Here is a 140,665-nt window from a genome sequence, read left to right as displayed (position 1 = left end):
CCCCCCTGTGCAAAACACCTGTGAGAAGTGGCGGCTGGGGAGGGCGAAGCTGTGTGTCTGGTGGCGGTGGTGCCCACGTGTGCACGTGTGGGAAGGAAAAGCACTTGTAGCCCTCCTTGTTTTACCCTTGAGTTTGCTTTGGTTTCTCCTTGGGCTGTGTTCCAGGGGCAGTTGGGGGGAGGGAGAGGGATGGGTGGGAGCTGGCAGGGATGAGATTCCTAGCATTTGCGGCCCCTGGGCTCACCTGGGTGGGCAGGATTCCTGACTCAGGCCTCAGGGGCAGGGAGGGAGATGCTGGCCTGAGCCGCCAGAGGGAAGGGGGTTTCTTCCCCTTCCAAACCTTCCAAACTGGGAACTCCCAATTTCAGATGGGCTCAAAGAGGGCGTAGGTTTGGAGTAGGGTGTCTTTCTGTGCCCTTGTTACTTTATTTTATGGTGATTTGGCTCAAAGATGTTTACAGGAAACACACACACACACACATACACACACACAACAATAGTACAGATTTCCCATGGGTATCTCAGTCCTGCTGCCGTGGCTTCAGCCTTCAAAGCTGTCAATCCAGGAGTGATTTTCCCAATCACCCAATACCACCCATGGCCAGGACATGCTCAGGGCCACGGCCCCTCCTGGTTTGGCACCTGCTGAGACCCAGGAGCCCCCATGGCAGAGCACCTCCTGCCCAGGGTCTCCCAGGAGAGCTGCTGCAGCGAATGGGAGGAAGTTGGCTGGATGTGCCCCAAGGAGTGGAGTGGAGACCAATCTAAGTATTCCTTGCTGCTCGGGACCCTCCCCCGAGGGCGGTTTGGCTAATCCCTCAGTGCTACCTGCTCCCTGGTCCCTCCCATGCAGCAAGGCGGGCCCAGGGGCCCTGGCAGGGAGCACTGTCCCTTGAGCCCGCCTGCTGGTTCTGGGACCCTGCCAGGGAAGGCCACGGGGTGGTCACCTGCAGAGTTTCTTGTTGTCATTGCACAATGGTCGCATCATCCGTGGGTGTGAAAGGGACACTGTCAAGTACTTTTTTAAACTAGTTTTTAGGGTTTTTTAAAACTCTCTGTTGTTTGTATTATTCTCTTAAAAGCTTGAAAATAAAATTTCTTTCCCTACCACTAGTGTCCTTTCCCCTATGTGAGTTTTTCCTTTCTCTGTCCTGTTTTCCCTCTATGGTATAATTTGCTTTCCCTCTCTCTTGTGTCTGCTCCACCCCTAGAGTCTTCTCCCTCACAAGAAATGGTTTCTCCTTTGAGGGTACAGATGGGGCAGGGCCTGTGTGTGTGTGTGTGTGTGTGTGTGTGTGTGTGTGTGTGAACCTACAGTGAATCCCTGGGACTCCTGGCCTCTTCTTGTCTTCCTAGCAGGTGAATTCCTTCAAGTCAAAAAGAGGACCAACTCCCCAACTTTTCCCAGGTTTTGGCCCAGGACTCCTGGAAGCAGAGACCACTAGTGCTGGGAGGAAATTTGGAGAGTTTTCTCCCCATCTGGTCATTTCAGAGAAGCTAAGAGAACCACAGGTGAGGGGCATGTTAGGACCTCATTCCCCTGACAGTTTTCCTTTGAACATCAGAAAACAGCCCCCAGAGCAGGGCCCCGAGAGAGGGCTCAGACATATCACTAGGCAGCAGGCAAGGCTTTCCCTCCCTCCAACCTGACCTGGCCCTCCTTCCTGGGGCCGGCGGTTGGTCAGGCAATGTCATCAGTGGGATGTGCACAGGCTTAGGAAGCTCCTCCCCTGATGAAGCTCACAATCCAGAGGGTCAGAAAAGACCTATGATTAATGAGAGACCAAAGGACACATACAAAGAAAACATACAAGTGAAAACCAACAAAACCATACAAGTAATTCACGTAGAATGAAGGTATCTCTTTTTCCTTGTAGTCTAGGAATGGGCCATTCAGTTTAATTAAATATTTATGCGGGAATTCCCTGGCTGTCCAGTGGTTAGGACTCGGCACTTTCACTGCTGAGGGCCCGGGTTCAACCCATGGTTGGGGAACAAAGATCCCACGAGCCACATGGCATGGCCAAAATATATACATGTATTTATGAAAAATATAGATGTGTCCAGACATGCATTATCTATTTTCAAAAAAGTATCAGAATGCAACAAAATATGCACATCATCAAAACTATAGTGGCCATTATGTCGTCTGTCTTTGGTGATTCGCAGGGAGCTTCAGAACATTGTGGTCATGCAGGGTCATCATTCAGAATATACTGTATGAAGAAGAGGTGGTTAATGAAAAGTTCTAATAGGATTCTGGAGTTTGTTGGATCTTCATGATGTAAGCACCAAGAGATCAAGGACCACATCTGTCTTGTTTACCACTATATATCCAGGACCTACAGACCTACAGTAGTGCCTGGCATACAGTAGGTGCTCAATAAATATTTTTGAGTGAATAAGACACTCCTGGAAGAGAACGTAAGGACCTTCCAGCATGCAGGAGACATGCCTCCACTTCTATCAACTTACACTCCATTTCTCAAGGTCAATCATAGAATAGAAAAGGTCAACCTTTGACCTCTCTACCCAACAGGATGGTAAATTCCCTGTGCCCTGGGGAATGGTGCTTTTGGGTACAAAAATGAGCGAGCTGGGTTTTTATATTTTATATGCATCTCTAGGGTTCGAGGTAGAAGTGCACCCTGACAACCTGAAACCACTGTCCTTTTCCAAATGTGCAAATCATCCTTCCTACTGCAAGAAAAGGCCTAGATTTCCTGTAGATTTATCCAATGCAGAGCGGTGAGAAGTAGTCCAGAGAATTCACCTGCACATCATTCCCAAGTATGGCCCCATGCATGGGACAAGATACCAGCTAACACCTAAAGCTCTTGCTATGTACCAGGCACCCAATTAAATATTTATATGCATCGACATACTTAGTATTCCAACAACTGATGAAGTAGATACCATTATTATCTTCATTTTACAGATGTGGGCACCGAGGCAAAGAGGTTAAGTCACTAGCTCATAATCACCAGCCAGGATTCCATCCCAGGCAACCTGGCAGGACAGGTGTCCACTCCTGCAGGACAACTGGCACCAAATTAAGGGAAATCTGGGACAGGACAATGCAGGGGGCTCATTATGGTAGAGATCTGCTGAAAAATTTTGGAGGTTGGAGAAATTGAGACTTAATAATTATAAACTATTTCTGTCCCCTACCAAAAAAGTTGAGGGTACCTAACAATTTTTGATATTGTTCAGTTAATACACTGGTTGAATGGAAGCCGCTATAGTAGAAAGCTGGCTTTATCTGGACAGTGGGGAATTCTCAAAGGACAAATGACACAATTCAACAATATATATATATTTTTTTAATAGATGGGTTTTTAAAAAAATTTTTATTTATGTATTTATTTTATTTTGGGCTGTGTTGGGTCTTCGTAGCTGAACGCGGGCTTTCTCTAGTTGCAGCGAGTGGGAGCTACTCTTCGTTGCGGTGTGTGGGCTTCTCATTGTGGCGGCTTCTCTTTGTTGCAGAGCACGGGCTCCAGGCACGTGGGCTTCAGTAGCTGTGGCATGCGGGCTCAGTAGTTGTGGCTCTCGGGCTCTAGAGCACAGGCTCAGTAGTTGTGGTGCACGGGCTTAGCTGCTCCACGCATGTGGGATCTTCCCGGACCAGGGCTTGAACCCGCATCCCCTGCAATGGCAGGCGGATTCTTAACCACTGCGCCACCAGGGAAGCTCTCAACCGTATTTTTATGGGCAAAGGGTCAGTTTCCACAAGGAATCACAGAAGCCTTTTCTAGAAAAAAAAAAAGTAAAAATTATCCTATATGGGGACTAGACTTTTGCCCCTGGTTCCAAGTGAGTGGTGTAGAATAGTGGGTTGGGGGGGGAGGTCTAAAAATAGCCCATAAAATTTAGGAGGACCCCACAGTTATTACCCCACAAGAGGCCTTGTCCCTGTATACCAGGAGAATCAAATCTGTAACCATCTTAGAGCACAGAACCACGAAAATCATAGAATTTTTAATTATCTATGAGATAATATACTGCTGCTTTTTGTTTGTTTTGCCCCATGAGATTCAAAGATAACAGAGAGTAGAGGCATGGTTTGGATACAACAACAACCAATTTCTAAGAGAAATGATGTGCTTTGTAAGCAGAATGCATTATATTGTGGAGGTGAGAGAGCTGGGGGCAAGATGAGAAACACATTTTGCATTATTCCTTATCACCTTTTCTCAAATTATCCTGTTAAGTAACAAGCAAACAAGGACGATTTTCACCTGTAAGGGTCTGAGTTTATAGCAGTGACGCAGTGATCCTAAAACCTCCCCCAACCCCTACATCTCCACCCATGCTTGTTGGCAGAAGGGCATGTGGGAACTGGGAAGTGCTTTGGGTGCCATAGATGATTAAGTAACGCTCCAAGATGACTCTAAGTGGTGAGGATCTGGGACTGGCTTCACGCCAAATCTGAGTCCAGGGTCTGGGCTGCATTGGGTTGGTGCCTAAGCACCCTTGTCCCACCACAGGGTCCTTCTTCATGCTGCCTCTCCCCCTCCAGCATCCTATCTCCTCCTCACCCAGCCTCTTGTGGGAATAAGAGTCCACTGGGCGAAGGCTTTCTTCCTGCCCAAGCCCCAGTCTGATGAGAACTACAGCCCTCAGTGCCCTCCTGACCCCTGACCACTGGCCACTGAGGCGAGTCCCTCATCTTTAAATGAGTGACCCATAACCATGTACCAAACACCTCCCCAGCACACTCAGTTTTGACCCAAGGGCTCAGTAGATGTTTAGGAAAGAGAAGGAGTTGTGGTTGAGGAGGGTTTAGGGAAGAAAAGAGAAGCAGGCTCACGCTGCACCCGTGCCTTCTTAGTTTTTGAGAGAGAAAAGTCCTGAAAACAGAGCATCCTCAGTGCCCGTGGTGCTGGTTGAAGTCTGGTGCTTTGCTGTCCGCCTAAGGCCCTGCCAGCAAGGAAAGGCGCGGTACCTGGGCCAGGTGGCAGCATGGCACGGAGCACCTCCAGGGCATCCATGATCCTGAGGGGCCTCTCAGATGGGGAGGGGACAATCTGCTTCTGCATCTGTTACATAAGAACGTGGATGCTCAAGCTCTCCATCTGGTAATACTGTCCTTTTCCCCAGTCACTTTGGGGAAATAATAAAAATAGCCAAACATATAGTACTCTCTATATGCTGAGACTCATCTCAAGCTTTTTATGTATATTAACTCGTTTAATGCCCCAAAACAACCCCACAAAGTTGGGAACTACTATTATTTTCATTTTTCTAGTGAGAACACTGAGGCACGGAGAGGTTCAACACGCTGCCCAAGGTCATGTAGCTGCTGCCCAAGGTCATGTAGCCGCATGTAGGCAGCACTAGAATTTCTATCTCCGCAGTCTGGTGCCGTACGTTGGGCTGTTAACCACTATATTATACTGCCTCTCAGAAAAGTGAAAATGCATTTAAAAGGTTTATCCTGATTCAAGAGACGTTGGAGAAAAGCGAATGGGCCCTACACCAGTTGGATGTAACCCAGACACCACCTGTGTCACCTGCCCCTCAAAGTTAGCTGAAGTCTGCTGAAACCTCTCCATCCCTCATGCTATGGCAAGGTTGATGCCCTCATCAGGGTTCTTAATAATTCAGACACTAAAATTTTTTTCATTCACTTCCTACTTGAATTTCCAGAATCTCCTGAACACAGGGTTTCTGTTCTCTATCTTACAGCCATCTCTTTATTTTGACTATAGGTTAAGCCCAAATGTTGGACGAAATTCCTCCACCTAAGTCTCCCTCTAACCCAAAGTATTACCACTTGCAGTTGTGTATAATATAATTTTACCAGAAATTTTGAAGCAATTTGAAGATTGTTCATATAAAAACCTGCAATGAGAAACTGCTATGTGGAAGGTTCTTGCCAGGTAGGTGTCTCAAATATAAACCAGATATAACCATCTTCAAGGATCTCACTCTCTGGTTACTAGACTCTAGTAAGAGGCTCAGCATTTCTTATCAAAAGCTGTTCTCATGAAAGAGCCTGACAAGATTCCTCTTACTAACTGTAAATAAGTAAGTTAACACTATTCCCTCTCCTGTGGAATTTGCATTTTTAAGAGGAAACCATTCCTAAGCAAGAGGAGATCATTCATAAGCAAGAGGAGTAACCCTGTAAGGGGTGGAATTTTAATCATCATCAAGCAGGTGCAGGGTTGTCTTGAGTTCTTATAGTCAAAAAGATCACAACTGTGTATGTGCATTTGACACACAGACACATACACAGAAATAGAGTGAATGACAAATGCATTCCCTAAAAAGTGACACTGAGTCCAGGCCTCTTGACTGAGCAGCTCCTTGGATTTCCTCAGGAGAACGAAGACACCCAGGTAACAGGTGGTGAGAGGCAGGAAAATGTTCATCTCTCTCAGGCCCTCTGGGCTCTGTCATGTCACTTGGTTTGAGCAGCCTCTTTGTCTAGAGGTTGGATGTGGGATATCACCTTTTCTGCCCCAGCCAGTGGCCATTCCAAGGGGTGCCTTGTTGAGAAGGGGACCCTCCACACCCTCCAACACAGGCCACTGTATCTCTTCAAAGAAGGGATGTAGAAATTCTGGAGTTGCCACCACCCTGAGCATGCTAAGCCCACACCTGCCTAGTGAATCATGGTGACACTATTGTAAGCCCTAGTCCCTCCTGCAAAAGGCTCAGGGCTGAAGCATTATCTCATGCCATCCACAACTCCTCAAATCATTTTGGTGCACACTTGTTGCTTTTGTCTATCTAGTACACAGAGACACTCTTTCCCATGGGGAGCCCATACCATGTGGTTTTGGTAGGGTTGAATCCCTAAAACCACTCCAGCTAGGGGTGGTACTGTGACCCAGGCCTGGATGGCCAAAGTCTCTTATTTCTCTGTCCACAGGGATTGGTTCAGAAATGGACATGTGATCAAAACCCATCCAAGTCCTCCGTGGGATTTTCCTATCAGAGCTAGTGGGAAACGCTGTTTCCTTCCACCATGGTTCCTAGCTGGGAGTCAGTGAAAATGAAAGACCTCACTTTCTGCCATGTAGAAAGCATCTATCTATCGGAATAAGGTCAAGTAGAGACATGCAAAGCAAAAAAGAAGGAGAGAGATGGTGCTGATTCTCTCCCAGATCCATGATTGAGCCAGTTTCTCGGCTAGATATCCCAGGACATTTGCCAATAAATTCTATTTTTGCTTGCATTAGTCTAAGCTGGATATATGTTTCTTGCAACCAAAAATATCCATCATGAATACAAAGATTTCCATACACCCCATGACAGAACTTTGGGTGAAATCCATGGTGCATTGGTTTGGGGCCCAAAGCACTGGGATGGGTTGCCCCCTTTTCCTGTTGGTTTGGGGCCCAAGTTGGCCCAGTGGAAGCATTTGCACCTATTATTCTCCCCCAACTGTTTTCATGAATATGTTCAAGGTTATCAATGATTAAACAGGAAGGTAATACACACAGCCTACATGAGAAGAGTGTTCTTTTAAACAATATCTTTTCAATGTTTTTCTTAAGATTGCACCAGGGGTGGCAGTGACAGGACCTACAATGACAAGTAGACAGACCTTAATCAGAACTCTGATTTAACGTCATAGGAATGGGCAGGATCCAGTTATGAGGTCCCAGGACAGAAGCCAGGATACCAAGATTCAGAGCAGAAGGTAAGAGGCAAAGCTGAGGACCAGACCTTGACCCACCAGCCACAGCCAAAGGGTTTCCTGTTCTCCCTAGCACTGACCATGTAAATGGCATGGCCCCATACACACGTGCCACCTTACTGCTACTGCTATTGTTCTTACTGGATTAAGTAAAGCACCCTGGGTTCCTGACTTTATGTATGGGGACCTATGGAAGCAGCCACAACTCCTCTGGGGGCAAGTCACTTGCTTTTCTGGTCTCTGGATAATCAGTTTTCCTCTCAGGATCTTTGTAATATCAGAAATAATGCATATAAAGTAGGCAGTGAATGAATTACTTCTATTATCATTTTATTGCTTAACAGAGTAATAGGAAAGTTATACCATTACCATAGCATATAAAAAGCAAGGTTAAGTGAAAGCAAAACAGGGTACCTGGCACCAGTACTCTGTCTTGTCTGGTTTTCATTCAGCTGCAAGTAACAGATACCCAACTAGGAGGAGCTGAAACAACTGAGGCTTTATTTTTCTTCTGCAATGAGACGTCCAGAGTAAGTGGCTGTTGGCATCAATGCAGCTGCTCAATAATGCCACCGGTGACCCAGGCTCTTTCTGTCTTTCTGCTCAGGCATCCTTAGCCTGTTGGCTTGTCACCCGTGGCTGTGACCTCAGAGTCTCAAGTGGCCTATGATAGCTCAAAGCAGGAAAGAAAGAAGGGGTGACCCTGTCACATCCTTCCTTTATATCGGGAAAAACAAAAGCTTCCCCAGAACAACATTTCTATTCCTAGATGCTTCCACGTGTATTTTTATTTTTTTCTTTTTTTTTGCCAGAAATGTGTCACAGAGCCACCCGTAGCTGCTGGAGGGGCTGGGAAAGTGATTATTTATCTTCTCAGTGCCTGCTGTGGAATGCATCAAGGGAAAAGGAGATGAGAAGTGATGCCGGTTAGGCCAGCGAGGGGCCCCTGCCCCACCCTGTGGGTAGGCAGATAAATTACTGTGCTATTTTGGAGGGCCATTTCGTAGTATTCTATTAAGTGTAAAGTGCACATATCTTTCAACCCAGGAGTTCTATTTCTTTGGAACTCTCCTAGAGAGACAGTGGCAGATGTTGCCTTCTTAAAGAGCTTGGGAAATGAGGATCAGAGTGGTATCACTGTAATAATGAAGCAAATTGGAAAAAAAACCCTAAATGTCTGTCAACATGGGAGTGATGGCATGTGAGATACAGAAACCATGGGATACCACTGGCATCAGAGAGGATGTCATAGACCTGGAAGGACCGACAGGGACGGATCTCAAAGTCATGTTGTTAACTAAAACACATCATCTGTAGGGCAATATGCACAATGATCGTATATGTGTAGAAGAACCAAAAAAGAACCCCACCCACATTTCAATTTTAAAATGCCATACTCCAAAAGAATATAGATGGATACCACCAAACTAATCAGAGCTCTTTCTCTCTGGGAGAGGGTGAAGTTGGGGAATGTGAAGAGGAAATTTCTCTCTGTTTATGTTGTTTGCATTTTAATAAGAAGAATAAATTGATGCTATATTTGTGTAGTTTAAAAAATACGGTACATATATAGAGTGGAACATTTAAGTGACTTTTGAAAACAATGATTAAAATCTTTTTAGAAAATAGGTACCTTGTAGTTGGAGGAAGCCCTACCTCATCTTTCCTGAGAACTTTGCTTTGGAGGAGGGGCTGCCCTTCAGGGGTGTGGAGTAGAGGATTCCTGGGGCTTCCAAGGTTCTGTGTTTCTATGATGAGGAAAGTTTGAGAGCCAAGAAATTTGCAATTGAGAGTTTACTTGCTGTTCTAGGGAGGGCAATGGCAGGGAGGAGGATCTCAAGTTGAATTCTAGGAGTGGCCTCCCCCAAGTTCACTTTGGCCATGGGCCTTCAGACCAGAGGTTTTCTAGGGAAAACTCATGATCTCCCAGAGATCATGAGTTTTTGCTGCCAGCACACACTCGAGAGAAGCCTGGCTGAGAGGCACCGAGGGCCTCCTGCTGGTCCAGCTCTGCAGGTACCGGAAGAGGCTGCAGGCAAAGCTGGCCAGCACAGAGCCAGCATCATCCAGGTTGCAGGCAGCTGGTTCTTTCCCCTTCTCTCTCCCACTTCTCTCTCCCCTCTCTCTTCCAAGTCCTCCCTAGGAGAGGGTTTTCAAGCAGCAGCCAGATGATGCCTTCCAACAGCAGACGATGGTGGACGGGATGTATGATGCCAGCGCGCCCCTCCCCATGCCCATTCGGGCTCCAGCCATCAGGAGCCACTGGGCTCTGATAATAGGAGCCAGTCTGTCCTCTGCCCAGGGATGTGTCATCTGGGATAGTCACTGTAGGCTCCTGCTTGTCCAGCCAAATGCCTGAAGCCTCCCGAGCGCCAGTCCTGGCCTTGGAGCCTGCCAGATGTGACTGGGTAAAGTTAGTCAAGGAGATTGACAGTGTGGAGAATCTGAAAACAAACAAGGTGAGGGCTGCTTTCTGGGCTCTGAGACAGATGGAGACCCTGGGGAATCAGGCAGAGTAAACAAACAAACATCAAATAAAGCTTTCTTCAGTGGCAATGACACCAACAAAAGAGAAAGTAAAACAAGCGAGGTACTTTCTTTTTGGTGTGTATTTGAATATTTTCATAATAAAATTAACTAAATAGCCCTCATCACATCACCCTTCTGTGCCCTTGTTTATGCAGTCTCTCTGGCCTGGAAGTTTCCTCCTGTCAGGTTCCACGCATAAATCTTACAGATCCTACAGGGCCCAGTCCAAATGCTACTTTCTCTCAGAAGCCTTCCCTGACGCCTCCTCCTCCACCACTAGTGGGAAGCAATCATGCCTTCTTCTGGGTTCTTATGTCCTTTTCTTGCACCATGTTGACAGCAGCTATTCCATTTTCACCTTTAAAATAGTTATATGCATGCTAATTCCACCAACCAGCCTGAGAATGCTTTAAAAGCGGGGATTCTGATTTGTTAACCTTTCTATCCTCAGTACCTAATGCATGATCTAGGATGATGGGAACTAATAAATGAATAACTAGATCAATCATTCATTCATTTCATAAACATTATGGTGCATCTGAATATAACAGGCACTGTACTAGGCAGTGATGTTAACAAAACAAATAACACAGTGAACACATTGTCTTCATGGAGTTTACAGTCTGGGAGGTACAGGCAGATAATTACAGTGAGGAGTCATTGGTGCCATCATGAAAAGTACATCCAAGGCAGAGGGAAGGATATGAAGGAGAGCGTGTTCAATTCTACCTGAGGGAAGTTAGGAAAGTCTTCACGAAAGAGGTGATGCTAACTTGGTACATCAGTTCAGGTCCATGCAAAGGGAAGACTAGACATGCAGGAGATTTGTTGGTGGAGGGAGCAGAGGAGGCGGAAGAGCCCTCGGACCACAGTATGGCCTGACACCTGTGGGAAAGGAGGAAAGGGTAGGAAGAGGCTCAGACTGCAGGGCAGATACAGGAAGTGTTTTGCCAGACCAATGGGGAGTCCTTGAGCCAAAGCTGCCATTGCAGGAATCTCAGATCTTGTTGGATGGGGCTGCCTTAGTGACCCACTGTGCCCAGTTGCTGGCTGGGAGCAGCCCACAAGAACCATGGCCTCAGCAGGAACGTGGTGGCGCATCCAGCAGGACAGCAGCTGGGGGCATCATCTATTATGCTCCCTGCAGCAGGAGATATGAGGGCACATCCTCTTGGTCTTTATGCTTAAGTAAGTATCAGCAGGCATGTAGGTGAGGGAATGTGGGAGAAGACAAAAGGGAAGATGTTCCAGGATGAGGAACGTGCATAAGCAAAGACACCAAAGCATGAAACAACGGGGCTCATTGGTGGCCTGTAATGGTTGGGCATGAATGGAGTGTAGGCTGGGATGTGGGCAGGCATGATGCAGCAAGAGATGAGGCAGGCTGGTTGCAGTGGTCCCATCCTGGGGGGTATTACAAGTGAGCAGTGGGGAGCTGTGGAAGATTGGGGGCGTATTAGAGCAGATTTGGGCTTGGAAAGAGGCTCTGGTGGTCACATAGAGGAGGGTTCAGAGGGAGGCGGGCCAGACAGGAGGCCCTAGCAAGCACTGGGGAGCAACACACTGAGGGTGGACTAAAGCAGCAGAGGTAGAAAAGGAGGGGAAGAGAGAGATGAATGAATGGAAGGATGGATGAGCGCAGAAATGAGTGAGTGAATGCAGGTGGTCAGATGCAAACCAGCTGTGCTCTCTCAAGGACAGCTCATTGTATCCAAAGCCCCGAATTCTGCTCTGTGTGCAGATAGAAATAAAGCAGCTACTGTAACTCTTTCCTGCTGAAGAATTTCCATTAGGTGGAAATATGCCCTGATTCATTATCAAGGGACAAGTCTCTCTCCAAGGTCCTGCTCTGCAGAAACACACTATCGCTTGCCCCCGGCCCAGGCTCGTCTCAGGCAGGCATGAATGCGACTCTGTGCCCAGTTGGAGCCCGGATCCCTGGGAGGCCAGGCTGTCCTTTTTCACTCCATTCATTTTCAAGGCCAGATGGTGTTCGCCTCATTGACTTTCACTGCTGATGGCATCCTGTTTGCTGGTTTTTCACAGGTTGCTTCCTTTCCTTTACTTCAATTCATTCTCCCACTTGCCCCACTTTTGCGTCCTGTGTCATGTTCATCACGATGGCAGGGAGACACCTGGAGCTCTCAGCAGGTGGACGTTTCCAGGGAGCCGGCCAAACCCAGTTCCTACAGCCCAGCACCCACCCCCACCCGACTCCGGCTCTGTGAAAACATCGCGGTGGGAGCCCCGAGAACAGTAAACTCAGTTTTATTGAAAAACACATCTTGTTAAGCAAGAAGGCAAGGCCATCAATGACAGCCATGACCAAAAGGATGATTTCTGGTCCAATCTACTTCCTTCTTTCCAAGCTCTCTGTTACCACCTTGCATAAGGACTAAGTCTATAAAGCATCTTCAAGGTGGTCCCCATGCAGGTGCTCTGCAGGGAAACCAGCAAGGACAGTCAGCTTATGCACCTGATCACTCCACGCCTCCTGGCCTCAGGGTCTACCCCCAAGTCAAAAGGCTCCATCCTTCCTTTCCAGTCAGACAACATCTTCTTTCACCTTTAAAATTCAGTTTCGCTTTCTGCTAGAAGCAATGTTTCCAGCAACCTCTGTTCCTCACGTCTGCAGCCTTGTCTAGTTGTGGCTAATCGTTGACTTGCTTTGGTCTGAGCTCCCTTGAACATTAGGTGTTTCTGTTCTATCTTCTTCACCTTCTCAGATCCTCAAGAGTGAGAATGAAGCCCTGTTCCTCCTTTGGGGCCTCCAAGCGTCTGGGCAATGGCTTGTTGTCAGCGTGCAGTTGAGCAAGGTCAGTGTGTGTGACTTGCAAGGCCCGGCTTCCAGTTCTGCTCTAGCCGTGCGGTGAGCCCTCAGGCCAGCACTCCCCGTCCACTCGGTGGAAAGACCGGCTTCTGCTCACCCGTAAGCCTTATCAGGGCCTGGGGACAATGCGTGTAACCTGTAAAGTGCTCTGAGGTCCTAGGAAGAAATAGGACAGAGAGACTCACAGCCATTATCAGAAAGTGATCGACACTGGAAAAAACATCCAGTTTTACGTTTGTCTTATATTTTCATCACTCTCGTATACCCTGGTCCTTCTTATTTGGCTCCGCCACTTGCCTTCGGCCCTCCTCCCCGCAAGGATTGATGACATTATGTAACTACCTCACGTTTGGATTTAATTGACTCTAAGTGTATTGTCCACAATCTTTTACTGACAAACACATGGTTCCCTGGGCCTCGACTCTGCACTTTGGCGGTGGTGGGAATGGTGTGTGTGTGTGTGTGTGTGTGTGTAACTGAGAAACAACTCAGCAAGTGCCAACTGGCAGACTCTCTGGATCAATAATATTAACGATTTCAGAGACTTCCAAAGAGCTATTGCCAACTCTTTGGGCTTTTTTCAATACTATTATCACTATTACAAGGACACCCCAAGGCCCTTTTACTTAAAGACACGGCACAATGCCTCAAATGAGAGTAACGTTGGGTACTGTCTTCAAGGGCTGCAACCTCAGTGTTTCCTAGAGGGGTGGGTGCTTGGAGCTAAGCTTGACCTTAATTTTGCAGTTAAGGTTTCAGTGGGAGGGATGGCATGGTCTCCTGAGAGCTCATTTTTCGCTAGTTATCCACGTGACCACTTACTCTGCGTTACCCTGAGAATTTCCACCTGCCTAAACATGTCTTAAAAGAATATATGTTTATAAAAATCTAGGGTTTCACCGGCAAAACAAGGTAGTGTTTAAGCACCTATGCCCAGGCACAGATATTTCAGTTCCACTCTTTGCTCTGTCATTTACTGGGTGTTTGTCCTTCACAAGGCCCTCCTCTCCTGGGGTCTTCATCCCCTGTTACATGGGGTGCTGGGGCTGGAGGGTTGTCTAATGATGATTGATAGCTGAGAGTCTGTGGTGGGCATTCAGTGTAGGGGGAGGGGATCCAGAGAGAGGGCATATGGCTCAGGCGAGAAGACAAAGGTCTGAGAAATCTATGGAAATCATTCATTCATTTACCCATCCATTCATTCATTCACATTCATTCATTCAACATACATTTCCTGAGGGCCTGCTCTGGGTCAGGCATTATTCTAGGTTCCAGACCGATGCTGTCCAACAGAAATTTAACGTAAGCCATACATGGGATTTTAAACTTTCCAGTAGCCACATTAAAATGAGGAAATAAGTGAAATTAATTTTTCTGATACGTTTTAGTCAGCCCAACATATCCAAGGTATTACCATTACAACATGAGATCAATATATAAAGCACTAATGAGATATTGTATGTTTTTGTTTTTATCCTGAGACTTTGAAGCCCTGTGTGTGTTACCCTTATGGTACATCTCAAGCACTGGCTACGGAGGCTGTGACATCTGGAGACTTGGGCTTGGGAACAGCAGTGACAGCTAACGATTATTGGGTTCTCATTAGGAGAGAGGCATCGTGCTAAGCATTTCCATACATTAAATAAGTCCGTCCTGTGGCACAGCTGATAGGTATTGCTTCACACTTACTTCACAGAGATGAGGAAATGGAGGCCCAGAAACTATACGTTGATCCAAACCGTATGGCTGCTGAGTGGTGAGCCAAGGAACACGGTCTGTCCGACTCGGCGTACTTAGGCCTGTATTTACAATCCCATTTACTGTGTCCCTTTGGGGCAGTTGGCCCGTGTGGATCTGTCAACACCACGCGGTTACTTCTTAGTTCTCAGCGCTGTGGTGAGGGGCGCAATGAAGCTGTTGTGATCTGTATGAACTGCTTGCTCTGCCTCACCCAGGACACCAAGAAAGGTCACATCCTTTAGATTCCTCCAGTTTAGATAAAAGCCACCCATTAAGCTAATCAGTAGGAATTCAGTGTCACCCTTTTGGGATCCTCCCTGTCCCTGGGACTTACAGAGTCCTCAAAGGGGCTCCGCAGCCACCTGCCACTGTCCCGTGCGCCACGCAGGGCCACGTACAGTGCTGGGCCTCTCCCAGCTGGAGCTGTTGGTTCGCGATGAAGTTGACCTGAGGTAACACCACAGGACTCCGCCCTCCACAGTGCATTCCTCAAGCCACAACCCAGGGGCAGCAAGTGAACCTAAAATCTCAGACTTTGGAGCCCACGTTGAAAAATCAGGATATTTCACAGAAAAATATAGAGCTCCTCTCAAAAAACCCCACAAAACCCAAGTATGATGACCCTCAGTCCCTGTACTCACATGGCTACTTCTGGGTGGGTTCCTTTAGAGGAGGCATTTGCTACCATTGCCAACGGTCCTCACCACTCCCTACTGTCCCTGGCACAAAAGAAGATTAAAATTTTCGTTTATCATCACACGTTTGCCATCGTTTTTAACTGTGGAGACAGTGATCTCTCTGTGCTCATGTCTCTACGAGACAGACTGCACGCAGACAGGCTGTGTGTTGTCTAAGGGCAGCAGCTTAACTCTTCCTCACCTGGCACCTTGCAACACCTGCCCAGCTGTCAGGGTCCCTCCTTCAGCCCTACGCACAGCCGTTCTCCTCTCTGGAAGCACTGCACTGGGGCAGAGTCAGGCATCCGGCCCTGTAGAACCTGCAAGCTCTAAGCTTCTTTCCAGTTCTGAAAAGCCTTTGAAACACTAAGCATTCATCTTGTTTTCCCAACAATAGGGTTTGAGCATGTGAACATGCTTCTGGGGAGGCTGAATTTAAAACCTCAGCTGTCCATTTGTCTTTTGCTAGGAGTTGGGGAAATATCAACCATGGCTCACTGGGTTGTCTTTCTCAGGAGAGCATGTAGTAAAGTGACTAACAGCCCAGATTTGGGAGCCAGACTACCTAAATCTAAATCTGGCTTTCACCACTCACTACTTACGTGAACTTGGAAATGTGACTTGGTCTCCCTAGGCCTCACCTTCCCAAATGGGAACATGTACTGAAGTATGTAGGGTGCTTGTCTCGGCACCTGGCACAGCTAGTGCCATGGAAGTGATTGCTGTCATTCTGACAAAACACGAACAAAGTAAGTTCTCAGCAGGTCACCCACTGTACCATTAAATCTGACCGGCGCATAGTAGGCAGAGGAAAACTGTTACTGTCTCCTCTCTTAGTACCATGGCCACAGAGCGCCAACTCTGGGAGAGACTTACTTCTTTTAGAGTTTCTGATTTCACAGCAGGGACTAAGTGCACTTCATCTTTTTTCTACGCCAGGAAATAATCATGATGATACGCCCCAAGGAAACAGGCCCAATAAAGCAGCCCTGTTTACTCTGTTCACTGCTCAACAAAGAGCGGGATGTGTACGACGGGGCACAGCAGACACCCCGACCCTTTTCACAGGTAGGGAGGCCCAGGCCTGTTCCCAAGTGTGGACACACATGAAGATGGGCGGCCTGGCTCCAGCCTAATCACTCCCTCGGAGTTCAGGCTACAGCAGGAGGTGTGGGTACTGGGCAAAGTGTTGTTCCCCCTCGCACCCCCCCCCCTCCGCCATACAAACTACAGAGAGAGAAAGGAGGGATTCTGTAGAAGAAAACACAAATGCCAACCCAAAGGGCAGGATAAGCACAGCAGGGGCCCAGGGTCAGCTGGACACAGGGCAGGCCGCTGTGAGTGACCCAGGCGAGCAGGCGGTAGAAGGAATTTCAGGTGGCCTGGAGACACTGAGAAAATAGGGGTAGGACTCAGGAGACTTGGGTTCCAGGTCCTGCTGTGCCGCCAACTAGGCGAGTGACCTTAGTCGAGTCCCCTCTGCTGGTCCTCAGCCTCCTCAGCCAAGGAGGGGACGGACCAGGTATTCTTACTGTCCCTTCTGGCTGTGACACTGTCTGAGCACTTTCTGGCCACACTTGTTATGTGTTCTGTCTGTCCCAGTCCTGCCGGCGGTATACTGTGACCCCCCAAAGCAAGAACCATGTCTATGATAAGATCCAGGCTCCCATGTCAGGTACTGCTTAGAACCTCAGACCTCACTGGGCTCAAAAAACCTTTTTTTAAAAAATAGTGGTAACTTCCACGCTGGGCACCCCACATTTATGTATTCATTTATCCATTTTTCCATTAATTCAACAACATTTATTAAACACTGGTCATGGTGTGGGTACTGGGGAGAATGAACGAGCCAGCCCAGGACGTAAAATCCAGCAACTCGCCCATAGGGCATGAGCCTGGACCTCTGAGTGCTGGTGTGTCAAAGCATCCTGATGTGCCCCTGCTTAAGGATACCTGCCATGGTGTCACCCTCATTTCACGAGTCAGGTGCAAGGGGTACCAGAGGGCCAGGCCAGCCTCTGGCATCATCTGAAGTGCCATGCTGTCAAGGTCCCTTCCATGTTACACCTTCCCCCTCTTGTTAAGGGCCAGTGAATGGTCTGCAACCAAAGCATTTCCAGAGACTTTCCCCAAACTGAATGTATCCTGGGCTTTGGTGTCAGGAGCCTCTATTCTTTTCCCAGAAGCCTGGACGGCCTCCCACTGATGGAGCCTGATAATAAATGAGTTCATTACCCTGGCTGCTGGGGCCCATGACAGCCCATCTGCTGGCATGATTAATTAAAACTTTGACTGGCAATGGAGGTGCCATCTCGGGGCCGGAAAGCAATTAATTGCAGCCTCTTCCAGCCCATCATTTCTGATGGATCCTAGAGAGAACGACGCCAGAGACAGAGAGCAGGGTCTTCGTGGGCTGGTCCCTTTGCCTTCCTCTCCTCTGTGTTCCCTGCAGAGTCTCCTTCCCCGTGAAGCCCACTCTAATTAAGCAGAGGAAGAATGATGAACGAGATCCTCAAATACCCCGAGTGGGGTTACCCCCTAAGTCAGATTTCCTTCCAGAAGGGTTCTACTCCTCCCAGGAGCAGGGAGTGTTGGGGTTTGAGAGGGCTTCCCCCTCTCTTTTCTTGACCCCTGTGGTCAGGCACAGTGAACTCCTCCCACTTCCGTCTCCACGTGGAGATGGTTTCATCGCTCTCTCTCTCTCTTTGTCCTGCCAGCTGTGTATGAAGCGAGGCTGCTAGGAAAGGCCTCAGGTCCAAGCAGAGCTCTTCCTCCTCTGGACAGCTTGTCATGTGAAACTCACATACTATCAGGAAAGAAGAATGAAGAATGAAGATACAGATGTCCTGGAATCAGGTATGACCTTGAATTAACCCATGTGTATACTTGGCTGCTTCTAGTAGGTGTTTGTGATTCTGGTACTGATGTCGAGATGGCTGGGAGACGAGTTGGGGGTGGGTGTCAGGCTGAGTACCTAACAAGTACGGCTAAGAGAGAGGACGGGCAGGAAATTGGGGTCACCTTGTGGGACACTGACTCAGTTGGTTTAAGAGTTCAATTTCTGCTTTCCCCACACATTCACCGTGGGACTGTAAGGAAAAGTCCCCACCTCTCTGTATCTGTTTCTTTTACATGTCCATTTGGAGAATCTTTCTTGACTCATTGTATGGAAATGTGATGACAATCAGGAAAATTTCCTGTGATAAAAGATTTGAACTTCAACAGGGGAGCTTCTATCACCTTGTCTTAAAGCCCCAGTGCCTGCTCCCTGAGCATGTGGGCATGCTGTCTCGGATGTCTGTTTACTGACGTGTCTAGAACAGTGCCTGGCACGTGGTAAGTACTCCATAAATGCTCGTGGAAAATATGCGTGAAACTAGACTAAGAAGTGTCCTTCAAGCCTTCATGTAGTCCAGTGTTTTTGAACTTTTTAAAGTCATGGAGCCCTCTGATGAAACAGTATCTTACCGGGACTCCCAATAAGGAAAACAGAGAAGGAGCCGCTCTGGTTCAAGTGTGTACGAACAGAGCCGGGAAGCCCTCACCTGCCCACACTCTGAATTTACAAATAAGGAAATTGGAGTAAACAGAGACTACAGACGTGTGGAGCCAGCCCCAGCCCGGGGGCCCCCCTCCCAGCCCAGTGCGCTCCCCGCCACTCCGAGGCTACCAGACTACCTGGGGATGGGCCTGAGCTACCCCGCCAGGCCACCCCCCAAGTCTTCTCAACCAGACCAGCCCTACCTTTGTCTGCCATACATGTTAAGCTTCTGTACAGGCTTTCATTTGAGGAAAGGGTTCTAATGTTTAAAAAACAAATGAGCAAATAAAAACCATTGTTGGGGGAATGGAAGAAGGGAGTATTAACTGAGGCAGAGGCTGTTTCTGGGGGAGATTCAGCTTCCTTTTGTCGTATGACCCTAAAGAAGTCAGAATAGAAGAGGCAGGGACGAGACGTGAACATTCTTCCCTGTGCTTCTTCAGGGGATTATTGTTTCATTCTGTGCAGTAGGGAGGATTCCCTTGCTCACTGACTAGGATTTGATTTGGTAGGAGAAAGGGAGAAAAGAGAAAGGGGAGAGTGAGGAGGGAAAGAGACAAAGAAGAATCCCTACTTTGTCCCTGGTAGACCTGAGATGCATGCAGACCAAATGCCTCCAAGCCACACGGGAAGGAGTGACCAGACAGCCTTTCTGCCAGTGTCCCTAGCCCATGTCTACAGCGAAATACTGCCAAGAGGAAGAGGGAGACACCAGGAGATGGTGCCCAAACTTGGCCACATGTAGAATCAGCGAGGGATCTTTAAACACTAGCGATGCCTGGTGCCTGCATTGTGATTCAATCGGCAGGGCCTGGGGCCCGGGTGGCAGGAGTTTTTAAAGCTCCTCTGGTGCTTCTAAGGTAGAGCAAAGTTCGGAAGCACTGCACCAGGAGCAGGGGTGGGTAGCCCTGCCTGAAGCCTCCCAATGAGCAGCGTCTGTGATTCTTACCTCACTTCTCACAAAGTGTGGGTCCCCGGGGACAGGAGCCTGGAGCCGGACAGGACAGAGGTGCAGGGGCGCGAAGAGAGGCTGGCATACCTGCAGCCTATAGTTATTCTTCTCCACAGGGTTTCCTGCTCCATGGGGCACAGGCAAAGTGACACAGACAAGAGCTTTGCAAGAGGCTGCAGAAAACGGGAGGTGCCAAGTTGGAAGCACTTTTCTGAAAAGGGAGAAAAGGTCAGAGAGGGACAAGGCTGAGGCAGGAGGGAGAAGGACAGGTGTGTCACGGTGGGGCAGTGAGCAGCTGGCGGCTTGCTCTGAGAGGAGGAGAGGGAAGAGGCTGGGGGACGAGATAACTCAGCCTGACAAGTGGGCCGAAATGGGCAGACAGACACATGCCCTTGACAGTGGGCTCCGATTTTCCAGGAATCTCAGGACCCCAGCGGGAGGGGAGACAGATTCCCGCCACTAAATGGCTGTCAGTGGGGTCGGGCTCTGGGCCATCCCTCCTCTCCACTCCCTCGGGGGACGCCCTGGTTTCGATCCTCATTCTCTTTCAGAGGCTGTTTCCACCAACCTCCCAATGGCTGTCCCTGCATCCTCTCCGTCCTCTCTGCCAGCATAACCTTGAAGTGCCCATCTGATTGTATTTTTCCTTTGAAAAATAACGGTTCTTCTCACGATAACTGCCCTGACCTATCTTTGCAGTCTGACTGCTCGCCACTTTCCATAATACGCCTCACCCTCCAGCCAAGCCAAACTACTTACACTTTTCCGGGCCTGGCCTGAACTCTGCTGTGTCCTCTATCTGAGCATCCTGCCCCTCTCCCATCAGATTCCTGTTCCATTCATGGTCCGTCTTAAATGCCACCAACTCCAGAAAGTGTCCCCAGTTACCAAGACTGAAATCAATCTCTCCTTCAGTGTCTGAAGCCCTTTTTTGGTCCCTTTTATAGCCTTTCTCACCTTGTGGATTCTGGCTATCTGTGAACTTCTGGAGGACCAGCAATGTGTTCTCCCATTCTAATCTTCTGGAGTGCCCAGCAGTGTTTTGCGTACAGCTGGCACTCAATGTATGCTTATTAAATTGAATTTTGTAAACAGGGAACCCAGGGCACATGTCAGGGAATGGGTGGGCAGTGGGACCTGCTTGTGGGGTAGCTGGAAAGAGGCACCCCTTCCCACCAGCCTTGCAGTTGGATAAGAGCCCCCCCGTGTCCCACATACGCCCATAAGGGCAAGCGTGTGGTAGGGCCACATGCCTGGGCCAAATAAGACACTGACCACGTGGTCTCTGTCCGCATAACAAAGAAGAATTCATGAATAAAAGGTTACAAAGACACATACTTATCAATAACAACAGCTAACACCTAGGGAACACTTTGCAGTTTGTTTCACATTTATATTATCAATAAATACAGACACCCAGACTCTCTCTTCACAGTTCACTCTGACCCTTTACCCTCACACAAGATGGACAAATGTTCATCACCTCATCGAGTGAAGACACCACACACACACACACACACACTCTTTTTTACATTTATAGAAAGAAGGGGACTAAAATTATGGCACCCCTTCTATATTTCTGGTGCTGTTCTAGGTACCTGAAGATATAAATTCACACTCCCCAAAGGCCTGCTCACGCGTGTGTGTGTGTGTGTGTGTCCAACTCAACCCACCTCCTCTCTGTACCACACCTCTCCTCTTCTAACTCTACACGTTTATTCTCTGCAGACATCATAATCTCAGTGGCCACTATTGGTTGAATTGTGTCCCCATGAAAGCTATGTTGAAGTCCTCACCGCCAGAACGTGACCTCCTTTGGAAATAGGGTTGTTGCTGATGTAATTACTTCAGATGAGGTCCTGCTGGGTAAGGTGGGCTCCTAACCCATTACGACTGGTTCCTTATGAGACGCTGCCCTCGGAAGTGAATACGGTGGCCCAGCAAGGGAACGTGTGCATGTCTGGGTGCACGCTGGGTAAAGGATTATGCCCTCCATGTGTAACATGTGAGTATACGTGTGTAGGTACGTGCTAGAGGGTTTGAATCTGTGTGCACACATATATTATGCATGTAAAGTCAAGGGATGATTTTTGCCTCCCTACCATCACACACACACACACACACACACACACACACACACTATAGCCTTCAGCCCTGAACCTTCCTGAGTCCTCTCGGCTATCGTGCACTCCCCTGCGTCCCTTTGCCGGTGGGTGCATGGCAGTTTATGAGTGGTGATTAAACCTCTATTAGGTTTCATCTCTACTGATCATCGCAGCCCATAAAAGGCATCTAACCCTGGCGCTGTTGGAGGATCAGGGCTCAGGGAGTTGGAAAAATGGGAGGGAAAGCTTTCCTTTTTTTTTTTTTAACATCTTTATTGGAGTATAATTGCTTTACAATGTTGTGTTAGTTTCTGCTGTATAACAAAGTGAGTCAGCTATGCGTATACACATATCCCCATACCCCCTCCCTCTTGCGTCTCCCTCCCACCCTCCCTGTCCCACCCCTCTAGGTGGTCACAAAGCACCGAGCTGATCTCCCTGTGCGATGCAGCTGCTTCCCACTAGCTATCTATTTTACATTTGGTAGTGTATATATGTCAATGCTACTCTCTCACTTCATCCCAGCTTACCCTTCCCCCTCCCCGTGTCCTCAAGTCCATTCTCTACGTCTGCGTCTTTATTGCTGTCCTGCCCCTAGCTTCATAAGAACCATTTTTTTTAGATTCCATATATATGTGTTAGCAAACGGTATTTGTTTTTCTCTTTCTGACTTACTTCACTCTGTATGGCAGATTCTAGGTCCATCCACCTCACTACAAATAACTCAATTTTGTTTCTCTTTATGGCTGAGTAATATTCCATTGTATATACGTGCCACATCTTCTTTATCCATTCATCTGTCAATGGACACTTAGGTTGCTTCCATTCATCTATCGATGGACACTTAGGTTGCTTCCATGTCCTGGCTATTGTAAATAGTGCTGCAATGAACATTGGGGTGTATGTATCTTTTTGAATTACAGTTTTCTCAGGCTATATGCCCAGTAGTGGGATTGCTGGATCATATGGTAACTCTATTTTCAGTTTTTTAAGGAACCTCCATACTGTTCTCCATAGTGGCTGTATCAATTTACATTCCCACCAACAGTGCAAGAGGGTTCCCTTTTCTCCACACCCTCTCCAGCATTTACTGTTTGTAGATTTTTTGGAGGGAAGGCTTTAAACAAAGGAGGCAGGTGAAGTGACGCCTTGCGATGTGACCTGCCTGCTGAGGATGCACGTGCACACACGTCCCCGCCCAGCCAGGACTCAAAATGCCCTCGAGTCCTTTCTCTTAGAGAGCTTCCCATTCTTCATTTTCTGCTCCACCATCCCTCAGAGGCAGGTGTCCGTTTTGCAGGAGAAAACAGAGGGCCTGTTGGAGGGACGCAATCTGGGACACAGAGCAAGTTAAGGGCGGAGATGGAGTTGTCCCTCGGAGCGTTGTTCCTGTCAGCTAATCCATGGAGGGTTACGGGTGTCCGTTCGAAGCAGGCAGAGCAGGGCATTTTAAAGCCAGACAGATGCTGGTGGGGAGGAGGAAGAAATACAGAAGTGGAGGGGCCGATAGTAATGGGAAGTATTACTGTGCACTTACTACGTGCCAAGCATTTTGTGTGGGTCGTCCTCATTCATCCTGACAACCCAGGAAGCTAGGCATGGTGGACGTTAAGACTTGTCTGACAGCTGCATCAACAGGCTGAGACTGGTTAAGTGGGCCATGGTCACACAGCCAGGCAATGATTGAGGCAGGATCGGAAATGTAGGCAGTCTGATCCTAGGTTGGGCTCTTATTCATGATATTTGGTGGAAATTAAAAAGCAGCCTTCTGCGGAGAGAGGAGGAATGAAAAAGGAGCTGTGGGATCACCAAGCAGCACAGACTCTGCAGACGACGGAAGCCCTGGATTCACGTCTGCACTCCTTCCTCCCTGGCCCTCGATCTCCCGCAGCTGCCAAGCTTGGGCCAGTGGTCATGGTGCGAGAGGGGCTGCACCTCCTCAGAGCACCGCCCGAGGCTCCGGTGTAGAGAGTAAACAGGCGCGGGAGGGACACGGCATGCCCCCACGGTAGGCCCTGGGCAGACGGCAGGAACCGTCCCGGTTCCACCCGGAGACGTCTGCAGAGTCTCGGGCTGTGACACAAGATGCAGATGGTGAGCAGGAGGCCTGGGGGACTGGAGTTTACCAACACTTACTGGTTTACTCTGTTGGAAGTGTTACTTCAATTAACTGATTTGAAATCTCAGACAAACCCACCAATTACCATATGTAGAGCAAAAGGGAAGTTTAGACGGGAAGGCAACTAGTCTGAGTTTACAGCCAGTACGTGAAGGAACTGGTGACAGGAGGCCAGTTGGCGAACCCAACGTCCATTTTCTGCCCCCTTCTCCCTGACCTGTCTCCAGTTAGGACGCCTGAAACAATACAGATGCTCTTACTTCCCAGGTGCCCTTGCAGCGAGAATTGGACATGTGACACAGTTTCACCCAAAGAAGTCGGCTGCCTTAGCACCACCCCCGTCTTTCCTTATAAAGAGGCAGCCACAGCTGGTGCTGCCCTGTCTACCTTTTTTGCTGCTTTGAATGGGAACAAGATGAGGAAAAGGCCAAAAGAACTGGTCTTCCCCACGACATTCCTGGGCCACGGAATCACCGGCAGCTGCCTATGCTGCACTTCTTGCACGTGGAGAGAATAAAGGCTTGTTTTGTTTCAGCCAGTGTTAGCTGGTGTTCCCGTTGTTCACAGCCTAAAGTTCTCCTGACTATTCTGACTGCGAAGTTCACATCCCTGCCGTGACACCAGTGAGGGCAGCAAGAGGTAGGCACTTTATTTCATCACTCCCACATATTTTGTAGCATTTTAACATTAAAAAGATTAGGATGCAAACTAAAATGGCCACTGGTTTTTCTCCATTTCTTAACATAATTAATGGCATTTAGATGTGAAGAACTACTACACTTGCAAAGGTCCCATGAAACGGACTGCTGGGCCCATCTGGTTTCCTGGGTTCTCCAGGGTTCACATCGCCCTTCCCACTGCCTCTCGTTTGCTCGTATCACATGGAGGGAAGGATGGGAGGCTGAGTCTTTATCTCCAGGGACAAGTCCATAGATCCGTTTAAATAATCACAAGCCCTAGCAAGCCTCCTGCTGCTTAGAGAACAAGGTTCCTTTGAAATGAATACTTCAGCTGTTTATGCCAAAATACATTTATGCTGCCATTGAGTAAAACTTTTTCTCAAATTGTCTTTGGAGCCTATAATTCATCCTTTTGGATTTCTGCAGTGGTCTACAAATTTTAAGTACACTTGATGTTTGGAAACAGCGAAAAGTCACCTCTGGTCAAACCTTGTGAATAATGATCAAAACAATGCAGCTGGTTTGCTTTAAATGAATGACTGAAACAAGCATGCTGCTTCCCAAGATTACTTTGAAGAATACCAAGAACTCCAGCCCCCTTTTCCTTTTTTGAGTCCCATATCTCTACCATTGCCTTTGAAGACCAGCAAGTGTGGCATTTGGAATGGCCTGCCTTCTCCCACTGCCCACGCCCCGCAGCCCTCAGGCAGAGGCAGGTAGAGCTTGCATCTAAGTGCCTCAGTTCCATCCACTTGTGAAACACTCAAGCCACAGATACGTTAGTTTTGGATGATATTTCTCCTTTAGTAAAAAAAAAAGTTAGGAGGGGACTGGTATTTCCGTATTACTTTGCATAGGGCTCGTGCCTCAGCTTCATGTCTGGTCCAAGATAGACTCTAATCTTCTCAGAGGTGAGTACATTCTATTCTGTTCACCTCATCTGGCAAACATTGGGATGCAGGCCACAGGAACTCGGTGTTGACAAACAGGGTTCTTGGGTGCCGCTAAAGCTGCAGAAATGACACGTCAGACTTAGGATAGCTTCTGCTGGATTCTGCCAACCCCTATCATACATTCCCAGGTGGGACTAGGGTATTATACCACCTGGCATCAGAAATGCCTTATAACTTCCTTTAACCCCCATCCTCTGCCAACTTCTGTCAATGCAAACTAGTAAGAAATGGACATATTTTTCAACCTTTTATTCTTGCTACGGTAGAGACAGAGAAAAGCCACGCACACATTACTTAAGATTGGATTTGCCAGAGGTTCACCATACCCTTCCTTCTGCCTCTCTGGGCAGGACTGTTTCTAATCCAAGTGGGTGGACCACCAGAATAGGGAGAGGAATCTCTTTCTTGTTTTCAAAGTCGCTGGAGACCCCTCAGCAGGGCACAGTCTTAACACTATGGACAGACACAGCATCCCGTGAAATACACAATAAAGCCATGTGGCCACGTGGCATACATCTGCATCTTCGATGGTGTGTTGGATCTGGTCTCAATTTCCCTCATTTGATCAAATTCAAGCCCAACAGCCTGGAATGCAATTTTTAAATTAGGAGCAATGACAAGGGTATCACAGACACTGCCTTTTGTGCTGTCCTGGTCAAGCTGTTATCTGCTAGCTGTTACTTTCAAGAATAGAGTTCATTTTCGTTCTTAACTTCTGGAAGGGGAATTGTTACACAGATGTTTGGTTTTGGCCATGAAATCACAGCTTGGAGGCATGGGGGCCTATATTGTGACCTAAGGAGTAGAGTTCACTGTTACTCACATTTGACTGATTTCAGGTTTCAGCAGTAAGGTACCCACGTAATTCAGAGATGACTGGACTCTGCGTGGGCAGCCTATTTCACCCTTGCCCTCCTTGATGCAGGTCAGAGTTCATCACAGTTATATGCATCCTCTAAAATAACCAACTCTAAACACACTAGTGAGAAATAGAGATTTCACTGAATATTTAGTGGGGATGCGAAGACTCACACCCCACAGGATAAAACTAAGAATAACATGCCCCACAGATGCCTGTGCTTCTCTACTCCCAAAGTTCCCCTCCCTGCCAGCTGCCGGACCACTCTTTTCTCCTCACCCTCCTCCATCTCTAAAACTCTGCCCTCATTTACAACACAACATTTATCCAAAGGGAGGCTGGTAATTACCCAGAACACCCTACCACCACTTTTGTTGTTCCTCAAGCTTCCCTGTGATGATGTCATCTTCCTCCTACACCCCTCTCCCCATCCTGCCATCACGCTATGTGCTCACTGATCCTAACAATCACTCCGTGAGGGGCTTAGAGAAATTCAGAGACTCACCCAAGCTAAGACATGATAGTCGAGGACTCCTCCCCGGTCTGTCAGACCCCGCGTCAGGGTCCTCACCCACCCCACATGCTGCAGTGCAAAGGCCATGGGCCTGGGGAATGTAAACGTGAGGCTGGGAAAGGGGCATGCGTCTGGGGCTGTCTTCTCTACACCCCGGGCAGCACCTGCTCCCCTTATTCAAGCAGCTCCTACAAAGCCAGCTGTGAACTCCCTTTGAGTGAGAAGTTCCTGCCTTCTCCCAGGCCATCCTGCCTGCTGCAGGGAGGAAGACTTACCAATGTGATTGGTGACTCGACCTTATTTATTAGGGGTCATTAAAACCTCTGATAGATTATAAGTACATTAAACTTCATATGCATTTCTTCTCTCCTCCAGGCTGCCAGTCTGGCCCTACTCTTTCTGAGAAGGCCCAACAGGATGCTCTTGCTCTGCCCCAGGCTTGGCAGCCAGTTGGTGGCAAGATCTGGATGCAGGAGGCAGGCTACAAACCTATGCCATGAACTACAACCCAGCTGCCCCTGATTTCCATCTCGCTGTTTGCTCCCTGTGTATTTAGCTCCAGCAGGGCACTAACAGGAGAGGGGTGGTTCGCAGGACAGGGTATGTCCATTCCTTGGACCCTGGTTTTGATACTAATTTAATATGATCAAAACCCAGGGGGACCATATAATCCATAATCCATATTAGGAGGACACTTCTGAGAGTGAAAGCGGACACTGTTAATTATGCCAGGACAACAACTCCTAAGTAAACTGGGATGCGTGGTCACCTTATTGAAACTATTAAAAACCTACCCTGGGTCCTAACACCCTACCTTGATCACACAGAGACTGGAACACTCAAGGTCCTGCAAGAAATAAGATGGAAATAAAGACAGAAGGCAGACCTATTAAAAAGTTCTGCCCATGCCTTCTACTTTGAGTTTTCATAATACCATCATGTTTTATTCATGTAAAGCATTTTACAGTTTACAAAGTACTTTCACGAGCAAGCTCTTCCTTAATAAGCCTGGAAGGCAGGTAATATGTGCAGCATCTTGAAAAGGCGACAGAGTGAGCTGCAGAGGGAGAACACGAATCCAGGATCCGGGCAAGCCTAGCGTCCTTTCCTCACCCACACCGCGTCCCCTCACGGCCTCTACTCTGACTGAGTTATCAGCTTGTGTTCTGAACCTAGAATACCTGGGAGAAGAATACACTGAGGCCAGTGGGAGATAGTGGACTGCATTATAGTGTTGTCTGAATCAAAATGAGCTGCAAACCCAGTCATTAGCACTGTGCATATTCAAAATAGAAGTATATATGTGTTCATTTACTTTCAAACACCAAGCTGGACCAGGTAAAACACTGCCTATCCCCAACATGGCTTTCCAAGGAACTTTTCAAGATTCTAAATTTTATACATATATTAATTGGCAAAGGACCAAACTCCAACATTTGAGACAGTGGCTTTTAATGGGGGGCAGCACATTTGGGTGGTGACTGGGGGGGGGCAGTCCCCTCCTTTATCTCTACCACCTCTACAAGTCAGTGAATGTTATGACACAGAGGTCCAAAGGCGCCAGGCCCGATAGCAACTTCCAATTCCCACACAAGCCTACCATACCATCTGTGGGATGAGTGGCCTTCCGGGGACTAGCCTGTGGCTGACTGATGATGACATCTTGCATGCTGCTCTCTGGGGCCACGGCAGGCACAACACCTAGAAGTTCTACGGATCTGCACATCTCATTTCAGGGAAGTGGGACCTTGGTGTGTTCATCTAAAACATGATGTCCCTACTCAAAACAGTATGTTCTGAACAAGTCCACACAGCACGGATACTCTGCCTACATGAAACAGATTCAGAAATTACATGGCTAATTTAGTCCTTTCTCTCCCTAGCCTGTTAAACTTGCTTCTTCTTTTGGGTATTAAGATAATATAGGTAAAAGTGGAGTTAGGGGAAGCACAAATAATCCCACTGTGTTATAACAGAAATCAGAAAGTATCACAAAGGACTAACCTGATGCAAACTTTTCCTGGTTTGACAGAAGGACTGATGTTTCCAAGAAAGAATTCCCCAAACTGTCGAAGACAAGGGATGCCTATGAGGCCACACTCATTGAACTGATTCATACTGCCAGGAGGATCTGAGGTGAATAATGAAGAATTTAGAGAACAAAGTTTGCCCTCTTGATTCTGACAAATGTCTCCGTTTTGTCCAAGTCACAAAGCTCCCCTGGGCCTCAACTATCCAACTGGACAGTAAGATATGATATCCTTCATTGGGGTTGCTTTAAATGGGCAAACTGTATGTCAAGATTGATTGAAGTATACATAGTATAATGGGACGTCCTAAAGGCCCAGAGTAAACAACTCCCCTCTCTCTTCATGGAGTTCCATTTTCAATCAAAGCACAGAGGGTTTTTAATTCTCAGCACAATACTGAAGAATTCTTTTGCAATTAGTAATGAGCAGCAGTCCACAGGAGGAATGAATCATTGATGCCTTTAATATTAATGTTTGCAAAATAAAGTGAATCAATGACTATTTATGGGGCTGCTGAGGATATGGGAGACTGGGTACCATGAAGTTTGTGACACCAAGGAAGAAGAAGTTAGAATTTGGGGCAGAAATGAGGATAGGAAAAAAAATAAGGGTTTCTTATTTTCTTATTATAGGAAAGGAAACATCATCCAGAGAGATAGGAAAGGAGACTTGGGTAGAGCTGGGAAAGATGGGGAAATTAAGGAAGAAGTGTTTTAACACAACCAAACTTTCTGAGACCTGCAAGTAGAGTGTAATGAAATGATAGAATCCTAACAACTGGTGATGAATCTCTCAGTTATTGTGTTTTTGTTTGCTTGTTTTTGTTTTAGGGTTCACTGATATGTCAGAGGCTGGGCCAAAATAGCATCTTTTCTCCATGAGCACATCATCATAACTCTGCTTAAAATGGGTACACAGGGAAATGGTGCTCCCCCTCCCACCCTGTTGTACAGCCAAAGTAATGTGATGACTAAAATTCTTAAAAAAAAAAAAAAAAAAGTTGGCCATGATTTTCCAAAGCCAGCTTTCTGTTGGTAAGAAACTAATGCCACCATTTGATCAGAATAAGCTGTGATGCTGTTAGAGGATCAGACAGTGGACTAGACTTCATGGGGAGTATTGAGAAATTCACCAGTGACCATGCCATCATTCTAGATGAGATAACTTCATGGGGAGTATTGAGAAACTCACCAGTGACCATGCCATCATTCTAGATGAGATAACTTCATGGGGAGTATTGAGAAACTCACCAGTGACCATGCCATCATTCTAGATGAGATAATTTCATGGGGAGTATTGAGAAACTCACCAATGACCATGCCATCATTCTAGATGAGATAATTTCATGGGGAGTATTGAGAAACTCACCAGTGACCATGCCATCATTCTAGATGAGATAATTTCATGAGGCCTGCAATCCTCAACAATATACCAGGTCGGGATGAAATCCATTTTCCAGTAACTTCAAAGCACGTGCATAATACATTGAGATCAATAAGACCACAAAAGAAATAATACACCGATCAGAAAATAATGACTCTTTATTAACCTGTATGGGGTCTAAATTATCCCTTATATATGTTTGTATTCATTCCACAGGGAATTAGGTGATTCACTTCTGTATAATCTGCAGGGACCACCTCCAGAGCTTCCGGTTCTACTTGAATGACCTCCTCCAGGTTGTTCTGTATAGAACTCTCAGCACCACAGTGATAGCAACTCCTGCAGATTCCCCACACATCCATGAACTATATCAAGTCCAGCTGTAAACAGGAACAACAAATTTAGAAAGGAAGCAGGCCAACTCCAGAACACTGCTTCTCTGGGGAGAGAACCATAGTGACAATGGTTCTCTTCACTGGTGGCATGCACGGACTTGCACACTTACTCATTGCTAACTATTTTAGGAGTTAAATTCGAAGTATCTCTTCATTTCAATCCTAAGAACTTCTCCACAAAACGGCTGGAAGTTTTTACTGGACTGCTGTCATGTGAGGCTTAAAGGCAGGAAGTTTCCACACATGAAAGATGGATACAAAAGCCAATACCCTACACAGCCTCCCAGGCATCCAGACATGGTGTGATAAGGTCCAGAAATCCCCAAATACCTATCAGCCTATTTTGTTTACATAAAGTTAAGTGAGAACATTTAAGAATTAGGCTTTTTAAAAGCTGTTTTTATTTGTCAACCCACACAAATCGCACACTGTATTGCTTATTTTGGTTGAGAGCAATTTCAGTAAATTATAACATTTTGCTGCTAAAGGAATAGCCTTCCCAGCTCTTTTTTAGTCCTTCAATGAGAGGATTAAACTGAATGAACAATAAACTTAAAAAACCATAGAGCACAGGAACATCCATTATGAAATTACTTACCTGATTACAAGTATAATGGCAATAAATAATAGTGTAGAGAGCTGCTGGTGTGTTAGAAATTAAAACACAAATATGTGAGCTGGAAAACAAAATGGTGGAAATAACTGCCGAGGAGCAGAATAAAGAAAAAAGAATGAAAAAGAATTGAAGACAATCTCAGAGACCTCTGGGACATCACTAAACGCACCAACATTCGAATTATAGGGGTCCCAGAAGAAGAAAAGAAAAAGAAAGGGTCTGAGAAAATATTTGAAGAGATTATAGCTGAAAACTTCCCTAATGGGAAAGGAAACAGTCACCCAAGTTCAGGAAGAACAGAGAGTCCCATATAGGATAAACCCTAGAAAAAACACACCAAGACACATATTAATCAAACTAACAAAAATTAAATTCAAAGAAAAAATATTAAAAGCAGCAAGGGAAAAACAAAAAATAACATACAAAGGAATTCCCATAAGGTTACCAGCTGATTTTTCAGCAGAAACTCTGCAGGCCAGAAGGGAGTGGTAGGATATACTTAAAGTGATGAAAGAGAAAAACCTACAACCCAGATTACTCTACCCAGCAAGGATCTCCTTCAGATTCGATGGAGAAATCAAAAGCTTTTCAGACAAGCAAAAGCTAAGAGAATTCAGCACCACCAAACCAGCTTTACAACAAATGCTAAAGAAACTTATCTAGGCAGGAAACACAAGAAAAGAAAAAGACCCACAAAAACAAACCCAAAACAATTAAGAAAATGGTAATAGGAACATACATATTGATAATAACCTTGAATGTAAATGGATTAAATGCCCTAACCAAAAGACACAGACTGGCTGAATGGATACAAAAAAAAGACCCACATATATGCTGTCTACAGGAGGCCCACCTCAGACCTAGGGACACATGCAGACTGAAGGTGAAGGGATGGAAAAAGATATTCCATGCAAATGGAAATCAAAAGAAAGCTGGAGTAGAAATACTCATATCCGATAAAATAGACTTTAAAATAAAGACTCGGGCTTCCCTGGTGGTGCAGTGGTTGAGAATCTGCCTGCCAATGCAGGGGACACAGGTTCGAGCCCTGGTCTGGGGGGATCCCACGTGCCGCGGAGCAGCTGGGCTCGTGAGCCACAGCTGCTGAGAATGCACGTCTGGAGCCTGTGCTCTGCAACAAGAGAGGCCGCGATGGTGAGGGGCCCGTGCACCGCGATGAAGAGTGGCCCCCGCTTGCCGCAACTAGAGAAAGCCCTCGCACAGAAACGAAGATGCAACACAGCCAAAAAATAAAATAAATAAATTAATTAATTAATTAATTAAAAAAAAAAAAGACTGTTACAAGAGATAAGGAAGGACACTACATAATGATCAAAGGATCAATCCAAGAAGAAGATATAACAATTATAAATGTTTATGCACCCAACATAGGAGCACCTCAGTATATAGGCAAATGCTAACAACCATGAAAGGAGAAATCGACAGTAACACAATCATAGTAGGGGACTTTAACACGCCACTTACATCAATGGACAGATTATCCAAACAGAAAATAAATAAGGAAACACAAGCTTTAAATGACACAACAGACCAGACAGATTTAACTGATATTTATAGAACATTCCACCTGAAAGTGACAGAATACACTTTCTTCTTGAGTGCACACGGAACATTCTCCAGGATAGATCACATCTTGGGTCACAAATCAAGCCTTGGAAAATTTAAGAAAAATGAAATTGTATCAGGCTTCTTCTCTGAACACAACGCTATGAGACTGGAAATCAATTACAGGAAAAAAACTGTAAAAAACACAAATACATGGAGGCTAAACAGTGCACTACTAAATAACCAAGAGATCACTGAAGAAATCAAAGAAGAAATTAAAAAATACATAGAAACAAATGACAATGAAAACACGACGACCCAAAACCTATGGGGCACAGCAAAAGCAGTTCTAAGAGGGAAGTTTATAACAATTCAATCTCACCTCAAGAAATAAGAAAAATCTCAAATAAACAATCTAACCCTACACTTAAAACAACTAGAGAAAGAAGAGCAAAGAAAACCCTAAGTCAGTAGAAGGAAAGAAATCATAAAAATCAGAGCAGAAATAAATGAAACAGAAATGAAGAAAACAATAGCAAAGATCAATAAAACTAAAAGCTGGTTCTTTGAGAAGATAAACAAAATTGATAAACCCTTAGGCAGATTCATCAAGAAAAAAAGGGAGAGGACATAAATCAATAAAATTAGAAATGAAAAAGGAGAAATCACAACTGACACTGCAGAAATACAAAGGATTATAAGAGACTACTACAAACAGCTATATGCCAATAAAATGGACAACCATGAAGAAATGGACAAATCCTTGGAAAGGTACAATTTTCCAAGACTGAACCAGGACGAATTAGAAAATATAAACAGACCTATCCCAAGTAATGAAATTGAAACCATAATTAAAAATCTTCCAACAAACAAAAGTCCAGGACCAGATGGCTTCACAGGCAAATTCTATGAAATATTTAGAGAAGAGCTAACATCGATCCTTCTCAAACTCTTCAAAAAAATTGCAGAGGGAGAAACACTCCCAAATTCATTCCACGAAGCCACCATCACCCTGATACCAACACCAGATAAAGATATCACAAAAAAAGAAAATTATAGACCAATATCACTGATGAACATAGATGCAAAAATCCTGAACAAAATACTAGCAAACAGAATTCAACAACATATTAAAAGGATCATACACCATGACCAAGTGGGATTTATCCCAGGGATGCAAGGATTCTTCAATATACGCAAATCAATGTGATACACCATATTAACAAATTAAGGAATAAAAACCATATGATGATCTCAATAGATGCAGAAAAAGCTTTTGACAAATTCAACACCCATTTATGATAAAAACTCGCCAGAAAATAGGCATAGAGGGAAACTACCTCAACATAATAAAGGCCATATATGACAAACCCACAGCAAGCATCATACTCAATGGTGAAAAACTGAAAGCGTTTCCACTAAGAACAGGTACAAGACAGGGATGTCCACTCTCGCCACTCTTACTCAATATAGTTTTGAAAGTCCTAGCCATGGCAATCAGAGAAGAAAAAGAAAAAAAAGGAATACAAATTGGAAAAGAAGAAGTAATGCTGTCACTGTTTGCAGATGACATGATACTATACATAGAAAATCCTAAAGATGCCACCAGAAAACTACTAGAACTAATCAATGAATTTGGTAAGGTTGCAGGATACAAAATTAATGCACAGAAATCTCTGGCATTCCTATACACCAACAACGAAAAATCAGAAAGAGAAATTAAGGAAACAATCCCATTTACCATCACAACAAAAAGAATAAAATACCTAGGAATAAACCTGCCTAAAACACTTGTATTCAGAAAACTATAAAACACTGATGAAAGAAATCAAAGATGACATAAACAGACGGAGAAATATGCCATGTTCTTGGATTGGAAGAATCAATATTGTGAAAATGACTATACTACCCAAAGCACTCTACAGATTCAATGCAATCTCTATCAAACTACTAATGGCATTCTTCACAGAATTAGAACAAAAAATTTTACAATTCGTATGGAAACACAAAAGACCCCGAATAGCCAAAGCAATCTTGAGAAAGAAAAACGGAGTTGGAGGAATCAGGCTCCCCGACTTCAAACTATACCACAAACTTACAGTAATCAAGAGAGTATGGTACTGGCACAAAAACAGAAATATAGATCAATGGTACAGGGTAGAAAGCCCAGAGATAAACCCATGCACATATGGTCACCTAATTTACAACAAAGGAGGCAAGAACATACAACGGAGAAAAGACAGCCTCTTCAATAAGTGGTGCTGGGAAAACTGGACAGCTACATGTAAAAAAATGAAATTAGAACACTCCCTAACACCATACACAAAAATAAACTCTAAATGGATTAAAGACCTTAATGTAAGACCAGACACTATAAAACTCTTAAAGGGAAACATAGGAAAAACACTCTTTGACATAAACCACAGCAAGATCCTTTTTGACCCACCTCCTACAGTAACGGAAATAAAAACAAAAACAAACAAATGGGACTTAATCAAACTTAAAAGCTTTTGCACAGCAAAGGAAACCATAAACAAGACAAAAAGACAACCCTCAGAATAGGAGAAAATATTTGCAAGTGAAACAACAGACAAAGGATTAATCTACGAAGTATACAAACAGCTCATGGAGCTCAATAACAAAAAAACAAACAATCCAATTAAAAAAATGGGTGGAAGACCTAAATAGACATTTCACCAAGGAAGACATACAGATGGCCAAGAGGCGCATGAAAAGATGTTCAACATCATTAATTATTAAAGAAATGCAAATCAAAACTACAGTGAGGTATCACCTCACGCCCATCAGAATGGCTATTATCAAAAAATCTAGAAACAATAAATGCTGGAAAGGGTGTGGTGAAAAGGGAACCCTCCTGCACTGTTGGTGGGAATGTAAATTGATCAAGCGTTAGAACACCTGCTATATATTAAAAGTACTTACCAAATCATCCACGTCACCACCTTCCTCACATACAGCTGCTGTGTCTTCATCTGGATTTTCTTTGGGGGCCAGAAACTGTGAATAGAAGTCAGGCACAATACCAAAAGGATGCTTTTGCCTCCTTTAATGGAGGAACGCATGCAAATGGCCCAAAAGAAACATCATCTTGACGTACGCTCCTTCATTTGGCTCTGGATGAGAGGACCAATTTTGAGGTTGAATAGTCCACTAACTAGTCACAGAGAAAGTTCTTGACAAGAGGGAGGAAACGACACGGCTCGCCAAGGCAGTGAGCATGTGGAGGGCCCTACATCAGGCACTGAGGACAGCAGACATTCCCATTTCTGCTTCCACAGGGGGTATGTGGGCTCATGAGGGTTCAGAAAAGAACCAAACACCCCAAACCAGTATGTCTCTGCCTCTTTTGAAGAGACCATTAAGAATCAAGTGTCTGGACTTAAAGATTATAACCATCTATTCCTCAATTCCACTGAGGACAAAAAAGGTAAAAGGAAGGACTTCTTTTAGAGATGTGAAACACAAAAATGGGTGAGCCTGGGAGACTGTTCAATTCTTTGTCTGGCAATCTTTAAATTTCTGTTAGAAATTGTTTGAAAACAGGAAGGTGGATGAGAAAACTTCTAGTGTACACTTCTGCTTAGCATCAGTGTTCTAGACTTGGAACTTCTAAAAGGCAGATACGTAGAAAAGCAAGGGCCCTGAATTGAAGTTTGCAAGAATCTAGGAATGCAACTCAGATTTTAAAAGGGTAGTGAGTGCCCTTGAAGACTATCTGAACATGCCTGCCCTCCCTCCTGTCCCTCCAAGAGATAGCAGTGGGGCCTCTTATCCTTTAAGGTGTGTGGTAACTGCATCTAAGAGCTAGTTTCTATGAACCACTTATCCATTCTCACACCAGAGTTGATCTTCTTGTAGCATAAGTACATAACATGGTGGCAGAGACAAGGCTGCAGGAGTGAGTGTTTTTAAAAGGGGAGGTGGGAGGTGAGGCACGCCTCTGCTGGCAAGCATCCCTCAGGGTCAGTGTGCATGGAGCCTGCAGGCGGTGAGCGAGCCTTTCGGCCCACTTGCTCCTGTAGTAGCTCCACCCAAGAGGGAAAGGTGTACTCATACGCACTTTCCTCACTTTCTCGACATGAAAGCATGGCAAGAACTGCTTTCCCTATACAGCCCTGTGATTTCTATGGTACAATGACATAATGGATGCCTCGGAAACCTAAGATCTATAAATAGGCCTTGTTAGCACCTTGGACATGGCCATGACAGGTTTTTTCTTTTTTTTTAAATTAATTTATTTATTTTTGGCTGTGTTGGGCCTTCGTTGCGGTGCGCGGGCTTCTCATTGCGCTGGCTTCTTTTGTTGCGGAGCACAGGCTCTAGGTGCGTGGGCTTCAGCAGTTGTGGCTCGCGGGCTCTAGAGCGCAGGCTCAGTAGTTGTGGCTCACGGGCTTAGTTGCTCCGTGGCATGTGGGATCTTCCTGGCCCAGGGCTCGAACCCATGTCCCCTGCGTTGGCAGGCGGATTCTTAACCACTGCACCACCAGGGAAGTCCCTGACAGTTTGTTTTTGACTCAACATCCCTCCTGGACTTTTTCCTCCTCAGTCAAAACCATCTCATCATTCACTAACTTCACTTTTGATAGAGAGATTAAGGAATTTATCTTCTTCTAAGGACATTTATAAATCTTTCCACAGCCCTCTGCTGACCCTGAACTGGGCTGTGTTCAGCGCTGGGCACCTACGGTTTAGGGGACAGAAAATGCTAGCAGTGGGCGCACAGCCTGGAACAGAACTGTAACGCAGCACCCGTATCATTAATTCTATTTGTTCTGGTTGATTTTTAATAAAGATGTCTGAGGGCCACATAGAGATACATGAATAAGAAATTCATACTGTATTTGCATATGGTTTACATCTAAAGCTTAAACCCTGCTCTTAGATTCCCAAATTAATCTTTACTTATTATTCTAGCTATTATCAATATTAAAAATGAAATTTTAATTTTGTTCCTCTCCTCTCCTACTCACGATCATTAACCTCCACATGGTTTTCCCTGCAGCAAGAATACCAGCGCAAAGGACAAAGACTGATCCAGCTGGTGAGAAGTGAATAAAAGGTAGAGCTGTGTCTTACCATACGCCTCTGGGGGGCTACAGACGACTGGCACCTTCAAACACAAGCTCCATGGTCTCAGTGTTTCTGTAGTCCACTATATCTTTTATCATCCCTTAGAAACCTGATACATGGTAGGTATTTATTGATGAATCTAGAAAATTCCTAATGTTTTTTGGCACACAGCCTCTAAAAGCTCTAATTCCGGGCTTCCCTGGTGGCGCAGTGGTTGAGAATCTGCCTGCCAATGCAGGGGACACGGGTTCGAGCCCTGGTCTGGGAAGATCCCACATGCCGCGGAGCAACTGGGCCCGTGAGCCACAACTACTGAGCCTGCGCGTCTGGAGCCTGTGCTCCGCAACAAGAGAGGCCGCGACAGTGAGAGGCCCGCGCACTGCGATGAAGAGTGGCCCCCGCTCGCCACAACTAAAGAAAGCCCTCGCACAGAAACGAAGACCCAACACAGCCAAAAATAAATAAATAAAAAAAAAAAAAAAAAAAAAAAAAGCTCTAATTCCCATTCCCTCCTCACCTGCAAAAGCCCCTTTCACACTGCAATTACAGGATAAATGAAGATAGGACTGTCTGCACGGTATGAGCATGGTATATACAATTAAACACAAATGGCATATCTCTGAGATGAGGCCAAGCTCCTAGGAAGACAGGCACGGCAGCAAACAAACTTCCATTTCCATCAAGTGCTAAACATCTGCAACTGATTTCCTGACAGATCTGCTTCGCATTTCTGCTCAAGCAAATTACAGCTAAAAGCTGGGCTGCCATCCATTATCCTCCCCAAAGCCCCAGGTGAGGCTGATCTCTTACACATATCACTCCTTACCATCAGAGTTTTTAACTACAAGTAATTTCCAGGCTGTGCAGTGACAGGGAAGCTAGAGATAAGGACTGGCCTGTTTTCTCAATAAAAGCAACAGGTTCTCTGAATGCAGCCGAAAGGGGCACAAGTCAACTCTTGACTTTTCTTATGTTCTTTCTCTCTGCAGTATGCTGAAAAAGCAGAGAATAAACAGAAAGAACAGTTGTGTGACACAGTCCTCCATCCTCAAACCACCATCATTTACTTGGGGTTACCAAGAAAGAACCTCCTTACTTGGAGATCTTTATGAAATGGATAAACTACTACTTCTCAGATACACCGAAATACAATCCTGGCCACAAGCAGAGAAACTGCATCAATAACCTCTATATAGAAGCTTCCAGTCCTATTCCTCCATAAGACTAAAAACTAAAAATCAGCTTGTCCTCAGACCCTTACCAATCCCCAAATCGAAAACACATGGCCTCCACCGGGCTTATTCCAACACCATCAGGTGATTCCAAAGAATCACCCATAATCCAGATACACAAAAGCATCAGGAAGAATGAAAATCTGCTTGCATGTATTTTGTCTAAAACAACACACACTTAGGTTTCATTAATGCTACTTTCATGCTATAAAGGCAATATAGTGCAGCAGAGAAATCCTGCAAACTAGTGTGGAGGAAAGAACCATAACCTAAGCACTGCCTGTTCCTCAGTAACCCTGGGCAAGCCACCTGGCCTCTCTATAACTAGTCTTCCTCAAAAATAAGATGGGAGTACTACTACTGACCCTATCTATTTCATGGGGTTGTATTGTTTCTCAGGTAAAATAAAGTATACAAAAATGCTTTGTGGTACTGTAGATTTTATGTTCCAATTCCTAGGAATACACCCAATACATGTCTACCAAATTAGGTAGGTATAAGGTATTAGGTATAAGAATACCCACAGCATTTTTATTCACAATTCCCAAAGTTTGGAAACAATCAAATGTCCATCATTAGGAGAATGGATGAATAAATTGTGGTACAGCCATAAAAGTGAATACTACCTAGCTATAATAAAGAATGAACAATTTTAACATCATGGATGAATCATAAAAGGCATCATTCCAATTATGTGAAGGTTAAGACAGGCAAAATGACTCTCAAGTGACAGATGTCATCAGGGAGCCTTCTGAGGTGTTGGAAATGCTCTTTATTTTGATCTGGGTGGTGGGTACTCAGATATATGAGCATGTAAGGATTTATCAGTGTACACATTTAAGATTTGTGCATTTACTGTATGTTCCACCTCAAAAAAAATTTTAAATTGTATCTTAAAAGTATCAAGCTCTAAACAAATATAAGGTAACACTGTGATATTTTAATTATCGCTTTTCTCATACTAACATACAGAACAATTACACTAGAGATTTAAGGCAGAAAAGGAAAGTGGAAAAGAGCAAAGAAAAAGGTCATGGGGTCCAACAGCGGCCAGCAGTTAGAGAAAATTGTTCCCAAGAAATGATTCTTAAATTTTATCTTATAATCCTTCACAAGGTTTTGGAGATCTCTTTTGAAAGAGGGAGCATGAGCCTCTTTTCTTTATGTACATGCGGCTGGTGGCATTCTAAGGCGGAGGCATGGAGATGACTATAGTAGGAGTCCAGGGTCTGGGCTCTAGGCAATTCAGCTAGCCATGAACTTGTTGTGAGACACTGAGAAAGTCAACTTCACATCTCTAGATTGCATCTAGAAAATGACCAGATCACTAAGCTTTGAGCATCTGTGATGCTATGATGGAAAAAATAAATGTCAACAACAAAAAAGAAGGCTAGATTAGGCAGCTATAAGGAAAACAAGTGCTAAAATGATGCTTTCTCCCCCATAGATTTTGTATCAAATGATTGTTTAGACATAGCTCAGCATCCTGGAATCCCGTGAGAAACAATATTCCAAAGCCATGGGAAGAAATCCTCTTTCCCCTCTGTGCTCTTAATATGGAGTAAAAAGAATGGAGGACTGGGGGTCAGTCCAATAACTGGATTCCTGGCCAGTGACTTACTATGAGATCTCAGACACATCATTTTACGTCTCAGCCCTAAGTTTCTTCATATATAAAATAAGGAGTTTGGACTAGATCAGTATTTTTCAGGTTCTGTTCCTTGAGGTCCTGAGGGTTCTTCCAAGTCCCGTGGGCATGGGTAACCCCAATTTGCCACTCCCACTGCCCATCAAGTGAGAAGCATCACCTTTCTCTGTTTTATCTATCAGGCTTCCTTGTTAAGCTTTCAGTTTTAAGAAATAAAAACTCAGCTAGGAGATCATTAGGATTTATTCCAGCTGAATAAAATTCTACACAACTTAAGCCAGTATCCTCTGCCTTAGTGAAGGCTCTGACTTGTTTAAATTCTTTTGGCCGAGGGCATCTCAGCAGCAGCATCCTTTGTTGTGGGGGCCTGCACCCACTAGGAGGCAGTAGCACGCCGCCTGCTGTAACCACCCAGAATCTCTGGACAATGGCAATGTATCCTGGGGAACAAAATCACTCTTGGCTGAGAACCACTGTTCTAACCCTAACACAGGTTAGTAGGAAAAAGTTAAAAGAAACTTTTTTTTTAATAAAGAAGATAAACTTCAAATGAAGAATCAGCTTATCTCGACCTTTCACAAGTCCAGGTCTCTCACTGAGTGTCGTGCCCAGATGCTCCTGGAATGTGCCAGGATAAACAGGCACCCCTCCTACCCGCCACAGAGCCATGCCCTGTGAATGAGCTGACGGAGGAAGGGTGCACAACAAGGCCCATCCATGTTGTCGCAAATGGCAGGATTTCCATCTTTTTATGGCTAAGGAGTATTCCATTGTATATGTATACCACATCTTTATCCATTCATCATCGATGGGCACTTAGGTTTTTTCCATATCTTGGTTATTGTAAATAATGCTGTGGTGAACAAAGAAGTGTATACATCTTTTTGAATGATGGACCTTGAGAGTATTACGCTAAGAGAAATAAGTCAGAGAGGGAAAAACAAATAGTGTATGATTTCACTCATATGGAATATAAAACAAAAACAAAACAAAATAAATGAACAAACCGAACTAAACAAAAACAAACACACAGATACAGAGAATAGAGTGGTGGTTACCAGAAGGGAAGGCATGAGGGGAGGGTGAAATGGGTAGAGGGGGTCAACTGTATGGGGATGAATGAAAACTAAAATTTGGTGGTGAGCATGCTGTAGTGTACACAGAAGTCGAAATATAATGTTGTACACAGAAATTTACATAATGTTATAAACCAGTGTTAACTCAATAAATATAAATAAATAAAATAAAGCTGGAGCAAAAAAAAAAATAAAAGACCTTATCAAACATGGCATGTCTAACAATAAAATGGCATGTCTAACAATAAAATGGCATGTCTAACAATAAAAACTAGAAACAGAAAAAGTTAAATGAAAGAATTCACAGGTTATAATGACAATAAACATGAATGAAAAAGAGGGGTAATATTTATGTCTAGGCTTCGAAATGAAATAGAGGTATCAGTTATTGAAAAGAAAAGTGACTGTCTAAGCTTATGTCATGAAAGAACTTTCTATTTCTGCAGCAAGGCTGACGTACCTATATTTCTCAAAGAATCATAAAATCCACATATTTCTAGAATACACTGGAGGGAAACAGCTCTCCTTAAGATGTACAAGTGTAAAGTTATGATTTAATTTTCATTTAAAATGGACATCCTGAATAATTATTTCCTTTCAAATCATCAACATTTAATAGCAATAATGTGACAGTTGCTAACTTTAAATAACTTACGGTAAATATCTTGAAAGAATTTTAATGGACTATGAGGATTGTTCTCCAATCTCTGATTACAGCCAAGTTTCCTTAAATGATTATTTGGTAAGTGGCCAAACTTAACACTTGCTTTGGGACTTCCCTGGTGGCTCAGTGGTTAAGAATACGCTTGCCAAGGCAGGGGACATGGGTTTGAGCCCTGGTCCGGGAAGATCACACATGCTGCGGGGCAACTAAGCCCGTGTGCCACAACTACTGAGCCTGCGCTCTAGAGCCCGTGAGCCACAACTACTAAGCCCGCGTGCCACAACTACTGAAGCCCATGCGCCTAGAGCCTGTGCCCCGCAACAAGAGAAGCCACCGCAGTAAGAAGCCCACGTATCGCAATGAAGAGTAGCCCCCGCTCGCCGCAACTAGAGAAAGCCTGTGTGCAGCAACGAAGACCCAACGCAGCCAAAAAAACAAAAAACAAAAAATAAATAAATAAATGTAAATAAATAAATAAAAACACTTGTTTTGAAGAAAATGTAAATGAATATTTTAGTGTATGGCCAAAAGTGATTACACTTCCATAACTTACCTAAGAGAAAAAGCTGAAGCATGTCTCTCCTATTAAAACCACAAGGAATCAACTTCCTTGAGCCAGAATCTCACTAATTCTCCCCATTATCATCTGTATGTACACTTTCCCTTCCACATTTCTCTCCAAAAATCAACAGGTGCCATTTAAAAATATTTTTAATATAAAGGATTAAGTTTTCATTCTGAAAAAAAAAATGAAGGGTTCATGTGATACTGAAGCAGACACAAAAGCATAACTGCAAGTCAGACACGACAGAGTGTGCGCTGAGGGTGAATCACAACAATGGGCTCCACTCTGCTGTGTTTACCATGTTTTCTTCCTATTCAAACATGGTGATGTTTTCAGAGTTGTCTTAAACCGCAACCAACTGAAATCAGTTCTGCTGATGTTAGAATCATGTAACGACACCAGCCCATATCTAGTCTTAACTGAAACTCTTCTCTGCAGCTTCATTACCAGACATTAAAATTCCTGATGGTTAGGCTCTGTGACCTTAAATTCCAAAGATGATACTGCATTTGCAACAAAGACTAAGCCCCAGACATTTGCAAGCAGCACACTATCCCTTCCTAGATTTCTTTCTCTTCTAATTTTCTGGAATCACTTAGCTGTGACACCTTTGGTTAAGAGGTACTGCTGGGAGGAAAGACTACCTTTTTTAGATCAGTGCTTTCCTCTTCCTCCCAAAACTGTAATGTGTACTCAACTCTCACCTGGATGATAGGTTGTTTTTTTTTTTAATGCAATGACTAAAATTATTTGCCTTGACTTATTTTACCTGTTTAGCAAAAACTGATTGATAAGCTTTCACCTTATGTGATTTTATGTGTCAACCTGGCTACACTGTGGTGACCAGCTGCTGTGTCTAACACTAGTCTAGAGGTTTCTGTGAAGGTATTTTGTAAATGCGACTAAAATTTACAATCAGCTGACTTTAAGTAAAGAAGGTTACCCTTGGTAATGTTGGTAGGCCTCATCCAATCAGTTGAAGGAATTCTGCCTCTGGACTGTAATAGAGAAATTCTGCCTGAATTTCCAACTTGCTGGTCTGCTCTACGAATTTCAGATTTGCCAGCCCCAACAATTGTGTGAGCCAATTCCTTAAAATAAATCAGTCCCCACCACCCCCATACATACATACACACACACACACACACACACACACACACACACAAGCATTCTATTGGTTCTGTCTCTCTGAAGAGTCCTGAATGATGCATCCTAGTTCAAGGGGGAAAGATTATCATGCCATTGTATAAAATAACAAATAGAAATAGAACCAGTTAAGTGGCACTCTGAAGCCCAAGGTACTCAGTCCTGACTGTGGCAGAAGGGGGTACAGACACCATAGAACCCCTTCTGAGACAATAATCAGCATCTTGGAGTATGCTTTTTTTTTAAAATCCTTTTTAACGTGATTGTTTTATTGAGCTTATATAGGTTTAAAAATTCAATTATTTCCCCTTGAAGCATGAGGATGGATAGCTTCACTTTAACTAAGCCCTAACATCAGCCCATCTAGCCAAAAGACATTTAACAAGACGAGTGATGTTTTTTACTCTTATATAGCAGTCCATGTGGCCTTCTAATCCCAACCTGGTAGCGGTGAGGAGGCAGAATTCCTTACATCCTTCCTCTGAAAATGGCTGCTCCTACTTGAGCACCTCAAGTATCTGGAAACCTTCATTAACTGATGCTTACTATGAAGTTTAAAATTAAGCAAAAAAGGCCTCTGCGTAATCGTACTTCATAAATATTCATCTACTATGTATGCCTCACTGGACATAACTCTCGTGGGGACTGTGGTTAACAGTGCAGAGGGCTTGGCCTCTGTTCACCCAGGCTCTTCCTATCCCAGGATCCAGGGCCGTGGGCAGCTTATCTAAGAAGACAACATGGAGGATGCTTTTTAAATTCTGGGATCTTACTTCCTGAAAGCGGGGTCCATATATGTTCTTTAACAAAGTGCTTTTGCCAGGCAAAGTGCTTAATAAAAATTCTTGTATACTCTAACTTCTCTGCCAAACAATATTATGGTTTTTGCCAAGTGCATTTATTGAGCTGAAAATTCAAGGTATTTAAAATTTGGCCTGAATTTAGCCATAGATGAACATCTCCAGCCTTGTTTCTGCCATTTCCTTAGATTACTGCCCACCAGTCCCAGACCAAGCTCTCCCTTAGCTTGGTAGCTAATTTTTGAGTCTCCAGTTTTTCCTTCTACTACCTTGTAACCGGCTGTTTGAGTTTCTAGAGGGCGGGGTGTTGTCTTATCATCGAGCACAGTGCCTAGCAAACAGCACAGGCTTAGCACATAACTGACAGCTGCCAGGTGTGGTACTAGCAGGGCTGGGTCAACCAGTGACTATAAATGACACTGAATGTTACGAACCATATACATTTGAGCTATTCAATTTAATTTCATTAAACTTTCATCACAAATCTGAGGTATAATGAAAGACTACTGAGCTAAATAGCTATACGTTTTTGACTCATAACTGAAATCAGATTCAATGCTCATACATCAAGCAGGAAGACACCAAGTACATTGACCATCTGTGTCAATATGAAGTTCATGGGGTCTGCATACATGGGGTGTTCTACTGTAAAGATCTAGATATGCCTTATGTTAGAATAACGCTATTGTTCTACCTTGTTGCACATCACAATCATCTGAGGGGCTTTAAAAACTCAAAATCATGCCCCAAACCCATCTCAGACCAACAGAACCTCAGGGGAGAGAGAGAGGTGCCTGTCATCAGTATTTTTTCTTTTTAAATAGCTCCCCAGGTGACTAATGGGTGGCCTGGGTGGGAATCACTGGGCTGGATAGATTTCCTAGCCTTAACCAGGGTCTAGGCTAAGCGTGGTATATACTACGGACCAGGAACTCTAGAGGTACTGAGTTCTAGAAACACTAATCTAGTTACCCTTAGAATTTCACTTCTTCAAGAAAGAATGGGCATCGGGACTTCCCTGGTGGCGCAGTGGTTAAGAATCTGCCTACCAATGCAGGGGACACGGGTTTGAGCCCTGGTCTGGGAAGATCCCACATGCCGTGGAGCAACTAAGCCCATGTGCCACAACTACTGAGCCTGCGCTCTAGAGCCCGCGAGCCACAGCTACTGAAGCCCACACACCTAGAGCCCGTGCTCTGCAACGAAGAGTAGCCCCTGCTCGCTGCAACTAGAGAAAGCCTGCACATGGCAACGAAGACCCAACGCAGCCAAAAATAAATAAATAAATAAATAAATAAAATTTAAAAAACAAAAAAGAAAGAATGGGCATCAAGAAAATAATATCCACTGCAATAATTCATCTAAAGACAGGGAGCTACCCCTCAATACCTTTTTGGCTTCCTCAGCAGTAACAGAGCTTCCAGAGGCTTCATCTTTGGTGATCAGAGTAATTCCATCTAGAAAGTAATTCACAGAGTAAAATTCAAGTACAAAGAATCAATCCCAATCCCACCTTCCTTTCCACCACACCTCCTCCCATCTTTGCACTGGAGATTTTTAGAACTATAAAGGTGCTCTTCTCTATAAGAAATATAAAGCTTTATTAAAGGCACTCAATTCACATTGTTCCTCCCATCTTACATTACCCTTTCTCCTATTTTTGCTTATATAAATGAAGGGCACATCGCAAATGCTACCGGCTGTGTGCAGTCTTTCTTGATTGACTCTCCCCTTTAGAATTCTCAGATCAGTTTGTTTATCCCTTTGAAATGGCTCTCATCATATCGTACCCTGTATAACTATTCGTACATATTTTATCCCTCCTAACAGATTATACTTTTCTCTAGGGCAGGGACTATGCTTTATTCATCTTTATATTCCCCTCAATGTAGTACATAGCAGGAGCTCAGTAAATAAATGAAAATTGAATGACTATACTTTGGTCCAAACCCATGAGGTACCAAATATGGGAATCTGCAGACATTTTGACTTCTAGTAGTGTTACTGGCTATTGATGGAATGGCAAGAAGAGCTAAGGTCAGGAGGAAACATGCTCTTACAATGAATGGCCTTGTCTATCATTTAGCACAGTACATCGAGTTTAGCTCAGTGAGAGCAAATCAAGGATAGAAAATTTACCCTTTAGTTTTCTCTTCTTCCTAAGATTTTCTTCTGCCTCAAATGGCTGATGCATGAAACGCTTTCAGAAAAGCACATGCATTTAACATCCATTTGCACCTAGAAATGGCACAGGTCATGTGTATTCTCTCAATAGGTTATAGGCTCTTAGAAAATATGTATCTCGTGTATGTCCTGCAAGTTTCTTTTCAGCAAGCAATATGCTAGAGGTATTCAATAAATACCAAAACCAATCTCTTTCATCTACTGGGTCAGTAGCAGAGACACAAAAGCAATTTGAATAAGCCCCACTCACCACCTATTCTAATAGCTTTTGCTCGCCAGTGTAGAAGTTAAAGGCTGAAAAATTAACTGTCAGAGAAATGGTTGCCTGAGTGATGAAAAGCTGCCCGTTAGAAGCTGGATAGATAGGAATGCAACTCCTTTTATACAGAATTTGCATAGAAAGACAGGTTGAAACTAATTTGGGGGGCTCTACTTCAAGTACAAAGTTTCATACTTTGCAACATCATTGTTTTCATAATATGTACTTTTAATAGGTAATATCTTATATTTTGGTTATGAAAGAAAATCAAGTCAGGTTAAAGAAAATGGGCAAAGGACATGACAGAAATCAAACATCGAGCCTAAAATTGAAAGGTTTGCCCTCTTTCTACGATTAATTTGCATTGGTCACTGTGAGTAAGTGAGGAACTGAATGGCTTTGGTGCATGAAGATGCTGGTCAGCTGATATGGAAAGCCAAAGAACATGGCAATGAAAGGTAGAGGAGGGGAAAATGTGGGGGAGGTCAGTGAAAGTGCTGTGGATCCAGCAGGGCTGACAGGTCTAAGAATCGGAGAAAGGGGGCAATGTCTGCCCGCACAGCTTCTTCACTCATCAAACAGAAAGGTGTAATCTCTGAAAGGGTCACGCTGCACAATGAGTTTAAGATGGGACTTGTATGTTTACTTATTATTTATCACTTTGTATTTATGCTTATTAAGCAAAATTTTTAGTTCACTGAATCCTGAGTGTTTCCCAAATCCACGTGGAAAAATCCACATGGAAAGTTATCAGGTCCTCACATAACACATCACACAATATAATTTATATTTAGAATTTACACTTAGAAAAAAATAGCATAAATATTTGGATAAAAAGACAAATGACACCTTACCCTGGACGACAATTTCCCAGAAATGATTTAATTGTTTAACTTCCACTTTCTCTCGAAGGGCTTTCAGGAAACTGTTAAAGTGCTGCTCTTCTGAAAACTGTGGTAGCATGTGGAGGTAGAGGAGGTGGCAGGTCAGAGCTCATACAGAAACGTAATTCATCCCCAGACCAAAGCAGTACATATACAAGAATCCACCATATTTATTAAAAATATACAAAATGTTCTTTTTTGGTAAATGGGAAACTGGCATTTCAAATTTCACCTTCATTTGCTGGGAGCCAGAAATCTTTCCATCTGTTAAAGGCACAGAAATTTCCATAGCCACACAGTTTCTTTGGTGGCCTGGTACTCTGTTTTTTAAGTTTTAATATAGACAAAGTCAAACAAAGACAGAGTAATTTAGTGGGATGCTTGTGTACCCATCACCCAGCTTCCATAACTGTTAAGTCGGCCAATCTTGTTTCATCTATACCCTCACCTTCTCCCACAACCCTTGGATTGTGTTGAAGCAAATTTCAATCACATTAGCTCATCTATAAATATTTCAGTATGCAATATCTAAAATATAGAGAAATTAAAATATTCACAAAAATTAATAACAGGAGCAAATAACCAGTCACATTTTCCCAACTTACTTTCTTTTTCTTTCTTTTTACATTTTTAGTTTAAAAAGGTCATTAAGATTGATTGATATGTCTCTAAAGTCTCTTTGGATCCTCCTCCATCTCCTTCTCTCTCTCTCTTTTTTGGAATCCAATGACCTGGTACTCTAAAGGACATGTGGTGGCAACAGTGCACAGAAGTGTTATCAGACACTCCATCCAGCCTGCGGGGCAGGGGGAGGGGGCATGGGGTAGGGGGCGCTAAAAAACCATTTTCACTACCTTTTCATCTAAGCAAATCTTTCTCCACCTGACTGAGTCATCCGTAGTCTTATACTGACTCTACTTTGCCAAAATTTTGGTTTTTTATCTGTAGGGCATTTGGATTATCTACTTCTGAATCGTTTATCCCATTCTAATTTGAACAATTTTCTCATTTTCTTATCATTCTTTGTAACTACCTAAACAATTCAAGAAGTAATTTGTTCATTTATTCAGCAAATATGTAATAAGCACCCACATAAGAACTAATGTACACTACAACCGTGCCTACTTTAAAAATATATTTTCTAATTTTAACTTGCTCACTCTCATCTAGAGTTTATGTATAAAAGCCTAGAAATAATTTGGAAGATTTTTAGATACATTTTCTAATATTCCTACTAAAACAAACAGAAAACCCCACAAAAGATGGGACAGGAGTGCTGAGTTATTAATTTTCAGTGTTCTTTTTTTCCTGGCATTCAGATCCCTACTTCTGTCTTCATCAAATCCTTCTCAATAATTACACAACTATATTTTTTCCATCCATTTCCCTAAAATAGTTAGTCAAATAGAATACAATACAATAGAAATTTCATTGGCTCCCTAAATAGAAATCATAAAGCCAGGGCTATAGAGTGTAATAAAAAGCTAACTCCCAGGGATAAAAGATCCCACTCACCCACACATCTTTATTCCTCCTCAGAAATGACACCAATAGCAAAATGAGTTAGTCATTTCTACTTCCTTGGCATACGCTGCTCTTCACAGTAAGGATGATTATTTCCAAAGCCCAGGCTTATTTGTGGGGTGCTGTGTGTCTCTCCCCTGTGATGGTGACCAACTGGTTAGGAAGAGGACACAGGATAGCATTACCTGAATGGCTTCTTCCCGGAAGACTCTGATACAGTCCATGCTCTTCATAAAATACAGTGTTTCGTTAGTATCCAAAAACTGCTCAATGTGATTTATTAACTGGTGACTTGCTAGAACATAAGACAACAAATTTATTTTCCTTGATTTGAGTGATGCTTGTTAGAGAGAATGTATGCTCTTGTGTGCTTGTAAGTATGTGTTATGGATCAAAAGCCTCGTGGTCCATATGCACAAAAGCCATTTTTCTTGTAAGGGGGTGGATGGGAAGGAAAGATGAGATGCAAAACGCTGACTTCAAAAGTCTACATTTAGAAAGTCTGCATAATACTTATTGACATTTGACAAGAAATAAAATTTCTAAAATGCTTAGAATTATAGCTAAATGTTCCTTTTGGAATTTCAAACACTAAGCTGTTGCTGCTTTTTATTTTCCCCCCACAATTCAGGGGTCATTTGGGTATTTCAAAACTGCCTTTCCTGATACAGTCACAGAAAATAGATCTTCTATTCCCTCCCCTAATTCCACTCAGGATAAATGTCAAACAGTGTCACACAATGAAAAATAATGAGCCAGGGACACTCCATCTTCTTCCAATCACAGGTCAAATTAGAAAAGACCAGCTTTCATCTTAATTTCATAAAATCCTTTTAGAATGGAAAATCATTGCTACATATCTTCTGCCCTTAGATGAATCTGAATAGTCTCTAAGTTACTCAGCACTCTACAAAGCCATGAATACTTAACAATAATGGTCAGCAGGCAACATCATAAATGCTACAGGAAGAGGAAATGCGTTAATAATGTTATAGTTTCCAAGGTGGGTTGCAACTTGAGACTACCTCATAAACAAAAAAACAAACATTCTTCATAAAAAAAAAAGCAGAGGAAAATAAAAGCATAAAGTCTTCAGGGAACTTAAGTTGCTGAGCAGATCAAAATGGACACTTACGATCTGTGTGGAAGAACAAACCAAGGAGATGGGCACAGTCATGGCCTAAAGGCTCACTCTCACTTGTCCCCTGAAACTGCTTGCTAGCTGGCTGTTCAGCAGTTTGTGCTGAACGGTCAAGATATTGTAAGACTGCAGGTCTGCCATCGTCGTGGCCTCATCCAAGCATTCTCATAGTTATGAATGTGTGTGCGTGCAGTACTAATGAAAACTACTTTCAAGGCTTGCCTATAAAGGCTCAAGGCCACTAACTGAATCACAGTGACCTGAACATTGCTCAATGCCTTATGAAAGACATGAAATGAGGTGCCATCAACTTATTTCCTAAGGATCCTGCAGCATGTGAAAAGGATTAAAAAACTGGACAAAGTATTTCCTAATATAATAATTTTGCAGCAAGAGAAAATATCCCCAGTAACCATTTCATCTTTTCTACCAACTAGGAGATTATGATCTCTATTACAATAAAGTACTTAACCAACTTGAGGGATTAAAGAAACACTTCCCTGCAATTTCAGAAATCTTTACCAATGTATCCTGCAGCAAGGAATTAATATCCAACTACAATTCAAAGGAGAGAAGGAATGTTTGGATGGGTCTTTTTAAACAAGGTAAATAACAGAACCCTGATTAGTAAGCAGAGCAGAAAACCATCAACAAGAAGCTCAAAGCAATAGAAGCTATCTCCCTTTTTTTAGCCTGGAAAGGCAAAGTAACAGAAATGTTTGATATTTCCTATACCACTCAAGCAGCCTGCCTTCTCAGACAGTCTGATATGAAGTTCACTCAGCGTTTCATATCTGTGCACAAATAAGAGCCTTTACAAGCCAAGGGCAGTAATCCCGGAGATGCCAAGTTTCTCATTTCTTTTGAAATGTGAATAAGGAATCTCAGCAAGCTATAATGTAAATATTTCTCTTTGCTTGATTTAGTGATTATTTTAATTTAGCCTAGTACATATTTACTGTGTAACTGCTACGTATAAAATGCTATGCTACATTCTATAGGAGATACAATTAAGTTGAAGATAAGATCCTTACCCTTGGGAAGTTTACAGTCTAACAGAGGATATAATACATATACACAAAAATAGTAACAGGAGGTAAATGTGAAGAGGGCTATTAGTAGTATGGAAATATATCAACTAGTCTGAATTTTAAAAAATCTTTGGTGATTATAAGAAAGCTTCATGAATTAACATGGCATTTTTGCTGGGCAATGAAAAACAGAATTTGGCTATCAGACAGCAAAAAACAGAGTGAGCAAAAAGTATAAAGAAGAGAGATGGGGGCTTCCCTGGTGGCACAGTGGTTGAGAATCCTCCTGCCAATGCAGGGGACACGGGTTCGAGCCCTGGTCCGGGAAGATCCCACATGCCATGGAGCAACTAAGCCCGTGTGCCACAACTACTGAGCCTGTGCTCTAGAGCCTGCGAGTCACTACTACTGAAGCCTGTGCACTTAGAGCTTAGGCTCCACAATAAGAGAAGCCACCGCAATGAGAAGCCCGCGCACCACAAAGAAGAGTAGCCCCCACTCACTGTAACTAGAGAAAGCCCGCACGCAGCAACGAAGACTCAACACAGCCAAAAATAAATAAATAAAATAAATAAATTAAAAAAAAAAAAAGAAGAGAGGTGGGAAAGCACAGGGTGTATCTGGAGAAAAGCGCATGGTCCAGCACATGGAGTCCATGCACAGGAGTAGAGAAGAAAAAGGAGGAGGAAGAATTAGACAGGAGAGGTAGGAGAGGTGGGAGGAAAGGGAGTTCCAAGGAGGACGAACAAGGTGTGCAAGGGGCCTGTGGCAGGATAAAGTGTAGGAAAAAAAGGGTTCAAGAACAAGCCTTTTAGGAACTACAGCGTTTAGAGGTTGTACAGAGGAAAGGGAGCTGACAAAGGAGGCCAAGAAGGAATGGTCAAGGAGACAGGAAAAAGGAGGGTAAGGCAACACAGATACTGAGAGAAGAAATTATTTGAAGAGGAGAATTGTCTACTGTGTTATAAAGTATTACATAAATAATATTATGTATAATTATTATATAAATTTGCAAGGAAAAGAGTATAATGAGCACAAAAGATTAAGGACTGAAACTTAGGGTGTCCTTACACCCAGGAACCCGTGAAACAACTAGAGACTGCTGAACTGCTTTGCAAAAAACACAGCTTCCAGACCCATTTTTATCTTGAAATATGATGGAATACATACACATACACACACACACACACACACACACACACACAGTTGCCATCTTATAGAAAAAATATTCAAAAGAAACTAAAATAAAGCAAGTGCAAAGCCAATAATCCATGTGCAATAACAGTATGGAAAAGAAAAGATACAAAGAAAAGAAGTAGGTGTCTCAATACCAAGTTTCCATTTAAGAATGATGTCCTTATGTATTTGCAGGCCTATCTGGATTTAGTTTTCTTATTTACATGTTAGACTGTTCTGTTCTTTCCTCCAGAAGGTTCAGGAATGCAGGTACTAGATAAACATATCCAAACTTCTAATAAATCCAATGAATACACAGAACCAGATTTTGCCCTTCTAGGAATACTCAGTTACATGGCCTGTGCGTCTGGCCCATAATTCTGAATTCTGTCCCTCTACCTAGACTATTTTGTGGTTCACTGACTATAATGAATCATTTAACACCAGTGAATAGATGTGATGGATGATGCTTTAATATACTGAATATCAGAATGGGATGTAGATAAGGGACTTCGCATCCAAACTCTGGTGGCATTTCCCTGCCATTTTTAATAAAAGTAAAACGCAGAAATGGCTGAAAAAATAATCTGCTTTGACTCCCCCTTTTCCCCTACTCATACAGGAAATGCCGATCATCAGGATGCTTTTCTCTGCTTCTACATCAATTATAGGGCTAAGGAATGGCCTGTCAGTGTTCATACTCAGTAAATCACAGCCCTAATTATAATTCACCAAAATGCTTTTCAGAATTAGCCAGAGGCTCAGTAATACTCATTAGCAGATAAAATAAAAAATGGCCATTGGAAAGGCCATCCATCTTAGGATACCAGGTCAGGCAAAGGCTGTCATTTATCTCAAGAAGTTTTCAAAAACAAGATGCCTATTCTGGATTTCAAAAGTTTCTGTTCTGGATTTTGAGGTGTATAATAGGGACATTATATATTAACCCAGCATCTGACAGGAGTACAGATTGTCAATACATAAAATGAGTCAACACAATAATACTTTAATGTTATATTAAAACGTTATCAAGATTCAGAAGTGTTATGTAAGAGGAAAATGGCAGTGTTTCCTTGTTTAATCTCTTTAGAGAAAACATTCAACACCTTCCGAAGTCCTACAAAATGAGTCATCTCCCTTCTTGTTGCAGTCACAAACATCTGGGGCCATGTGCTTGTTGGCCTCTGACTTTACATTTACTTACTCCCTCTGTTCTCTGCGAAGTTGTTTCCAACAAAGTGACAGGAAGTCATTTATTGTGGGTTTTTCCCCTCCATTGTACAGAGCCAAAAGAGCAGTAGGTTCATTCAACTGTCACACATTATATATAAAGGACTGGAAAACCATCTCAAATGATTTTGCTGAGCCCAGGCATCATTCAGGATGTTTCCCAGTTTAATTCTTCTCATGATCTCAATCAATGCCTTATGAGAATTTTACTTATTGAAGAGGTGCACATTTTGCAGATGTCAGCAGTTAAATCATTTTTAAATGTCGAACAGTTTACATAGTCAATGGCATCTTTATAAAACAAAATAAGGTGACAATAAAGATCAAGCATTTAAATCAAATAAGTATATGATCAGGTCAGTCATTAAGAGAATTAAAAGGAATAACATCTATCAGCAGCAAATAAAAATCTAAGCAAGTAGTCCAGTCTGCCACCAATTAAATCCACATGTAAATTACAATCACTGTTTTAAAGCAAAAACTTAACAAGAAACACTTGCTTGGTAAGAAAACAAGTCTGTGTTTTAATACAGGTTACAGAAACAGAAATCTGTCATAAAGAAGCTTCCTTGTGTCTCTTTACTATAGGATATAAATTGGCCATTGTGGTTAGAGACTTTGTGTATTATTGGCCAGGGTCCAACCAGAAGAACAGAAATCACTAAATATTTAACCAGGAAATTTAATGCAGGTAACTGTTACACAGGTGATAAAGAACTATTAAGCCAACTGAGAATGGGTGCTGTAACCCAGAGATTAGGAACAGCAAGAAGCTCCTAGCACCTCTGGCACTGTGGAGGAAAAAAGAACAGAGCAGAAAAGAAATGAGAGGGGGTATAACTAAAGCTCAGGGGCCTGTCCTATGGGAGCCAAAACCATGGAGGACTTGGAGCTGCTGCCCTACTCGGTAAAGGAAAAAGAGAAATATCCTGGCTTCTCCCTCCTTCCTTACTTCCCACCAATCTCTCACACTGCCTGAACCCAGTAGGAAGCTAGTAGCTGTGGGAGCCTGGAAAATGCAACCCACAGGGGCTGGACCTGCCCCAGTCCTCCCCCTAGACCTGGTACACACAGGGGAAGGGTGAGCTACATACACTTCCCTTTCCTTCAGGTTTATGGTGAAACACAGCCAAGAGGTTCCACACAATTGTGTTGGCCATGTTGATAAACCTGAGTAACTAGAAGTGACTGAACCCTTCCCATGGTATTCATGTCCTTTCAGGAGCAAATGCACCTCTGAAAATGTAAGTACAAAAAAAAAGGTATCCTAAATATTTTTCCTCTAAATGACATTTTACGCTGATTTATTTCTTAACTACCCTTTCTGCTTCCACTTCCAAAAGAGTTTGGACCTAAGATCCCAAGAATTTGTCCTGAATGTCTGTGCTCCTTGGTCAGGTGTTACTCCCGTTTTTAGTTTTGCAGTCTTTAATGAAATCTGCTTACTGGGGAAAAATAAATCACTGGTGGCAACAAAAGAAACTGAGAACTAGGGAAAAAGTATAAGCTTTATGAACCTGAAAGTGACATTCAATTGTTGTCTTATTTTTAAGCAGGTGGACTGTGGAGTAGACACAGCTCTGTCCTGCACTTTGCCTCTGCCCCACCCTTCCCCCTTTTAGAAACTGTTGTGCTAGATTCTTTGCCCCAGACTTCCTCATCTAGCAGGCAGAAGAAGTCGCCTGCCCCCCTTTTAAGAACAGAAAAAGTCAGTAGATATGACAGAGAATACCACAGCAGTAATATTATGCACGATCAGTAGCACAGAAAATTGTACTAAGGTATATAAAGCACTGACCACTTCAACAGTACAGATACAGCCCTGGTTGTTTTAATTATTATTATTATTTTTCTTACCAATAACTAAAAAACTCAATTAAAACCACGACGTTTAAGCTCCATAAGTTTAGTCACAGCCCATTTTTTCCATGCTTAACGATTTTCTCATTAAATGCAGTCATTTCTTACAAATTGCACTAATAATAAGTCCTGCTGGGTGTTTTCCCCCTTTTTAAATGCTAACTTTTCATTGATGTGTTAAATTAAAACCCCAGGCACAGGAGCAGAGCAAATGCAAAACCTTTATTGTTAGACTCCAATCCTGCAGACTATGAGATCTCTCTTGTTTTATTTTTGGAGTCCTACTGTGTAGCCACAGGAAGAAAGATTTTGAAGGTCTCTTGGTCTTAGCTCACTCTAGAAAAAAAGGTGATAGTGTAAGCTAATGAGAAACTAAAAAAATGGCATCTGGTTCAGCCCATTGGCTTCAAGACGAGTTTATGTAGGGAACATTATGACAAGTCTTTTTCATTCTGGATGAATAATATTTCTCATCTTAAATAACTTGGGTGTAAGACCAGACCTGTTTCCAAGTCAGCTGGAAATTTTTAAGTTTGCTGGCCAATGGGTGGGTTTCATGGCATTCTATGGTCTTTTAATTTTTTTATTAAAAACACTCAATTTAACTATTAAAGACCCACTGAACATGTCCCATAAAACCTGAAGGTTATTAGTTCATATTTACAGGGCATATAGCAGTTAACTAAAGAACAAAGAACATCCACTCTTTAGTCTAACTAATTCCTCCATTTCCAGAAAGGAGTGCACTTAAAGTAGTGCAAAACTGGGACATGATGCTAACATAAGAAAGAAACTAAAGGAAGTTCTTTTCATCAAATGAGGAAGTGATTTTTTTAGCTCATTTACGTAATGTACATGCTATATGCTTGGCAGTATGCATTGAGGTTGGGAGTAGGGAGTGGAGAGGGCAGAGAAAGAGCATCTCCATAATTTTCTGTTTTTCTTTTTCCATAATTTTCTAAGGTCCTAAAACAAATTCTAAAACTTGGTGAAGCATACTAAAATATGATAATTTACTAAATACTAAAGTGATACAGAAGAATTCAGAACTTAACCGTCTAGACTTGATCCCATTCTAGATGAGTGGTAGGAGGGAGGCAGAACGCAAGATGACAGTAGTACTGTAGTAATACTGTACTAATAGTGCTGTAGTAATTTTATAGTATCTGTCTAGCTTCATCCCTGAGTGGATGTCATCAAACTAATATAGGAAGTTGGCAGAAGGAACCAAGCAGCCATAGAAACAGTGCAGCCAAGAGAAGATGCTCTGGAACAGACCAATCTGGCAATGGGATCCAATTACAAGTTGGTAATTGAATGGAATTGAAATTCATGTATCAGCTGAAGAGATGCAGTGAGTGATGAGTCAGACTAGACTCCTCAGCAAGGAGAGAAGCAGGCGGCCACTAGCTGAATGTGCTTTTGTGGATGATGGAGGAGGGGAGGCAGCGTACAGTGTTTTACAAGGCCTCAAGGATTTGACTCATTCTTAAATAGAAATATCAAGTACCAGAAATTTTCAAACCATATTCCATGTAGTAAATCTTCTTAAAAATTGGTAAATAATGACGTACTGTGTTTATATTGTACCTTTCCTTAAGGACCCCTCACTTTTTTTCTTTCATTTTTTAAATCTTTTTCTGATTTTGTGAAGAAAGTTGTATAATATTCTAGAACTCAAAATACAGAGATGTTATTTTTCTCTACTTCTTCTTCGATGAGGCTAAGATTTATAAATCAATCCAGAGAACCTGAGGATTAGTTCTGTTGTAATTCAAAAACTCAAATCGTTATTATTAAAGACAGTGATGGAAACAAAAAAATTACTACTAGCCAGCAGTACTCAGAAAGCATAAAAAAAAAAATAGAGGTTTTATTTGTCCCACTGATGGTAGACCAGCAGCAGCATCTTTGATAATGAATCATATTACAATAAAACTACTACTGGGCATTAGTAACCCAGCATACACTGGCTCTCAAACCTCAAGAATCTCTTTAGGGGAAATTTGGGGGTGAGAAAAAAGAATGGACACTCTTTGTGGAAGAAATATCACGAGCAAACATACAGAAGAGCCGGAAAGCCAAGAGTATTAGCAGGAGTACAGTTTGGTTTGAGTACAGGGTGTACAGAGGGGACCTGTAGAAATATGGGTCTAGAATGGTGGGATTGGACAAGGTTGTGGAGTCTTGGCTGGGGGACTAATTTCAAAGAAACAGAGAGTGACTAAGAAGGGCTGACCCATAATCAGATCTGTGCTATAAGAAGCTAAATCTGTACCAACATACAGGATGAGCTGAACAAGAAGAACTTTGAGGGTAATTAATATAGGATGCTATAACTGTCCAAAGGTAAAATAATGAAAGCCTAAATTAGAGTAGTGTTTTTTAGGATGGAAAGAAAAAGACAGATATGAAACAACTGGATTAGAAAGTGATTAGAAAATTAGAAGAAACTTAGAAATGGTACAAAGTGGTCAGAAATGCTCATCAACAGTAAAGTCAAGAGACAAAATAACAGCAGTAACAAAAATCCCTTATTTCTGGAGAAAGTCCTATTAGCACTCATAGCACTAGGACACCCCATCACTTTGGCTGTTGCCTCACTTGGGATACCTTTCTCTGGGCCCTTTCCTATCCAGCCTTTTATGGCTCAGGTCATGCCAGCCTCTTCCATGAATTCTTCCTCAAACTGGTCAACCCACCTGCTTCTATACCCATACTCTGCATCCTTCCTATTGGCTTGGATGAACTATCTGTGTGTGCATCTATCTAAGTTACCCCTTCCACCTGTGCCCTAGATCCCACACCTCTCCTCCACTTAAGGATCTCACCCATTCTCATGTCTTTATAGACCATCTTATGATGACTTCTCCCAGATTTATATTTATAACCCAGGACTTTTTCCTGAAGTCAAGACCTATATAACCAACTTAGTATGTCTTTCCCTTCTCAGTAAATGCCAATTCCTTCCAGTTGCTCAGGCCCAAAAACTTAACAGTCACCATTGACTTGTTTCCTTCTCTCACATCCTATTTTCAAACTGCCAGCAAAACCTGCCAAGTCTACTTTCAAAATATATCAAGAGTCTGACCCCTTCTCGCTACCTCCATCACTACCTCTCTCACTTGGATCACTGCAGTAGCCTTCTAACTCATCTGCCTACTTCAACCTTGCCCATTCTCATCACGGCAGCCAGAGTGCCTTTTAAATCAGATCATCCTCTACTTAGAACTCTTTAGTGGTTTCCCATTTCACTCACAGTAAAAGCAGAAGGTCTAGGAGGCCCTATGTGATATGTGCCCCAGATACCTCTCTGATCTCACCTCTGCTTCTTTCCTCCAGCCACACTGGTTTCCCTGATGCTCCTGGGCAATGCTCCCTCTTGTCTGCAAAGCCTTCCCCAGAGATATTCACCAGGCTCTATCTTCCACTTTCCTCAATTCTCCGTTCAAATGATAACCAAGCAACAAGGCTTCCTTGATCCTCTACATAAAATCACAAGCCCATCACAAACCCAGCATTCACCATCTCACTATCCTGTTTTAAGTTTTCTCTATAGTGCTGTCATGAGTTGAACAGTGTTCCCCCCCAAATTCAAGTTCTTTCCAGAGCCTCAGAATGTGACCTTATTTGGAAATAGGGTCCTTGCAGATGTAATCAATTTAAGATGAGTTCATAAAGGGGTGGGAGCTAATCCAATATGACTGATGTCCATATGAGAAGAGGTCAATTTGGACACAGTCACACAGAACTCCAACTGAAGATGAGGCAGAGACTGGAGTGATGCATCTACAAGCCAAGGAACACCAAGGATTGCCAGCTGTCACCACAAGCTAGGAGAGGGCCATGGAATGGATTCTCCCTCAAAAGTCCTTAGATAGAACCAACCCTGTTAAGACCTTCATTCTGGGCTTCTAACCTCCAGAACTGAGAGAAAATAGACTTTTGTTGTTTTAAGCTAGCCAGTTTGTTTGGTTACAGCAGCCCTAGAACATAGATTTTATTTGTTTATTTCTGTATCTTGCCACAATGACTAGCACATTACAGGCATTCAACAACCATTTGCTGAATGGATGAATAAATGATCAAGGCCTCAGTGAGTTACTCCTCTAAAAGCTTCATGTCTAAAAGACATGAAGATGTCTTTTTGTGTTCCTTCAATTTAAACCCATACACTGTGTATTCAGTACTGGCTATCACTGGGGGAATGGACAGTCTAGAATTCTGATCACTGCCCTTTACCTTAATTTTATAGCGATATAAATGGTTAAAATAAAGCTCTATGGAAAGGGAAAATACATAGACAAAGAGTAATGGGCTATGTAAGATGTATGCAGGTATGTGTGGATAAGATATCATTTCCACATTATCATGACTATATATGTAGGCATCTTTGTTGTTGTCACTTACTAAGTATGAATTAGCCCCATCCCATCTTGTTGTAAGCTCTTTTTTTCCCCTCTTAGGTCAAGATGCTTGATCCCATGAGGAATGGGAGGTTCTCTAAAATGTACTGCCTGTGGCTATAACCTCAATTTACCATACACTAAAACAATTAACCATCTTGACTATGATATAGAACATTAATAGGGATTAACAGGGTTATTCCTATGAAGTGAGAGAAAGCAAGACAAAGAATGTGGGTATAAGGAGGGTTTGGAAGAGAGAGGGACAATGAATGAAGAGAGTTCCCCTTTTTATGTACTACTGAATTACTATTTGACTTTTTTCCAATGAGCATGTATTTATTTTTTAATGAGAAGCCGAAGAAGCAATTAAGTCATCTTGAAACATATAAGAGACTATTACATAAGTTAACAATAAGCAATTGTTTGTATTTTTAGTGAGTTCTAAATGGAACGACATTTTTCATGGGTTGACATTTACTGATGGCAGTTACTCAGGACCCTTCTATTTCATTGATCCTTTTATTTCTTTTTTTTATTTTTTATTTTTTATTTTTTTGTTTTATTCTTTCTCTACCACCTACTTCCTTCTGTTTATTACTCATATACTTAAAGGAGAGTACAAAAAAGGACCTTAGAAATTATTTAATTTCACCCACAGTCCTCAGGATAGTCTACCAATTTGAACCAGATTTGTGGCAGGCAAATTTTATCATTAGTTTGTAGATTCAACCCTCCCTGTAATTCTATACATTAAAAATTCCAATGTATAAGTCCTGCTGGCTTCATTATAGTCCATCTAAGAGTAATTAGAAATAGGACAATTATGAGATAATTGGGATAATCCAAACTTATGTATGAGGCAAATAATGAATCAAACAAAATACACCCATGCTTGAGAAAAAGAGCACCAAAGAAGAAACAAATGAAAGGAGGGAGCAATGAACCTATGAATTTTCCCAATCTTTAAACACTGAACTAAGACTTGTTAACAAGTTCCTGAGATCTCCACAGTTTTTCCTGTACTGAGTAAGCTTGTCATTTACTAATGTAAATTAATTCCTCCCATGAAGCAGAGGATTCTGAAACACAAACATAATCCTGTGATACATACATCTAAGTTTTTTTTTTTTTTTAAACTCCAATACCTGAAGACCTTTATTTAAAATACACTCTATTACTTGAACTGACAATGTTTTCTTTATTGGTACTCTGTAGAAATTCACTTGGGTTTCTAGATTTTTGTTTAGCTAGGTGAGGCAAAAATTATAAAGGTCTTAATAGCCCACAAGGTCTCAAGGTGAATAACCTTCAATACTCAAAACATCATGGAGAACAACTAGACATAAAATCAACAAAGATATAGATTTGAAAAAACTATCATCCAAACTGGCCAAATTGACATTTACAGAACCCTCAACCAAGCAACAACAGAATACATATTCTTTTAAAGGGCTATGAAACATTTGTCAGAACAGACTATACGCTAAGCTATAAAACAAGTTTCAATAAATTTAAAAGGACTGAAGCCATTCAAAATATGTTCTCCAGTCACAACAGAATTAAATTAAAAATCAACAACAGAAATAAATTTGGGAATTTCCTAGTACTTGGAAATTAAACAACACAGTCTTAAATAATTCAGCACAGTTCTAAATAATCCAAAGGTCACAGTAATCACAAAAGAAATTAGAAAGTATTTTTAATTGAGTGAAAATGAAAACACGTTATCACAATTCATGGTGTGCAGCTAAAGAACTGGCTAGACGAAAATGTATAAATACCTATGTTAGAAAAGAAGTTTCAAATCAGTAATCTAAACTTCCACCATAAGAAACTAGAAAAAAAGCAAAATAAATCCAAAGCAAGCAAAGGAAGGGAATAATCAAGATCAGAGCAGAAATCAATGAAATTTTAAAAAAATATAATGGAGGAAAATCAATAAAACTAAAAGTTAGGATCTTCTATAAAAGAGAAACAAAGCCCATAAACCTTTACTTAGACTGACCAAGAAAAACAGAAGATACAAATTACCAAAATCAGGAATAAAAGCAGGCATATAACTATAAACCACAGAACTTAAAAATATTGTAAGGGAAAAATAATATGAACAATGTTATGCCAACAAATCAGACAACTTAGATGAAATGGACAAATTCATATAAAGACACAAATTACCACCAATGACTCAAGAAGAAAGAGAAAATCTGACTAACTCTATCATAAGTAAAATGACTGAATTAGTTTTAAAAAGCTTCCCACAAAGAAACCAGGTCCAGAAGGCTTCACTGGTGAATTCTATCAAATGTTTAAAGAAGAAATCATACCAATTCTGAAGAGGATGAAAGAATACTTCTCAACTCATTCTATGAGGCCTGTATTCCCCTGATACCAAAGTCAGACAAAGGTATCACAAGAAAACTACAGAAAAGTATCCCTCATGAATATATACACAAAAATCCTACCAAAATATTAGCAAAATGAATTCAGAAACATTCAAAAAGGATTATTTACCATGACTGACTGGAATTTATCCCTGTAATGCAAGGCTGGTTTATCAACTGAAAATCAATGAATATAGTATACCATATAAATAGAAGAATAAAACCCACATAATTATCTCAATAGATGTAGAACGTGCATCTGACAAAACTCAACATTCATTCACAATAAAAACTCTCAATCACATAGGAATGGAAGAAAACTTCTTCAAGATGATAAAGGGAATTTGAGAAAACTCAGAACTAACATCATACTAATGGTGAAAGTCTGAAAGCCAACACTGTACTGTAAGAAAAAAAAAACGAAAAAAAAAGAAATTAAAAGCATACAAGTTAGAAAGAAGTAAAACTGCCTTTATTTGCAGACAATATGATCCTGTAAGTAGAAAATCCTAAGGAGTATATAAAAACAACTAGAATTAATAAACAAGTTTAACAAGGCTGCAGGATATAAGGCCAATATACAAAAATCAATATTTCTATATACTAGCAAGACAGTCCAAAAATAAATTTTTAAAAATTTCATTCACATTTGCATTAAAAATTTAAAAACACTTGGCAAAAATTTAACAAAAGAAGTGCAGGTCTTGTACACTAAAATCTATAAAACACTATGGAGAGAAAGTAAACAAGATTTAAATAAATGGAAAAAGAATCCATGTTCATGGATTAGGAAATTCAATATTGTTAAGATGGAGATTCTTCCTTAATTATTTTATATACTCAATGCCAATCCCTACCAAAATCCCTAAAAATCGAAAAGCTGATCCTAAAATTTATATGGAAATGTGAAGGACCTAGATTAGCCAAAACAATTTTAGAAAAGAACAAAATTGGAAGACTTATGATACAGTATTTCAAAACTTACTATAGAGCTAAAGTAAACAAAGCAATGTATTAATGAAGGACAGGCATAGATCAATGTAATTAAATTGAAGACTACAGAAATAAACTCTTACACTTATGGTCAAATAATTTTCAACAAGGTGCCAAGGCAATTCGATGGGAAAAGGACAGTCTTTTCAACAAATGGTGTTGGGACAATTAGTTATCCCTCTGAAAAACAATGAACCTACACACTTACCAAATACTCATTTACAAAAATCAACTCAAAATGAATTATAGACCTAAAACTTTCAAAAGAAAACACAGGAGAAAATCTTTGTGACTTGGGCTAGGCAAAGATTTCTTACAGATGACAACAATATGACAGCCCATAGAAGAATAAAAAAATGATAAACAAGATAGAAGATATATGAATGGCTAATGAGCACATGAAAACTGGTCAGCATCATTAGCAGCCTTTAAGAAACTGCAAACTAAAACCACAATGATACACTGACACATTCACACTAAAATAGCTATAACTGAAAAGACTGACAATACAAGGTTATCAAGGATGTGGAGAAAGTGGAACCCTCATTCACTGCCAGTGGGGATATAAAATGGTACGCCGCTTTTGAAAAGAGTTTGGCTATTTCTTAAAAAGTTAAACATGAACTTCCCATATGGTTCAGCAATTCCACTCCCACCCAAGAAAACTGAAAACATACAAAGACTTGTATGCAAATGTCCATAGCAGCATTATTTGTAATAGCTAAAAACTGGAAACAATCCAAATACCCATTAATTGGCGAGTGGATAAACAAACTGTGGCATATTCATTAAAATGGAATATTATTCAGCTCAAAAAGAAGTCAATTATTGATACATGCTACAACATAGACAAACTTCAAAAACCTTATGCTAAGTAAAAGAAGTCAGATGTGAAACACTGCATATTGAGTGATTCCATTTATGTAAAATTTCCAGAAAAGACAAAGCTATACAGACAGAAAATGGCTGCTTGAGGTGGTGGTGGGGAAAAAAAGAACTGACTACACACTGCCACGGGGAACTTTCTGGAGTTGAAGGAAAAGTTCTTTAACTGGGTTGTGGTGATGATTGTATAACCTTTTCCATTTATAAAGGATCACTAAATTGCACTTAGAATGAGTACACTTTATAGTAGGAAAATTATACTTCAATGAACTATTTAAAAACTGGCAATAAATAAGTGCAATTTAACTGAGAGATTTGTGGAGATTTACCACAGACAGAAAGGAGACACTAGATGTTTCTTTTACAGAATAACTGCTGAAAAGCTCAGACAGTAAATCTTATCCTCAATGCCCCAAGGAAACACTACTAGATTCCAAGGGCAAGAGAATTATAGTTAGATAGTTCTCATATAAGAAATGGCTCCTGACTCCAGTGGCCTACCAATGAAATACAGTGACTATCTTGAGTGCTACAGCTGCATCTCATTACCACTAAAAGACATAAAGAGATAAAATACAGGATTTCAGCAGTTTAATCTGACAAAGGAAAAGAAAATGAGCCTGTATTAGTCAGCTCAGGCTGACATAACAAAATATCATGGGCTAGCTGCTTTCAACAACAGAAATTTATTTTGTCACAGTTTGGAAGCCAGTGCCAGCATGGTCAGGTTTGGGTGAGGGCTCTCTTCCTGGCTTGCAGACAGTCACCTTCACATCACAGAGAAAAAAAAGAGAGAGCGAGAAAGAGAAGAGGAAAGCGCAAACTCTGGTGTATCTTTTTATAAGGGCACTAATCCCATCATGAGGGCTCCACCCTCATGACCTCATCTAAACCTAATGACCTCCCAAAGGCCCCATCTCAAAATACCATCACATGAGGAGTCAGGGCTTTAATATATGAATTTTGGGAGGAACACAATTCAATCCACAGCAGGGCCTTTAATCATAACTATTAACTAAAGATTTTTCTGCAACTGTCCATAAGGAACTGCAAAAAAAAAAAAAAGTTAATTTATGTCCAAGGACATCTACACTGATAATATTCTCAAGCCCTGCTGAAACTGTGTTCTACATCTGAACCAAACTTCACTCCCTTTTCTGACCAAAGAAACTAGTATGCCATTTTAAAAATTTTACGTAGACATGGAAACAGACAGGACTAAGTGTACCAAATTATACTTGCCACTTCTTTCTGTGTAAGCATACTTTTTGCCCTGTGCTTATAATTTGAAAGGGGAGGGGACCAAAATACTTTTATCGCCTTTAAATGGGACTCCAAGCTGTTTCTAGGTTCCTCTTAACACATTTCAGCCCATTAGTTACTATTTTAACAAAAGCCTAACATCCTTTCCTAAACATCTTAATTGGTTAAGAGCTTCTGCTGTTTGCCACAAGCAGTCACTTTAAGTCATTGATGAAAGCAGTTTGCACATCAGCACAACCTGAAATCAGTTTCCTTTATCAACCAGCTGGGCTTAAGAAACAATCGTGAAGACAATTCTCCAATTCAAGGAGAACCAAGTGCAAAGCTCTGCATGACAGTGATCTACCATGCACCATGAATTTATAGGCAATAAAGAAAAAACCAAATTGCCGTAAGTACTTCAACAGCTCTTTGCTTCACAAATCACTCTCATTAGCACTTCCTGCAAGGGTGATCTCCAACAGCAAGTTGGATAACACACCTTTTCTCCAAAGCACCCATCATTAATTCCGTGTTTCCAGCAGCTGGCACGGGTCATCAAAGCAAGCCAGTGGGTCACTACGTTAAATGCAGGCTTGAATGAACTCTGTTCTTCTAGCTGTTCTGACACAGGGAAAGCATTCATATGAGTTCCACATTTTCAGCCAGAGGGAAAAATATTCTATTCTAACATAAAAAGGGAAAAAAATACTCAGCAGGTTTAAGGCAAGCAACTTTACCACCTGGCATGAGAAAACAAAACACTGGGATAATGAAAATGCTGTCGTGTATCCCATACAGACGTCCTCTAATGCTCTCAGGAAGAAATCTTGGTGCTCACTGAGAGCTTACCTATAGCAAACAGGATTTGTATGCTCTCTTTTTTTAACAGACAGCCAGGCTACATTTTACAAGAGCCATATTCTGTAATTAGAGATATTCTGATCTACAGATTGACAGGAATTTGAAAAGATACTAGAAGCTGAGTAAGAATGGACAGACGCCTTTTAGGTAGAATTGTGAAAACTGAAAACACTTACTTATAAAGTGGTTGTGTATATATGATGGTCTTTGATTTCTATGCCATGTCTTTTTTATTTTTTCTTTTCGTCTTCATTTCAATGATTTCATTTTAATGATTTGGTTAATGAGTTTTATTATATTAAAATGTAAACTTCAGAACAGTGCTGTGCAGTCTAATGAAATGTAGGCAACCAATGAAGATGTTTAAGCCACAAGAGGCCAAGAATTGGCTCTCTGGAATCTGATCCGCGTATTTGCAATAATCTGTGGAAAGTCATCTCAACTATTCTGGGCCTCAATCCATGCCACACAGAAGATGCACAAGACCCTAAGCGTCACTGATACACAAGTACCATGTCAAATAATAACATACCTTTTTAGTAGGTATCCTTTACAATTCCAAATAAACTGATTTTTGTTTTCAAATGAGACTACTTGTCATTGATAAGTGAGGTATAAAATAAGCCTGGATCATCAAGTTCTGGAGTTTAACAATTTAAAACTAGACAAGTCAAAAAGAAAGCCAGTGAAGAACAAGTAAGATATTTAATAAAAAATATAAAAGTATAGACTAAACCTCTAGAATATGTAATCATGTATTTTCTCTCTTGTGATTAGATGGATCACTGCTATTTTGGGAAAGGACTAAGAAAGTATGTCAAACTGTTAAAAAACAAAACAAAACTTTTATACAGCTAAAGATACTTAAAATTTTAGTTCTGTTTGTATTTTGTATCCTTCTTTCAAGACGTTCAAGGTATTTAACGGAGGTTATTTTTCTTAAATTTACCAGCTCTGTGCAAAATAATAAAGGCCATATTTTTATCTTCTTATGTTTATCTGGAAAGAGCTATGATAGGTTACATAATCCATACCCAAGATTAATACACCATTAAAAAAAGAAAATACATAACACACACACACACACAGAGGAAATTTCTCCTAGATCCCAACTCTTGAGAATCCACAAGTTAGGCTTGATTCATGGCAGAAAATCATATAATGTGTGTAAGTAAACTGCTGTACAAAGGGGATAGTGCTCTACCCACAAACACAGAGTTGAAAAAAATTATCTATTTGACTTTGCTGAATAATATAATTTTATTACTAATTGTGGTAATAACATTCTGCCTAGTTTGGGGAGATCTTGCAGAAGCGAATTTTAAGAAATGTCCTTTAAAATTGAAAGGATGTTGTTTGATGTATGAGAATAAGATAGGTTAGAGAACAAAGGCAGCAGACTTGAGGATGAGATATGATCCAAACAAAGTCAGAGAGAGGAAAGAGATGTGAGAAAAATGAAATATCTCAGTAGCCACGGAATAAAGTGATCATCATCTATCAAATGGATGTGTGCACATTACACTCACTGCACATTAATCTAATGTTAAATAACAGACCCCAAATAGGAGTCCATACCACTTCTACTTAGGATGCCTTTTCTTGACAGGTTGGTTTTTCAACCAATCAGGCTCCTGTGAATTCAGTTTGGTGGAACGGAGCTCTGCCACCCTGTCACTGCTGAGGAGTCTCTGAGAACTCTGTGGACTCAGGTTCTCCCAATAATCCACAACTACACACAACAGACATCACAGATGATGGTGCTGATGTGCTTATGAATACTATGTGAGGGAAACAACCCCACTTTCACAATTGAGCGATGATTATTATATATACAGCTGTGGTCCAGAATTTTCTATTTTAAAACTGTAGTAACAGAAGAGTGGGTGGGTAGTGAGGGAGAAGGAAAGGGACCAGAAAAAGAAGAGCACCTGAGAATCAAAGACATCTTACAGAAGCATCAACAGCCAGAAAGAACACGTTCCTGGGGTTCAGTGTTATCTACTCTATGCCAATAATCGTAGGACAAGAAACATCCTTCACACCAAAAACTAGGTAAGAAAATGTGTAGCTGCCTACTGCTGATGTCAAGGGGACAGGGTCACAGTACTCTCAGTATGACTCTGCTACTAGTACGGGTGAAAAGGAATTACACCCATACTTTAGTTTGTAACAATAGGTGAAAGGGCCAAGTTCTAACTAAGGGTAAAACTATCTATTATTAATCATGCTTTTGGCAACTGAATTTAAAAAACAGATACACTGGAGAGAAGAGAAGGGCTTCTGCCTCTAGAAGACCAATACCAGGGAGGCAGCTTTAAGTTTGGAGGGGTACTTTGGGCTTGCAAGGTGAGTCCTGGCTCACAAAGAGCTTAGCAAAGAGATATCCAAGCAGAAGAACAAAGGTAGAAAAGTAATGAAGAAACAAAATTTCTGGAGCTTGAAGCAAAAAAGGGAAGCCAAGTTAGGACCATGAAACAGAACTAGTTGCTAACAAGTGGGCAGTCCCGTTTTCTTGCAGCTCTGCAGAAAGTCTGCTTTTGTGAGGTCACTGGAGATCTCTGACTGATAAGTCCCAGATGGAGGTACAGAGGGACATCCACCATCACAGCACTACAACGTGCCAGGACTCAGTCACATTCAACAGAAAAGAACCATCTACTCATCAAAAATCCTATCTATGGGCACAAGGTTTGAGATGCTTGACCTTATAATGTTTAAACAAAGAAGCGTGTAGGAAAGGAAGGCATTAGGAATCAGGAGAAATAGTACTGCTAGGTAGAAAAATCCAGTATTTGAAGGAGACGTGGATTTGAATCCCTGTGTGATTTGGAGGGGAAGTTCATTTCTTCCAGTTCTACAGTTTTTCCACCTGTAAAATGGGAATAATAATAATAATACCTATTATAAACTATATGCCATCGAGGGGCCACTTGCCCTTGTTATTTTCACAAGACTGCTTTAAATCCCCAATTAGCCTAGGAGAAACACTGTTTTCCTAAGATGTAAGCAAATTCTCAGGAATTTACTCTCTCATGACCTCTTTAGACTCTGGCCTCTGGTGCTCTCAGGAGCTTTCTCTGCTCTGCATGAAGGACTTTCAGACCCAAAACTTTCTCCTCACCAGTTTCCCCAGATGCAGCACTCAAGCCAAGCATTCCAGAGTTTTACTGACACCAAGTATCTGCAGTCATGAGTTGGGAACATACTGCAGAACGCTGTGCCCTTACATAAATTCATTCACTTCCTCTCCCTCTTACCTGTTCTCCTCATCCCCTTCTCTCCTGAACTAGCTCCAGTTCTTCCACTTCTACGGTGCTAGCAGCTTCCCCCTCCTCTGAACCCCAGCACTGGCCAACAACCAAGCCTGGGGACACAGACTCAGTCTCTACCCCAAAGACTTATCAAAGTATTTTCCCAATAAACATAATTTTCTTTTTCAGAAAATTCTGACACCAGCTGTTAAAGCTCTTATATTTTTTCCACTTGCTCACGTGACTCTGCAGGATTGCTATGTGGAATAACTGAGACACAGAGTAAGTGCCAGCACAATCACCTGAACTAACTAGTAGGCTGCCTTTACAATGGTGATGATGCTAGATTTAGTCCCTGAAGAGATCACACCTACATCAACCAGGAAGACCAATTACTTCCAAAGGGACGACCTTTGACTCTGGCTGATGTAATCCATAACATATCATCAAAAGATAAGAAGGCCTCAATCTTTCTTCAAAAACACAACAACCATGATAGATGACCGAGTTTGTTGACTTGTCACAGTGGTGTTTCTGCCCCCTTCCAAACACACAGTCACAATATGCAGCCTAAGAGACAACACAGGTACAATGCTGTGAAAGCCTCCTTTGATTAACCCAGTATTTGAAGGAGAGAAATTCTGAAGTACTGTTTCCCCCAATCCTTCTGGAAGCTGTCACTTTAATTTTAGATTTCCTCCTTCTATTTAGATGTAGTTTTGTTTTATGTTAAAACTCAAGGTTTTTTTCTATACGTCAGTCTTTAACAGGGCAAAAAGCTCTTCCCCATTCTCAGAACACAAAACGTACACACCCCACCTAAAAGAATGCAGATTACCATGAGGATGGAGCTGCTCTTCCTCAGGAAATTCTCATGGGCTTGGCCTCTGTGTTCCCACCAACAAGATTTGGCCTGGTAGATTATATGCTCTCAGCTGGTTATAACTGCCTTTGGGCAACAGCACAGGAAGTCTAGGCATCTTGCTAGGATTCTCACACTCTAAGTAGTAAGGCCCCTAGACCTACGCTAGGTACTATAGATGATTGAAAAGCTGTAGTGTTTCTAGGCATTTAGGACTCATTTCCCCAAAATGCCAAGAAGTTGGAAGAGAAGGTTCTGTGCACACATGAACATAAACACTCAGAGAAGGCAGCTCCCAGTCCTGACCCTGGGTAGCAATAATGAATGCAATACTGTTATGTACACAAACCTGCAGGATTACAATTGCCAGCTGCTATTCATTAAAGGTGAATGAACAGGAACCTGAATGCAATCAAGTGAATGAATGTCAGTCTGAGACCCACTATCCATCCCTCAAAGCTGTTTTAATATCAGCTCAAGCCTAAATGGAATTCTAGGTTATATCTGAAAAGAAAAATGTGAGGACAGGGTCAATTTCAGAAGGATCAAATCTAAGGGCAGCAGTAAGGTCTTTCCGAGATTACTGTCAAGGGGCTGAAACTCTTAGGAGAGAACAAAAATTACACGTCTCAGAAAATAGGAAGATATGACACAAAAACGTTTTATTCCCAAAGAATTTCACTGAAGTGGAACTAAAAGCTCCAAGATTCTGGCCCCCAGTTTTCTTAACAGGGAGACCTACACATTAGCTCGTCTCTGTTTAGCAGACGTGTGCTGAGTTTACCCTCCTGGGCTCATAATGTTACCTCGGTGAGCTTACTAACAAGGGACAGTCACAAAGATCCACCAGGAAAGAAAACTGCTGTATAAAGCATTATGACCAAAGGTGACACTTATTAGTCTAGACTTCAATCAGTTAACCTAATTAACCATTTTTCCTTAACTGCAAAGCCTACGGCACATCTCTTACCTTCCTCAAAGCTGGTCTTCTTCTGCCTCACTAGAACACGGAAGTTTTCAGCAGGATTCACACTTCCAACCTAGAACACACCCACAGACAATGAAACTGCAGGTCACTTCTCTTTTTGGCAGCACCCAGGCAAGACAAGACAGCTTAATGTAGTAAGTGTGTTCTCATAAAATAGAGGCAAAGACAAAGTGAAGGCCCTTGTCTGTTCATTTTCATTTCCGTGGATCTGTTAAAAGCTAGTGGATTCCTGTGGTCAAACGGCTGTCGTCTGTCCGTATTTTCACTCACCTCTCCTCACGCAAACTGACTTCTTTCCAGAGGGGTCAGAAGTATGACCCAAGGCACCCAAGGCACCCAAGGCACCCGGCAGCCCAGTTTGAAGGCTTTATGTGGCAGACTGCCTGTCCATCCTGACACGCAACCAATTAGGAAGGGGAGGATTCTGCAGTGCAGGGTCAGTTCAGAATATCTTTGTTCCACTAAGATGACACGAGAAATAACAGCCTGATGCTTAATTCATTGAACTGTCCTTCCTGGGGGCTGCTGCTGACCCTCTGGCATTGAAGTTTTGGTAGACTGTTCAAACATGCCCAAACTAAACATGTCCCCCAGAGTAAAAGCAAATCAGTGCTAGGTGGGAAAGTTTCCAAGATGAAAATCTCTGCCACACTATACGGCACTTTCTGATCATACCTATGTCTTTTACCTTCCGATCCCAACCTTAATAGGGCTTAAGTTCAGCTCGAGGGGGAGAAGACAGTGGGATTCTACAATGGCTGGTAAATGTTGGTACAAAATGTACTAAAGTTTCCAGTCCGCTCTGGTATAGCAGTCAGAAAAGCTCCCAGAATAAATAAGGTCATGATATTTTTTCCTTTACTACAAGACATTGAAATAAAATCCAAATCATTTTTCAGACATTCAGTTTTTCTGAGAGCATTACTTTTTCAGGTGGGGAAAAGGTATGCCCTAGAGCTAGCTATCCTTCCTAGTATATTTGGCTAGTAGTAAGGGACAATTTTTAAGATCCACTGATTCAAAATAATGCCACTTAAAACAAAGCAATACGTTCAAGTTCCAAAAACCATCCCATTAAATAAAGAAGATCTCAAGTGTCAAAGGATACCTGGTTTGGGGAAATCCTAAACTAGTGAAACCTGTTATGAAGTTGTATATTAGAAAAAAGAGAGTTATACTCTTAAAGCTTACATACTTGGAGATTAAGACTCGTATCATTAACCCCCCACTTATCCTACCATTGTGACTAAACAGAAAGCTGCAAAATGAAGTTACCAAAAAAACTCTACGAAAGTGATGTTTCATGCTCTATATACTATATAGTGCTCTATGTACTATATATCAATATAAATAATTCTATAGGTAATTCACTGACAATAATTAAAGGAAGAAAGGAAAAAGTGTGGGATGGACATGTATGGCTTATATGTTGAAAGGACCAAGGAAAGTGCTATGTTAAAGGACTAACAAATACTGATGCAATCTCCCCAAGCCCCAACCTTCCTGAAAGAGGGGAGCACACCAGACAAGTTCTGCTTACACGGGTGACACTGCCTTCAGCCAGGCTGGAGATACTAAAGTGGGCTTCCTCTCCCTCGGTCTTCAGTTTTTTAGAGGTGGGTCCCTCTTCATGGCTAGAAAAGAAATAAATGTTTTTTTTTTTTTTCTCTCCCCTTAAAACAGAACAAACAATACAAAACCCAGAATTGCTAATGTGAAAAGTATAAATTTATTTTTCAAGACTCAAAAATAAGCAGCTGCACTTAGTCCTCCTTTACAAACGGCTGCCTCCCTTTCCCATCCTCTGGACTCCTGACAGCCTGACTGGAGCAGCCTTGGCTTTGTTTCCAACAGTACGGAAATCAGAATTAGCAGTTGCATCACAAAGCCCTTTCAAAAGATGAAACTGCAAGCATAGGTAATGCAAACTTAGCATTTCAGTAAGAAACCCATTTACCCTTCAGTTATTATTTGCTAGTTTCTGCCTGAGAATTGATAGCTATTAGCTTTCCATGTACATAGAAGACCTTTGTGTCTAATAATCTCTCTTCTTCATCGTGTATGTGAGAGCTTTATAAGCTTCTACTTACAGCTGTCAAAACTTACTAGACAATCCTCAATTAAACATGCAAGAGCTTGCTCTTACAGAGTCTTAAACTATAAAAAACCACTTTCAAAAGAAAACTTTTAATCTGTTCCTTTATAAACCTAATTCTGTCTTGGGCAATATGCTAACAGAGTCCAAAAGCATCTGTGTGATAAGGGAAAGATGACTCCGAGGAAGTATATCAAACATCTTGCTTCAAGTAACACGCTGGCTTTAACAGCCTGCCTAAAGTCAAAAGGAGGTCAAGACAATTGCAAAGGAGAAAAAAAATCCAAAGACTCTGCCCATAATCTCCCTTAACCTGCTGAACACAAGAGATTATGAAGATTTTTCTCCCAGACAAATAATCAATCTGGGGCAAAAGCAGCTGTCAAGAAATGGCTGAATGAGAAGGGAAATTAGTAACTAAGAGTACTATTAGTAACTACTTCTAAATGTGATGTTTTTATTCAAAAGCCCAACTTTCAGACAGTGAGGCTTGAAGAGGTTATCCTAAAAATAAAGCAAAGTAAGACCTAAGTTAGCTTATTCAATGATATTTCAATAATGAATCTCCTCTTACAGCTAGATGAAAGAACTAAAGTAATCATTACGGCCTTACAAACAAGAAGTAAGTTTTATTACTTGACATCTTTCCCATTCACCACTTGCTTTCTTCCTTTTGAGAAGTAAAGAAGAGATAAGGGGTGAGTCATTCAGAGCCCTTTCCTTCAAGGAGAATAAGAAATAAACACACAAAGCCTTGGTGGCAAAAATGGAGGGAAAATGCACAAACCTGAGGCAGCAAGAAATTCTATCAGAATTTCAGTTCTTTAAAAAAAAAAAGTCACAGCCACTCATTTAACCTTTGCCAGTTCTTCCCAAGAGAAAGACAACATGGTACTGCTGAAGACTTGGAGAAAAAAGACCCAGATTCTAGTCTCAGTTTTGCCACTGGCTAGCCCTGGAATCTTACACCTTCTTGAAGGTATTGACTGTGTATTAATTTCTGTATGTCTAGAGTTTAGAGTCTAGTAAGTTACTGTCCTCTCTGATCTTCAGTTTGTTCCTCAGGAAAACATTACAACAAAAAGTACCATATCAACTATTCACCTATTCTCTTCCAAAAATACAAATTAACTTATATAGTGGTATTAAGAAGCATTAAATATACAAAGCACTATGCTAAGTTCCATGAGAATACAAGGTTGAATCACATGAAGAATTTCTTAAACCCTCCCAAATAAGATTCTAGGGAAGGAAGAATAAGGAGACATATATACTAATTCGCCAAACTGGGCAGGTAAAGGCAAGTCCAGAAAATAGCAGAAAGTAGTGAAAATTTAATATGTTTAATAATCTCAAGATTGAATCATTTAACAGGATTTAATTAGGAATTTTACATATATTAAACTCATAATGTCTATCTGAAGTGGGAAAGCGCAATGACTCTCATCCCCAAATTATCTATGAGGGAGCTGAGCTCTGGAAGGTACACATTATCCATGCAAGGTCACAACAGACACAGAAATGTTAACAGCTGCTGCATTTGGATGTTGGGACCCTGGATAATTTGTTGTTCTTTCTCCTTTTCTCCTTTTCTTTCATATATGAGTATAAATCTTGTAATTCATTTATTTAGCCACACATTTACCTAATACTTACTATGTGTGGACCCCTAAATTAGGCTCTAGATTCTAAATATATAAAAGTTAATACATAATCATCACCTTCAAGAAGTTCAGCCAAATAAAAAAGATAACTATATAAACAGACAATTAACAAAATATTGTGGTAAGCAGCATATCCCTTTGAGAGGATAGCAAGTAGCTGTGTTGGGCTGGGGCATGAAGTGCAAGCTGGGAAGTAGTGAGAGATGAGGATGGAAAATATCTAAATTGTAGACACAAACTGTGAGGAAAAAAAGTGGTTCTCCAGGTAGCTGGACAGACACTTCTCTTCCTTCTGCTTATCTGGGTTTTCTCATTTGTGTAACAGAATTTGGTCTTAAGCTGAAGGTAATGGAAAGCCATGAAAGCAAAGGTTTTTAATCAGGCATCCAAGGATGACATCAAGGGATTTGTGAACCACCTAAAACTATATGCAAAATTTATTATGTTAGGGCATTTTCCTGGGGAGAGGGTTCACAGTTTTTATCAGATTATCCAAAGGGTCCATCACACACAAACACACACAGATTAAGAATCACTGCATTAAAGAATTTTAAGCAAGGGAGTGATGTGATCAGATTTGTGTTTAAAAAAATCACTCAGATAGCAGAATGCAGAATGGATGGGAAGGGGCTAAGACTGGAATTAGGGGAATCAGTCAAGGGGTTATCTCAGTAAAGCAGGCTAAAATGAAACCTACATAAAAGCAATGGCAGTGGGCAATGCTAGTAAGAACTAACCTTTTAAAAACAATGCTTACCATTAGTCACTAAGCCAAGCATATGAGTTAGCTACTGTTACTGTCCCTTTACAATTAAGCAAACCAAGGCTCAAAAGGGCCTGACCTTGTCTAAAGCACACAGTAAGGGGTCCACAGCTAACTCTGGACTTTTAACCACTCTCCTAAACAGCCTCCTAAAAGGCAGGTATTTGTTATCACAACTTGGCACAGAGCAACTTGCCAATTTTAACCACTATCAAAAAGAAATACTTGGGTTTTGATCCAAATCAATGCTATTAGCCACTGTACTAACCTGAAGCAAAAGGAGTGAACTTGAGGTAAATCTAATACAACTTGGTAAGCCAATCAGATGTGGGGAGCGAAGAAAAGGGATGACTCCCTGGAAATTAGGTGTCATTCACTGAAATAGAGAATAATAGCATGAAGAGGGGGTTGAAAGGGGTGTGGAAAGAGAAAGAAGGTGATGAAGTCACTTCTGGACATACTGACCTTGAGTTATCTGTAGACACTTAAGATCCAGTGGATAAGATGGAAGTATATTAGGATAGACAGATTTTTAGTTATTTTTGGAGACCCATATGTGAAATATTGATAATAAAGGTCTTAGGATGTGCGGTCTGGCATAATCGTTGAGAGGGTAAGCTCTGGGGTCAAACTGCCCGCGTTTAAATCCTTACTCCATCGCTTAACCAGCTGTGATCCTGAGCAAGTTTCTTATCTCCTCTAAGCCTCAGTGTCCTCAGCTTTAAGATGAAGTGAATAAAAGAACCTACTTCATAAGATGGCCAAAAGGATGCAAACAGATAATACATACCTGTGTCCAATAAATGTCAGCTCTTTCAGAGGAGGAGTCCTACAAAACATCAACATTTAAGGTTGGTGGGGAAAGAAAAGCAGCCCCCAGAGCAGTCTGAGAGGGAGCCTGTCCAAGGTTTAGAGAGAAAAATCTGGAGAATCTGAAGTTAAGGAAGACATATGAGTTTCAAGAGGGAAAGGATAACTGACAGTGTCATGTGCCACAAAGAGGTCAAGAAAGAAAAGGACTGCCACGCTTAAGTAAATCCAGCAGTTAGTGTCTTTTAGAAGACCAGTTTCAGGGCAGTGGTGGGGGCAGAAGCCCAAGCCAGTGAGTGCTAGGAAAAGAAGCAGTATAGGCTCTTCTGCTAATAAGCCTGGCTATGGAAGGAAAGATGATGATAACAGGTAGTAATTAGAGAGAGGAAACTGAGGGGATTACTTCATTTTCTTTTAGAGGAAAGAAATAAAATGTTAATGTGTGGAGGGAAAGCAGTTGGTACAGAGGGAGAAGCTGAAGATACAGAAGGAAGGAAGAAATTATCAGTGGACTGAGGTACCAGATGGGACAGAAATAGCATCCCAGGACATAGGTGAAAGGATTAACTTGGGACAGGATGAGGTACCCTCTTCCAGTGAGACAGGAAAAAAGGAAGTAAAGGCAGATGCAATACAGATATGTTTTTAGGTAAGATGGGCCAGAAAACTGAGACATTCCCACCTACTGGCCTCTATTTTCTCTGTGAAATCACCATGATGATCGTCGCCACTGCTGTAGTTGTTGAAAATGTGCTAGGGACAGGACTAGGATTTTGTAAATCATCTCTTCACAAACACTGTATTCTTACTATGTGTTAGGCACTGTGCCATTCTAGGGTTACAACAGTGAACAGCATATATTACTCAACTAACCTGCATGACAACTCTATGAGACAGATATTCCTATTATCCCTATTTACCCATGAGGAAACTGAGGCTTAGGGAGGATAAGCAACTTGCACCTAAGGTCACACTGCAGAGCAAGGGGACCAACTCACACTGTCTTGACCCTGGAGTCTGAAGTCTTAGCCAGTAAAACCAGGTGAGGTTGGCCTCTGACAGTAAGTAGGGACTGGGGTCTTAGGGGACTTGAAAAAAGTAGAAAACTTTACACTATTTGCATATAGAGATAAAAAGAAATCAAGATCACATATTAGTTCCATAGGCAGGATCAGACCTCAGATGTCCCTATTCTCATGTAAGTTCTGTCCAAGAGATGATGCTTTCATTTCAAGGGTGTTCAGCAACATTAAGGGAAGCAATGCTTTTCTATGATAAGGGTAATATTCAGTACATTTTTGGAATGCAATGTCAGATGGTGCTTTTACCCTCTTGAACTGAAGAAATCACTTCCACGCTAGGGATTGAACAGGTTCAGCATGAATAGTAGATCTTCTCAAATGTTCAATGTTTTCATTGATAATGACAGTATTACTGCTCTGGGTTTTGACTACTGCCTTCCCTCCAAATAGTTTAAAGTCCTTTAATGTCTGTGATTTTACTGTTATGATGTCTCTTACGATGAACCTGTTTTCAGATGAAGGAACTCTCATAAAGGTAAAATTATTTAACCAGAATTAGATCAAGAGTGAAACGGCTGGAATGAAAACTAGAGACTCCCGGCTCAGAGGTCTTTCCTTGGCCTCTGACACTTCCTGAACAGACATCTGCCCCTCCCCCCCAATCTCAGCCCCTCATCCGTATACTGGAAGTATGTTCCCTGGATACAGGGATGCTGAATACACACAAAAACATAGCTGGTTGTTAGCAATTTTTCTTTCCCTTAGGGAGACCACCTGTAAAGCTGATTGGAGCCTTATCACAAAAATTGAGTGGCTGTAAGAACCCTGCAGAAGGACTAAGTCATTCCTGAATATAGGAGGTGCTCAATAAATATTTGTTAAATGTGTCATTTCTGCAGTTCTTAAAAACTAAGATTTCTGAGAAGGAAGAGTAGAGAATTGGGGTGTGCGTAGGTGTGTGTGCTCAAGATTATTCTCTGGCCCCCGGCAGCTAATTTGGCTGACGGGGGCAGAGAACAAGAAGCCCGGCAGGCTCAAGCTTCCTGAAAGAGTGAGAGACGGGAAAGGGCTGAAGGTGTAATCACAGCAGGGATCAAAATCACAGAACAGCCTTCTGGGTCTAGCTGGTATGTTTTTTTTAACCAGCTAATTTACAGTTTAATCAACAGGAGGAGGGGAAAATGGCCCACTTCTTTCCCACAATACCAGAAGGTAATCAAGATCATGAACTGGAGCTTTAATACACAGACAGAGAACAGCCATATGACTGCAGAGAGACTAAAGCAAGGCTGTCATGGGAAGAAAAGGACTCAGAATTTTACTGAACTGTTCCAAGATACGAATCCAGAGGGATCTAGGTAGATGAGGATAGCAGAGGGGAAGTAGATTTTTAGTGACAGTCTTCCTATGTAGAAGAAGGCATGACAGACTAAAAAGAAACATAAAAGCCTCCAGGATGTATTAGAAATGCACATGAGAGAATCTTTCAATCCCATGATTGTTTTCTTCCCCCCCAATTCTGACAAAGTTTGGGGTATTAACCTCTAAAAAGCCACCGAAAATGCAAACCTGTCTTTTCAACTTGGAAGATAATTCACTAAATTAACAATTTACAGAACCCTGTAAATTGAAGGTTTCTGGAAATTACTCAATACTGGTCCAATGGGGTATTTACAAATGCAAGCTTTACTTTGTCAATACAGACACAGCCGTGGGAAGGAAATCAAAGAAAAAGGAAAAAAATTGTGATCTAAAACTGGATCTTGGAATGCAACCTAAAGAAATGAGTAGATCATTTTGATTTTGGGGGAAAAGTCACCAATAATAAAACCAAAACCTGGTAAAATCAATGTCATACACCCAAATAATTCTGGATAAGAACAGCTTCTTAAGGTTTGTTTTTGTTCTGCTTTGAATGGAAATTGATATAATTCTAAACAGACTCTGATGTGGGGAAAAAACACTTAACAGCTACCTGAGAGCTTGATCTAAGGATATGAAAACCATTTTACAATCCTTAAACTACACCTCACTAATGGTATAACCAAGCACATCAACACAGTAACAGCACAACTACAGAGGGCCAGGTTTTTCATTCTCCTTCCCATTTTCCCTCCAAAAATCTCACTGATATTCTCCTGACACCTTACCTCCAAAACGAAAAACCTTACGACTTTCACCCCTCTCCTCTCATCCTCAGCACTTTACTTTAAAAATGTTAAAATTCAGTCTTAGATATTCAAAGATTGTTTGTCTTCCTATATATATAATTCATCAAGAATCTGATGCTGATCAAAAAGTCAACAACCCCAAAGGTAGCTCTAATTTCTAGGTGCACAAGGATAAAATATATCTACAGTGGACAGATGTGAGAAACCAGGATTTCCAATGCAAGGCTCAAATAGCAAAAGGTTTCTTCCTCCCACCTTTGTGATTCCACAAACCCAGGTTGCAACCCTTAATGCCACAGCCCCTCTAAGACCACAACCAATCTTTGTGTTCCAATGTCACACACAGCTCCATCGAGTACTCACTTATCTTGGAAAATGTCCTGAGCAGTCACTTGGTCCTTTTTCTTGAGGACTTCAGTCAGAGGGAAAAGGGTCTTTATTTTAGAGACAGGAACCTGACATTTAGCTGTCACCTCAGTGGGGGGATCCAGCATATCCAAAACGTGTTGCTGAATTGGGGGCAGAGGCTCCTGGGGATGTAAAGCTCTGTGCAGCAGACACTGTGGAAAAGGCATAAGGATTTTAAAACGCAGATGCAGACATCACAGCTTCATTACACTCTTCTGATCAGGGACCCTCATTCTTTAATTTGGGAGGGTTATGGGATTCCTGCCATATGTAAAAGACAGCAAAGAGGGTTGACCCAGAACCGCCTTGGTTAGCAGGACGTTGGTAACGTCTAAAAGCAACTGTAAAACAGATCTAAGCCTAGCAGCACCGTCAGCTGAAGCCCTCCTGGAAAGGAGCCTCATCTCATAAAAAGAGGCCACTGCTCTGACTACTTGGAGGATATACGAGGTTCCCTGAGATGCAATTCCAAAAGCCTCTGACAATCTGCGATTATAACTTTTTGGTTATAATCCTTTAACCTCCCTTCAGCATGCTGTTTTCTCCCTTGCACAACCTTAGAAGACAATATAAGGTGGATGAATCAGGTGCTAAAGGGGAGGTGTCCATGCTCAGTGAGTCCCAGGATGAACACTGTGGAAGAGATGAGACTACTGGTCTGTCCCAAACCTCCCCCGAGTGCCGAGCTTGGGCTGTTCTCCACCCATCTACTCACTTCCGTCCATCTGCACTATACCACTCTTGTCCAGGCACCATCACCTCTCACGTGGGCTACCACAATCCCCTCCTAACTGGTCTCCCTGCATCCACTTTCACGGCTCTACTGTAGCTCAAGTCATCTTAAAACAAGTTCCTTTCCATATCCTAAAGTCAACCATAACACAGCCCCTGAATGCCTCCCTCCTCCTTACTCACCCCAACCCAGTTAGACTGGGCTCCTCCTGCTTCACTCATATGCCAGCTCACTCCAGACTTTGGGTCCTGTACTTAATGCTCCCTCAGCCTCTTCTGCCTTCCCTTACATCTCAGCAGAGCTGGCTGGCCCTTTTAAAAATCATTCTGTTCTTTGCTAAATTATCATCTCTTCTGAGAGGCTTTCCCTGACACCATATGAAGGAGCCCTTTACCCCCATCCTACCACCCTGTCATTCTCTATCATTAAACTTGTCTTATACTTCTTACAGTATTTATCATTATCTAAAATTATCTCATCAATTTTTTAGTTTATCTGTTTGTTACCTCCACTTCCCCCTGAAAGTAGAGATCTTGTTTGTCTCGTCTACTGCTGAATTCCAAGTACTGAAAAGAGCACCCCACACATGATAAGCACCTACAAGGTCCTGGCTGAGTGAATAAAGCGCTCTTTCTCAGAGCTCTACAGAAGAGGTGACAGAGGTGTCAGCAAGCAGCACCAGGAGGGGGGCCAAGATCAAGGCCAGGGCAGGCTCTCCGATGCTCACACGGGTGGAGATCCGGACCGCAAGCCACTCCCATTCAATCACTGACACTGCTTCCAGACTACCAGGCCTTGGTAGTAGTGTTATCTGCCCGGAAAAGTAAGTATTCTAAAAGGAGTGCAGGAATGTAATCAAACAATGAGATAACCGTTAAGAAAAAAAGAAAAAAACTCTCAATTCATTGATGTTTTACTCCCCTTGCTAGAGGATAATTCCAAAATTAGGTTGGAGAACAAGGCTCCTATTCCCACCTTTGAACAATTTATATGTTAGTAATTGTAAAGAAAAAAATGGAGCTGAATAGCTCCTGCAATTTTAAAATTACTGTTTCATATCACAAGGTATATGATTTAAACTACTCCATGGATTGTTTTCGTACCCTGTAGAAATGGAAGCTAGACTTCTCGGTTCTAAAAAAATAAAGATACTTGGGCTTAAACAGTAAATGTCATCAAAGAGTCAATGTTCTACAAATTCAGAAAATCCTGAGGTACGTATTAAATAGCAATTTCCTCTAGAAATTTCATGTACTGCTCCCGATTTCAAGAGACCAACCCCAAGCCTTCCTTCTCCTAGTAAATTCATTGTTTCAGAGCCTGACTCCTGCTTTCCTTTTCCCTAATTACTCTACTTTCCCTGGAGCATCAATGACATTAGGCCTGTTTAATGTAAAGCAAAAGGGGAAACCAAAAAGATCCCAAACGCTGTGAATCTACCCCAACCTTCTCATACATAATTCGCAATTCACAGCGCTCACCTTCAGGTCAGTTATTAAAATACCAAAAACAGCTTACAAAGCCCTAAAGATGTAAGCAGAAATCCAACATCCAACATAGCAGACTACCTCGCAAATACTCTGGAAGATTCTATCTGTGATACCCAAGTGACATTTTTGGGAAAAGAACTCTGAATTCCAGGCAATTCTTTCAAATAGTGTCATCACCCATAAGTCAGTAATAAGGGCCCCAAAAGAGATGTTCTAAAGCATCACCCTCTCATATCTTATTAAAGGTCACATTTTAGATAAAGCTAAGTAGGATAAAAATTCAATCAAAAAATTCCAATTCATTTAAAAAAAAGAGATTATGAGAAAGTGATACTTTTTAGTAGCTGAGAAGCTGAGATCTCAGTCCTCAATCTACTTAATTTTTCCTTTAAGCAACCGTTCTCCTTGATGTGATTTTTACAATTTGAAAAAGACTAGAGAAAAAACTGCAGGCCACGTGGCTAGCTCCTAAGTTACTAATATGTTGATTTTAGCAACCCAGTATCAATTATTTAAAAGGCAGTATTAACTGTACACTTGACAAAAGACATATTTTTCAGCATTTCTTTCCAAAATTAGAATTAAATTAACCTCTTGCCAACAAGTTGATTACTAACCTCTCCCTCCTTCTGCCCCCTACGCCCAGCTCATTTACTCTTAGTTATAGATATTTTAAAAGAAAAAAAAAAAGTCTTCCTGGGTCCTACATCCTCCTGTAGCTTCCTGGGTCCTCTCTCTCTCTCTTCCCTTCATCAGTAAAGGTTTCTCCTACAGGTACTGTAATCTGGCTCCCGCCCCATCACTCTACTCCCACTGGGCCCTCAAAGTCATCAAAGACTTCACTACAAACCCCAAAGGCCCTTTGCCAGGCTCAGCTCTCTTCACCACTGTGCAACGTCTGATTTGTGATTCTTTCCCTTCCAACACTCTTCTAGTTCCTTCTGTCTCTCTGACCTTTTGGGGAGGGTGGAGGTAGGAACACTGTTTCATTTTTGGCAGCTTTTCTGTCTATCCCTAATTGTCCAATCACGGTGGTGTTCAGGACTTCATTCTCCCTCCTTCTCACTCAACAGACTCTCCCAGGTGACCTCATTCACTTCTGTTTCTACCTAAATGAGGAGGACTCTCAAATCTATACATTTAGTCCTGAATGCTCTCCTGGGCTCTGAACCCCTATTTCCAACTTCCCACTGAGTGTCTGTACTGGGACAGCCAACAGATAACTCAAATTTAACACTTGCAAGAATACATGAATTACCTTTTCTGTCTGTTCATTCTATATTCCTTGTCATAATTAATGGTGACGTCATCCTTCCAGTCATCCAAGCTAGGATCCTGTTATCTTCAATTCTTATTTCTCATCAACCACCATCCAATCCCTTAAGTCCTATCTACTCTACCTTCTAAATTTTCTCCTCTCCACTCTCTGTCACTGCTTTAATTCAAGTCTTCCTGGGGGCCACTGCAGGGTTCCTAACTAGTCTCTAGTCCATTTCCCATGCCACCATCAGACCTATTTTCTAAAAATCATGTCACCCGCCTGCTGACAAAATCCTTTAGTGATTACCCACTGCCTATAGGATAAAATCAAAACTACTGGCTCTTCATGACCTGCCTGCTACCTGCTACCTTTTCCACCATTTTCCCATAGAGCCTATTCTCCAGCCAAATGGAACTATTTGTGGATTCCTAAATACATCACACTTCTTTGTGCTTTCTTGCTTTTGCATGTGCTACTTTTGCCTGGCATGCCCACATCACATCACACATTGCCTTTATTCCTAAATGAAATCTTCCTGAAGTCACTCACTTGCAAGAATCTCTCTTTCCTCTTATTCCCACAGTAGTTTGTACCCACCACTATTGTGCCTATTGGTTTTATCTCTCTCTTCTCCTCTCACTCCTCTGGAGGGGTCCTTTCAGGTAATGAGCTCATAGTATCACCAGCACGTGATACATTGTTAGTACTCAATAAATATTTGTTTTAGAAAAAGTGAATTCAATTTATACATACCCTAGCAATGATACTTCTTTATACAGATAAGCCATGTTAACAACTCTCCGAGGGAGACCTTCAAGATGGCAGAGGAGTAAGACGTGGAGATCACCTTCCTCCCCACAAATACATCAAAAATACATCTACATATGGAACAACTCCTACAGAACACCTACTGAACGCTGGCAGAAGACCTGAGACTTCCCAAAAGGCAAGAAACTCCCCACATACCTAGGTAGGGCAATAGAAAAGAGAAAAAACAGAGACAAAAGAATAGGGACGGGACCTGCACCTCTGGGAGGGAGCTGTGAAGGAGGAAAAGTTTCCACACACTAGGAAGCCTCTTCACTGGCAGAGACGGGGGATGGTGGGGGAAGCTTCGGAGCCACGGAGGAGAGCGCAGCAACAGGGGTGCGGAGGGCAAAGTGGAGAGATTCCCGCACAGAGGATTGGTGCCGACCAGCACTCACCAGCCTGAAAGGCCTGTCTGCTCACCCGCCGGGGCGGGCGGGGGCTGGGAGCTGAGGCTCCAGCTTCGGAGGTCAAATACCAGGGAGAGGACTGGGGTTGGCTGAGTGAACACAGCCTGAAGGGGGCTAGTGCGCCACAGCTAGCCAGGAGGGAGTCCAGGAAAAAGTCTGGACCTGCCGGAGAGGCAAGAAACCGTTGTTTCACGATGCGCGAGGAGAGGGGACTCCTTCCCTGTCTGCCGACAGAAGGCAGAGCACCACCTAAACGAGCTCCAAAGAAGGGTGTGAGCCGCAGCTATCAGCTCGGACCCCAGAGATGGGCATGAAACACTAACGCTGCTGCTGCAGCCACCAAGAATCCTGTGTGCAAGCACAGGTCACTATCCACACCCCTGTCCCTGGGAGCCTGTGCAGCCCGCCACTGCCAGGGTCCCGTGATCCAGGGACAACTTCCCCGGAGAACACACGGCACGCCTCAGGCCGCTGCAATGTCATGCTGGCCTCTGCCGCCACAGGCTCACCCCGCATTCCAATTATAACTACTGTAACCCTCCCTCCCCCCAGCATGAGTGAGCCAGAGCCCCCTAATCAGCCGCTGCTTTAACCCCGTCCTGTCTGTGTGGGAACAGAAGCCTGAGGGCAACCTACACGCACAGGTGGGGCCAAATCCAAAGCTGAACCCCGGGAGCCGTGCAAACAAAGAAGAGAAAGGGAAATTTCTCCATGCAGCTTCAGGAGCAGCAGATTAAATCCTCACAATCAACTTGAGGTACCCTGCGTCTGTGGAATACCTGAAGAGACAACCCAAAATTGAGGGAGTGGACTTTGGGAGCAACTGCAGACTTGGGGTTTGCTGTCTTCAACTGATTTGTTTCTGATTTTTATGTTTACCTTAGTTTAGTTTTTAGCACTTGTTATCACTGGTGGATTTGTTTATTGGTTTGGTTGCTCCCTTCCTTTTTTAAAATTATTTATTATTTATTTTTTATTTTAATAATTTAAAAAATTTTATTTATTGATTGATTGATTGATTTTTCCTTCTTTTTTTCTCCCTTGTCTTCTGAGCCGAGTGGCTGACAGGGTCTTGGTGCTCCTGTCTGGTGTCAGGCCTGAGCCTCTGAGGAGGGAGAGCCGAGTTCAGGACACTGGACCACCAGAGACCTCCCAGCGCCACGTAATATCAATCAGCCAGAGCTCTCCCAGAGCTCTCCGTCTCAATGCTAAGACCCAGCTCCACCCAGCAGCCAGCAAACTCCAGTGCTGGACGCCCCATGCCAAATAACTAGTAAGACAGGAACACAACCCCACCCATTAGCAGAGAGGCTGCCTAAAATCATACTGAGTTCACAGACACCCCAAAACACACCACCACCGGACGCGGTCCTGCCCACCACAAAGAGAAGATCCAGCCTCATCCACCAGAACACAGGCACCAGCCCCCTCCACCAGGAAGCCTACACAAGCCACTGAACCAACCTTACCCACTGGGGGCAGACACCAAAAACAACGGGAACTATGAACCTGCAGCCTGTGAAAAGGAGACCCCAAACACAGTAAGTTAAGCAAAATGAGAAGACAGAGAAACACACAGCAGATGAAGGAGCAAGGTAAAAATCCACCAGACCAAACAAATGAAGAGGAAATAGGCAGTCTACCTGAAAAAGAATTCAGAGTAATGATAGTAAACATGATCCAAACTCTTGGAAATAGAATGGAGAAAATACAAGAAACATTTAACATGGACCTAGAAGAACTAAAGAGCAAACAAACAATGATGAACAACACAATAAATGAAATTAAAAATTCTCTAGAAGGAATCAATAGCAGAATAACTGAGGCAGAAGAACAGATAAGTGACCTGGAAGATAAAACAGTGGAAATAACTACTGCAGAGCAGAATAAAGAAAAAAAAATGACAAGAATTGAGGACAGTCCCAGACACCTCTGGGACAACATTAAATGCACCAACATTTGAATTATAGTGGTCCCAGGAGAAGAACAGAAAAAGAAAGGGTCTGAGAAACTATTTGAAGACATTATAGTTGAAAGCTTCCCTAACATGGGAGGGGAAATAGTCAATCACGTCCAGGAAGAACAGAGTCCCATACAGGATAAATCCAAGGAGAAACACGTCAAGACATACTAATCAAACTATCAAAAATCAAATACAAAGAAAAAATATTAAAAGCAGCAGGGAAAAGCAACAAACAACATACAAGGGAATCCCCATGAGGTTAACAGCTGATCTTCCAGCAGAAACTCTGCAAGCCAGAAGGGAGTGGCAGGACATATTTAAAGTGATGAAAGGGAAGAACCTACGACCAAGATTATTCTACCCAGCAAGGATCTCATTAAGATATGATGGAGAAATTAAAATCTTTACAGACAAGCAAAAGCTAAGAGAAATCAGCACCACCAAAACAGCTTTACAACAAGCGCTAAAGGAACTTCTCTAGGCAGGAAACACAAGAGAAGGAAAAGACCTACAAACACAAACCCAAAACAATTAAGAAATGGTAATAGGAACATACATATCGATAATTACCTTAAATGTAAATGGATTAAATGCTCCAACCAAAAGACACAGACTGGCTGAATGGATACAAAAACAAGATCCGTATATATACTGTTGACAAGAGACCCACTTCAGACCTAGGGACACATACAGACTGAAAGTGAAGGGATGGAAAAAGATATTCCATGCAAATGGAAATCAAAAGAAAGCTGGAGTAGCAATTCTCATATCACACAAAATAGACTTTAAAATAAAGACGGTTACAAGAAACAAAGAAGAACACTACATAATGATCAAGGGATCAATCCAAGAAGAAGATATAACAATTGTAAATATTTATGCACCCAACATAGGAGCACCTTAATACATAAGGCAAAGGCTAACAGCCATAAAAGGAGAAATCGACAGTAACACAATAACAGTGGGGGACTTTAATACCCCACTTTCACCAATGGACAGATCATCCAAAATGAAAATAAATAAGGAAACACAAGCTTTAAATGACACATTAAACAAGAGGGACTTAACTGATGTTTATAGGACATTCCATCCAAAAACAACAGAATACACTTTCTTCTCAAGTGCTCATGGAACATTCTCCAGGACAGATCATATCTTGGGTCACAAATCAAGCCTTGGTAAATTTAAGAAAATTGAAGTCGTATAAAGTATCTTTTCTGACCACATTGCTATGAGACTAGACATAAATTACAGGAAAAAAACTGTAAAAAATACAAACACACTACTAAAAACCAAGAGATCACTGAAGAAATCAAAGAGGAAATCAAGAAGTACCTAGAAACAAATGACAATGAAAACACGATGACCCAAAACCTATGGGATGCAGCAAAAGCAGTTCTAAGAGGGAAGTTTATAGCAATACAATCCTACCTCAAGAAATAAGAAAAATCTCAAACAACCTAATGCTATACCTAAAGTAATTAGAGAAAGAAGAACAAAAAAACCCCAAAGTTAGCAGAAGGAAAGAAATCATAAAGATCAGATCAGAAATAAATGCAAAAGAAATGAAGGAAATGATAGCAAAGATCAATAAAACTAAAAGCTGGTTCTTTGAGAAGATAAACAAAATTGATAAACCATTAGCCAGACTCACCAAGAAAAAAGGGAGAAGACTCAAATCAACAGAATTAGAAATGAAGAAGTAACAACTGACACTGCAGAAATACAAACGATCATAAGAGATTACTACAAGCAACTCTATGCCAATAAAATGGACAACCTGGAAGAAATGGACAAATTCTTAGAAAAGTACAACCTTCCAAGACTGAACTAGGAAGAAAGAGAAAATATAAACAAACCAATCACAAGCACTGAAATTGAAACTGTGATTAAAAATCTTCCAACAAACAAAAGCCCAGGACCAAATGGCTTCACAGGCGAATTCTATCAAACATTTAGAGAAAAGCTAACACCTATCCTTCTCAAACTCTTCCAAAATATAGCAGAGGGAGGAACACTCCCAAACTCATCCTATGAGGTCACCATCACCCTGATACCAAAACCAGACAAAGATGTCACAAAAAAAAGAAAACTACAGGCCAATATCACTGATGAACACAGATGTAAAAGTTCTCAACAAAATACTAGGAAACAGAATCCAACAGCACATTAAAAGGATCATATACCATGATCAAGTGGGGTTTATCCCAGGAATGCAAGGATCCTTCAATATATGCAAATCAATCAATGTGATACATCATATTAACAAATTGAAGGGGAAAAACCATATGATCATCTCAATAGATGCAGAAAAAGCTTTCGACAAAATTCAACACCCATTTATGATAAAAACTCTCCAGAAAGTAGGTATAGAGGGAACCTACCTCAACATAATAAAGGCCATATATGAGAAACCCACAACCAACATCATTCTCAGTGGTGAAAAATTGAAACCATTTCCTCTAAGATCAGGAACAAGACAAGGTTGCCCACGCTCACCACTATTATTCAACACAGTTTTGGAAGTTTTAGCCACAGCAATCAGAGAAGAAAAAGAAATAAAAGGAATCCAAATCGGAAAACAAGAAGTAAAACTGTCACTATTTGCAGATGACATGATAGTATACACAGAGAATCCTAAAGATGCTACCAGAAAACTACTAGAGCTAATCAATGAATTTGGTAAAGTGGAAGGATACAAAATTAATGCACAGAAATCTCTTGCATTCCTATACACTAATAATGAAAAATCAGAAAGAGAAAATAAGGAAACAATCCCATTTACCACTGCAACAAAAAGAATAAAATACCTAGGAATAAACCTACCTAAGGAGACAAAAGACCTGTATGCAGAAAACTATAAGACACTGATGAAAGAAATTAAAGATGATACAAAATTAAAGATGATACAAACATCTTCCCTGCCAGGAGGCAGAACATTAGACCCTCCCACTCTGAGTCATGCTCATGGGATAAAGCCCACATAGGACAAAACCGCAATAAACTGGACTGTACATGCAAAGGCAACTTGTGTTAATAAAAATTGTCTTAGAGTAATTAAGAAAATGCCACTTGTTATTTTCAAGTACTTAGAACAACACAAACCAGTGTCAACAGAGGGTGTGGACTGTTTTAATGAAAAAGCAAAAAAAAAGTTTAATTAGCACTCTGTATGCAAATAAATTTTGTTAAAGCTTTAAAGAGAAAAAAAAGACAATACAAACAGATGGAGAGATATGCCATGTTCTTGGATTGGAAGACTCAATATTGTGAAAATGACTATACTCCCCAAAGCAATCTACAGAGTCAGTGCAATCCCTATCAAACTACCAATGGCATTTTTCACAGAATTAGAACAAAAAACTTCATAATTTGTATGGAAACACAAAAGACCCCGAATAGCCAAAGCAATCTTGAGAAAGAAAAACGGAGCTGGAGGAATCAGGCTCCAGGACTTCAGGCTATACTACAAAGCTACAGTAATCAAGACAGTATGGTACTGGCACAAAAACAGAAATATAGATCAATGGAACAGGATAAAAAGCCCAGAGATAAACCCACGCACATATGGTCACCTTATATTTGATAAAGGAGGCAAGTATATACAATGGAGAAAAGACAGCCTCTTCAATAAGTGGTGCTGGGAAAACTGGACAGCTACATGTAAAAGAATGAAATTAGAACACTCCCTAACACCATACACAAAAATACACTCAAAATGGATTAAAGACGTAAATGTAAGGCCAGACACTATAATACTCTTAGAGGAAAACATAAGCAGAACACCGTATGACATAAATCACAGCAAGATCCTTTTTGACCCACCTCTTAGAGAAATGGAAATAAAAACAAAAATAAACAAATGGGACCTAAGGAAACTCAAAAGCTTTTGCACAGCAAAGGAAACCATAAACAAGACAAGAAGACAACCCTCAGAATGGGAGAAAATATTTGCAAACGAAGGAACTGACAAAGGATTAATCTCCAAAATATACAAGCAGCTCATGAAGCTCAATATCAAAAAAAACAAACAACCCAATCCAAAAACAGGCAGAAGACCTAAATAGACATTTCCCCAAAGAAGACATACAGATTGCCAACAAACATGTGAAAGGATGCTCAATATCACTAATCATTAGAGAAATGCAAATCTAAACTATAATGAGGTATCATCTCAAACCAGTCAGAATGGCCATCATCAAAAAATCTACAGGAGGATTAACCAAGATGGCGGAGTAGAAGGACGTGCTCTCACTCCCTCTTGCGAGAGCACCAGAATCACAACTGGCTGCTGGACAATCATCGACAGGAAGACACTGGACTTCACCAAGGAGGATACCCCACATCCAAGGACAGAGGAGAAGCCACAGTGAGACGGTAGGAGGGGCGCAATCAGAGTAAAATCAAATCCCATAACTGCTGGGTGGGTGACTCACAGACTGGCGAGCACTTATACCACAGAAGTCCACCCACTGGAGTGAAAGTTCTGAGCCCCACGTCAGGCTTCCCAACCTGGGGGTCCGGCAACGGGAGGAGGAATTCATAGAGAATCAGACTTTGAAGCCTAGTGGGAACTGATTGCAGGACTTCGACAGGACTGGGGGAAACAGAGAACCCACTCTTGGAGGGCGTACACAAAATAGTGTGTGCATCGGGACCCAGGGGAAGGAGCAGTGACCCTGGGGGAGACTGAACCAGACATAACTGCTGGTGTTGGGGGGTCTCCTGCAGAGGCGGGGGCTGGCTCTGTTTCACCGTGGGGACAAGGACACTGGCAGCGGAGGTTCTGGGAAGTACTCCTTGGCGTGAGCCCTCCCAGAGTCTGCCATTAGCCCCACCAAAGAGCCCGGGTAGGCTCCAGTGTTGGGTTGCCTCAGGCAAAACAACCAACAGGGAGGGAACCCAGCCCCACCCAGCAACAGTCAAGTGGATTAAAGTTTTACAGAGCTCTGACCGCCACAGCAACAGTCAGCTCTACCCACCTCCAGAGCCTCCCATCAAGCCTCTTAGATAGCCTCAACCACCAGAGGGCAGACAGCAGAAGCAAGAAAAACTACAGTCCTGCAGCCTGTGGAACAGAAACCACATTTACAGAAAGATAGACAAGATGAAAAGGCAGAGGGCTATATACCAGATGAAGGAACAAGAAAAAACCCCAGAAAAACAACTAAATGAAGTGGAGATAGGCAACCTTCCAGAAAAAGAATTCAGAATAATGATAGTGAAGATGATCCAGGACCTTGGAATAAGAATGGAGGCAAAGATTGAGAAGATGCAAGAAATGATTAACAAAGACCTAGAAGAATTAAAGAACAAACAAACAGAGATGACCAATACAATAACTGAAATGAAAACTACACTAGAAGGAATCAATAGTAGAATAACTGAGGCAGAAGAACGGATAAGTGACCTGGAAGACAGAATGGTGGAATTCACTGCTGCGGAACAGACTAAAGAAAAAAGAATGAAAAGAAATGAAGACAGCCTAAGAGACCTCTGGGACAACATTAAACGCAACAACATTCGCATTATAGGGGTCCCAGAAGGAGAAGAGAGAGAGAAAGGACCAGAGAAAATATTTGAAGAGATTATAGTCGAAAACTTCCCTAACATGGGAAAGGAAATAGCCACCCAAGTCCAGGAAGCGCAGAGAGTCCCATACAGGATAAACCCAAGGAGAAGCACGCCGAGACACATAGTAATCAAAGTGGCAAAAATTAAAGACAAAGAAAAATTATTGAAAGCAGCAAGGGAAAAACGACAAATAACATACAAGGGAACTCCCATAAGGTTAACAGCTGATTTGTCAGCAGAAACTCTACAAGCCAGAAGGGAGTGGCATGATATACTTCAAGTGATGAAAGGGAAGAACCTACAACCAAGATTACTCTACCCAGCAAGGATCTCATTTAGATTTGATGGAGAAATCAAAAGCTTTACAGACAAGCAAAAGCTAAGAGAATTCAGCACCACCAAACCAGCTCTACAACAAATGTTAAAGGAACTTCTCTAAGTGGGAAACACAAGAGAAGAAAAGGACTTACAAAAACAAACCCAAAACTATTAAGAAAATGGTCATAGGAACATACATATCGATAATTACCTTAAACGTGAATGGATTAAATGCTCCAGCCAAAAGACACAGGCTTGCTGAATGGATACAAAAACAAGACCCATATATATGCTGTCTACAAGAGACCCACTTTAGACCTAGGGACACATACAGACTGAAAGTGAGGGGATGGAAAAAGATATTCCATGCAAATGGAAATCAAAAGAAAGCTGGAGTAGCTATACTCATATCAGATAAAATAGACTTTAAAATAAAGAATGTTACAAGAGACAAGGAAGGACACTACATAATGATCAAGGGATCAATCCAAGAAGAAGATATAACAATTATAAATATATATGCACCCAACATAGGAGCACCTCATTACATAAGGCAATTGCTAACAGCTATGAAAGAGGAAATCGATAGTAACACAATAATAGTGGGGGACTTTAACACCTCACTTACACCAATGGACAGATCATCCAAAATGAAAATAAATAAGGAAACAGAAGCTTTAAATGACACAATAGACCAGATAGATTTAATTGATATTTATAGGACATTCCATCCAAAAACAGCAGATTACACGTTCTTCTCAAGTGCGCACGGAACATTCTCCAGGATAGATCACATCTTGGGTCACAAATCAAGCCTCAGTAAATTTAAGAAAATTGAAATCATATCAAGCATCTTTTCTGACCACAACGCTATGAGATTAGAAATGAATTACAGGGGAAAAAGCATAAAAAACACAAACACATGGAGGCTAAACAATACGTTACTAAATAACCAAGAGATTACTGAAGAAATCAAAGAGGAAATCAAAAAATACCTAGAGACAAATGACAATGAAAACACGACAACCCAAAACCTATGGGATGCTGCAAAAGCAGTTCTAAGAGGGAAGTTTATAGCTATACAAGCCTACCTCAAGAAACAAGAAAAATCTCAAGTAAACAATCTAACCTTACACCTAAAGAAACTAGAGAAAGAAGAACAAACAAAACCCAAAGTTAGCAGAAGGAAAGAAATCATAAAGATCAGAGCAGAAATAAATGAAATAGAAACAAAGAAAACAATAGCAAAGATCAATAAAACTAAAAGCTGGTTCTTTGAGAAGATAAACAAAATTGATAAGCCATTAGCCAGACTCATCAAGAAACAGAGGGAGAGGACTCAAATCAATAAAATCAGAAATGAAAAAGGAGAAGTTACAACAGACACCGCAGAAATACAAAGCATCCTAAGAGACTACTACAAGCAACTTTATGCCAATAAAATGGACAACCTGGAAGAAATGGACAAATTCTTAGAAAGGTATAACCTTCCAAGACTGAACCAGGAAGAAGCAGAAAATATGAACAGACCAATCACAAGTAATGAAATTGAAACTGTGATTAAAAATCTTCCAACAAACAAAAGTCCAGGACCAGATGGCTTCACAGGTGAATTCTATCAAACATTTAGAGAAGAGCTAACACCCATCCTTGTCAAACTCTTCCAAAAAGTTGCAGAGGAAGGAACACTCTCAAACTCATTCTATGAGGCCACCATCACCCTGATACCAAAACCAGACAAAGACACTACAAAAAAAGAAAATTACAGACCAATATCACTGATGAATATAGATGCAAAAATCTTCAACAAAATACTAGCAAACAGAATCCAACAACACATTAAAAGGATCATACACCACGATCAAGTGGGATTTATCCCAGGGATGCAAGGATTCTTCAATATACGCAAATCAATCAATGTGATACACCATATTAACAAATTGAAGAATAAAAACCATATGATCATCTCAATAGATGCAGAAAAAGCTTTTGACAAAATTCAACACCCATTTATGATAAAAACTCTCCAGAAAGTAGGCATAGAGGGAACCTACCTCAACATAATAAAGGCCATATATGACAAACCCACAGCAAACATCATTCTCAACGGTGAAAAACTGAAAGCATTTCCTCTAAGATCAGGAACGAGACAAGGATGTCCACTCTCACCACTATTATTCAACATAGTTCTGGAAGTCCTAACCACGGCAATCAGAGAAGAAAAAGAAATAAAAGGAATACAAATTGGAAAAGAAGAAGTAAAACTGTCACTGTTTGCAGATGACATGATACTATACATAGAGAATCCTAAAACTGCCACCAGAAAACTGCTAGAGCTAATTAATGAATATGGTAAAGTTGCAGGATACAAAATTAATGCACAGAAATCTCTTGCATTCCTATACACTAATGATGAAAAATCTGAAAGAGAAATTATGGAAACACTCCCATTTACCATTGCAACAAAAAGAATAAAATACCTAGGAATAAACCTACCTAGGGAGACAAAAGACCTGTATGCAGAAAACTATAAGACACTGATGAAAGAAATTAAAGATGATACCAACAGATGGAGAGATATACCATGTTCTTGGACTGGAAGAATCAACATTGTGAAAATGACTATACTACCCAAAGCAATCTACAGATTCAATGCAATCCCTATCAAATTACCAATGGCATTTTTTACGGAGCTAGAAAAAATCATCTTAAAATTTGTATGGAGACACAAAAGACCCCGAATAGCCAAAGCAGTCTTGAGGGAAAAAAACGGAGCTGGAGGAATCAGACTCCCTGACTTCAGACTATACTACAAAGCTACAGTAATCAAGACAATATGGTACTGGCACAAAAACAGAAACATAGATCAATGGAACAAGATAGAAAGCCCAGAGATAAACCCACGCACCTATGGTCAACTAATCTATGACAAAGGAGGCAAAGATATACGATGGAGAAAAGACAGTCTCTTCAATAAGTGGTGCTGGGAAAACTGGACAGCTACATGTAAAAGAATGAAATTAGAACACTCCCTAACACCACACACAAAAATAAACTCAAAATGGATTACAGACCTAAATGTAAGACTGGACACTATAAAACTCTTAGAGGAAAACATAGGAAGAACACTCTTTGACATAAATCACAGCAAGATCTTTTTTGATCCACCTCCTAGAGTAATGGAAATAAAAACAAAAATAAACAAATGGGACCTAATGAAACTTCAAAGCTTTTGCACAGCAAAGGAAACCATAAACAAGACGAAAAGACAACCCTCAGAATGGGAGAAAATATTTGCAAACGAATCAACGGACAAAGGATTAATCTCCAAAATATATAAACAGCTCATTCAGCTCAATATTAAAGAAACAAACACCCCAATCCAAAAATGGGCAGAAGACCTAAACAGACATTTCTCCAAAGAAGACATACAGACGGCCACGAAGCACATGAAAAGATGCTCAACATCACTAATTATTAGAGAAATGCAAATCAAAACTACAATGAGGTATCACCTCACACCAGTTAGAATGCGCATCATCAGAAAATCTACAAACAACAAATGCTGGAGAGGGTGTGGAGAAAAGGGAACCCTCTTGCACTGTTGGTGGGAATGTAAATTGATACAGCCACTATGGAGAACAATATGGAGGTTCCTTAACAAACTAAAAATAGAATTACCATATGACCCAGCAATCCCACTACTGGGCATATACCCAGAGAAAACTGTAATTCAAAAAGACACATGCACCCGAATGTTCATTGCAGCACTATTTACAATAGCCAGGTCATGGAAGCAACCTAAATGCCCATCAACAGACGAATGGATAAAGAAGTTGTGGTACATATATACAATGGAATATTACTCAGCCATAAAAAGGAACGAAATTGAGTCATTTGTTGAGACGTGGATGAATCTAGAGACTGTCATACAGAGTGAAGTAAGTCAGAAAGAGAAAAACAAATATTGTATATTAACGCATGTATGTGGAACCTAGAAAAATGGTACAGATGAGCCGGTTTGCAGGGCAGAAGTTGAGACACAGATGTAGAGAACAGACATATGGACACCAAGGGGGGAAAACTGAGGTGGGGTGGGGATAGTGGTGTGCTGAATTGGGCGATTGGGATTGACATGTATACACTGATGTGTATAAAATGGATGACTAATAAGAACCTGCAGTATAAACAAACAAACAAAACAACTAATACTAAACTTTCATTGGGTTATTTGTATGGAAATATGTTAATATAAATGTTTCAGACATTACATGAAATTTCTAAAAATCTTATATGTTCTGGTATAATGTTATAAGTCATAATCCTAGTTATTACTTTAAAATGTATATCTCAGAAATAACTAATTTTCTTGTCAACTGCATTATTATGAACTTTCATCAAATCTTTAACCGTGGTCATTTTTAAGTCTTTTGTCATTTACAGACAGTTCTGGGTGTACTCTGATGCTTTTGTAAATATGTTCCTATAAAAGGGTTTCATCTTCACGAAATTCATGGAAAAGACTCTCACAAGTACAGGTTTCTGGTACCTGACTGTACTGCTGAACTGAATGAATAAGCATTTTCAGAACTCTAATGAAAAACTGATGAGCTCATAAAAGTGCTAACAAAAGATCAAGATGAAAAAAAAAAATTAATTACATGGGACTGAGTGAACTGATGAGGATGAGTATAATTTTTGTGACTTTCTGGTTGAATTTAAAAAAAGAAAAAATCCCACAAGAACTCAGAGGCAAAGAATATACAAATCAATTTTCACTGCAAAGTAAAGGAGCTGTTGCAGTGGAGGATTACTGGACTGAATGTCAATATTATGACATAGTATGAGTGTGTTTCATGTTTGGTAATTGCAATCATTGTTGCTTTTGTTGTGGTCATCCATGTACAATGCTTGGTGTCAGTCTATTTATCTCTTGTAAAAATAAAATACAGTGTGTGTGAAAAAATAAAATAAAAATAAAAAAATAACAGATGAGAGGTATTGTAGTAGGTTTGCATTCCCCCAAAAAAGATGTGTTAAAGTCTTAGCCCCCTGTACTTGTGGATGTAACTTTATTTGGGAAAAGGATATTTGCAGATGTAATTAGTTAAGATGAGGTCATCCTGGATTACAGTGGATCCTAAATCCAATAACTGGTGTCCTTATAGGAAGACCATGTGAAACACAGAAAGACACAAAGGGAGAACATCTTGTTATGATGGGGGCAGATTATCCACAAGCCAAGGCACACCAAGGATTACTGGCAACCCCCAGAACTAGGAGAACAGCAGGGAATAGATTCTCCCTCAGAACTTCCAGAAGGAACCAACCATGACGTTGATTTCAAACAAAACCTTGATTTAGAATTTCTAGCCCCCTGAACTGTGAGAGATTAAATTTCTGTTGTTTTAAGCCACCTGGTTACAATAATTTGTTACAGCAAATCTAAGAAACTAGCACAGGTATAGATCAAAGTACAGTGTAAGGGGTGTGAATAAGAAAAGTCAGATAGAAGAGGTATTCAGGAGAGAGCAGAGTGTTATCTATCTTCTTTTTTTATTTTTAAAGTTTTTTTGATGTGAACCATTTTTTTAAAGTCTTCATTGAATTTGTTACAATAAAAAAAAAAAAAATCTACAAACAATAAATACTGGAGAGGGTGTGGAAAAAAGGGTACGCTCCTGCACTGTTGGTGGGAACGTAAATTGATACAGCCACTATGGAGAACAGTACGGAGGTTCCTTAGAAAACTAAAAATAGAACTACCATATGACCCAGCAATCCCACTACTGGGCATATACCCTGAGAAAACCATAATTCAAAAAGAGTCATGTACCACAATGTTCACTGCAGCACTATTTACAATAGCCAGGACATGGAAGCAACCTAAGTGCCCACTGACAGATGAACTGATAAAGAAGATGGGGCACATATATACAATGGAATATTACTCAGCCATAAAAAGAAACGAAATTGAGTTATGTGTAGTGAGGTGGATGGACCTAGAGTCTGTCACACGGAGTGAAGTAAGTCAGAAAGAGAAAAACACATACTGTATGCTAACACATATATGGAATCTAAAGATAAAAAGTGGTTCTGATGAACCCACGGACAGGACAGGAATAAAGACGCAGACGTAGAGAACGGACTTGAGGACACGGGGAGGGGGAAGGGTAAGCTGGGACGAAGTGAGAGAGTAGCACTGACATATATACACTACCAAATGTAAAATAAATAGCCAGTGGGAAGCAGCTGCGTCACACGGGCAGATCAGCTCACTCAGTGCTTTGTGACCACCTAGAGGGGTGAGATAGGGAGGGTGAGAGGGAGACGCAAGAGGGAGGGGATATGGGGATATATGCATACATATAGGTGATTCACTTTGCTACACAGCAGAAACTAACACAACATTGTAGAGCAATTATACTCCAATAAAGATGTTAAAAAAAAACAAAAGAAAAAAAGAAAAAAAAGAAAAACTCTCCCCTACAAAAGAAAACAAAGTTGGTAGGTTGTAAAAATCAAAGTTGCCAGTTCTTAAAGCTTTAAAAGATAATAATGATAAAAAAAGATAACAATGTCTGCACTTATGGCTTGCATCTGTTCATTAATCCAACAAATATTTGTTGAAGATAATAGTACCTACCCTTGGTATCTGCCAAGTATTAGAAGTTTCTACTTTTCACCATAGTGACCTGTTTTTGCAAGCTTTCCACACCAACTAGTCTGCTCCTCCCTTCTCTACAAATGGCAAAGGACTTCAGGTCTTGAAGTCCACTTGTCAAAAACAGCAAAGAAATGTATACAAGTAATTTATACTTGATTACACTTAGAATACAAAAGTATTCACTGAGTCAGGTCTTGACCTGTTAGTCTTCATAGTTCTGATTTTAGAAAAAAAGATTTTTTTTTAATTACAAACATCAAAAAACCAGGCAGTTTCTTCTGAGTAGAAGATCCCTCAAAATCACAACAGGCCCTAACATGGACTTGAGTTAGTTAAGGATGCTTTGAGAAATGAGTCAAAAGGGGCAATCAAGGAACTCCCCAACATGCAGCCTCCTTTCCCACCTCCCCCCCACCTGCCACAGCAGTAGGCCCTCCATTCCCTGAGGGGAAAAGTTTGCCTGGTAAAGCTGCTTGTGATTTTTTTCACCTTTGTGGGGTTCAGAGAAGCTTATGTCCTGCTTTCACCAGGTTATTCCAGGATTGGGATAGTCCTTCCACTTCATCCTTGGTCCATCCCTCCCCTTCCTTCACACAAATCAGCTCTCTTGTCAAGTTACCCAGCTTCCCTTAATCCAATGTCCATCTTCTAATTCCTTTGGACCAAGACTCAGAAACTTATATTTTATATTTTTCTTTAATTTAATTTTTCTTTAGCTACTCTTTAATAAGTTCATACTATAACCTCTCTGACCTCTAACACTTCTTCCCTAATAGTGGTTACATATTACACAGTTCATAAAAACCTCCCTCCTATTTGGATATTAAAAAAAAAAACAAGGAAAAGTCTCATTCACATAAAACAGAGGAAGAAACCCAGTAAAAAGCATAAAAGAAGAATCTGCTTTTTATTTGGCCCTCCTGTTAAAAAAAAAAAAAAAAAATCTAGCCTTCTCCCAGAAAAAAATTTAAAAACATCCTAACTTTACTTCTTTCTTTCTAAAAGCTCAGAGTATTTTTTATCTTTTTTCAGTAGGTAGAGAAAGGTGTTATTCTTCCATTAAATAGACAGAGCAACTGAGCCTTCAGTTTGATTGGGACCAGCCGATTACCCTAACTTTTCACTTAGCTCTCTTTCATCTAAGAAAAGTATGACTGGTTCGCCTTTCCTCTCTCACCTGAAATAATCTCTGAAATTGAGGATTTGGGATTTTGCTGGTTGGAAATAAGTCTTCAATGGTGCCCTCCTCTTCATCTTTCTTTACCAAGCTCATGGAGTCAATCAAAGCATCAACAGCACTCAACTGCGCCTCTAAGACAAGGATAAACAGAGCAGCAAAAGGAAATAATGATTACCTCCATTAGTCTCCAAAACAAATGCTTTCCATTCACAGATATTCACAGCAATACCGGAAGGATATTCAGTCCTGGCCCTGCCAAAAATACTCTCTAGTTATGCAAGTCATTTAACCTGAGCCTCGGTTTTCTCATTTGCAAAGAGAGCTATTTAGAGTAGCTGGTCTTTTAGGTACTTCCCAGCTCTAATGAACTTTTGATAGTGGAATATCTTATCAAAAGCAAAAGAGTTTGTTCAAGAAAAATGCACCAGAGCCATACAAAACCCACCTTCCATATGCTAATTCAAAATACTCAGTATTCATTGAGTTGACATTAAAAAAACTGGTAACTGGCAAAGGAGAATAACATTAAAAAAGAAAAGGAAAATGCCTTTGGAAATGAAGCATTAGCTTTATAAGGATTTAACATTACCTGTATCAGAGTATACCAAATTAACAGGAAGATGCCATTGGACCAGAGTGAGTGGATTCCTTTACAATCTCCCCAAGTCAGAATGAGTTCTTTCCTCTCACAAACCTCATGGCGCTAATCACACAGACCTGCGTGCATGTCTTTTTTTTTTTTTTAATCTTTTTTTAAATTGAAGTATAATTGATCTACAACACTACGTTAGTTCCAGATGTACAACACAGTGATTCAATATTTCTATACATTACAAATTCACCAACACAATAAGTCTAGTTACCATCTGACACCATACAAAGTTATTACAATATTATAGACTATATTCCCCATGCTGTACATTTTATCCCTGTGACTTATTTATAACTAGAATTTGGTACCTCTTAATCCCCCTCACCTATTTCACTCATCCCCTTACTCCACTCCACTCTAGCAACCCCCCAGTTTGTTCTCTGTATCTAAGAGTCTGTTTCTGTTTTATTTGTTCATTTGTTTTGTTTTTTAGATTCTACATTTAAGTGAAATCATATGGTATTTGTCTTTCCCTGTCTGGCTTATTTCACCTAGAATAATACCTTCTAGGTCCATCCATGTTTCCGCAAATGGCAAGATTTCATTCTTTTTTATGGCTGAGTAATACTCCATTCTGTGTGTGTGTGTGTGTGTGTGTGTGTGTGTGTGTGTGTGTGTATCACATCTTCTTTGTCCATTCATTTATTGATGGACACTTTGGTTGCTCCCATAACTTGGCTACTGTAAATAATGTGGCAATGAACATAGGCATGCATGTATCTTTTTCAGTTCGTGTTTTTGTCTTCTTTGGGAAAATACCCAGAAGTAGAACTGCTGGATCATATGGTAGTTCTATTTTTTAATTTTTGGGGAAACTTCCATACTGTTCTCCATAGTGGCTGCACCAATTTACATTCCAACAACAGTACACAAGGGTTCCCTTTTCTCCACATCCTTGCAAACACATGTTATTTGTTGTCTTTTTGATGATAGCTATTCTGACAGGTGTGGTTTTAATTTGCATTTCCCTAATGATTAGTGATGCTGAGCATCTTTTCATGTGTCTGTTGGTCACACGTATGTATGTCTTCTTTGGAAAAAAGTCCCGCATACATGTCTTACCCCACTCTATTCAAATTCTAAGGATCCTCAAGAGCAGAAACATGACGTCCTCTTCTTTATGTCTCTCTAATACCAGATAGAAAGCAAGTTCTCCCCGATAAAAATCTACCAAGTCAGTGAAAATGACACACCCCAAAGCAATGTGGATGAAAGGCAACTCTCCCAAAAATGCTTCTACCTAAACTGCCACGTGTAACTTTCATTCTGCTGATTCATACGGCACTTCAGCTATTAAAACTGAAGTGCTATTTTGGGATCATTCACAGTCACTAGGCAAAAGGCGGAAAAGAGTAAGCAGTTCCTAAAAGTTCATTATGCTTCTATTCTTCACCTTTTCTAACATCCCTTTTGGACAGCTACTACAAAATGAACGAGCATACAGATATTTATCATGAGACATTTCTATCCATTTTTGGAGTTTCCAAGGGAGGTTTCAGGCACCATCTCAAGCTGACTACTGCAGGGTCCACCCGGTAATAGGAAGCAGGTGGTACCTGTGTCGGTGAATATTTGGTGATTTCCATCTGCTACGACAGGCTAGTATTAGGCCAGACCACGCTGGTATTACACACCCCTACATAAATGCAGACTTGGGAAATAAGCCAAACAATGTTAATGATCCATTTTTCCAATGGAGCAAATGCAAACAAAAATGTCACAGAACTCACACGATATAAAGCAACAGATCGAAAAATATTTAATGTTTTAGATCCTGAGTGATTTATATCTATAAGGTAATCTCTCAGCAAAGTTCTCTTTTTTAAATGTTCTTCTGATTTAAAGTTTGGAATTACCAAAAGGAAGAGACAGAATACTGTAACACACTGGCACCCTCTACACATTCAAGTCCATGCCTGGCTCCACATGATGCAGAGAGACTCATTTCTAGAAGGTAAAGATACAAGCCCTAGGGGCCCATTTGATTCGTAGCTTTTGTCCTGCACACTGCTCCCAGTGTACAGAGGGCACCCAGTTCCGAGACTCACCTCACAACTCCCTAATCCTACACTGATGCAGATTTAAACTTGTCAACTAAAACATCTACTCTTCATTCTGTGTTCTTTTTGGTATGTTCTCTACATTCAGCCCACTGGTATATCTTATGATAACTGTCTTAAACTGTGAGATTTCTGGAAGACAGGATCTGTGTGTGTGAGAATCACTCTGGGTAGCACCGTGACATTTGCAGCCAGATGCTTAATAAAGACCTCTTCTCATTAAGCTCCCAGTACCTCCTGGAACAGGACTTGGACTGATAATGTAAACTATGAAGAAAGGGCAAAGAGAAAAGGGCATCTACAGCACTGTCACTTTTTGGTTAAAGTTACATCATATTTTACATAGGATACTAGTCACAGGTTTGATACCACATGTCAGTTCACTTCAGTAGAGGGCAAACCTTCTGCTCACAATTAAAGAATGTACATCCATTTCCAGCAAGCTGCTCCCCAGATACAAGCTCTAAGTCAGATGGGGGAAACTAGACAATGTTTGGAGCAAACCTATCCCTGCTACTGGAAAAAAATCACCTTCATCATTACCGTATATGAGTGTGACTGGAATCCAACTACAGTTGACCCTTGAACAACGTGGGTTTGAACTGCTCAGATCCACTTATATGTGGATTATAAGTATATATGTACATTACTACACAATCTGAGATTGGTTGAATCTACAGATACAGAACCATGGATACTGAGGGCCAACTGTAAAGTTATACATGGACTTTCGACTGGGGGGAGTGATGCCCCTAACCTCTTCGTTGTTCAAGGGTCAACTGTAACTCCACCCTGTGAAATCCTAGCCCCAAACCATGACTAAAGACAGGTGATTTCCCCAAAACAGTCTGTGTTTAGAGCCAATCAGTGAGCAAAATGGAAATAAACTCACCTGTGGGAGTGCATTTCCCATTATTTTTCAAGGATGAAAACATGTACTGCCGCAAGTCTTCCATGAAAGGCAGCTGTACGTACACTAAACACTAGTGAGAAAGAGTGGAGGTAAAAACAGAAACAACCGAATTAATGGAAAAAATTTAAAGCTGATCTGAAACACTGTGAAAGTGGCACAACAAAAGGATTTCAAAAATCAGACGGCTCGAGTCTGGGACGTGGAGAATAAAGTGTTCCGATTTCTGTGATTAGCTGTACACAACTGCAAACAGTACAAAGAATATTAAACATAAAAGAAATGCTTAAAAGAAAGACTATCAAAGGATACCTACAAAATGCATGACCAACACAACAAATGATCGTCAAGGTGACTGGCAGGCTGACGTGGAAGTCAAGGTATCTGCCTCCTCGTTCCATTTCTGCTGCAGTGAGTGCTCTGAGAAACAGGAAATGGCGAGGGAGCTAGACCTGTATTTTAAACAGGAGAGCCCTAGAAAAACGGAACGTCACCAGGATCACAAGAAAATCACACCCTCAGCCTTTATCCACACTAAAGGCTGTTGTAGAAAGGGAGGTAATCTGTACACCCTTTAGGTTCTGAGAAGTCAAGAAGGATCAGAATGGAGAGAAGGTCCCTGGACTGGGCAAACAGAAGGTCACGGTTAATGTTTACTGATTTGATTTCATGAGAAGTTCTTTGCATCCTCTTATAATTTATGTTCTTTTACTGACGGGTAATGTTTACTGATTTGATTTCATGAGAAGTTCTTTGCATCCTCTTATAATTTATGTTCTTTTACTGCATCTGAAAGTGTGGTTCACAGACCAGCAGCATCAGCATTACGTGGGAGTTGGTGAGAAATGCAGAATCTCAGGACCCCACCCCAGACCTACAGAATCAGAAACTGCATTTTAACAAGATCCCCCAAGTAATTCTCATGCATGTTAACAGTTAAGAAGCATTGTTTAGAATAAAGGAACTGAAGGGAAAAAAATTAATATGAATAAAAGACTTGCAGGTTTACCTCATAGGCATCCCTGATATAAGGAAAAGCCACGCCAACTTGAGGATTAGCTCTTCTGTCATAAGCATATCGAACTACGGCCACCATGTCTAATTCATCCAAAGCATGAATCAGGGAGGAAAGGGCAACTGCTGCCGCCTAGTAAGAAAGATGCATACGTTAACACATATCAAACACGTGAGGATTTTCACAGCACAATACTTACAAGATTGTTATTCACTTTCTTCCTGTTTCAGATTTTAAGTGCCCCTCTAACCACTTTAAGGCTACACTGTACACATCTGCATTTAAACACATTTACTGTACCTCTTCTGGAACTTTTCTTCATTATATTCTCTTATTCCTTCTATTTTCCTTCTCCTCTGAATTCACACCCTCACTCTAAACAAAATCTTTCTTTGCCCCTCTCTCCACAAATTAGTATCTATAACTTTCTTTCCCTTCATCTTTACATTTCATGAAACAATAATCTTGCTGTTTCACTGCTTAGAACACAATTATTCTTCAATCTAATCAAGCTACTGACCCACTTCCTTACTGAAATTATCCTCTGAAGTCCCCATGATCTCCAAATTGCCTAACTCTTAGTCCGCATTCTATTTGCTTGACCTATCAGTAGCATCTGACCATCCCTCTTTCTCTACACTTTCTCCTTCTTTGGCTTCAGAAACAACACTCTGCCCTGATTATTCTACTTTTGTACACCACTCCTCCCCCAGCTCTTCTCTTCTTCCAACTAATTTTGAAATTCTGCTCTTGGCCTTTCTCTCCTCCTCTCACTCTAAAACTCTACTTCGGCGACTATTTATTTTATCCAGTCCCATGAGTTGATGAATCAAAAGTCTGTATATTCAGCTTTAAAACTCTCCCAAGGGACTTCCCTGGTGGCACAGTGGTTAAGAATCCACCTGCCAGTGCAGGGGACACAGGTTCGAGCCCTGGTCCGGGAAGATCCCACATGCCGCGGAGCAACTAAGCCTGTGCGCCACAACTACTGAGCCTGCGCTCTAGAGCCTGCGAGCCACAACTACTGAGCCTGCGTGCCACAACTACTGAAGCCTGCGTGCCTAGAGCCCGTGCTCCGCAACAAGAAAAACCACCGCAATGAGCAGCCCCCACTCGCCGCAACTAGAGAAAGCCCGTGCGCAGCAACAAAGACCAATGCAGCCAAAACTAAACAAATAAATAAACTTTTAAAAAAGAAAGATTAAAAAAAAAAAACTCTCCCGAGATCCAGGCTTATATCACCTACCAGTTGGTAGATAACTCGTACAGTTATACCTTAGGTATCTCAAACTACCCATGACCAAAACTAAGCTTACTGTCTTTCCCCTCTTCTCCTCCTGTACTCCCTGCTTCCACTAACACCACCTCCCAGTCAACGAAATGAGAAGCCCTGAAGTTGAAATGCCTCCCTACAGTCCCTCACCTTCAAGTGTTCACCACACTCTACCAATTCTACCTCTATGCCGTCTTTCAAATTCTATCTGTTCTGTTCCATCACTGCCTCCCCTGTTCCTAGAGCTGATCACGTCACTCTCTTCCATAAAAACCTCCAAGGGTTCCTCTATCCCTGCCTCGGTAGAGCTGATCATTATTCACGGGCAAGTCTTGTACTCTCCCACCTCGGTAGCTTTTTGCTTGTACAGTTTCCTCCTCACTAGAATGCTCTCTCCAAATCTCTGGCTCTCAAGCTTCTAACCCATTTTCAAGGCCCAGTAAATTGACAAGCTCTCCATTTCAGATTTGCTTTACTCAGCTCTCTCCCTCTCCATAACTCCCCAAACACTTTGTACTTTTCTCAGTGTTACAGCTAACCCTTATCAAAGTTAGCTATGTGTATCCCCATCTCCTCCACTAAAAACCTATGACATCAATACCTAGTCATCAAAATCCTCTACAGATTTCATGATAGATTGATTACCTTTTCAGTTCAATTCAAGGAATATTTACTTAGTGCCTACTCTTGGCTAAGCACTATCTTAGGCAATGTAAGAAAACAAAGTTGAGTCCCTGATCTCACTGAGCTTCTTTACTAGCAGAAATGAGATGTGTACCAACTACAGAATGTGTATATTCTAACAAGCCCCATAAGAGAGGCCAGATAAGCACGATGCGAGTCTAAAGAAGAGATTACTTCCAATTTGTTTGCAAGTTTTTATTTGGGTGTCTTTGATAGGACCAACTGGGATACTTAAAGAAGGAAGGATGGGGTCCGGAATGGCAGCTATAACACCATATTACACCTGTGGGAAACTCAACTAAAGCTCCATTTCCTTCCCTTTCTCTTCCACATAGTGAAAACCAGCACATAAAAATTTAGATTCTCCATACAAAAAAAATTATATGCTAATGACCAGAGAAAACACTTTTAAAAAGGAATATATTCATAGAATCATAGAATATTTGAGCTGAAAAACAAAAGTATTCATCTAGTTTAACAACCCACATGATGAAGGAATTCCCTTCCTAACATCTGATTGGTAGAGACTCTGCCTAGAAACTTACAGGAATGGGGATCTGACCATCTCACAAGGAACCAATCCATTTGGAGATAGTAATCCTTGTTGATAAAATAATTCTTCATCTTGAACAAAATGACCACTTGTTGGTTCCAATTTACTCTCTGGTAGGAAGCACAGTTTAGTTTCTATTCCATATGATAATCCTCTAAGTATCTGAAGAAGGCTATTGTCTCTCATCCCTCCTACTCCCCTGCCTACCTACACAAGTCTTCTCCACGCAATCTTTTACTCAAAGTCCTCATATGACACAGTTTCTTTACTCCCCTGCTTATCTCATAGCCCCAATTAGTTAATATTATTCTTTGACTATGACATCAAGAACTGACACCAAAGAGTAGCCCTTTGCCATCAGTAGATGAATTTTTTTTTCTTTAGTGACTCAAAGTGACCCTGTGATCTGTAAGGTCTGTATGAGGCTGGATTTGAATTATGCAAGTCACAATGCTGCCCTGACCTGAGCTAGCAAGTCTAGAGAATCATATGTGTCAATACAGTTTTGTGATATGATTTTCCTTACTGCATACCCAGCAATCACATGAAGTGATCAGAATTTTCTTTGGGAAAAGGGACAGTAAGTTGGAGTTAAAACCTCAGCAGAAGTTAAAAATGCAGTTAAGGTGTGTTGACAATAGATACTAGAACTGCCTGATTCCCATTAGGATTTGATTCAGGAGAAATCCATGAACTAGGATTCTCAAATTTGAGGATTCACGTACACCTACTGTGCTTTAATGAATCCATTTAATACTGAGTGGAAGCCAAGCATTTTCTTCTCCTAATTTTACTGTTCTAATAGAATAATGGCATATCCATTCACTAAATCAGCAGCCAGCTACCCTTCAGAAGTGAGGAGAAAAAGAGGACTAGATCACTTATACCACCACCCTTCCCCCCACCCCAAACAAGCCATCTACATCCAGTTTACCAGTTCCAAATGCAAGTAACTTCTGGAACATGGAGACCTAAGTAGTCTTAAACAGACACTGGATGGTAATCTTCCAGTTAACATCAAAATCTCCAAGGAAATAACAAGTTCTTCCTTGAAGACTATATAGGAAATATTTATAGAGAGGGCAGGTGTGAGTGTAGGATGCACCAGTCACGGGTCGTTAGCCAGGCAGAAACCAGCCTGAAAACAGAATCTCCTGGGGATGTAGGAAAAGAATGAAAAGAAAGAGGTAAGGGGGATAAGACAAATTTCTCAATGATGGAAGTAGTCCCGTGAGTCAGTGAAGCTCATCTTCAGGATGCTTAAGCCAGCACTAAATGTTCTGTTTATGAAAATGAAAATGTTAACCTGACCCCAACCTTCCTGAACCTGTGACCATGAGATCCGCATACTTAAATGTATTTGTTCAAATGTTTTTGTTTTTAATACTCACCTGATCTCCAATTGCAGAACTATGTCCTCAGGCCTTGTGCTCATGCTATGACAAATTCATTTATCATTTCTCCATTTTCAGAGTTAAATGTCAGTGAATTTTCCCACTGCTGTTGCAAGAATTAATGTCATTTTAAACTATAAAAGCCCCAAACAACTCACTTAAAATGACAGTTCAATTCTACGGCACTACCTCAAAGACCTACTGTCAACTCACCTCATCATCTTTTGCTGCAAAGACCTTTAGAACTTGATTTCCCATAAAATATTTCATGTGGACCTACAAGAGGAAGTGAGGAAAAGAACTGGTTTCGATCCAAAATAAGGAACACAAAAAACCATAATGCCACACATTACCAGGAAATTACATTCAAAATGCTCTTACTGAAAAACATTCACAGGTACTAGAAACAACTCACTCTTTGAGGTTCAAATCACTTAAACACAACAAATATATGAGTGCCTAGTTTATGTCAAACATTGTTCTGGGCACTATAACACAATAATGAACAGGATGTAGCCTTGCCTTGAGGAGCGTAGAGAAATATGAAATTAGCTGCAGTGGAGTATTACCAGGCAGTGCTACTGGTCCACAGGAGTACAGTATTACAGCTCAGCGCTACAAGAGCACATATGAAGGGCAGCTATCTCAGTCATGAGGCGTCAGGGAAGGCTTCTGCAAATGGTGACACCTAAGTCAACACTTAAAGGATGGGTAGGAACTAAGATGAAAGTCTGGGCACAAGTGTCCTCAGCAGAGATAACAGTGTGATTAAGTCTGGAGTGACATAAACACATAGTACATTTGGGGAACTGCTTTTCGAGTAGCGCAGTGCCACAGGGCAAGGGGGAAAGCTGAAAAGTTAGATGAGTGAGATTAGCAAAGATCAGATCATGAAGTCTCTTATGAGCAAAGTTAAGTGGTTTGGACTTCATCCTAAGAGCAATGACAAGGCATTGATGACCTGCCAAGAGTCTAGAGTACCATGTGTCCTTTAAATTACTCACCTAGCACAGTATCAGAGGAGTCAAAGACTAGAAGATGAATACTAAGAGTTCCTAATATTATAACCACCTGCGTCTATCAACCAAGATCAACTTCTCTTTGATCTATGTCATCTTGAGCCTGGAGCGTATTTATAAGAATGTGCCGTAAGAGAGGCAATGCTTCTCAAATATTTTTTCTGCCCTCCCACCTCTAAGGTGAGAAATTGTGAGCACTTTCACGGTAACAGCAGCTCAGGAAAACTGAGTCCCAAAGGTGTGGGGGTGAGGCCCATATAAGCCAAATACCTCCATCTTCACTTCCATTCCCCATCTGAAAACCATTATTTGAAAAAATATGGGAATAATCTTATATTTTCAGTTTGCTACATCCATATAGATTTATTTGCCCTCCTATTAGAATCTGTAATAGTTCTTGACTGATTCAAGAACAGTTAATGATACCTTTTCCTAAGGCACCTAAATGACTTCTCAAAGGACAGCCAGAAATTTGGGGAAATTCTGGCTAATTAGATACCCAGAACACTGACAACATGGAAGAAGGCAAATTGAAAGGACTCTTGAAAGTTTAAAAGAGAAGAGTAATTCACAATTCAAAAAAAAAAAATTCCAAACCAAAACAAACCTATTTTATATTATGAAAAGTTTCACACTAATTCAATCCAGAAATATTACTGTCCCTCAGATTAAGGGAATCTGGAAAACTATGTGATCTTATTAATTTAAAGCTAATTACTAGTTTATTAAAAGTTACATACTTATACTTTACCTTAGCTGATATGGAAAAACCTTGTTCTTAAGATGACGTGTATGCATTTGTTAACATAATACACAAAAGCAGGTATGTAAAAACTAGACTATTCAAAAATGAGCCTGTCTATCTGGTGGGCAGATTATAGCTGATTAATGGCATAGCTTTGGAGTCAGAGAGACCTGGTTCAAAACCCATCTCTACCACCTTCTAGTTGGGGACCTTGGGCCAATTACCTAACAGCGCTGAACCTCAATTTCCTAATGTATAAAATACATATCATGGCACCTACCTGAGAGGACTGTAATAAGAATTAAATGGGAATTTATATAAAGTGGTTAGTATATTGATTATAATATTATAATCACTCAATAAATGGTAGCTATTATGACTATCTTTATTGTACCTGTCTGATATTGCACTTAAGATAAAAATAATTTAGAGCTTAAAAACAACAGAAAGTTGGTTTAGAAAACACTTCATGACTTAAAAGTTAATTTTAAGTCAATAAAAATCTTTTTAAATGGAAAACGTACTTTTTCAGCTCACTTTTTCTTGCTTTGCCATCTAACTAAATAGGTCCCCACACCTACCATGGCACAGATGATTTCAGTTTTTTGAGTCCTAAATTACAGTTATAGGAATTTTGGATAGATCTTTTCTGCCTATCTGGAATTAGGCAGACCCAGTTCCCAATAAGCCAGTTTCTACAAATAGGTCTGAATGGAGGTTCTGTTTCACTGAAAAGACTCATAAGCACTGACATTAAGAACCGTAAATTTTAAGTCTATATACCTCCCAAAGTGAATAATTTTAAAGAAAAGCACATTTAGTGTAATTTGTTAGAGAACTGTTAGAGACACTCAACTTCCAAAAGGTATTTATTCTCACCATTAACTGTATCGACTTTAAGTAAATACTCTCAATTTTTGGTTTTATGAGCCTTAAAACTGTATCTAACACTTTGTGCATATGAAGGAAAACATTCTCCCCACCTCACTGAATTATTCTAACACTGAATTATACAGGGACTACATGCTGGAGCAACATGAAGAAATTTAAATCTGGTACATTGGGTTATATTTACTTTTATTTTAATTCTCACTTGAGCTCTTCTAGAACCAACAAAAATCTCTTCATCCCTATAGAGCCTGAAAAGATGCACTTTCTACTTATTCATTCTGTTCGGTTGCCTACCTCAAGAACATTTCATCTAAGACTGCTGGGAATCTTTAATGACCCTTTCTTGGAGAGTATATGGTATCCACAGCCTTCAATAAGTTACTGCATTTTCCACTGTGTCTCTTTTGTATCTCTGTATTGCCGTCTAAAAAACATATGACTAATGAACAAGTTTTGCATCCTAGACCTCTTTGCTGGCCGTTGAGAAGAAGGGTGACTGGCATAAATCAATGATATTCTAAAAGATCTATGGTCATTCAAAACCCAACTAGGCCTTGACTCCTGTAAAACACTCCAATATACGTAACAGTTAGAGAAAGCAATACAATAGCAAAGAACTGGATGCTGTTTCTTTAAGGCTACTATGAGCTATGACCGACACCAAAGCTAAGAAGTGACTTTTCACTGAATCTATTCTGATTTACGCCGACTTCTCTACTCTTGATTTTTAACCTTCAAAAATCAAGGATAGCAGCACGCCAGACTACATTTTAGAAAAACTAAAAGTGAAAAAAACATATTATAAATAACAGGCCCAATCCAAAGCACACCATCTCAAATAATGAGAAAAAAGCTCATCTGTTTTGTTTACAATTAGTAGACAAATACGTGCTTTACCTGAGAAGATCTACAAAATCCCAAAACAGAGAAGCACTTCCCCTCCGATTTATATTTCATTTGTTCCTCATCCACTTTAGAGAAAGGAATGATATCACTCCCATAGCGGAACCCTAGAGAACAAGAGAAGAGCATCTGTTAAGCATATGGGGCCTCATTTTCTACAAGCTGAAATTGGCCCTATACATACATTAACAATACATGCACACTCCGGATCAAGCCTCCATATACTGTTTGCCGGAATCAAATTTCTGCCCCTTGTGATCACTGAAGAAAAAGAAGCGGCAGACCCACAAACATATACGACACAGAGACAATTAAAATCTAATTACATTTTTTTTTTTTTTTTTAGTATGATGCCTCCAGCTTTATTCTTTTTCTTTTTTTTAAAGATTGATTGATTGATTGATTGCTATGTTGGGTCTTCATTTCTGTGCTAGGGCTTTCTCTAGTTGCAGCAAGTGGGGGCCACTCTTCATCGCGGTGCGCGGGCCTCTCACTATTGTGGCCTCTCTTGTTGCGGAGCACAGGCTCCAGACGCGCAGACTCAGTAGTTGTGGCTCACGGGCCTAGTTGCTCCGTGGCATGTGGGATCTTCCCAGACCAGGGCGCGAACCCGTGTCCCCTGCATTAGCAGGCAGATTCTCAACCACTGCGCCACCAGGGAAGCCCCTAATTACATTTTTTTAAGTAGCATATTCTGCAATCTAGTTACCTTAGTGATTATCCATCCTAGAAGAAAGAATGTAGCAAATGCAATGTACTAGTTATCCTCCAAAGATAAACCATGGCTGACTAAAGTACAATCATGACTTGTAAACATAATAACAAGAACACATTTATTTAGAAACCTGGAGACCCACAGAGAAATGTGCCCATAGGATTTTCAGAACAAAATGTTCTCAAAAATGGATGCTGGAGATATACAAATGCCTAATGGAAGAAGCCAAAATTTTTCTATTTAGAAACAGTCAATTGACAAGCTGGATATTTTTCTGCATTTAAATTTATTTTATTTCTGGGATTGGATTGTCTATTTTTTTTCTTTTTAATTACTTAGGTTATTACAGATATAGGCTCTTGGCTCCTTAAAAAACTCCAACCCTGTTCCAGGGCCTCTCTGCTCTATGGAAGGTCATGCCCTTTCACTATATAGTCTTATATGTTTAATGGGGAGAAAGATCATCAAAATCCAAGGATTATGACCTTGCGTAGATGAAATGGAAAAGCATATGCATCTTTACTCCAAGAAACAAAGAAACTTGTGTGTTTGGGGGCAGATTCTGTGATCCAGTGTTTATTAGTTCCCTCACTCTGCACATGCCATGTATTTAATTAAAAAGAAACACATTTCTATTTTCATATATGTCTTTTAATAAAAGCTGGTGATATAAACAAAAATTTCAACAAGAAATTAAGAGGGAAATGTATGGCACATAATTAAGAGTGGTATCTAAACCCAATGTTTTTTCAGACATCTTACTTGAATTGTTTAAGAGTAACCTGAAAATTCTAATTAAAACTGTCTTATGTCTTCTGGCTCATCTTTTAAAGGGCAAATCAATAACTGTAACTTTTGTACATGGTAAAGAGTAGAGAACAGACTACAAATACGACCATAGTCATTTGCTCACATAAACTAGTCCCTCTATCTAAAAAAGAGAACTCTACATATTAGGGGATAGAAAGTGGAAGACAGGCAAAGGACGTATGTGGGTAACTGCAAAAAGGTAAGACAGAAAAGCTGCACATCTATGCTCTTCGAACTGAAACAATGTTTAACTCTTCCCTCTCCCTTGCTCCACCAATATGTTTGCTTTCTGTCGAAGACAACCAGAGCTGCTTTCTTTGCTTGCAACCGAAAGAATTGGTACCCTCATCTCTAGTCCCTTCTCCTTCCAATCCATCCTATACTCAGATGTCCTATTAATCTTTCTAAAACAGCCCCGATGACGCTGTGCTCCTCAAAATTATAAACAGCTCCATGTCGCTTTCAAAATTAAGCATAAACTCTTCAGCGTATCATTCAAAGCCCTTCCTAATTCAGAATAGCATGTAGAAACACAGACTCCTGCAGACCTGAGTTCAAATTCTGCTACTTGTTACCTATGAGATTTTGCACATGTTAACGAATGTCTTTCAACCTCAATTCTCTTATCCGTAGAATGGAAACAAGAGCGCCTACTTCACTGGTTGTTGTGAAGATTAAAAGAGAAAATGCAGATTGTCTTTTAGATACTACCCTGAGTATGAATCTGCATATGCCCAATACACCTTACCCAACTACTTGGTATCACTGAGAAGGCCCTCTACTTTCCTGGTCTTATGCCCTTAATCATGCTATTCTTCCTACTATGAGCCAGTCATTATACGAGGATTAAATGACAAGCAAGTAATGGAGCCATGATTCTAACCAAGGTCTGACTCCAAAATTTCTGTTCTTAACCACACTATACTATTGAGTTGAATTAAAGAATTAGTAGAGATTGTGGGTTGTTTATTACATTCTAATCCATCAGAAGAAAGAAAGGGGTCATAACCACCACCATCTTTAATCACTCTCCCACCTGCCAAGACCCCTGCAAAACATATAAATATACAAATACTGCAACGCAGTGCCACAGATGAAAGGAATTTTTTTTTAAGGCTTGCAAATTAAAATTATACTGAGTAGCGCATAGTCTGGTGATAAATTTATATAAAGACTCTGGTTTCTATCTTAACCATCATTTGGTATCTTCTCATTTTAGCTCTTGAACATTCAGACACCCTCAGCTAGCTTCTAAGCCCTCTGGATAGAGACGCCATCTAAATACACTACACAGAGCCAATGGGTACAAATATATGAAGTACAACTCTAAAGATCCTAGTGAACATAAAGCAATATAACAAACACAAATAATTTTTCTTATCCCCTAAATTACCTTAAGGGAGCTAAACTGGCAGGATATACGACCTGAAATTGGCATTCAGAAAAATGATCACTATGGAAGTCAAAGGTAAACAAAAAATTTGCTTCAGCCATGTTAATATAAGCATTTTCCTAGCTAGTGAGTTTCAAACTTTAAAACAAAGCCAAGTATTAAGTCCTGTCACTTGAGACATTTAAAACCCAGAGAGACTGAAAGCCCAAGTATACTCCTGCCTCGGAACCATCCTGCCTGAGACCCAACAGATGACCTAAAGGATCCAGTGTCTCATGATCCCCTCATATAGTTGTGCCTCTAGACAAATAATAATACAAAACCTAGCCTGCCTCCTATCATCTTGAAGAAAATCTTCTAGGCAAAAGTGAAACTCTCACTGGCATAATACCTTGAATAGTATCCTCTTTTGGAACTTCAGTTTCATCATCGTCATTCAAGCAATAAACTGTTTCTTTTTGTATATCTTCTTTTTTTTGAGTTCTTGCATCCACAACTGTCCAACACTTTTTAACTTTCTCTTGTAGAATCTGATTTCCAAAAGAAAAATAAAGGGAAAACAAGGAAAGCTATGATTCAGATGGACAAAAGATGAAAACCTAATATACTCTCTGCTTTACAGAAAAAAATCTAGAACAATGACTCCAGCTACATTGGTTTGTTGTCTCTTGCCTACTGTGGAAATTTTAGTTTATTTTATAATTCCTTCTACATTTTATTTTCCCCCAAAGGTAATCCACAGATAAATATGAATATTTGTATATATTCAAACACTTTCTATACAAAACCCTCAGACTGTCTAACAAAAGAGGGCCCTACATTTTGTTACCACAGTTTCCCAACACACAAGAAAGGGGAAAGCAGTCTATCAGTACTCAGAAATCAATAAGGAAATATGAAAAAGAAACTAGGAAAAAAAAAAGGAAAGAGACTATACTCTCATTCCCAGGGACACTATTCTAGGCCTTGAAGTACCTCCATGGTTTTCATGCATGTAGTGTGTTTTGGAATTAAGTCCTTGAATATTAAAAAAAACACCTGAATATATAAAAAAAATGTTTTTGTATATTTTGTACATTTTATATATTTAAATGTTTTTATATATTTATTTTGTGCATTTAAAGAAAAAAGACAAGGAAGGTCATGCAGAGGCATGGATACAAGACTCATACTCAAACTGGAATTTCATCAAATAATTACCAAAAGCAACTCATTTTTGAAAATATACTGTTATGTACAAATGTACATATGTTACAAAAGGCCATTTCACAGTAACAAGTCAACATCTTTTGATATTTCTTAGATGCTGTTACTACCAGATCATTAACAACTAAATTAGATGTGACTGAGTTTTCAAAACCCTGAACTGAACTCTGGTGTGTATCTGTATTTCTGCTATAATACCACAATGATACAACTTAATGCATTTCATTTTCTTTCTTTAAAAAAAAAAGAGAAAGACCTGAAACTCATGATTAACAATCAACTGTCAATGGAGAGAAAGAGAAAAAGGAGGGAATCAACCCCTATTACAGACCATTCTTTTTTTTTTCCTTTTTTTTTTTTAAAGTAGTTGCGGCGCGCGGGCTTAGTTGCCCCGTGGCATGTGGGATCCTCGTTCCCTGACCAGCGATCGAACCTGTGTCCCCCGCATTGGAAGGCAGATTCTTAACCACTGGACCACCAGGGAAGTCCCTATTATAGACAATTATTAAAACTTCCTCTGTTAGCATGCCTTTTACATAAAAGCTAAATAGAGATGAAATGAACAGGGAGAGCACTTAGAGAAGCAGTAATTATGGTTTTGAATAACCCACACACGAATTGTCAGTTCCTTATATAAGCATATTTGTCTGCCTGCTAACATTTCTTTAAAAATGTGTACCTACCACTTACCGATTTGTAAGCCACAATCTTTATAGACAAATTGGAGCCAATGGTCAGTTGACAGGACCAGGGTACGGAACGCCTCTCAATTTTCTTAAAGACACACAGCTGTCTCAGACTCTCACTTAATAAAGAAAAATGTATTATGAAAGCAGCAATTTTAAAACGTTAACCTGTGCTGGATATTGCATTTAGTTGTCTAGAATGAGAAGTGAGATGCTGTTGATCATAAAGAGAGGAACAGCAGGGGATGGCAAGGAAAACTCGTGGCAACCATCAATTGGGAGAGAGCCAGAATACAAATGAGTTGGCTTAGGAGGAAGGAGTTGAATTCCTTTACTGACAGGTGAAAAGGAACATCTTTTCCTTCCCCCTATTCAATCTTTTCTTCAACTTGGCCAGTTGTTCTTAACATTTTTTTTTTCAGGACCAAGGACACTGTGAGGATATGATAAAAGCACATTCATAAATGCGTTTGCACACACCAACTCCCTGAATACCATGGACCTGAGGATAAAAAGCCCTGCTCTAGGATATCAAAGGGTGGGCCTCATCCTATATCGTCACTGTTCACAACCCTGCAATTCTTTAGCTCATTTCCATTCTCTTAAATAAAAGACATGGTAAGTATATGCACACAGTGGAGAGAGTTAAATAATGACTCTCCACGGGATAAAGGAATTTAGCAGTCCACACTCAGTCTTAAAGTAAAGCAGGTAACTCTAGGTTTCTCACTGCGTAGGGAAAGGGAATTGGGAAGTAGCAAACACAATGTAGAGGTCTACTTCATTTGAATACTAGTGAAGATCAGTTCTAGTTTCATCTGGTTCCTAATCAAACACAACAGAGAAAATCATAGGAGATAGGTGGAATTTGTGGTATTCACTAAGGATTATCTGACATTATCCAGAGTTATGGACAAAGAGGCCTCAAGAGACTCCAATTTTCAGAAATAATTTACAATGAATAGCAGATATTCTACCTGATACCCTGCTCCAAAGCTTACGGTACACCTTGGCTTTGTATTCATTGAGGAATGAATGGGTCTGAAACCAGGTCTAACCTGTCTCATAGGACATTGCTAGCCTGATTATGAGTCACGTCTAAAACCATCAAGAGGTTTGGATTCTGTTCCAGGGGAAATTCTAAAGACCAGCCTCTTATATGTAACATCTGAGAACAACTGGATGAGTTCTGCAGTAGGTTTGAACCTCCCCAACTAGAAGTCACGTTATCTTCCTCTAATGTCTTCTAGATGAGGATAAGTCTAGTCCAGGGCTGTCCTGTACAACTTTGTGCAATGAGGGAAGTGTTCTAACTATGCCTGTCCAATAGGCTACTGAGCTGTTTAACTGTGGCTACTACGACTGAGGGACTAAGTTTTTAACTTTATTTAATTTTAATAAATTTAAATAGCCACATGTGGATAATGGCTACTGTATCAGATGGCAAAGTTCTGATCCACACCTTCATGGCAGACCTAAAATCAAAGTAACTTCAGATGGCTAGGACAACACATAGTAATTTCGCTCCTTGCTATGTTACAGGAAAAGAAACTTTTTTAGGTAATTTTATTGGCCTATAATTCTTCTTTACGATATCATGGTGAATATGTTAGCTTTAGACATGTATTCCCATGTTAGAGCAAGCCATATCCAAATTTGAAAGAACAATAATTTAGGAACACATATTTGCATGTATAACAATTAGAACACATATTATGACAAAGAAACATCACTTTACAGGATTCTTCACTGACTCCTTTGACAACCCCTTGGGAAATTACAGTTCAATTTCCAAAATTCCCATTTACCTGCAATTTTTCAATAGTATCTATGTTTAGAAAAGCAGGCTGATTGCTTATCAATTATAGCTCACCAGAAATATTTGAAAATTGTGATTGAGAAGAAAAATTAGAGCAGATACACACTACTGCTACTCAAAAAACTCCCTATTGTTGAACCTTTACTTCAACTGAACCTCTACTTCAATTAAGAACTTTTCTTAAAATGCTTGTATTTTGTGTATTTATTAATAAACTGGAATTAATTCTTTAACATTAAGTAGTAGTATCCCTGAGAATTTGAAACTCCACAGCCATACAGTGTGGTATTCTATTGCCACTTTTACCAAATCAGGCCCTTCAAATACACACCGTTCTAGATGCTATGGACCCCTCTCAGGTTCTTTGCTCAAAATAAGTGTATATCCAATTCCAACCAAGAATAATACAGATAAAGGAGATCATCTCTCCCACTGTCTCTAATTGGATAGCCAAAAAAAGCAGCTTGCTTAATTGTTATATGGTACTTCAGGGATTTCACATTTCTTAAATCATTCTGCCTTTACAAAGCCCACATGGAATAAACAGGTTGTAAATTCTTAATATTTGGGGTTTTTGCTTTGTTTTGTTTTGTTTTTGCCTGACCAAACTATTCTGAGACCAAAAGTTTTTTTAAAAAATCTCTGTATTATAGTATACTGCCTCCTAAAACCTAAATCAGAGGATTAGAGGATATTGAGTATTATCTCAGATCCGACACCACTTTTTATAATTAAGAATGTTTTTTAGGTGTATGACAAGGAAGGGCCCAAGAAATGTGCCCCGAGCTTGGCATAAGGAAGAAATCTACTACCTCATCTTTTATAATTTGACTTGTTAAATCGTTCGTTATATTTATATATTTCCAAACTCCACCGACATAGTCCTGGAAATAAATAAGAAATCTTGCGCCAACCATGCAAACTTCAAAAAAGGGGATTAGGGGCTGGTGTACCATTTCTTTAATAAAAATTGAAATACTAAAGTATAACTGCTAATCCAAAAGTGGCCCAGAAAAGGAAAAGCATTAGGGAGCCGTCTGATCAAAAGAAAAATTAATATGCTTACAACTGAAAGTTGTAAACAATGCTTTCATGTCTTACCTGAAGGAATAAATTTCCTCCAGCCCATCTTCACCTTCTAAAGACATCATCACCTTTTTCACCATCCGAATACCTTCTTTTTGCTGCTCACTGATTCCTTTTAGAGGAAAGGAGGGCCCATGGTGGTCCGAGAGCAAGTTGCCATCTCCTCTGTCCCCAGTTCCATCTTCTTTGCCAATTGGGAAAGGCAAACTATCAGGAAAAGATCAGCAGTACTTAAGAAGACAAGCTCTGAAGCCGAATAATAAACGGGGTTCCAATTCTGTGACTGTCACTCACTAGCTATGAGAAAATGGTCAGTCAGCCTCTCTGAGCTTTACATTTCTCAACCGTCAAATGGCACTATCTACCTTGACCAATATTCTATCAGTTTCAAGTGACCAAAGTCTCTTTGGTTTGGCTTTTACGGGGGTAATTTATTGGCTTAACATAACAAAATAATTGAAAGGGCAAGGCTGCACATGGCCTTAGGATGACTAAACCCAGAGTCTCAAACACCACAAGGATTCTGTGACCTTCTCACTCTCTATCTCCATATTTCATTTTCATTTGCCTTTATGCCGGCCCCACTCTTTCAGACTGGCTTCCTCCACATTGTTTCTGAACACTTTCAAGCTCATAATGCCCAACTCCACTACCAAAGAGGGACTGAGGGTTTAACCCTCTACTCTCCAATTCAAAAAACCAGGAATTAGTGGTAGCCTAGGAGCCAGATCTAGATGCCAGCTCTCATTCAAGCTATGAGGTTAAAAAGTAGGAAGGAACGCTTCCTAGAAAAAGGCTGGGTGACATTCTAGGCAGACAAAAATAAACAAACAAATGCCCATTAATGATCTCTCAAGATTATTATAAAGATTAATAAGAGAAAGTGTATAAAATACTTGAAACTCAAACAATGTCGTCATCATTATTTCAGATAGAGAATTCCTATACAGAAACCAGTTAATTGCTAGAAATAAGTAATACCAATTTTGTTCTTGTGTTTCACTCCAGAAATGAGACTAAATGAGAGTGGGGTTACCAGTCATGGGAATATTCAATGATCAATATACAAACTGAAAAGTAAACCAACCAAACACATTTTATGATAATATTCTACATGACGCTTTATAAATGTTTTCATATAAACAATCTCATTTCATCCTTATGTGTTAGTTGGATAGAGACTTCTACCTCCATTTTCTGAAAAGAAACGGAAGCTATAGAAATGAAATAATTTGGCCAAAACCGTATAGCTAATAAAGCTAATAAGTGATTGAGCAAAGACTCAGTCATCTGACTGAAAGAGCAAGGTTCTTTCCACTGTAGCATGTCACCCTACTTTGTCCCTGGAAACCCAAACAGTTGAATTCAGCGATCTTTTCAGTTTACTCAAAATTACCTGCTGGTCACCCCATGTGGACTTTTAAGGTGATTCCTTTATCATTTTATTTGTTATCATCAAAACAGAGCTTCATGTTTACATTTTTTCTATGTATTCTTAGCATGAGAGATGTGCACGTCCTGCATTACATGAAAAAGAGCTTCCAGCGAGCAGGGTATGGCACATCAGGTTTGCACCAGGCTATTGCTGTTTCCAGAGCATCAACCAGGAAGAAGGGACGATTAAGATGAAAATGAAAGGTCAGGAAGGTCCAGTCCAACTAGAATAATCCGTCATACATGGGATACACCAAACAATACGGGCAAAAACTCTACTTTGCCTGCTAGAAGTTTGCAGCAAAGGAAGAAGGGTATTACCCAAGAAAAAAATACAACCAGTCAAATAACAAGCAAGTGGAAGAAAAGGCTATGTTCTGTCTTCAGCTTGCTTTACAGCATTGCTCATACAAAAAAAAGGAGCCCTTTCCAATGACATTGACAGAAGTGCAGTATGTGTCAAGGATGTAAAGGCATCTGAGATTATGAACAGGGAACAGAAACTGAGCTGGGCTTTTGAAGTGCTGAGAAAACCTCAACTCAATAAGAAAAGAAGAGTCACTTAAAAAGCACTTAATTTCTCTGAAGTACTGTCTTATCAAGTATCAGCTTGATGCGTTATTCTGAACTATTTTTCTACAGTTCTACAGAAAGGAGATGCCCCTCAGCAATCTTAAGAGGTACGTACATGCAAGAGAGGTTCTTAATTCTCCATGGCAGGCATTTTAAAGAAGCTGTATGCTTACCACTCAGAGCTAGAGACTTCTTGGTAGGGCTCTCAATCCGAAAAATGAGTGTCCCTAGAAGACTAATAATTCAACATTCTATACTACCACTCTGCTTTTACCAAAAATAGGATAAGAAAAAACAGGTTTCAGATGCAGCAGGAAGGATTAATTGAAAGAACTTTAGGATTAGTGAAAAGAACTTTCTGTTAGGGATATAAGATAAAGTAAGTGCCTGGAGGGGAAATTCAAGTTATTGGGGGAGGAGGGACTCTCTCCCTAACAAATTGTGAAAAATATTTTCCTCCTAAGTTTGTATACCTCATCTGTAAATATGCACAAGCAAATTACATTTTATAAATGTGTGTGTATCCTTTAGATCTGAAAAAGAGTTAAAAATAAGCATATGTGTTTAAAATCGTTCCCAAGTTGACATTTCTCTCTATCCTAAAAACATCTACTGTCTTTAAGACACAGTTCTCTAGGCTGTTTAAGAAAAGACACCACCAATCTGGTAATTGTTTGGGTAAAGTCTTCTATGCAGGCAGGAGATGAACTGAATGTCCTTAAAAGATTCCTCTAATTCCTCAATTCTTTGGGTCCAAGAACAGCACAAGCAAACATCTGCTACTGAGCTAAACTCCCAGGTTTCCCTGTGACTTTCATCCCTTTATCATCAAAACTCAGAAGAGTTCCTGGAACACAAGAGAGTAATCAATGAACGTTGGCTGAAGTCAGTGTTCTGACAGATTCTGACACAGAGCAGAGAGGACTCTTGAGAACCGGGTGTTCTACGAAGGGGTCCTATCACTGCATTATAAGAGCACAAGATCTGTCTGCAAATATTATTCTTATGGTCTTACAAAAACTGCAGGGAGATGCCAGATTTCTTCAAGTTATGAATTATAATATCCAGCTGATCTCCGCTGAATGGGCTGCTGAGGTCAGTGAACACTTCAATATGCCTCTTCTCAAACGTCTTTCCTCTAGAAGAGAGAGTTAGCATGTTAAGAAATCATTCTCCTGAATTATTTCCTACACATTCAAATGTACTTGGTCACTGAGCAGAAAAAGGGTAAGGAATGAATCCAGCTCCAGCTAACAAAAGTGATTACATTCTAGAAGCCCGTGTGCTGCAGATGCTCAGCTAGGTTCCTACTAAACATATAATCAACCCAGTTGTGACTCATACTTTGAACATCTTAGGCAAAATTTCTGAGCATTATGGAAATATCATGTCTCTGATTTCCTAACTTTAACTTCAGTTAAAGATGTAGTCACTACGATAAAAATGGATCCCCTTCCAGCCTCCACAGAGGTACGTACAAGCAACTCTCCCAGGTACTACAATTATAGCCTTGCAAGGGTTCATTTTCCAAATGGTCTGATTCCACACAGAAAGGCTCATTTCCAACTCTCTTCAGTTGAGATACTTACACAGTTTCTTGTTGAATCAAATCCATGCACACAATGAGGGCATCCAGAACTCAGCTAGTTAAGGGCAGAAGATACCACCAAACAGTCCCTTTATCCCAAGAACATGCAACTTTTTCCAGTAAAATCCACAGTGCTGGAAATTGTGGACACTGGGCTGATGGTGTGATGATGTAAAAGTACTCGCCCAAGTGCCCTTCTTCCAAGTCTATTTCACTAACATATATTCATATATGTTATAAATCAAAGTACACTTCCTGAAACATATAAACAGGAAAAATGAAATAAACCAAAAGGTAATCTGACATATTCCGCTCATTTAATGAAAAATTATGATGCCATTTTACAGTATCTAGAACCCACTTTCTGTGATTACAGTCCATTCTTACACATGAAGTGAGCCATAATGTAGCATTTGTAAGTCACTCCCAGCACAGCAGCACCTCCCAGTGACCAGGGATGGCACCACTGTTTAGAAAAATAAGAGGAACCCCTTAAAACCAGGGCACCTGTGGAAGAAATTGTTAGTCTCACAGTTTGGGTATCAGTCTGATTTTTGGCATACAAATATCCTCCATCCAGGAAGGCTAGGAGAATGCTAATGCTATACTCTTCTAAAAATATCTTCTCTACGTCCAAACATTTCCAACCATTGCCACCACCAAACCCTCTACACATAGTCAACACATATACTCCCTTCTGATACCTCCCAACCTCTCAATGTCACTAGTGCAGAGAAGGAGCAAGTGACTGCAGGGCGTGGAGTACAGGCACCCAACCCAACCTAGTTAATTTCACATTCAGTCCTAACACACATCACCTCCATGTCCTCAGAGCCAAGAACGTCCATATACTCAGAGCTAGGACTCTTAGAGAACCTCACCAAACTAGATTACAATTCCCCAGATTAAATGAAATTTCTTAAGAGTCTTCTCTGGTTGAAAAAGGATACAGTCAGCTTGTTGAGAACCTGGTTGGATTTTGCTTTCAATGTCCTCCAGCAAGTCAAAATCCGGCAGCATCAGGTGTCTGCGCACTGTGATGTTCTGATACTGGTCCTCACAAGCAAGGGCGTTCTCAGTGCCATCTGTACCGAAAAGGACTAACGCGATTTCATCCTTGCTCTCAGCAAACACCTAGAGAAGCAGGTTAGAAGGCTGAAATCATACAATATCACCTGGAAACCATGAGATATCTAACCTTCAGGGAGCAAGACAACCATACCTCCCTATGGCAGGGCCCTGGGGCCACCGTCAACAATAGAATATTGGGCTAACTGATCCGTGGGACTGATGGGCAATGATAATTCCTAGGTTCTAAGCAGACTTTTTCATTGACTACGGTTTCCATCCTTTCAGCACAATTTGTGGTGGAGGAATGGGAGGGCAGTAACTGCTCTTGATGAGTTTCTTTGGTTTGCTTCCACCCAAATCAGACTCTAATTCTCAGTGAAAACTAATTATGTATAATTTGAAAAGATTTTAGTCTGTCTTTCTTGAATGACTATACAAAGTTTAAATTTTCCAGAGTTTAAAAATAAATTGCTGATTCATATTCTATATCCCAGCAATTTCGCTTACAGGTATATATACTGCAGAGAAGTTCCTGCACATGTACGCAAGGAGACAAGAGACAAGAAAGTTCCAGTTCATTTCAGCACTGTTTATAATAGGGCAAATCTGAAAACTAACTATCCATCAACTGAAGAATGCAAAAGCACACTGCATAATATTTATACAATGGAATACTACACTCTAGTAAAAAAAAAAAAAAATGAATAATTTGTTCAATGTTTACCAACATGAATAAATCTCAAAAACATAAGATTGAGAAAAATAAGTTGTGGAATTATATGTACTGAATAATACTATTCCATATACTTTTGAGAGCTTCATACAATACTAAATATTATTTATAAATACACTGAGATCCAAGGTATAAAATATGTGAAGTAATAACTGTGAAAATTCTGAGGAAAGGAGGGGAAGAAGAGGAAAGAAAAGGGTTGGGAGGGGATACACAAGGGGCTTTAAGTTAACATTTTATTTTTTAAGAAAAAAAAAAGAAAAAGAAATCAAACAAATATAGTAAAACTTTACGGCTGTTGTAGTTCTAGACAATGGGAAAACAGCTTTCCATTATATTATTCTCTGTGTTTGCTTCTTTTATGAAGCATTCCATAATGAAATATGAAAACAAGAAATAGTATGCGACACAAAAGGCAGTCCTGTTCCCACCTACTTATTAACAGAAGCCTTCTGTACCAGTAAAAAGAACACTGCATGGGCAGAGGATGGAATTCTGTCATTCTTCACCTCTGTTTGGTCTGTTAAATTCCCCAGTCTGTTAACAACTCCAGCTGCAATTGCCAGTTGTACATGGAGGGAAGGTCCCAGCTGCTGGGGTTCAAATATTTCCAGCACACCAGTGGGGCAGGCCAGCTAGAATTCTAGCTGCCTCCTGCAAAGAATTCATCTTAAGGCAAGGTAATCTTGTTCGACAACAAAACCTCAGTCAGGAGAGGGGAGGAAATTTGAATGCAGCATGGGAGCGGCACCAGGTTTTGTCTCCCAGCCTTCTAGATTTCACTCCGACTCCCATGCAAGGGGCAGAGCCAAAAATAAAAACTGAAAGCACTGTTTCCCTTTTTTAAAAAAATCTATACTACATTAGGGCACAGCAGCACTACCTGAATACAACCAACACAAATTACTATAACCAAGAATGGGGTTAGAAGCATTCTCATCTTCTTTGAGACATTAAGGACTCCAGGTTATCAGAATTTGTAAAAATCTAGGATGACAGGTGGGAGGTAACAGTGCCCAGTAGAAAAGGCAACACCCAGAAAAAACAGCAGACGTGTCCAGAGGAGTAGTGAATGAAGCAGAACTTCATGGACTTCGCAAAAGTAGCAGTCAGACCAGGTAGAAAGGGCAGAAATTAATAATAATGGTAGTAGTAGTAATAATGATAATAATAAAAACACATATAGCGTTTACAATATGTCAAGTACTAAGTACTTTATCTTAGAGATATTCACTGAGGCACCGTGGTAGAGAGTCTTCAAGACGGCCTCCATCCATTCCTTCTCTCCTTGTATTTGGAGGCTACCCCTTAAAACAACAGAGGACTCTAATTCCCGCCCCCTCCCCACCCCACTGAGTGTGAGATAGCTTAGCGACCTGATTGACTAATAGAAGGCAGTGAAAACGACCTTCTGGGATTTCTAGAGGTAGGTCATAAAAAGCCACATAAGCAGGTCTCTTAGAATATCCACTCTTGGAACACTCCTTTTTAGAACCAACTGCTATACTGTGAGCATCCCAAGCTACATGGAGAGGCCACAGGTAAGGGTTCTGGGGGACAGCCCCAACTGAGCTCACAGCCCCCAGAAGGCATAACTACCAGCCACAGGGGTGACCCATCTTGGATGTACGTACAGCCCCACCGAGCCTTCAGATGACTCAGCACCAGCCACCACATGAGTACACCTGCACAAGAGGCCTCAGAGAGAACCACCCAACTCACACGCCCAGTCATCTCACAGAACCATGAGAGATGATTTTTTTTTTGATGTCATTTAAGACAGTAAGTTTGGGGAGGGTAGTTTTTAACCAGTAAACGATAACTGGAATAGGCACAAAGTAGTTGAAAGACTTATTCAAGATTGCAAGGTTAGTCAGTATGGCAGAGCAAGGATTCAAACCCAGGCCATCTGGCTCTAGAGATTACACATTTAAAGATCACGTTGCCTCTTGCTTCTGATAAAAGTTGTAATATCCAGTGGAGGAGCCAAAACGAGAAAAGAAAAACATATCAGGCGCCAGTGGTAGTATATGAGTATATGTAAGAATAACTCCTCAGCTTCCCCAAAACACTGAGGGTGGACAACATAGAGAGGCTGGTATCTTGCATTATTAAGTGGAAGCAACAAGCAGTTAAACCATGAGTTACAAGCTCAAGACCAATCTGAATCTTACCTGTCGCTGCACAAACATGGTCATCACCTTCTTTGCTAGTTCAAATGGGGATTCTTCACCAGGAAAGGAGTTACTCATGGCAAAACGCACATCCATACACAGCACCACAGCTGCCTGGAAAAAAAGTCCCAAAGAACATGTGAGAAAATGTTATTAATGGTCATTAAAAAAAGAAACAAAAGAGATGTCCTTTACTTATTGCACCCATAGATATTCAGGGTATGCATGATAAACGGAAGGGAGGTGTTCTACTTAGAGAATGTATGTAAGGCACATAAATTTTCACTATGGAGAAACTTTAAATAGTCCTGATATTTCCTGAAAGCTAGAAAGTATCTGCCAGGACAGGAGCACGCTCCAAGTAGCTGCTGCTCCTCTGGCCTGAGCCTGAGCATAAATCCATGGGGAGCAGATCTGAAAACAACCTGCAGGCTAGAGCTAAGTCCAGCCCAGCTGAGCCCAAAATATTACACATCAAACCAAATGCAACTGATATGCTGACCTACAGTATGAGTACAGATGCTTTTGTTGTAAGCCACTGACTTGGGGTGTAGTTTGTTATAAAGCATTTTGGTGGCAATAGGTGACTGTCACAATCTATATATGCTAAAATGATACAGTCCAATAATTTGAATCAGTTTGTACACTGGGAATCTAAAATGACGACTAAGACACCAAATCTATTCTAGTAGGGGACACAGACACCTAAATGATACCAGCACAATATTCCATGACCGAGGTATACAGTGGACACTAAGAGAGCACACAGGAGGGGTATCTACCCAAGACTGGTGGAAGGGATAGAGGACGGGTAAGGAGGCAGAAAAGGCCTCCTGGATATGATTCTTGGGTGAACCTTAAAGAATGAGTAGGCAGAATGGGAGAAAATACTTGCAAACGAAGCAACTGATAAAGGATTAACCTCCAAAATATATAAGCAGCTCATGGAGCTCAATATCAAAAAAACAAACAACCCAATCCAAAAATGGGCGGAAGACCTAAACAGACATTTCTCCAAAGAAGACATACAGATTGCCAACAAACACATGAAAAGATGTTCAACATCACTAATCATCAGAGAAATGCAAATCAAAACCACAATGGCCATTATCAAAAAAATCTACAAACAATAAATGCCAGAGAGGGTGTGGAGAAAAGGGAACCCTCCTGCACTGTTGGTGGGAATGTAAATTGATAGAGCCACTTTGGAGAACAGTATGGCGTTTCCTTAAAAAAACTAAAAATAGAACTACCACATGACCCAGCAATCCCACCACTGGCCAAATACCCTGAGAAAACCATAATTCAAAAAGATACATGTGGGTTTCCCTGGTGGTGCAGTGGTTAAGAATCCGCCTGCCAATGCAGGGGACACGGCTTCGAGCCCTGGTCCAGGAAGATCCCACAAGCCACGGAGCAACTAAGCCCGTGTGCCACACCTACTGAGCCTGCTCTCTAGAGCCTGTGAGCCACAACTACTGAGCCCACATGCCACAACTACTGAAGCCCTCGTGCCTAGAGCCCGTGCTCTGCAATAAGAGAAGCCACCTCAATGAGAAGGCTGCGCACCGCAACGAAAGAGTAGCCCCCCCTCGCCGCAACTAGAGAAAGCCCGCACACGGCAACGAAGACCCAACACAGCCAAAAATAAATAACTAAATAAATTTATTTAAAAAAAAAGGTACATGTACCACAATGTTCATTGCAGCACTATTTACAATAGCCAGGACATGGAAGCAACCTAAGTGTCCATCGACAGATGAATGGATAAAGATGTGGTACATATATAAAATGGAATATTACTCAGCCATAAAAAGGAATGAAATTGAGTTATTTGTAATGAAGTGGATGGACCTAGAGTCTGTCATACAGAGTGAAGTAAGTCAGAAAGAGAAAAACAAATACCATATGCTAACGCACATATATGGAATCTAAAAAACGGTACTGATGAACCTAGTGGCAGGGCAGGAATAAAGACAAAGATGTAGACAATGGACTTGAGGACACGGTTGGGGCGGGGTGGGGGGAAGCTGGGATGAAGTGAGAGAGTAGCACTGACATATATACATTACCAAATATAGAATGGATGGCTAGTGGGAAGTTGCTGCATAGCACAGGGAGATCAGCTCGATGCTTCGTGACGACCTAGAGGCGTGGGAGGGAGGCTCAAAAAGGAGGGGATATGGGGATATATGTATACATACAGCTGATTCACTTTGTTGTACAGCAGAAACTAACACACATGTAAAGCAATTATGCTCCAATAAAGATATTAAAAAAAAAGAATGAGTAGGAGTCGGTCATGTGAACAAGGGGAGTTTTAGGCAGAGGAAACCAAATAAATAAAGACACCTGGTCATTGGCTAGCAATCATGTATGTAGGGGACTAAGGAAAGAGGGCAAACATAAACTAAAAGTAAAATGGATACATGTAAAGTTCTGTATTTGGCAACCAAAGTTTAACTGAATTGGGTTGGAGGAGACCTGAACAAATAGCAGCTCACAATTTCAGGGTGGATTATAAAATGACATAATAAAATGTCACCAGTAGGACATGGCTACAGGAGGACATTCCCCAGACCTACCCCATTCCATCCTCCAAAATATTTTCAGCCCTATCAATGGTGTAGTAAATTTAAGGAAGGAAAAGACAGGTTTTATGGTTTAAAAAAAAAAAACTAAATTAGATCCCAGGAGACCTGGGATCCAGTCCCATCTTTACTACCAAGTAGCTAAATTCTTGGGCATGTCACTTAAATTGACTGTTAATGTGTGGAGGCAGGAAGCAGTTGTTGGACTAGATGAGATCTAAGGTATTTTCCAGAGTTAACATTCTTTGACACTGACAGTCTCACCTGTGCTTTGTACTGATCAGACCACATTTGACAAACGGTGAGCAGTTCTGATCATCACATCTTATGAGAAACACTAATTACAACTGAACATGAAATGAGCAGATTAGAGAAGGATCTGGAGAATAAGTGACCTGAGGAACAGGTGGCAAAAACTGGCTATTTGAACCAGACGAGAAGATTTAGAGGAACCTGACTGTTATCCTCAAATAGTTGACAGCTGTGTTATAAAAAGATAGCTCCGCAAGAGAGATAATAGGATCAACAGTTGGAAGCTATAGAGAGATTGATCTGACACCATATTAAGGGAGAAAAAATAATATTTAGAAGTAATAAATGAAAGAACTACTGTTTTCTGAAGCAATGATCTCCTGACCCTAAAACTGTTTGAAAAACCTAGATGAGCTCCTATCAGGGATGTTATAGATGATCTCTAATTTGGTTACATCTCAGGCAAGGCAAAACATGGAAAGGAAAGACTATTTAAGTTTTTCCCTAGTTTACAAAGAATTAAACATAATGCATTAATATTAAAAGAGTTCTAGATTATAAACAGCATGTTTGGAGAAAGGGTGGTAATAAACTACAAAATTCCTTTGAGAGCAATAAAATTTACATCCCATAGTTTCAATGCTCTGAGCATAAGAACCTTTAAAAAGTTAAGAGTCCCCAAATACGCTGCTGCACCTATGTAATATATGTTCATAAAAGCTACTTTTATGAACAGAAAACTCTAAATCAGAGGACTAAAGGTCCTTTGCCAGGAATCAGGTATCCAAAAAATGACATCAAAGAGTTTCACAGTATGGAAGTTCTTATCTGAAAGCAGAAGAATGGTCTATGTAATACCTCAAGCTCCCTTCTGGTAGCAGTAAGAAAACCAGGAGAAAGAAATTGAGTAGCATGGCAACCCTTCATTTAAACACTGAAGCAATACAGGCTATTAGAATTCTGCTGCAAGTTACCTGCCATAAACAGCTGCTTCATTAGCGCTGAAAGTTTTCAGCAGCTGAAAGGAATAAAGGAGGTGAGTGGCATATGTTCATAATCATTTTAATCAGCATTTCCCTACGGGGAGTTGAGGAGACTAGGGATCAGCTGCTCCAACTCCTATCTTGTTTATCTGTATACCAAATGCCTAATAAAGGGCCTAGTTTTGAATAGATGGATGGATAGACCGATGGATGGATGAATGAATGAACAAGTCCTTGGAACACACCTCCCTCTAGAGACCCTTCAGAGACAACTACCACTCTCTGCCTATATTGAAAATGCCATTTTAAAAATTCATCATAATGTTATTAACCTGGGTCACTGAGGGTCACAGATTCCTAGCAAGAGAGACATTCTCCCGGACTCTGAAAGCAGAAAGCCTGTGTTCAAATTCAGATTCTACCACTTGTGGACGGGGTGACCTTGGGCTAATCACTTCACTTTCTTTAGGCCTCGGTTTTCTCACCTGTAAATTGGGGATAAAAGTTTTCAACTCATGGGCTTGTTGTGAAGATTAAATGAGACCGGAATAAAGCGTTAGATCAGTGCCTCACCAGAGTAAGCTTTCGCAATAAATGCGAAATATTAGATTATTATAGAGGTAATAAGACGTTTTACATTTCAAGTTATTTTACTCTCAATCCTTCTCTGAAGTTTTACAAGCCTGTGGGATTGGTTCGTACCGTGGCTAACTTCCATTCTCACAGATTTTTAAAACCCAGATTCAGGAGTAATGGAGGAGTCGGGGGTAGGCTGGGATAGAGAGGTACGGAGGGGAGGTCGGAGTGGGATGGAAAGCAGGATGAGGACCGGTGGAGAGGAAGTGAGAGGATGGAAGGGCTGAGTAGGCGGCCGGGGTGGGGAGTGGGCGAGGCTCAAACTCCCGCCTGAAGACTCCAAATCGCCAGGTTTTCTCACAGCGCATCCCTCGACCCCGGCCCTACTGATCCAGCCCACCACCGGGATCTCTCTTCCTCACTCCTTGGCACCGCCGTGATCCCATGATTCCTGCTTCCGGACCCCCGGCACAGGCAAGGCCCAAGCCTACAGATGTTCCTACCTTATTCCCCGACCGCGCCATGTTGAGGTTCCGCAAGCGCCTTGGTCGCCTCTTCCGAGCGGGAACCTGCGGCGCCGAAGCTCAGTTCCCCCGGACTCAGAGCTGGAGGGTCGCAGGAAGAGCCGCTTTCCGCGGAGGCTGGAAGGGGCGGGGAAACTGTACGCCGACGCTCTGAGCATGCGCAGATTCCCTGCGTTTCTCCCCTCGTTGAGGAGCAGTGTGGTCTTCGGGCTTCCCAAGTCGCTAGAATTAGGAATCACTCCTCCGAAAGATTCGCTCCCCTTTTCTCACACTGAGAATAATGCCTACAGCGTTTGATGTCAGAGATCTGGAGTTAGATTTCCCTGAATATGAGCATGATTCCAGAAAGTCACTTAACTTCCCTAAAATTGTTTCTTCTTGTAAAAATAAAGATAATGAAAGACGACAGATGCGATGACCTTAGAACCAGCTCCTGAAGGAAAAGTAGTTTTCCAGGCAATCAAAGGTGGAAAGAGCATTCTTCCTTGGAAAGGAGATGGGATGTAAAAAGGCCTGGAGGCATGAAACACCATCTGCTAATGATATCCCAATACTTCGAAGCGTCGCTAGCTTGGAAAGGAAGAAGTGAGGTTTAATTCCAGAAGACAAATCTAGGGAGATGTTCTAGAAATGGCAGCTGTCAATTTCGGTGCCTGACAGTCTCTCCACCCCCTTTCAAAGGAAACTGTCCAGCCTGCAGCCCTTGCCTCTTTGAGGGAGGCAGGTCCGAGTTGAACGTTACACAGAAAACGCTATTTTCTGTACCAAATGACCCACAAGCTGAGAGCTGACTGGACGAAGGGTCTGGCAACCTGCAAAGTGTCTGCCAGCCTAGAACATTATGTCCAATCAGCTTCTGTCCCTCTTGAAAATCAGACCGGGGAAAAGCAGGCCTGCAGCTGGAAAGATGTGGAGAGGCCATGAGGAGGGAGGGGTCTTGAGGGAGCCTAAGTTATAAACACACTGAAGCCAGGAGAGTCAGACACTTTCAGACGGTGCTTTCAGAGCCCAGAGGGTTCATCTAGCTTTTGATTCAAGGAGTTCTTTTAAGGCTGAAATATTATTTTTAAAGTATTTTTCATATGACAGGTAAATAGAATTACTGGAGACTCACCATGGTGAAGGCAATTTCTATGCTTTATGCCCATGATTTTATCTTGTGTTTAGTCTCTATTTCCTTCTCTTTTTTTCTCTTCCTCTTGTACCTTCTCTGTCCCCTCCCCTCTCTCTTTCTCACACTACACACCCTCCAGTACAGATTTGTTTCCTGGGAAAAGTTTTTAAGATTCTAGTTCCCGTGCTTGTTTGCATCTCTCCACTGTCCTTATAGAAGTCTTTAGGATCATACACTTCCAGACAGCTAGGCAGCCATGGTATTGAGAATGGATATGGACTTCAAGCACTGCTTTTCCTGGCAAAGGGCCTCCATTAATCAAGGGTGAGGGACAAACATTCCCAATGTGACAGTGTAAATGGCGACTCCCTTCTTCCTCCACAACGAAAGGATTCTGACTTTGTTGGTTCCATTTCAACCTGTCAGTTCAGGATCGGTTTAGATTTGTGTGATACAGAATTAGGTGGAAAGGGTAAAGATAAGAGGTGATGGGCTATGGCTAGTAGAGGAGAAGGGGCATTTTGGACAGAAAGAGAAGTGCATGGGAGCCACTGTGGCATATGAGGGAAATGGATGAAATAAGAAAAGGAAAATGACATCATTATTTTGATGGCCCCCAATAGCCATGCCTCCCAGCATCCACATCCTTACATAGTCCCTTTCCCTTGAATCTGGGCCGGCTTTGGGACCTGCTTAAAATGCGGTAAAATGTGGTGGAAGTGACACTGGGCCAGTTTTGGACCAAAGCTTTCAGAGTACCTGGCAGATTTGGTTTTTGCACTCTAGTGGGAGCCAGATACCATATATAAAGACTGACTACCATAAGACTACATGCTATGAAAGCCCAACCTAGCCACGTGGGAAGCCACACGGAGGAGCACTATTAGGGGTTATGTGTTTGTGTTCTCTCCAAATTCATATGTTAAAGCCCTAACCCCCAATGTGATGGTATGTGGAAATGGGGCCTCTGGGAGGTAATTAGAGTTAGTAGAGGTCGTGAGAGTGGGGCCTTTATGATGGGATTAGTGCCATTATAAAGAGAGTTTGGGATTAGTGCCATTATAAAGAGAGTTTGTGTGCTTGCACTGACTCCCCCCTCACCAACCCCACCAGCCATTTGCACAAAGAAGAGGTCATATGAATATGCAGAAGGCAGCCATCTGAAAACCAAGGGGAGAGCTCTCCTCAGGCTCAACTCAACCGTGCTGGCACCCTGATCTCAAACTTGCAGCCTCCAGAAATATAAGAAACTTAATTTCTGTTGTTTAAGCCACCCAGTCTATGGTATTTGTTATGGCAGCCTTAGCAAACTGATACCAGCACTGAGCACCAATGCCCCAGGGGCCCACCTAGATGACAGCCAGCACCACTTTGGCAGAAATGCAAGTGAGGCCATCTTGGGAGTATGTGCTGCATCCCCAAGGGAGCTGTCCCAGCATTAGAGAGACATTGAGTAGAGACCAGTCATCTCCATCAGGCTCTGCCCAAATGGCAGAATTACGAGCAAATAAGTCAAATGACTGTTATTTTAATCCAGTAAGTTTTACATGTTACGCAACAAGAGATGACTGAAACAATAGGGATATTTTAAACTCTTGCTGTAGTGTAGACTATGCATCCCTTAAGAGTAGTTAACAAAGGCAAGTAAAGAATTTTATTTTGAAATTACAATTTAAGTTGCTGAAATGTGTTCGAGTTTGATATTGCTCTGAGAATGAACTACATAAGTGATGAATTCATGAACATTATACAAAATAAAAATGTGCAGGCTTTGTGTTCTGACAGAGGTGTAACAATGTTTATATGGGTGATTGGAAAAATTAGTTTAAAATCTTAACGTGGTACAGATATGAAATAAAAGTTTATATCCCAGAAAGATGTGAGTGGTGATGTACCATATTCTATGTGATTTTAAAATACCATTAAAAAAACATGTAAAATGCATGTTAAAAATGATTAAAGAAGACAATTTCAGTGATACAAATTTTATTTAACACTTTATGAAACACTGTTTCCATTCAAAGGACAACAAAATGAGACAAAGGCAGGAAGCTTTTATAGGATAGATAATAACGAATAAGGAAGAGAAAAATAGAAAATATCTGATTGGCTGCGGCCACATAGTCAGCCTTGTTTGGAGCGAGAAGGAACAAGGAAAGAAGTATAGAGGCCGAGCTGGCTTGCTGTTTGGGGGTTGGCTGACTGGATATACAGTCGGCCCACCATATGCATGGGTTGGGCAACCACAGGTTCAACCGACTGCAGATCAAATTCAACCCCTGGTTCATTGAATTTGAGGATGCAGAACACAGATATGGAGGGCCGGCTGTACTACCATTTTATATAAGGCACTTGAGCATCCATGGATTTTGGTCTCCACAGGGTCCTAGAACCAATCCACCACTGATGCCAGGGACAATTGTACTACATTTCTGGTCAAGAAGAACGTTTAAAGGGATGCAAAAGGGATCTAAGTTTTGGTTTGCTGATGTGGTACCTAGGCAGGAGTGGCTTCATCTTGGGCCTAGAAAGTATTTCAACAGGCTCATGTTAGTAATTAAATTAATTGAAGAGGGGAAAATTTCTTTTTTTTTAAATTAATTTTTATTGGAGTATAGTTGCTTTACAATGTTGTGTCAGTTTCTACCGTACAGCAAAGTGAATCAGCATTATGTGTACACATATATCCCCTCTTTTTTGGATTTCCTTCCCATTTAGGTCACCACAGAGCATTGAGTAGAGTTCCCTGAGCTATACAGTAGGTTCTCATTAGTTATCTATTTTATGCATAGTATCAATAGTGTATATACGTCAACCCCAATCTCCCAATTCATCCCACCACCCCCTTTCCCCGTTGGTATCCATATGTTTGTTCTCTATGTCTGTCTCTATTTCTGCTTTGCAAATAAGATCACCTATACCATTCTTCTAGATTCCACATATATACGTTAATATATTTGTCTTGCTCTTACTTCACTCTGTATGACAGTCTCTAGGTCCATCCACGTCTCTACAAATGACCCAATTTCATTCCTTTTATGGCTGAGTAATGTGCCATTGTATATATGTACCACATCTTCTTTATCCATTCCTCTATTGATGGACATTTTGGTTGCTTCCATGTCATGGCTATTGTAAATAGTGCTGCAATGAACATTGGGGTGCATGTGTCTTTTTGAATTATGGTTTTCTCTGGATATATGTCCAGTAGTGGGATTGCTGGGTCATATGGTAGTTCTAATTTTCATTTTTTAAGGAACCTCCATATTATTCTCCATAGTGGCTGCACCAATTTACATTCAAGGAGGGTAAAATTTCTGATGTTGGCCGCTAATCATTTGCAACACTGTAAAACTTAAGCCCTAGGTGGCCTGGTATCAATGACACAATGAAACTTTCAAGTCCTCTAAAATTAGTTCTTTTTAAGATTTAGAACCTTGTTTTATTAGAAATCATGGCTAACAGGGGTTTTGTTCCCTTTGGACTTGAACTGAAATGAAGGGCGCTACCTAATGTCGATGGACAAGATGGCTTGGGAACACTGGTATCATCGTACTGGATCAGACACGGTTTACCAAGCTCAGCATATTATGGCTGCAGGGCAATTGCAAAGCATAGTCCTCCTTCCTGATACTCACCATGAAGAGTAGGTAACTATGAGCTAACAGAATGTTCAAGTATGGCATTTAACTCTCTAATTTCTCCTCTAAAATTCTCTAGGTATTTGCTGACAGCAAAGATGAGATGGCTTTAGGTCTGTTTGGTTACGTTTTCCTTCCTCAGGTCTAGGCTTTTACATACCTCTCTGAGCCCTTTTGAAATGATTTTATTTTATGAGCCTATTTCTTCCACTAGGTGGTGAGCCCAATTAGGGTGAGGGTTACATCAACTTCACCTAGGTATCCCATGCTCCTTACCCTGACCCCACCCTCCTTCATTCTGCCAGAGACATCTTACCCTTGTCCTAATCATGACTGCTTTTGGCCTTGGCCATTTGTTTCCTTAACCCCTGAAAAAAATGTGACAAATGTGTCTGCAACTTCCTAATGTAGGCTTAGGTAAATCTGTGATCTGTGGAAAAAATCCAGCTAAACAGAATCCTCATAAATTGGTGGTCCATGGGAAGAGTCAAGACATAAGGACCCATATTAAGATCATTATACATATATAAAATAGTCACCACGCTCACCCTTTTATGAAAACTGTAGCGTTCAAAGCAATTTTGGAGAAACTCAAAGACAAAGTGAGCAAACGTTAATCTGATTTTATTTTTATTTTCTTTGTCTTCATTTCAATTGTTTATATCTCTGCAAAAGCACCAGAGAGCACCAACATTATCTTCAAACGTGTTGGACAGAGTTTTTTTTTTTTTTCAAGCTAATAATAGTTATTTTTAAAAAGGAGGGGTTTCCTCTGAAGGTGGAGTTCAGCACCATGCATCAGGCAAATGTCCTGGCCTTCTGTGGGACAGCATTGCCTGACCCATCTGGTTTGATTCCCAACAGTTCTTTCAACAGCTTCTTCCTGAGACATGAACAATGAATAGGGCACCAGCTATTCTTATAAGGACCCAAACCTCCAAAATCTGCTTGACCTCTTAGGATTTGATTTTTTTGAAATTAGAAAGAGACCCTCAGGAATATTTTTTTTAAGTTCAGAATCTATTAATCTGGATCCATCTGGTTTACACCCTCAGTGTCCACAAAGACCCAAGCTTTTCAGCACAGCAAAGACTGTGTTTGCTGTGAGAAGAAAGTTCTGAGTGAGTGAGGCTCTGAGTGAGTTTTGACAAACACACAAAGCTAACTGTCTTCTTGTGCTTAGGGCTGCTGACCCTGCTGGGGGAAAGTCTGACAGACTCCCTTCACAGTCTTTCATCTCTACATTAAACTAAACATCACCACCCAGGCCCACTTTCACTACCAGGAAGAAAGCTATGCTACTATGATATAATTGTACTCAACTATTCACTCTTCCTTTCTAAAAAACCTGAAACCACATGGCATTATAGATATTTAATTGCAACATACATGAGTTGCTAATATCTACGTGTGGTTTATGCATAGTATATGTAGCTAGTATCTATGTATAAATTCTCTGCGCAATATTTAGGCTTAAATAAATAAATACATACATACATAAATAAAACTGTATTCGCAGTTTTGGATCTGAATGTATTTAAATAATTACTGTGAGCCAGAGATTTTTACTTGCCTACCAAAATAGCCATTATTTCCTTGTCTCTTAAATTAGCAGAACCCAAACATTTAGAATATAGCTGCCCGGCCAAAAGACTACATTTCCCAGCCTTTCTTGCATGTGAGGTCATGTGACTACAGTCTGGCCAATGAGATACAAGAAGTGTTGAGG

The 140,665-nt window shown here is 41.1% G+C and overlaps 1 protein-coding gene across 1 annotated transcript; it reads right to left on the bottom strand.

Annotated features, from left to right (window-relative positions):
* Positions 1-30,706: 30,706 nt before the first annotated feature.
* Positions 30,707-134,304, bottom strand: XRCC5 (X-ray repair cross complementing 5). Its single transcript, XM_061204819.1, has 21 exons — positions 134,161-134,304; positions 129,256-129,369; positions 126,228-126,411; positions 125,279-125,327; positions 124,705-124,827; positions 121,698-121,889; positions 118,782-118,896; positions 117,277-117,415; positions 113,962-114,074; positions 110,623-110,685; positions 106,500-106,637; positions 105,473-105,563; positions 101,866-101,999; positions 81,421-81,617; positions 74,073-74,166; positions 72,515-72,584; positions 50,402-50,511; positions 48,663-48,759; positions 46,755-46,822; positions 36,087-36,161; positions 30,707-30,946 (listed from the first exon to the last, which is right to left on the bottom strand). The coding sequence occupies exons 1-21, from the start codon at positions 134,179-134,181 to the stop codon at positions 30,932-30,934; spliced, it is 2,202 nt and encodes a 733-aa protein (XP_061060802.1). The 5' UTR covers positions 134,182-134,304; the 3' UTR covers positions 30,707-30,931.
* Positions 134,305-140,665: the final 6,361 nt, after the last annotated feature.

This window comes from Eubalaena glacialis, chromosome 1 (genome assembly GCF_028564815.1).
Source record: "Eubalaena glacialis isolate mEubGla1 chromosome 1, mEubGla1.1.hap2.+ XY, whole genome shotgun sequence".
Taxonomy (NCBI): domain Eukaryota; kingdom Metazoa; phylum Chordata; class Mammalia; order Artiodactyla; family Balaenidae; genus Eubalaena; species Eubalaena glacialis.
Note: the sequence above shows the minus strand (reverse complement) of the source record. Positions and strands in the feature narration are given on the sequence as shown.

What these genes read in the sequence shown, in the direction of transcription:
- XRCC5 (XM_061204819.1), bottom strand. Translation starts at nt 134,181, where the DNA reads ATGGCGCGGTCGGGGAATAAG. An exon ending in TCCGGGAAGAAGCCATTCAG is followed by an intron (nt 48,760 to 50,401) that starts GTAATGCTATCC and finishes ATGCTACCACAG; the next exon opens with TTTTCAGAAGAGCAGCACTT. An exon ending in CTGGGAAATTGTCGTCCAGG is followed by an intron (nt 46,823 to 48,662) that starts GTAAGGTGTCAT and finishes ATTACTTTCTAG; the next exon opens with ATGGAATTACTCTGATCACC.